At 41.9% G+C, this 144,179-nt stretch overlaps 2 protein-coding genes and 1 pseudogene across 3 annotated transcripts; 1 reads left to right on the top strand and 2 right to left on the bottom strand.

The window, feature by feature from the left end:
* Positions 1-31,379: 31,379 nt before the first annotated feature.
* On the bottom strand, positions 31,380-46,268 carry nacad (NAC alpha domain containing). The gene is made up of 10 exons (XM_067238107.1): positions 46,169-46,268; positions 42,408-42,694; positions 36,458-42,131; positions 36,074-36,313; positions 33,107-33,195; positions 32,861-32,929; positions 32,621-32,767; positions 32,202-32,333; positions 31,769-31,891; positions 31,380-31,515 (listed from the first exon to the last, which is right to left on the bottom strand). Exons 1-10 carry the CDS (start codon positions 46,251-46,253, stop codon positions 31,501-31,503), a joined length of 6,861 nt encoding a protein of 2,286 aa, XP_067094208.1. The 5' UTR covers positions 46,254-46,268; the 3' UTR covers positions 31,380-31,500.
* Positions 46,269-48,063: 1,795 nt separating this feature from the next.
* tbrg4 (transforming growth factor beta regulator 4) lies at positions 48,064-82,202 on the bottom strand. Of its 2 annotated transcripts, none has more exons than XM_067238818.1 (11): positions 82,134-82,202; positions 76,640-77,120; positions 55,749-56,066; positions 54,682-54,856; positions 54,419-54,576; positions 54,156-54,263; positions 53,874-54,018; positions 50,190-50,435; positions 49,901-50,012; positions 49,694-49,808; positions 48,064-49,059 (listed from the first exon to the last, which is right to left on the bottom strand). In XM_067238818.1, the coding sequence occupies exons 2-11, from the start codon at positions 77,048-77,050 to the stop codon at positions 48,958-48,960; spliced, it is 1,890 nt and encodes a 629-aa protein (XP_067094919.1). In that variant the 5' UTR covers positions 77,051-77,120; positions 82,134-82,202; the 3' UTR covers positions 48,064-48,957. The 2 variants fall into 2 exon arrangements, with proteins under 2 accessions (XP_067094919.1, XP_067094920.1); XM_067238819.1 differs by lacking the exon at positions 82,134-82,202 and adding an exon at positions 79,002-79,098.
* Positions 82,203-134,210: 52,008 nt separating this feature from the next.
* Positions 134,211-136,547, top strand: LOC136944360 (uncharacterized; annotated as a pseudogene).
* The last annotated feature ends 7,632 nt before the right edge of the window (positions 136,548-144,179 follow it).

Raw genomic sequence — 144,179 nt, 5'->3', positions numbered from 1 at the left:
ACAAACGGTTTAGAAAATCAAAACGGCATGGGATAACTTTTGTGAGGCTTGGTCTGAAGATCATCTATGGTCATTTTGAAGAAGATATGACAATAATTGTAGGAGGAGTAGGCTTTCAAAGGTTTTTGATACAACCGGAAATAGCGGAAAATCTATACAACCGGAAATTTACGTCATAGGGTGCGTTGAACTCGTCTTCATCCAGGGAATCCAATGGTACCTCATTTTTGTAAATCAGTCATACGGTTCAAAAGTTGCGTGTGTAAACACAAGTCCAACTTTGACCCATTGGTGGCGCTAGAGTGGTCTGATGGGATACATGAAACTTGGTGTAGGTATAGAAGGAACTGTCCTTAATGAGTGTGCCAAATTTAACAAAAAGTTATCCAAGGGTTCTAGGGGCTGCCATTGACTCCCATGGAACTAGAATAATAATAATAAATATAACTGCAAGCAGCAATGGCGGATTCCTCCAAACATTGCAAACCATTGAAAAATTTATATTCTTTACAAATTGTCACTGTAAAAATCCATGCTGCAGACTTACCGATGGGACACCAAATCTGAAATGCAATACCATCAAGATCCACAAGAGCTTTTATTCCGAGCCAAGGAGTGAAGGGAGGGGGCTTGGTGAGCCTACCCATTCCAGAAAGCCTTGTATCTTTGTGCATCAGGGCGTGGCCAGTAGCGTCACCTATGGGTGATGTTGGGCCATTTGTGGTGTGGTAGTTACTGTTAACCTATACTATCAATGTCTCAGGATTTTTAGAACTTTTTACCATTGCATACAAAATCGGAAATGCAATACCATCAAGATCCACATGGGCCTTTGCTAAAGACCAAGCAATGAGTGGGGGCTTGGTCAGCCCACAATTGTCTGAAATGTTGTGTATGCGTCTCGCCAAGCTTGCGCGTGTCAAGGGAAAGGCTGAGTGTGTGAGAATGTGGAGCGCGCGCGCTGAGGAGCAGGGGAGACATTTCATTGGAAATTTCCTTAACAATTAGCAGAGCATGCATTTTTCAAATATTCACCAAATTTCAACTTTTCATCTTAGAGTCAACTTTTTCTGAGATTTGTGTACTAAACATTCTCAAGAGTCTTTATGAACATGTGATTGAATCAGAGGTTTTTGACTGGTGGATGTGTAAAGCATTATTTTAGCGTTAGATAGAAATAAATTAGATTTCCTTTATTTCAATCATTTTTTAAGATATTAATTTGCCTTCTCACATGGGAACATGATGTAGTGTCTTTCACGTGACACACCAAGTTTGGTGGTGATATTTCAAAGATTTGCTGAGATTTGATCCAACTTCCTGTTTGGTTGCTTTGTTGACGATTTTGATTGGCTGTACCGGACAAACGGTTTAGAAAATCAAAACGCCATGGGATAACTTTTGTGAGGCTTGGTCTGAAGATCATCTATGGTCATTTTGAAGAAGATATGACAATAATTGTAGGAGGAGTAGGCTTTCAAAGGTTTTTGATACAACCGGAAATAGCGGAAAATCTATACAACCGGAAATTGACGTCATAGGGTGCGTTGAACTCGTCTTCATCCAGGGAATCCAATGGTACCTCATTTTTGTAAATCAGTCATACGGTTCAAAAGTTGCGTGTGTAAACACAAGTCCAACTTTGACCCATTGGTGGCGCTAGAGTGGTCTGATGGGATACATGAAACTTGGTGTAGGTATAGAAGGAACTGTCCTTAATGAGTGTGCCAAATTTAACAAAAAGTTATCCAAGGGTTCTAGGGGCTGCCATTGACTCCCATGGAACTAGAATAATAATAATAATAAATATAACTGCAAGCAGCAATGGCGGATTCCTCCAAACATTGCAAACCACTGAAAAATGTATATTCTTTACAAATAGTCACTGTAAAATTCCATGCCGCAGACTTACCAATGGGATACCAAATATGAAATGCAATACCATCAAGATCCACAAGGGCTTTTATTTCAAGCCAAGGAGTGAAGGGAGGGGGCTTGGTTGAGCCTACCCATTCCAGAAAGCCTTGTATCTTTGTGTATCAGGGTGTGGCCTGTAGCGTCACTTATGGGTGATATTGGGCCATTTGTGGTGTGGTAGTTACTCTTGGCCTATACTATCAATGTTTCAGGATTTTGAGAACTTTTTACCGTTGCATACAAAATCGGAAATGCAATACCATCAAGATCCACATGGGCCTTTGCTAAAGACCAAGCAATGAGTGGGGGCTTGGTCAGCCCACAATTGCCTGAAATGTTGTGTATGCGTCTCGTCAAGCTTGCGCGTGTGTCAAGGGAAAGGCTGAGTGTGTGAGAATGTGGAGCGCGCGCGCTGAGGAGCAGGGGAGACATTTCATTGGAAATTTCCTTAACAAGCCAAGCATGCATTTTTCAAATATTCACCAAATTTCAACTTTTCATGTTACAGTCAACTTTTTCTGAGATTTGTGTACTAAACATTCTCAAGAGTCTTTATGAACATGTGATTGAATCAGAGTTTTTTGACTGGTGGATGTGTAAAGCATTATTTTAGCGTTAGATAGAAATAAATTAGATTTCCTTTATTTCAATCATTTTTTAAGATATTAATTTGCCTTCTCACATGGGAACATGATGTAGTGTCTTTCACGTGACACACCAAGTTTGGTGGTGATATTTCAAAGATTTGCTGAGATTTGATCCAACTTCCTGTTTGGTTGCTTTGTTGACGATTTTGATTGGCTGTACCGGACAAACGGTTTTGAAATTCAAAACTCTGTTGAAGAATTCAGTGAGGGTTGCTCTGACGATGATACCTGCCAATTCTGGGGAAGATTGGACAAAAATTGTAGGAGAAGTAGCGAAAAAACGTGTTTCCTAAATCTTTATTGTACAAAAAAATCCAATATGGCGGCCGTTATAGGTTATTGAGGATTTTTTGTTCCTCATGAGAAATAAGGCATATCTAATGAATTTCAGAATTTTGGGACAAAATGGATGCGAATGGCATCACTTTGTAAATGGACAATTGGGGCTTGGCCGTAGCGCCACCTATGGATAATGGTGTGTCATTTGTGGTGTGGTAGTTACTCCTGGCCTATACTATCAATGTTTCAGGATTTTGAGAACTTTTTCTAAAATGCATTACCATCAAGATCCACAAGGGCCTTCACTTCAAGCCAAGGAATGAGTGGGGGCTTGGTCAGCCCACAATTGCCTGAAATGTTGTGTATGCGTCTCGCCAAGCCCGCGCGTGTGTCAAGGGAAAGACTGAGTGTGTGAGAATGTGGAGCTCGCGCGCGCTGAAGAGCAGGGGAGACATTTCATTGAAAATTTCGTTAGCAATTAGCCAAGCATGCATGTTTCAAATATTCACATAAAATCGACTTTTCATGTTACAGTCAACTTTTCCTCAGATTTGTGTACTAAACATTCTCAAGAGTCTTCATATGAACTTGTGATTGAATCAAAGTATCAGTTTTTGACCGGCGGATGTGTAAAGCATTATTTTAGCGTTAGCGATAAATTCGATTTGCTTTATATCAATCATTTTTTGAGATATGAAGTTGCCTTTGCACATGGTAACATGTTGTAGTGTCTTTCTTGTGACATATCAAGTTACGTGTTGATATCTCAAAGATTTGCTGAGATTTGACCCAAGTTCCTGTTTGGTTGCTTTTTTGCTGAATTTGATTGGCTGTGCCGGACAAACGGTTTAGAAAATCAAAACGCCATGGGATAACTTTTGTGAGGCTTGGTCTGAAGATCATCTATGGTCATTTTGAAGAAGATATGACAAAAATTGTAGGAGGAGTAGGCTTTCAAAGGTTTTTGATAAAACCGGAAATGGTGGAAAATCTTTATAACCGGAAATTGACGTCATAGGGTGCGTTGAACTCGTCTTGATCCAGGGAATCCAACGGTACCTCATTTTTGAAAATAAGTCATACGGTTCAAAAGTTGCGTGTGTAAACACAAGTCCAACTTTGACCCATTGGTGGCGCTAGAGTGGTCTGATGGGATACATGAAACTTGGTGTAGGTATAGAAGGAACTGTCCTTAATGAGTGTGCCAAATTTAACAAAAAGTTATCCAAGGGTTCTAGGGGCTGCCATTGACTCCCATGGAACTAGAATAATAATAATAATAATAATAATAAAACTAACAATAACAATAGGTTTCCTCCTTACGGAGGAATCCTAATAATAATAATAAAACTAACAATAACAATAGGTTTCCTCCTTACGGAGGAATCCTAAATATAACTGCAAGCAGCAATGGCGGATTCCTCCAAACATTGCAAACCACTGAAAAATGTATATTCTTTACAAATTGTCACTGTAAAATTCCATGCTGCAGACTTACCAATGGGATAGCAAATCTGAAATGCAATACCATCAAGATCCACAAGGGCTTTTATTTCAAGCCAAGGATTGAAGGGAGGGGGCTTGGTGAGCCTACCCATTCCAGAAAGCCTTGTATCTTTTGTGTATCAGGGCGTGGCCTGTAGCGTCACTTATGGGTGATATTGGGCCATTTGTGGTGTGGTAGTTACTCTTGGCCTATACTATCAATGTTTCAGGATTTTGAGAACTTTTTACCATTGCATACAAAATCGGAAATGCAATACCACCAAGATCCACACGGGCCTTTGCTAAAGACCAAGCAATGAGTGGGGGCTTGGTCAACCCACAATTGCCTGAAATGTTGTGTATGCGTCTCGCCAAGCTTGCGCGTGTGTCAAGGGAAAAGCTGAGTGTGTGAGAATGTGGAGCGCGCGCGCTTAGGAGCAGGGGAGACATTACATTTACATTTATTCATTTAGCAGACGCTTTTATCCAAAGCGACTTCCAAGAGAGAGCTTTACAAAGTGCATAGGTCACTGATCATAACAACAAGATAGCCAAAAAACATCGCGAGTAGCCAAAACATGAAGCACACATTGTGAACAACCAAAGTAAGTGCCAAAGGGAAGAACCATAAGAGCATGTAGTTAAACAAGTTACAATTAAACAACATGAACCGCTATAAGTGCAAGTGTACCTGTGGAAAATAGCAAGCAACAGTAATAAAAACAATATATCACAGCGAGAATTTTTTTTTAAAACAGTTACCACTAACCACAAGAGCAACAAGTCTCTAAGCAAGAGTCATTGTGATCCTTGAGGAACCTAACATCGGGTCAAGCGAACAATTCCTAAGTACCGTTGTACTCCCGGAACAAGTGCGTCTTGAGCCTTTTCTTGAAGGTGGAGAGACAGTCAGTATCTCTGATGGAGGTGGGGAGTTCATTCCACCACTGGGGGGCCAGACAGGAGAAGAGAATATCTAATGAATTTCAGAATTTTGGGACAAATGGGATGCGAATGGCATCACTTTGTAAATGGACAATTGGGGCTTGGCCGTAGCGCCACCTATGGATAATGGTGCGTCATTTGTGTTGTGGTAGTTACTCCTGGCCTATACTATCAATGTTTCAGGATTTTGAAAACTTTTTCTAAAATGCATTACCATCAAGATCCAAAAGGGCCTTCACTTCAAGCCAAGGAATGAGTGGGGGCTTGGTCAGCCCACAATTGCCTGAAATGTTGTGTATGCGTCTCGCCAAGCCCGCGCGTGTGTCAAGGGAAAGGCTGAGTGTGTGAGAATGTGTAGCGCGCGAACTGAGGAGCATGGGAGACGTTTCATTGGAAATTTCCTTAACAATTAGCCAAGCATGCATTTTTCAAATATTCACCAAAATTCAACTTTTCATCTTACAGTCAACTTTGTGTAAAGCATTATTTTAGCGTTAGAAATAAATTAGATTTACTTTATTTCAATCATTTTTTAAGATATTAATTTGCCTTCTCACATGGGAACATGATGTAGTGTCTTTCACGTGACACACCAAGTTTGGTTGTGATATTTCAAAGATTTGCTGAGATTTGATCCAACTTCCTGTTTGGTTGCTTTGTTGACGATTTTGATTGGCTGTACCGGACAAACGGTTTTGAAATTCAAAAATCTGTTGAAGAATTCAGTGAGGGTTGCTCTGACGATGATACCTGCCAATTCTGGGGAAGATTGGACAAAAATTGTAGGAGAAGTAGCAACAAAATGTGTTTCCTAAATCTTTATTGTACAAAAAAATCCAATATGGCGGCCGTTATAGGTTATTGAGGCTTTTTTGTTCCTCATGAGAAATAAGGCATATCTAATGAATTTCAGAATTTTGGGACAAATGGGATGCAAATGGCATCACTTTGTAAATGGACAATTGGGGCCTGGCCGTAGCGCCACCTATGGATAATGGTGCGTCATTTGTGGTGTGGTAGTTACTCCTGGCCTATACTATCAATGTTTCAGGATTTTGAGAACTTTTTCTAAAATGCATTACCATCAAGATCCACAAGGGCCTTCACTTCAAGCCAAGGAATGAGTGGGGGCTTGGTCAGCCCACAATTGCCTGAAATGTTGTGTATGCATCTCGCCAAGCCCGCGCGTGTGTCAAGGGAAAGGCTGAGTGTGTGAGAATGTGGAGCGCGCGCGCTGAGGAGCAGAGGGAGACATTTCATTGAAAATTTCGTTAGAAATTAGCCAAGCATGCATGTTTCAAATATTCACATAAAATCGACTTTTCATGTTACAGTCAACTTTTACTCAGATTTGTGTACTAAACATTCTCAAGAGTCTTCATATGAACTTGTGATTGAATCAGAGTATCAGTTTTTTACTGGCGGATGTGTAAAGCATTATTTAAGCGTTAGCGATAAATTTGATTTGCTTTATATCAACCATTTTTGGAGATATGAAATAGCCTTTGCATATGGTAACATGTTGTAGTGTCGTCCACCGATATACCAAGTTTAGTGTTGATATCTCAAAGATTTGCTGAGATTTGACCCAAGTTCCTGTTTGGTTTATTTTATTGCTGATTTTGATTGGCTGTGCCGGACAAACGGTTTATAAAATCAAAACGCCATGGGATAACTTTTGTGAGGCTTGGTCTGAAGCTCATCTCGGGTCATTTTGAAGAAGATATGACAAAAATTGTAGGAGGAGTAGGCTTTCAAAGGTTTTTGATACAACCGGAAATAGCGGAAGATCTATATAACCGGAAATTGACGTCATAGGGTGCGTTGAACTCGTCTTGATCCAAGGAATCCAATGGTACCTCATTTTTGAAAATCAGTTATACGGTTCAAAAGTTGCGTGTGTAAACACAAGTCCAACTTTGACCCATTGGTGGCGCTAGAGTGGTCTGATGGGATACATGAAACTTGGTGTAGGTATAGAAGGAACTGTCCTTAATGAGTGTGCCAAATTTAACAAAAAGTTATCCAAGGGTTCTAGGGGCTGCCATTGACTCCCATGGAACTAGAATAATAATAATAATAAATATAGCTGCAAGCAGCAATGGTGGATTCCTCCTAAGATTGCGAACCATTGAAAAATGTATATTCTTCACAAATTGTCACTGTATAGAAACATCCATGCTGCAGACTTACCAATGGGATAACAAATCTGAAATGCAATACCATCAAGATCCACAAGGGCTTTTATTTCAAGCCAAGGAGTGAAGGGAGGGGGGGCTTGGTGAGCTTACCCATTCCAGAAAGCCTTGTATCTTTGTGTATCAGGGCGTGGCCTGTAGCGTCACTTATGGGTGATATTGGGCCATTTGTGGTGTGGTAGTTACTCTTGGCCTATACTATCAATGTTTCAGGATTTTGTGAACTTTTTACCATTGCATACATAATCGGAAATGCAATACCACCAAGATCCACATGGGCCTTTGCTAAAGACCAAGCAATGAGTGGGGGCTTGGTCAACCCACAATTGCCTGAAATGTTGTGTATGCGTCTCGCCAAGCTTGCGCGTGTGTCAAGGGAAAGGCTGAGTGTGTGAGAATGTGGAGCGCGCGCGCTGAGGAGCAGGGGAGAAAATTCATTGGAAATTACCTTAAGAATTAGCCAAGCATGCATTTTTCAAATATTCACCAAAATTCAACTTTTCATGTTACAGTCAACTTTTTCTGAGATTTGTGTACTAAACATTCTCAAGAGTCTTTATGAACATGTGATTGAATCAGAGTTTTTTGACTGGCGGATGTGTAAAGCATTATTTTAGCGTTAGATAGAAATAAATTAGATTTCCTTTATTTCAATCATTTTTTAAGATATTAATTTGCCTTCTCACATGCGAACATGATGTAGTGTCTTTCACGTGACACACCAAGTTTGGTGGTGATATTTCAAAGATTTGCTGAGATTTGATCCAACTTCCTGTTTGGTTGCTTTGTTGACGATTTTGATTGGCTGTACCGGACAAACGGTTTCGAAATTCAAAAATCTGTTGAAGAATTCAGTGAGGGTTGCTCTGACGATGATACCTGCCAATTCTGGGGAAGATTGGACAAAAATTGTAGGAGAAGTAGCAAAAAAACGTGTTTCCTAAATCTTTATTGTACAAAAAAATCCAATATGGCGGCCGTTATAGGTTATTGAGGCTTTTTTGTTCTTCATGAGAAATAAGGCATATCTAATGAATTTCACAATTTTGGGACAAATGGGATGCGAATGGCATCACTTTGTAAATGGAAAATTGGGGCTTGGCCGTAGCGCCACCTATGGATAATGGTGCGTCATTTGTGGTGTGGTAGTTACTCCTGGCCTATACTATCAATGTTTCAGGATTTTGAGAACTTTTTCTAAAATGCATTACCATCAAGATCCACAAGGGCCTTCACTTCAAGCCAAGGAATGAGTGGGGGCTTGGTCAGCCCACAATTGCCTGAAATGTTGTGTATGCGTCTCGCCAAGCCCGCGCGCGTGTCAAGGGAAAGGCTGAGTGTGTGAGAATGTGGAGCACGCGCGCGCTGAAGAGCAGGGGAGACATTTCATTGAAATTTTCGTTAGCAATTAGCCAAGCATGCATGTTTCAAATATTCACATAAAATCGACTTTTCATGTTACAGTCAACTTTTCCTCAGATTTGTGTACTAAACATTCTCAAGAGTCTTCATATGAACTTGTGATTGAATCAAAGTATCAGTTTTTGACCGGCGGATGTGTAAAGCATTATTTTAGCGTTAGCGATAAATTCGATTTGCTTTATATCAATCATTTTTTGAGATATGAAGTTGCCTTTGCACATGGTAACATGTTGTAGTGTCGTCCACCGATATACCAAGTTTAGTGTTGATATCTCAAAGATTTGCAGAGATTTGACCCAAGTTCCTGTTTGGTTACTTTTTTGCTGATTTTGATTGGCTGTGCCGGACAAACGGTTTAGAAAATCAAAACGCCATGGGATAACTTTTGTGAGGCTTGGTCTGAAGATCATCTCTGGTCATTTTGAAGAAGATATGACAAAAATTGTAGGAGGAGTAGGCTTTCAAAGGTTTTTGATACAACCGGAAATAGCGGAAAATCTATATAACCGGAAATTTACGTCATAGGGTGCGTTGAACTCGTCTTGATCCAGGGAATCCAATGGTACCTAATTTTTGAAAATAAGGCATACGGTTCAAAAGTTGCGTGTGTAAACACAAGTCCAACTTTGACCCATTGGTGGCGCTAGAGTGGTCTGATGGGATACATGAAACTTGGTGTAGGTATAGAAGGAACTGTCCTTAATGAGTGTGCCAAATTTCACAAAAAGTTATCCAAGGGTTCTAGGGGCTGCCATTGACTCCCATGGAACTAGAATAATAATAATAATAATAATAAAACTAACAATAACAATAGGTTTCCTCCTTACGGAGGAATCCTAATAAATATAACTGCAAGCAGCAATGGCGGATTCCTCAAAACATTGCTAACCACTGAAAAATGTATATTCTTTACAAATTGTCACTGTAAAATTCCATGCTGCAGACTTACCAATGGGATACCAAATCTGAAATGCAATACCATCAAGATCCACAAGGGCTTTTATTTCAAGCCAAGGAGTGAAGGGAGGGGGCTTGGTGAGCCTACCCATTCCAGAAAGCCTTGTATCTTTTTGTATCAGGGCGTGACCTGTAGCGTGACTTATGGGTGATATTGGGCCATTTGTGGTGTGGTAGTTACTCTTGGCCTATACTATCAATGTTTCAGGATTTTGAGAACTTTTTACCATTGTATACAAAATCGGAAATGCAATACCATCAAGATCCACATGGGCCTTTGCTAAAGACCAAGCAATGAGTGGGGGCTTGGTCAGCCCACAATTGCCTGAAATGTTGTGTATGCGTCTCGTCAAGCTTGCGAGTGTGTCAAGGGAAAGGCTGAGTGTGTGAGAATGTGGAGCGCGCGCGCTGAGGAGCAGAGGGAGACATTACATTGGAAATTTCATTAGCAATTAGCCAAGCATGCATTTTTCAAATATTCACCAAAATTCAACTTTTCACCTTACAGTCAACTTTTTCTGAGATTTGTGTACTAAACATTCTCAAGAGTCTTCATGAACTTGTGATTGTATCAGAGTATCAGTTTTGCACCGGCGAATGTGTAAAGCATTATTTTAGCGTTAGAAATAAATTAGATTTCCTTTATTTCAATCATTTTTGAAGATATTAATTTGCCTTCTCACATGGGAACATGATGTAGTGTCTTTCACGTGACACACCAAGTTTGGTGGTGATATTTCAAAGATTTGCTGAGATTTGATCCAACTTCCTGTTTGGTTGCTTTGTTGACGAGTTTGATTGGCTGTGCCGGACAAACGGTTTTGAAATTCAAAAATCTGTTGAAGAATTCAGTGAGGGTTGCTCTGACGATGATACCTGCCAATTCTGGGGAAGATTGGACAAAAATTGTAGGAGAAGTAGCAAAAAAACGTGTTTCCTAAATCTTTATTGTACAAAGAAATCCAATATGGCGGCCGTTATAGGTTATTGAGGCTTTTTTGTTCCTCATGAGAAATAAGGCATATCTAATGAATTTCAGAATTTTGGGACAAATGGGATGCGAATGGCATCACTTTGTAAATGGAAAATTGGGGCTTGGCCGTAGCGCCACCTATGGATAATGGTGCATCATTTGTGGTGTGGTAGTTACTCCTGGCCTATACTATCAATGTTTCAGGATTTTGAGAACTTTTTCTAAAATGCATTACCATCAAGATCCACAAGGGCCTTTCACTTCAAGCCAAGGAATGAGTGGGGGCTTGGTCAGCCCACAATTGCCTGAAATGTTGTGTATGCGTCTCGCCAAGCCCGCGTGTGTGTCAAGGGAAAGGCTGAGTGTGTGAGAATGTGGAGCACGCGCGCGCTGAAGAGCAGGGGAGACATTGCATTGAAAATTTCGTCATCAATTAGCCAAGCATGCATGTTTCAAATATTCACCACAAATCGACTTTTCATGTTACAGTCAACTTTTCCTCAGATTTGTGTACTAAACATTCTCAAGAATCTTCATATGAACTTGTGATTGAATCAAAGTATCAGTTTTTGACCGGCGGATGTGTAAAGCATTATTTTAGCGTTAGCGATAAATTCGATTTGCTTTATATCAATCATTTTTTGAGATATGAAGTTGCCTTTGCACATGGTAACATGTTGTAGTGTCGTCTACTGATATACCAAGTTTAGTGTTGATATCTCAAAGATTTGCTGAGATTTGACCCAAGTTCCTGTTTAGTTACTTTTTTGCTGATTTTGATTGGCTGTGCCGGACAAACGGTTTAGAAAATCAAAACGCCATGGGATAACTTTTGTGAGGCTTGGTCTGAAGATCATCTCTGGTCTTTTTGAAGAAAATATGACAAAAATTGTAGGAGGAGTAGGCTTTCAAAGGTTTTTGATACAACCGGAAATAGCGGAAAATCTATATAACCGGAAATTGACGTCAAAGGGTGCGTTGAACTCGGCTTGATCCAGGGAATCCAATGGTACCTCATTTTTGAAAATCAGTCATATGGTTCAAAAGTTGCGTGTGTAAACACAAGTCCAACTTTGACCCATTGGTGGCGCTAGAGTGGTCTGATGGGATACATGAAACTTGGTGTAGGTATAGAAGGAACTGTCCTTAATGACTGTGCCAAATTTAACAAAAAGTTATCCAAGGGTTCTAGGGGCTGCCATTGACTCCCATGGAACTAGAATAATAATAATAATAATAATAAAACTAACAATAACAATAGGTTTCCTCCTTACGGAGGAATCCTAAATATAACTGCAAGCAGCAATGGCGGATTCCTCCAAACATTGCAAACCACTGAAAAATGTATATTCTTTACAAATAGTCACTGTAAAATTCCATGCCGCAGACTTACCAATGGGATACCAAATATGAAATGCAATACCATCAAGATCCACAAGGGCTTTTATTTAAAGCCAAGTAGTGAAGGGAGGGGGCTTGGTTGAGCCTACCCATTCCAGAAAGCCTTGTATCTTTGTGTATCAGGGCGTGGCCTGTAGCGTCACTTATGGGTGATATTGGGCCATTTGTGGTGTGGTAGTTACTCTTGGCCTATACTATAAATGTTTCAGGATTTTGAGAACTTTTACCATTGCATACAAAATCGGAAATGCAATACCATCAAGATCCACATGGGCCTTTGCTAAAGACCAAGCAATGAGTGGGGGCTTGGTCAGCCCACAATTGCCTGAAATGTTGTGTATGCGTCTCGTCAAGCTTGCGCGTGTGTCAAGGGAAAGGCTGAGTGTGTGAGAATGTGTAGCGCGCGCGCTGAGGAGCAGAGGGAGACGTTTCATTGGAAATTTCCTTAACAATTAGCCAAGCATGCATTTTTCAAATATTCACCAAAATTCAACTTTTCATCTTACAGTCAACTTTTTCTGAGATTTGTGTACTAAACATTCTCAAGAGTTTTCATGAACTAAAGGCAAACAAATCAACAGTTATTGGCCAAAAAACATTTTTGGTTCCTGCGGCCACGCCGATCACATGACACGATCACATGACACCAAATTGATTGGACATCCTCAGAAGACGGTTCCGAGTCATCTTACCAAGTTTGGTGTTGATATTTCAAAGATTTGCTGAGATTTGATCCAACTTCCTGTTTGGTTGCTTTGTTGACGATTTTGATTGGCTGTACCGGACAAACGGTTTTGAAATTCAAAAATCTGTTAAAGAATTCAGTGAGGGTTGCTCTGACGATGATACCTGCCAATTCTGGGGAAGATTGGACAAGAATTGTAGGAGAAGTAGCAAAAAAACGTGTTTCCTAAATCTTTATTGTACAAAAACATCCAATATGGCGGCCGTTATAGGTTATTGAGGCTTTTATGTTCCTCATGAGAAATAAGGCATATCTAATGAATTTCAGAATTTTGGGACAAATGGGATGCGAATGGCATCACTTTGTAAATGGAAAATTGGGGCTTGGCCGTAGCGCCACCTATGGATAATGGTGCGTCATTTGTGGTGTGGTAGTTACTCCTGGCCTATACTATCAATGTTTCAGGATTTTGAGAACTTTTTCTAAAATGCATTACCATCAAGATCCACAAGGGCCTTCACTTCAAGCCAAGGAATGAGTGGGGGCTTGGTCAGCCCACAATTGCCTGAAATGTTGTGTATGCGTCTCGCCAAGCCCGCGCGTGTGTCAAGGGAAAGGCTGAGTGTGTGAGAATGTGGAGCACGCGCGCGCTGAAGAGCAGGGGAGACATTTCATTGAAAATTTCGTTAGCAATTAGCCAAGCATGCATGTTTCAAATATTCACATAAAATCGACTTTTCATGTTACAGTCAACTTTTCCTCAGATTTGTGTACTAAACATTCTCAAGAGTCTTCATATGAACTTGTGATTGAATCAAAGTATCAGTTTTTGACCGGCGGATGTGTAAAGCATTATTTTAGCGTTAGCGATAAATTCGATTTGCTTTATATCAATCATCTTTTGAGATATGAAGTTGCCTTTGCACATGGTAACATGTTGTAGTGTCGTCCACCGATATACCAAGTTTAGTGTTGATATCTCAAAGATTTGCTGAGATTTGACCCAAGTTCCTGTTTGGTTACTTTTTTGCTGATTTTGATTGGTTGTGCCGGACAAACGGTTTAGAAAATCAAAACGGCATGGGATAACTTTTGTGAGGCTTGGTCTGAAGATCATCTATGGTCATTTTGAAGAAGATATGACAATAATTGTAGGAGGAGTAGGCTTTCAAAGGTTTTTGATACAACCGGAAATAGCGGAAAATCTATACAACCGGAAATTGACGTCATAGGGTGCGTTGAACTCGTCTTCATCCAGGGAATCCAATGGTACCTCATTTTTGTAAATCAGTCATACGGTTCAAAAGTTGCGTGTGTAAACACAAGTCCAACTTTGACCCATTGGTGGCGCTAGAGTGGTCTGATGGGATACATGAAACTTGGTGTAGGTATAGAAGGAACTGTCCTTAATGAGTGTGCCAAATTTAACAAAAAGTTATCCAAGGGTTCTAGGGGCTGCCATTGACTCCCATGGAACTAGAATAATAATAATAATAATAATAATAATAAAACTAACAATAACAATAGGTTTCCTCCTTACGGAGGAATCCTAATAATAAAACTAACAATAACAATAGGTTTCCTCCTTACGGAGGAATCCTAATAATAATAATAATAAAACTAACAATAACAATAGGTTTCCTCCTTACGGAGGAATCCTAATAATAAAACTAACAATAACAATAGGTTTCCTCCTTACGGAGGAATCCTAATAATAATAATAAAACTAACAATAACAATAGGTTTCCTCCTTACGGAGGAATCCTAATAATAATAATAAAACTAACAATAACAATAGGTTTCCTCCTTACGGAGGAATCCTAATAATACCACCAATAACAATAGGGTTCTCCTACCGGAGGAACCCTAAATATAGCTGCAGGCAGCAATGACAAAATTGACATGACACAGACATGTATTTCATACATGTACACAACATTTCAAGACAATTGGATCAATGGCTGATTTGAAGTCATTTTTTGAAATTCTTCACAAATTGTCACTGTAGAGAAATATCCATGCTGCCAACATTATGGTTTCTTGAGACTTCTTTGTTCCCCATTGGCAAAAAAGGCATGCGTATCAACTTTTAGACATTTTGGACTGACAGGGTTAAAATGCCACCCTTTTGGAAGTGTCAACTTTGAAGCGTGTTCTGTCAGGCCACCTGTGCTCTGGTCAGGCCCATCATGCAGAGATCCATTCTTTAAAAGCTTTGATTACAACAATAACTTTATGAAAGTCAGAATACACTTTAGTAAAGGACGTATGTAGTTTATGTACTACTACTGCTTGCTCTGCCCACACACTTTCCCCATCCATGCCGTTTCCCTCTTTCCCAGTGCAGGTGGTGCGGTGGCCGCATGAGGTTTAGGTGTAGTCCAAAAGTTGCCTCCCACAATCAAAACATATTAACCGCAACATTGTTTTCAAACTTTCTCAAAGATGGCTTGAAAACCACAGATATTACCTCTCTTCTTGAGTAGATCTCTTTCCAGAATCTCAGTCAATCCAGAATCAAGATTAGCCTCATAGGCAATTGGTCTGGTCTAGGGCACAGCCCACGTTCAGCTCCTTGCAAGTATAGCCTGTGATAGTAAAATGGCCGACTCCCTGTTCCCATTAAACTACACAGCATGCACACTCAAGGTGACCAACAAGATTATATTAACTAACAAACAATAACATTACAAACATCTAACTGAACGAACACAACAACTGAAATCCCTTGCGTAGCTGTTGTTTTTGTACATGCCGCACTGCATGCTGGGTACTGATCAAGAAAGTGTTTGTCCGTCTCTTCATAAATGGAGTGACTAAGTTCAGTTGAGTTCTGGATTTTAATACGTATTTATCAATCTGCAGATTGTGAGAGAAAAACAGTCTTCTGACCATAAATGACAACACAACACCAAGCTTAGATCTCAACCAGGGGAGTGTTCCATCAACGTCGATTAAGGAAAAGCTAGACTTATCTCGCCAAGTCTCACTTACTTTAGCGAGAGTTCCGTTCCATTAAGGTGGCTTATTTTAGTTCTAGCTACGTAACCAAGGTAACTTATACTTCGGAACTAGCCTGATCCGTGTCAGGCTAAAAGTCAAGCTAAACTAAAATGTGTTGCAAATAATTTCAAACAGGCGGAAACAGAATCTCAAAAGACAGTTCCGTAGAGTAAATTCCTGCGCGCAAACCACTTTAGTCCGTGTTCGGAAACGTAAATTCAGACTTTTTGAAGTGCAGACATTAATGATTTAGCTACATGTTTACTTAATCTCCCAAAAAAAATATTAATTTAAATAAACAAGTTAAGAAATAATGTCACTTTTGTTTTCAAAAGCCATTGGTTAATTGACATAAAATAAGGACTTAGAAACTAAGCAGAGCGTCTAGACAAGTTACAATCAATTATGGCGTATCCGTTCTTTGACAACCCTGTGGTGGATGAAGGTGCTCAGATTATACAAAGAGTGTTTATCCCACCAGCCCCAAGGGTCTTCAGAGACAGAAGTAATGGTTCCCTGACCAGTATCTGTGGAAGAAGTTCAGGTAATCTTGAAACACAAAGAATCAAGGAGGACTTTTTATTCAATTGTATAAAGTATTTTCATTGTTTAAAGTAGCCTATATGTTGACAAGCCTGTATATTACCTCTCCTCTGGCTTCCCCAATATTATAGGTGCAATATACCGTCCCCATGGGTATATCCAGGCCCATTGGAAGACTCAGGGGGTGACTGCCTGGTGCCCCCATGGTTGAAAGCGTTTCTAAAATGCCCAGAGTGGCAAAAATTAGACCAAGTGCCCTACTGTCTGCCATTCATATTGTGAAATATGCTTGAGGGCACAGGATGCCCCATGCAATAAATGACAGTGTGCCCTCTATAAATGTAAAAAGAGTTCCTTTATAGTATAGAAAATGTGATGCAGTACCCTATAAGGTGCCCTTACAATGGCCTAAATTGGACTGTTCCCATGCCCTTACTTCCAATGGAAAAAGGTGCTGTTATGAAGTGCCCTTTATGCTGCCCCTACATGACAGTGTCCCAAATGTTGCCCTTTCCAAAGAAGACAATTAGATTCTGTGCCCAACAGTCTCCCCTAATGTTCCCAGTAGGGCATGCTTTCCCAAAGTGAGGCTGTGACAACACTTGGCACAGCCACAGTCTGTCACTGTCCAAGCCCCCTCTGGATCTGTGGAGGCAGACTATGTTAATTGGAAATACTCGTAATATAATAATGATAGTCATGCTGAGCAATTTTAAATGACTGTTCTGCCAAACAAAGTGTGCAGTTTGGGTCACCTTCTGATCTAAAAAGTCAGTGCTGGATCTGTGCAATACTAGTCATTTCAGTGAATCCCCATTTAAGTCATGGTTATCTTTCCCTTTTATCTTAAAGCTCAGCATTTAGCCTATCAGTTAATAAATGTGTGTGGCAAAGTTATTTTGAAGTAATTTTTGATTTTGTTCAAGATGTGAAGACAAAAACATTATTAGCCCACATCAAGTGCAATTAACCATGGCCTTCTTCAGTGTTTTGAATTTTATCCTACAATTTTCAATTGCTGCCACGTTCTTTTTTGGGCTATTATTCTCAATCTCCTGTTGAGAATATCGACCATAGGCTAGCCTGCCAGAACGGTTTCAGACAGCTCATCAAATTACGCTAATTATCAGTAGGCCTAAATGCATATATATATATATGTTAAGTATATTTGGTAGGTCTACAATGTACGCATTTTAACGGTCGTAATGGTTTGACAAGTTGTCTCCCTTGCCATGTTAATTGCGGCAACATTGCCCTTTTAGGGAACAAAAAAACTCAAAAAATCAATTTACGCTGCTGAAACAACACACCTCTGCTGCTTTACGCTATACTTTTTGCAACATAACTCCTCTTTTCGACGATCGCCTGATCTGGGCTGCACAGTCTAAGCTTATTGAGGTCTAGCTTGAATTAGCGTTGCCTGTTAGTGGAACGGGACGTTAGTGGAACGGCTTGAGGCTTAAGTCTAAGTTGACGTTTACCCAAGTGAGACTTATTCGTGTTAGCGCGACTTGCCGCTCCGAAAGCCGGAGGACCATCTTTTATAGGGCACAAGAATGTAAACATAGATTGTGACAGTCAGGCAGGAATGATGTTACAACAGTCTCAGAGAAAAAGATTCACTGCTCCCAACACATAACAGCTCTCACACTAGAGTTCATAGTTGGAGCTCTCCTTGTAGTCATGACAAGGACCGTTTAGCCAGTACTTTCTCCTGACCCCGAACATCTATTAACCTGACACATAGACACAATATACTGTTATTAATAGCAAGCTTACATGATAAACGTACTAAATAGTATCCAATGACTAGTTCTATTGATTAATGATTAATGTAAGCACACAGGAAATCCCAATTTCTTCCACAGTACCCAAGAGCGCTGACGCTGATTATCTAGCTGTGCTCCGACTGCGTGATATGACGAGTCTCAGAGTCTCCTGCCCGAGTTCAAGTTCTGCCCGATTAGCAAGCTATTTTTACTAATGTTTTGTTAGCAATTGAATGGTAATGCAAGCTAGCTAAAAACAATGTTAGTTAGCTTGGCTAAACTGGTTTTCATAGCAACAGAAATCAACAAATCAGATCAGTCGAACTTTATTCAGAAATGGGGGGATGGCGGGAACATTAAAGGTGTAGGTACAGTAAAAGTGAAATGGAACGCGTCTTTCTGCCTTGAAGCTGCGAATCTATAGACAAGTTTACGCGCCAAATCCCAGGGGGCCGCCATAACTCTACACAAATGCATGTCATTTCCGCCGGAAGTGGTTTGCAAAGCGTCTGCCGGTGTAAACACAGCGATGTTGATGCTAGCTTGGGATCACGGTTCTACTACTTTGACATACTTGTAGTTTGACATTTACTACTGGATAAGTTGCCAACGTCGTCGCCATACTTTTAAGTACATTTTAGAGTAGATTTATAGTTATAAAGCTTTTACCAGTCCATCATTTTGTAGCTTTTAACATGGAGAAAAGGCAATGTCAGAAGATGACTTTAGTCATGATTCATTAGAACATTTGTTGTCTAGCCCTTCAATCTCTCAGCAAAATGTAGGCTAATTATTTGGCTAAAGGATGCCACACGTATCAGACAGAAGTTGTTCTATAAATTCGTAGCCCGGCATTAAAAACATTTATAGTCGGTTGACTGATCGCGTTGTTGTACCCAGTCAAAGGAATAAACACACAGGAACATCATGAACATTCAATGGTCTTGCCAGTTATCCTGGCAAAACATGTAGCATAATGTTCTTTATTTATTGCCAGGACACGGTCCAAGTAGCCTAGGTATACATAACATTGAAAGCTAATTCGTTTGGAATTTCTAGGCTATTGATGTTACATGTTGATGTTCAGCCTATTAACAACTTCAGAAGGACAAGACAGGCAGTACACTGTTATCCTTATTTAAGTGGCTTGTCACTGCCTGAAGTGCCTACTTATCTATCTATTCTTCCTATGAACCCGGTTATGACTGCTTTAAACAAGCACCGGTTGGCTACACACCTCATGCCGGGCTTTTACAGATGTGTTTATTGGCACTTTGAAAGGTTTGAATTATTATATCCACATATCAATGTATAATTATTAAATCCACTACAAAGGAACACCAACAAAATGTGAATAGCCTACAAACAATAACCATACTACTGTAGTATAACTGTAACAGGCTAGAGGCGATTCTAGGTTTTAAAACTGGTGGTCGTAGCACTCTATCTAACCACTCGTTCAGGTGCTTTCTCGAGTGTTTGCAACCAACTACCGCACACGTCGTTCCCGAACCACTTTTCTTCATGTTGTAAATTGTATATCCTCTTTGTCACTGCGATATCAGTGCTTTGTCGGCACAACGGAGCTAGCTAGCAAAACAAACCCAGCTCGCCAGAACGGAAGTGAATTGCATCGAAGGGAGGAGTTTAGGAAGTAGAGCGGAAACGGCTCATAAACTTGTCTATATGTAAAGATAACATCCAAGCTAACAATTTCGCCAAATCTGACTGCAGCTTTGTATACCATATGTACCGTGTTATGGTTGTTTGAGTTAAACAACTCGCTAAATGAATTAAATGTCTGTTAAATGTCAAATCCAACTATAAATGTATAAAAGAGAGAGTTCCAATCAAATCTGAATTTGTTTTAAACCTAGAGGTTTAAAAGGCTACCTTTGCCTAAACTGACATGCACCAACTCAGAGAACTGAGTTTCAACAGCCATTTACACATTTAGTCTCTATTTGTTACTCTACTCTTAAGGCATGTTTAACTTAATGTCTGCACCTCTCTGTCACCAACTGTCTCTGGAGTGGGGGGTGGGGGCTTCACAGGGTGTCTACAGGTATAAACAAGTTAAATGTAAAACCTTTTAATACCACTTCCAAATGTAATTAAAGACCAAACTTACGATGGAAATACAAATCAAAAGTGGAAATATACAGTCATCTTTCCAAGTAAACACTGATGTCTGTTCAATATGAACAGTATGGTAAAATGACAATAATCGGTTGAGTTTAAGAACATTGACTAAATGTGTGTAATGCGAAAGGATAACACAAAAATGTAATTGCTTTCCTAAATTATACTTATTATTACACTAGGGTGGAAAGGGTGGAGCAGAAACTAACAATTCCATGAATCCCATGGAAACAAAGGCAAATGTGTGAGATGTACTGATGTGGAGCACAAATGATCCAAGAAGCAGTACTTCTCTTGAGTGGTTTTTATTCAGATTGATAATCATTGGATTCAGGTCAAAAGTCTATCACTTGAACTAGTTTCATCACTTAAGACACAAAGTCAGCAGCTTGGCATACTGGCACATGGAAAGGATTAAACATTTAGACTTTCATCAAAGTAATGCTGGCTTGTCCTTTTTCATCAATGTCCTCAAAAAAGCAGGCTGCAGAGCTACTGTGTCTGTGGGGTGACTGTCTCTGGAGTGCTGGCAGGCAGGGGCAAGCAGGGCCTGCAGGCAGGCAGGCAGGCAGGCCAGCTGGATGAAGCTGTCCTGGGGTCAGGTCTGAAGAAAAGCTGTCCAGCTAGAGAGGGGTAGTCCAGCAAGGGGTCTGTGTGGATCTCACCATCCTCGAGTCGGTTGCATCCTCTGTTGAGCAGGCCTCTGCATGACCCTCCAGACCTGTCAAAGTGAAGAAAGGGTCCATGTCAGTTGTGAAAAATGAAGCTTTTCCCATCTACACTTGATACAGACTTCAGTTTTGACTGTGAAATGCAGTGTCATTACTTGAACTTGAATCCAAATGGGTTGACCTCATGGAGACCCATGCAGTCACTCAAAACACGGGTTCGATTCCAGGCTCTGGCAAGAGTATTTACCTCTAAACTGGTCAATATATACACATCTGACAAAAGACCAGCTCGACCTTTGCTTGTAAACAGTGATTCTGACTGTCAGAGACCTTTAAATAGCCTGACTTACCGAAATTGGCTAAACTAGCCTGGCTAACGTAGGTCGCTTTCTCAGGGCATATGACGAATGAAACAGGCTCGCCTTGAAAAATCAGATATACTGACTATCTTTAGCAGGCCCTTGTCTACAAAAAGCAGTCCTCCCTGACGTTTTTGGAGTAGAATTGAGTGAAATACAAAATTGTTTACACACTGCCAGTGGGCGAGCCGAGCCTGACTCTGAGGCTAACGTCAAAACAATGTACCCCCGGGACGCAATATAACTCTTATTACAAAGACTTTCACGCCCCAAATCACAATTATGAGCCGACAGGTCTGTGGGGAATTGCTTTTTCTCCTAAAGGCTGCTCTCCTCGACCTTTTTGATGAACAATTCGCCGAGATGCAAAATGACTCACTAATTAAAAACAGAGAGGAAAAAAGCTAGAGCTACAGTAGCTACTTTTCGAGTTCGGTTTTCCGTCACTTCAGAATCACGATCTAAAAGGTCTAAAAGTGCTAAACCTTCACCATAATTCAAGAGTAGTGTACTTTCACAAACCCAATCATTAATTCTAGCTTAAAATGTGTAAAAACAGGACTTACCGAAAGTGGCTGGCTCAAACACGTCTATCACGGGACTCCAGTTGAAAACAACAATGGCCTCCGAAAAATAATTTATATTCGTAACGGCGAGTTGCGATTGGAAGCGAAATGAAACAGGGGCTAAAAAACGAGGGTGGGGGCTTGGTCAGCACACAATTTCAAGAAAGCGTGTGTGTCAAGGGAAGGCTGAGTGTGTGAGAATTTGGAGCAGGCGAGGGGAGCAATTAGCCAAGCATGCATGTTTCAAATATTCACTAAAAATCGACTTTTCATCTTACAGTCAACTTTTTCTCAGATTTGTATACTAAACATTCTCAAGAGTCTTCATATGACCTTGTGATTGGATCAGAGTATAAGTTTTTGGCCGGCGGATGTGTAATGCATTATTTTAGCGTTAGCGATAAATTCGATTTGCTTTATATCAATCATTTTTAGAGGTATGAAGTTGCCTTTGCACATGGTAACATGTTGTAGTGTCTTCCACGTGACATATCAAGTTTGGTGTTGATATCTCAAAGATTTGACCAAACGTCCTGTTTGGTTGCTTTGTTGCAGATTTTGATTGGCTCTACCGGACAAACGGTTTTGAAAATCAGAAATCCCTACGATAACTTCTGTGAGGCTCAGTCTGGAGATCATCTATGGCAATTTTGAAGAAAATTCAACCAAAAATGTAGGAGGAGTAGGGAAAAAACTTGTTTCCTTAATCTTTATTGTACAGAGAAATCCAATATGGCGGCCGTTATAGCTTCCATAGGCTTTTTTGTTCCTCATGAGAAATAAGACATATGTAATGAATTTCAGAATTTTGGGACTTATGGCCTGCAAATGGCATCAATTTGAAAATTGACATATTGGGGCGTGGCCTGTAGCGCCACCTATTGTCTCACATGGCCCATGTTTGGTATGGTAGTTAGTAATGGTCTGCAGTTTCAACATGCCAAATTTCACAACTTTTTACGGTACTGGTCTAGGGGCTGCCATTGACTCCCATGGGTAAAACATAATAATAATAATAATCCCACCAATAACAATAGGGTTCTCCTACCGGAGGAACCCTAATAAAACTAACAATAACAATAGGTTTCCTCCTTACGGAGGAATCCTAATAATAATAATAATACTAACAATAACAATAGGAGCCTCGCAGCTTCGCTGCTTGGCCCCTAATAACTAGAGGGTACAATTTCTGGGGAAATTGTAGGGTGTGCTTGCTTGTGTCGGTTGCACAGGGGTCCGTTTTTGAATGACATTTTTACAACTGATATTTCTGTATATTTTATATAAAAATGCATACTTATTATTTATAAAGATTAAATAGATTTAAAAGCTTTTTTTTTTGCTGCTCATTTACAACTGAAAATACGAGTAAAGTGTAGAATGAAATAGATGTCTTCTCATTTCCCCTGCAAGAGGCAGCCTCATCGTTGAATCAAAACGAATACATTTGGCAGACCGGTGTAAAAAAATCTCTATGACTTAAACGTCATTTTAAGTTTTTCCCTTCTCGTGATATTTTCAGGCATGTAGCCTACTCATTGCATTCATTCATTAATAAAGAACCCCCTTTGAAGATTATTCTACGACGTTACCCGGCAGTAGAAGATGGAATCGCGATTCAGACAGTCCCATCTGCTAACTGAAAATATGCCCCCCAAAACGTAAATAAGCTTGACATTTATTTAGTGGAAAATCGCTCATTCATAAAAAGCTCACTGGTAGCGATCATTGTCAGTAACAACGCAAGATGGCGGCCACATCAATTCATCTGGTATCACAATTGAATATGTGTCAGACACGGGATGGCCCCCTAGAGGTTAGATGACACAACGTTTTGTGGACCTCTTTGAAACAGGGTCCCGAGCACCTGTACCAAGTTTGTTGTCAATTCAGCGAATATTTCCTGAGATATGATCTTCATCGCCGACTTTGATCAGCTTTACCGGAATGTGAAAAGGTTTGTGAGGCTTGATCTGAAGATAAATGGTGCCAAATTTTTGCTTATTGCAGCGCCACCTAGAGGTGAAATGGCATGACCTATTTTGGACCTCTTTAGAACAGGGTCCCTAGTCCTTATACCAAATTTGGTGTCAATGCAGTAAAGAGGTGCTGAGATATGACCTTACTTCTTTTATGGTGGCTTGGTTGACGACTTTGATTGGCTGTTCCAGTCAAAAGGTTTAGATAATCAAAACACGTGATGTCTTTTGTGAGGCTTGGTCTGAAGATGATCTGTGCCAAATTTGGTGAAGATTGGACAAATCTTATAGGAGAGGTAGCGAAATAACGTTATATTCAAAATGGTGGCCACATCAATTCAGCCACATCAATTTGATTGGCTGTAACTAACAAACGGTTGCGAAAATCAAAGCTCCAGGGGATAACTTTTGTGAGGCTTGGTCTGAAGATCATCTGTGGCAATTTTGAAGAAGATTCGTCAAGAATTGTAGGAGTAGCGAAAACGCTTTTGCTGTGTTCGTCTTGGTAGCGATTGCGTTGGTTGAATTGGATTTAACGTTCCGTTGTACGGTTTAGGCTGAAATTAATTATTTTCATGAACAGATTGACAACGTATAGGCTGTGGCAATGAAGTTCAGGTTAGTAGTTAGATAGACTTTTGATTTAAGTAAGGGGAGTGCCGAACATGTTCTGTCGCCGTTTGACTTCCTAAACAGCTGTGTACTGTAGATGTTTTTGTAGTGTATCTCGCGTAAGCTACAGCGTTGCAGTGAGCTACACTGGTTTGAAACCACAGGTAATGGTAATTTCACCAACAAATCGTTTTCTATTGTCAGAATAAATCCTACAACGAAAATGTATATGTGAGGAATGTTTATTTTAACGATTGAAAACAGATAATGCTACATCATAGACCACTGTAGTATGTGTTGCCCGGGCAACACAGGCTAATGTCATGATGCTAATACTTCAGTGAAATAGTAGACTACTGTTTCCGAAAGTAGATGTACTTCCTTAATAATATCAGCTTATATTGTACATTACACATCACAATTGTGTGTCATATCACAAAGTAAAATGAGTAAATAGTTATCACCCTGGCCTCTTTTCTTGTGGCGTTTCTGCAGCTGCCTTGCAGTAAAGCTATAGTTAGCCTAGCTATCCCCCAAGTTAACAGATGCGAAACGAATGTTCTGCCAAAGGTAGTCACGCGTGATTTCGTGACGTTAGTGACGCGGTGACGTTAGTAACGTCAGTGACTGTGGCTAGCAAATTAGCCACCGTTAGCTTCACTTTTCGCCACAAAAACTTAACTGAAGCCTAAACCATGCAACGGAACGTAAATTCCAATAGAAGCAACTCAATCGCTACCAAGACGAAACTTTTGACACCGCCGTTGTGTATGTAGTCCAAATATTGACTGAGTTTTAAGGGGGCGAAAATAAATAATAATAAATATATATGTGAGAGAACAAAGGTTGTGCTCTCGCCGAAGGCTTGAGCACACCCAACTAGAGAGTATACAATTTCTGGGGAAATTGTAGGGTGTGCTTGCTTGCGTCGGTTGCACAGGGGTCTGTATATTTTATATAAAAATGCATCGGGCCTACTTATTATTTATAAAGATTACATAGATTTAAAAGCATCTTTTTTTTGCTGCTCATTTACAACTGAAAATACGAGTGAAGTGTAGAATGAAATATGATGTCTTCTCATTTCCCCTGCAAGAGGCAGCTGACAGGCTGAATCAAAACGAATACATTTGGCAGACCGGTGTAAAAATGGACCTAATCTCTATGACTTAAACGTCCTTTTAAGTTTTTCCCTTCTCATGATATTTTCAGGCATTTATCCTACTCATATTGCATTCATTCATTAATAAAGAACCCCCTTTGAAGATTATTCTACGACGTTACCAGCAGAAGATAGAATCGCGATTCAAACAGTACCATCTGCTAACTGACAATATGCCCCCCAAAACGTAAATAAGCTTGACATTTATTTAGTGGAAAATCGCTCATTCATAAAAACTCACTGGTAGCGATCATTATCAGTAACAACGCAAAATGCGATACAGCCCTGTGTGGAGAAGCTGCCCCGGTAAATTGTACTACTACGGTACAGTACTAGACTACTGCTGTGTTCGTCTTGGTAGCGATTGCGTTGGTTGAATTGGATTTAACGTTCCGTTGTACGGTTTAGGCTGAAATTAATTATTTTCATGAACAGATTGACAAAGTTTAGGCTGTGGCAATGAAGTTAAGGTTAGTAGTTAGATAGACTTTTGATTTAAGTAAGGGGATGCCGAACATGGTCTGTCGCCGTTTGACTTCCTACAGCTGTGTAGATGTTTTTGTAGTGTCTCGCGTAGGCTACAGCGTTGCAGTGATACACTGGATTGAAACCACAGGTAATGATAATTTCACCCACAAATCATTTACTTGTAATCTAATGTCATAATAAATCCTACTACGAAAATGTATATGTGAGGAATGTTTATTTTAACGATTGAAAACAGATACATCATAGACCACTGTAGTATGTGTTGCCCGGGCAACACAGGCTAATGTCATGATGCTAATGCTTCAGTGAAATAGTAGACTACTGTTTCCGAAATTAGATGTACTTCCTTAATAATATCATCTTATATTGTACATTACACATCACAATTGTGTGTCATATCACAAAGTAAAATGAGTAAATAGTTATCACCCTGGCCTCTTTTCTTGTGGCGTTTCTGCAGCTGCCTTGCAGTAAAGCTATAGTTAGCCTAGCTATCCCCCAAGTTAACAGATGCGAAACGAATGTTCTGCCAAAGGTAGTCACGCGTGTTTTCGTGACGTTAGTGACGTAAGTAGCGTCATTGACTGTGGCTAGCAAGTTAGCCACCGTTAGCTTCACTTTTCGCCACAAAAACTTAATTTCCACTTTAAACCATGCAACGGAACGTAAATCCCAATAGAAGCAACTCAATCGCTACCAAGACAAAACTTTTGACACCTAGGTTGTCTATGTAGGCCAAATATTGACTGAGTTTTAGGGGGGCAAAAAAATAAATAATAAAAATAATATATATGTGAGAGAACAAAGGTTGTGCCCTTGCCGAAGGCAAAGCACACCCAATAATAATACCACCAATAACAATAGGTTTCCTCCTACCGGAGGAACCCTAATAATTATAAGAAAAGGTAGAAACACTTGCGGTGGCTGCGCCGCTTCGCGGCTTGGCCACCAAATATAGCTGCAAGCAGCAATGTGGTGGCCAAGCAGGTCAGATAAACTAGAAGAAACTTTCGACATCTAGTCACTACGGTGTACCTGGCTTCTTTTGCAGTGGCTTATAGTCTCGCTAAACAGAGAATCAGAGACATGACAAGCTTGTCAGCGTTGGCTGGATTTGAACCTCTGACGTTGACGTTGCCAGGACACCAATTTATCCTAGTGAGCTATTCTCAGTGTTGGAAATCAGATTTCAGTGACTGCGTAAAAATATAAGGAATTTTTCCTGTGGCAAGCGGTTGTCAGATTTGTCCCAAGTTTAAACAGCTGTAATTCAGTTCTATTTTGACATGTCAAGGGGATTGTGGTCTGAAGATAATCTGTGCCAAATTAGGTGAATATTTGGTATTCACCAAAAACATTTTATTCATTCATTCAAAATGGCGGCCACATCAATTCATCTGGTATCACAATTGAATATGTGTCAGACACGGGATGGCCCCCTAGAGGTTAGATGACACAACGTTTTGTGGACCTCTTTGAAACAGGGTCCCGAGCACCTGTACCAAGTTTGTTGTCAATTCAGCGAATATTTCCTGAGATATGATCTTCATCGCCGACTTTGATCAGCTTTACCGGAATGTGAAAAGGTTTGTGAGGCTTGATCTGAAGATAAATGGTGCCAAATTTTTGCTTATTGCAGCGCCACCTAGAGGTGAAATGGCATGACCTATTTTGGACCTCTTTAGAACAGGGTCCCTAGTCCTTATACCAAATTTGGTGTCAATGCAGTAAAGAGGTGCTGAGATATGACCTTACTTCTTTTATGGTGGCTTGGTTGACGACTTTGATTGGCTGTTCCAGTCAAAAGGTTTAGATAATCAAAACACGTGATGTCTTTTGTGAGGCTTGGTCTGAAGATGATCTGTGCCAAATTTGGTGAAGATTGGACAAATCTTATAGGAGAGGTAGCGAAATAACGTTATATTCAAAATGGTGGCCACATCAATTCAGCCACATCAATTTGATTGGCTGTAACTAACAAACGGTTGCGAAAATCAAAGCTCCAGGGGATAACTTTTGTGAGGCTTGGTCTGAAGATCATCTGTGGCAATTTTGAAGAAGATTCGTCAAGAATTGTAGGAGTAGCGAAAACGCTTTTCCTTAACATTCAAAATGGCAGAGAATTTATATGACTGGGTATGACGTCATAGAGTGCGTTGAACTTGTCTTGATCTAGGGAATTCAACGGTACCTCATTTTTGAAAATCAGTCATACGGTTCAAAAGTTACGTGTGTAAACACAAGTCCAACTTTGACCCGTTGGTGGCACTAGAGTATTCGAATGGGAGACATGAAACTTGGTGAGAATAAAGAGGGGCCTGTCCTTAATGAGTGTGCCAAATTTCACAAAAAGTGACTATTCGGTTATAGGGGCTGCCATAGACTCCAATGGGAGAGGAAGATGATTAATAATAATAAGAAGAAAAGGTAGAAACACTTAAGTGGCTTCGCCGCTTCGCGGCTTGGCCACCAATAAGAAAAGGTAGAAACACTTAAGTGGCTTCGCCGCTTCGCGGCTTGGACACCAATAATAATAATAAAAAGATAAAACACTCAAGTGGCTTCGCCGCTTCGCGGCTTGGCCACCAATTGGCCAAAACTTGAATAAGTGAAAGAAAAATAAAGTAATAGACTGTATCAATACTATTGTTAAACCTGTATGTGTGATGTCTCTTTAAGAGTAGCCTATTGACGATCAGCCAATCAGGGAAAAGTTGAGTAAAACAGTTGAGACGTTACTACTGCCAGAACGAGAGAGAAAAACGCTTGAGAAGAGTTCCAAGAACAAAAGAGAATACTGCAGATAATAAAGAACGAAAACGGAGTTAACATTTGTTAATACTCTCCAACAAACATAGTTAAAGTTTGTAAAAACCTATTCATTAAAGAGAGCAAGAAATAATCAAGAACAAACAGGAAAGAAAAGTATGCTAACCACGGTGTTGGTTATCCTACTGAAACATTTTGTTTTGGGGAAATTTGTTGAACGGAATTGGTCAGGTTTTTTGGGGGTCTTTGGAATTTGAATGGTCCACTGCACGTGGGAAGACCAAGATGGCGATCCACCCATAGAATCCTCCCTAGGAAGAAGACGGCACATGAGAGAACTGCAACGGTTGTATCAAAAGACTGCACAGTGAAGGGTTGCAAAACAGTGACTGGCTGATTTTGAACTGATTTGAATTAATTTTACATTGTAGGTTTTGATTTCATAAGTTTTTGTTGTGACTGAAATACAATTGATAAGTGTCTTCATATTATTAGCTGAACGGTTTCTGTTTAAAGCTAATTAGGAGAATACTTAAAAGAAAAATAGAATTTAGATTCAACCCATGGGAAAAATAGAATATAAAAGATATATTACAAAATAGATCAAAATCACATATGGATTAATATAAATCCAGGTCAAACTAAAAGGTTTACAGGATTCACATTTCGAACACAACTGAATATCTACGTTTCTTTTGAAGAGGACATGTCTGTTTTTATTTTGGTTTAAGGGATATCCATTGGTAAAACAAATACAAGATTAAGCACGCCGGCATATCTAAAACTGTTCTGTGGTCTGTTTATTTCTAACCAAATCTTACTACTGCTCCCATCGAATCTAGAACTGGTCCTTAGCACACTGTTAAACAATTATAGGTGCTACAAACAGGTTTACTTTATTTGTCAAATCTAAATGGGTCAACCTAAACATATAGAAGTTTTAATTGCAATTTAAAAGTTACATGTGATACACACAGACAAACACACACCCCAGGTTTACATAGAAAGTACATACACACATATTTATCTTTAGCAGTCATATAATTGACAAAACAAGTTTAACAACGTTTTTAACCTAATTTTTTATGTCGGAACAGTATCAGCCTCCTTAATTGAAACAGGTCATTTGTTCCAGAGAAGAGGTGCTCTATATGAGAACACCCTGCCTCCAGAAGTTTTTTTTTCTTAATTTTGGGAACCACCAGATAGCCGGCATCTTGAGATGTAAGTGTCCTTGCAGGGCAATATGGTGCAAGGAGACCAGAGAGGTAAAGTGGTGCCAATCCATGCAGAGATTTGTAGGTTAGTCATAGAACTTTGAAATCAGCTCTGGCTTGGATAGGGAGCCAGTGTAAAGAGACGAGAGTAGACGTTATGTTATCAAACTTTCTGGTTCTAGTTAATAATCTAGCTGCAGAATTTTACATTTTTTAAGTAAGTAATTGGGAGGTCAGAGAACAACACATTGCAGTAGTCCAGTCAGGATGTAACAAATGCATGTATTAGTTTTTCAGCATCATCCTTTGAGAGGAATTTTCGTATTTTGGCTAAATACCCACATAGTTCTCCATACGTTCCAGGAGAATCTCATGATCTACAGTGTCAAAAGCTGCACTTAGGTCTACGAGAACCAGGACAGAGATAGAGCCTGCATCCGAGGCTAATAGAAGATCATTGACTACCTTGGCTTATGCAGTTTCAGTGCTGTGGTGAAGTCCAATAATAGGCAGAAGTTTGCAGAAGTTCCTTACGAAGTTTGGCAGGGAGGGGATCGAGAAGGCAGCTGGTGGGTTTCGATGAATCTATCAGCTCCATGAATGCTTCCATAGAAATAGGGTTAAAGTGAGTGAGAGCCTCAACATGCAGCATGCTGGGTACAAAGGGAAATTCAGTGTTCATGGCCATTCCTCCAGGGCTAGCTTGTAGTTTTTCCAAAGAATTGGAATTTGGTCAAAGAATTCTAGGAAATCATTGGGAGAGAGATCTGTACTAACACCGTGTGTACTTTTCGGAGTACTGAGTTTTGCAACGGTATCAAATAGGAACTTAGTGTTGTGCTGGTTCTTACTAATCAACTTAGAGAAGTATTCTGATCTAGACCTAATGAGGACTTGCTTGTACTCCATTTGGCTGTCCTTCCAGGCCTGGTGGAAAACCTCCAATTTAGTGGTACACCACTTACATTCTAGCTTTCTAGTGGACTTCTTGAGAGTGCGGGTATCCTCTACCATGTACCATGGAGCCAGTTTCTTATCCTTTCTTTTTCTTGGTTTGAGTGGGGCAACAGAGTCTAGGGATAGCTGAGTCTTCTGTATGACTGTACCAGTACAATACTAGATCCTTTCAGAGTATAAACGCAGAGACCCATAGAGACAGAGACAGACCCAGTTACAGTTCACTCAGGGGTGGTTATAACAGATTTTATTGAGCAGGTACTGAGGATGCAACATAGTAGCGATAGAGAAGAGTAGGCTTGAGAGTCTTGGATGGATGGGTAGGGGTGGGGCTGGGAGGTTCTCCTCTCCTCTCACATGGTCAGTTCCTAGGGAGAGGAAGTGAAGAGAGAAGGGGGAGGTGGACAGAGAGAGATCGACGTGTTAGTACTATTTGAAGGGGGGTGGAATGAGACGGGCTTAGTGAAACACAACATAACATTGACTTGGTATTGGAGTGGTTTTTGGTTTGTGTGAAGTCTTCACTGCTCCCTAATGGACAGAGTGGGTACTGACGATGGACTTGAACTCCCTTCCCCTTTCTTTATACATATGCTCCCTCTCTCCACTCCCTCTCCTCACCATGATAGCATTGACAATGTCGTTCTTGTTGTGTTTCAGAGCTTTGACGGCTTTGGCCCGCGACACATTGGCCTGAGCCATCACCAGCTCAATATCCCTCTGTTCCAGAGTTCCCTCATCCTGCTGAGAAACAGACAGAGAGAAGGGGAAGAGAGGAGATAAAAAAGGGGGAGGGAATAATTTTTTTCATTATTGAAAGTAGTAGTAGCTACGTTTTCTTCATGTTTAATTTTCAACTTTGCTCAACATTCTTCCTCTTCTCATTATTACTATAATTGTTATCATTACAATGTCATTGTTGCTTTGTCAATATTTACAAATGTGTTTCATGCCAAGAAAGCTTTTTCTGAAGTGAAAGAGAGAGAGACGGGTAAGACTGCAGACTAGCATATACTTATTAGAATATCTAGTCAGTGTTGACGTTTTGAAATACCTCTTCCTCCTCCTCGCTCTCCTCTTTGATGGTGAGGCTGGGGGGGGCAGGGGGAGCCAGGGGGGAAGGGGCCACGGGCACCTTAAACTTCTCTGCTGCGGCCTTGTGAACCTGCTGAGACAGGTCCTCTATCTATGGGAGGGGAGGAGAGAGAGGGATGACGGAGAGAGAGTGGGCACAGGTAGAAAAGAGAGCAAGGGGGGAGAGTGAGAAGTCACTTTGGGCTGTTAACACAGTGTTCAGCAACAGATAGGAAAATAAAGACAAAGAGAGACAGCAACAGAGAAGAGAGGTAGAAACAGACAGATCGATATATATATATAGAGAGAGAGAGAGAGAGAGAGAGAGAGAGAGAGAGAGAGAGAGAGAGAGAGAGAGAGAGAGAGAGAGAGAGAGAGAGAGAATATGGCAGAGGTCACCTTGGCCTCTCCAAACACAATGTAGATGTCAGATGCTGGGCTTTTGAACACGTCTGGTCTGCTGATGACGAACAGGATGCTCTTAGACTTCCTTATGGTGATCCTGGTTATACCGTGAACTGGCTTCAGACCAAGCTTAGACATGGCCTACACACAGAAACACACACAGTATTTTATGTACATGATTGTGTTGTGAGCTGTGTGTTTGATTAGCTCTCTGCTTGGCTGTTAAGGTCTGACCTTGCGGGCTTTCTTCTCGCTGCGGCTCTGTTTGGGTCTGTTCATCGCCTCCTCAGCAGCAGACATGGACTGAAAGAGAGAGAGAGACTGAATAAAAGACAGTATCAGAGTTGATTATCAAGAGAAAAAAGCACACAAAACAGGAATTTTAAAAGTATCATATAGAAACGGGTTGACCCTTTTGTAACTGTGTTTTGTGATGAGGGCTGAGAGAGACTTGTCCTTCCCCACAGAACATGCACTCACCTGGGGCTCAGAGGGTCTCACTGGCACCCAACCTGGTTCCTCCCGCTCTGGTACTGACCCTTCACTCTCCGACTCGTTACAGGAGCCCACTGTGAGCACACAAGCGCACGCACGCACACACATTACCAACAAAGACCTGCATCACATTTTCCTTACCATCGTAACTAATTACTATGAGTCAGATGGGGTACGGAGCTCGCAGCTCGTTAGTTGAAGAGCTGTTGATCAGAGAGCTCTTTAATCTACACCTGACCACTACAGGGTGAGTGTCGCCTCAAAGACAGCGTCACACAGAAATTGACATCTAACTGAAGTTAATCATTAAATAGTCCAACAGTGTTGATTTACTGAAAATGGTCCTTTCTGGTTTGGGCTGAACAGCTGATTTACAATGTATGATTCTTTTGAGATAATATATTATAATTCAATGTGTTCCATGCTGTGGAAGAGGGGAACACTGCTGTCATATTCAGAATGTGATAGCAAAACAATAGTTTATGATTATATATGAATAACTATAAATATTAAAGTGGAAATAATAGAAGAAAATAGAAACTACGGTGGCCCTGAAGTGCAAAACACCCCCACTAATTCGAGTACATCCCCCCCAAATAAAAAGCACTCCTATGGAAGCAAATCAGTGACATAATGTTTTGAATTTTAAAATTAAATACTTAATATTGAAATGTAAACAACACCGAATTCACGTATGAATATATATTTCAATGTTAAAAAAAAATCAGATCAAAAAATTCAAGGCTCGAGCTGAAAAATTTCAAGCTTAAAATTTTTCGGCTCAAATTTGATAGGTAAATTTTTTGGGGGCTGGAATTTTTTAAGATAAAAAATTTTTTGGCTCGAATTTGAGCAACCTGAATTTTATTTTACATTGAAAAATATTCATATGAGAATTTGGTGTTTGTCTAAATTTCAATATGAAGTATTCAATGCCTTTTAAAATTCAAAACATTATGTCACTGATTTGCTTCCATACACTCCCCCCAAATACAAGTAAACTCCACCCACATAGAATGACTTGCTCATCTCCCCCTGAATACATCAGGTGTGTTCAGGGGGACTTCATGCAGCGCCGGCTGCGCCAAATTCGGCTTCCAATTAATTTTCTATTAAACCGGGCGTTGACACTCACGTAGGGCATTGTGGGAAGGCGAGCGGAGCGTTGCAAGTTGGATTTTCTCAACTTTATGTAAATGAGGAGCGTTAAACGCTAGCGTTGGCCAAGCTGATTTGTTTCTTGTTTCTTGTAACATAGCAACCGTTGGTCAGGGTAAACATTTGTAGGTTTCACAGTTTCAAGATGGAGGAGAAACTTATTATGTGAGGCTGGACACCCATTCTACCCACCTCACCTTCCCACAGTACACCACGCTCGGGGGGGTGTCCGACAGGTTAATACAGAGTTGTAGTTCTCTAAGATCACTGTTGTAGTCATGGCCAAGCGTGCAGACTTGGGTTCATGTACTCACGATATTGATCAAAATACTACTTTTACACAACATTTGTGTATATTTTACGAGCGCAAGATTACAGTAGAATACATGTTACGCCACTGGTCACTCAACCAGTCGTTTTTCAGCTGGGCTAGGGAGCTAGCAGTGGCACGGAACAGTCATGTAATGTGACAAGACTGAATTTAAAAGTATAAAAACACTAGCCTGGTCCTACCAGACTCTCAGACATTTCATTTGTACAGAGAGTCTGGGATCGCTCGATTGACAATCTCTAACTTCCTTGAAGGTGGGTACTCTGTTGAAGTTAAAAACTATTGTATCTGCCATAACCAATTGCTAGCATTCGCCTTAGCCAACTCCTTTACCACCAACGGAGCTAGCTGGAAAATCAAACTTTTCCCGAATCCCGTGGGGAGGAGGGCCACAACATCATGGCCACCAAGAAAACTCAGCAAAGATTGTTCTTGCTCCAGCTTTAACTTCTGGATATTCGGCAGTTGTCACAACGGATCGAATGGCTTCGCTCGCATCTTTCTCCGCCGCTATTACTGAACTACAACTCAAACTAGCGAACGATATCAACGTAATCGATCTCCGCCACTCCCTCTGTTTGCTGATTGGACCACCAAAAATGTGGCTGGAAAAAAACGATTAATATCCCGAAAGCCCAGACCTAGTACAGAAGGGAAATGAAAATTTTGCGGAAGTACGTAGGCGGGCAGAGCCAGGCTATAAAAACACACCACTGACAACATCGGCAACCCTGCACCATGCATTATTATTTTAATGTAATCTTTAAATTCAGGCTTGTCACATTACGTAACAGTGTTCTGAACAGAACTGGGTGTGCAGACACATAAGATAAGTTTCTCCTTCATCTTGAAATTGTAAAGCCTAGAAATAAATACCATGACCAACGGTTGCTACGTTACAAGAAACAAGGATCAATCCGATTGGCCAATGCTAGCGTTTAACGCTCCTCTTTTACATAAAGTTGAGAAAATCCAACTTGCAACCTTCCCACAATGCCCTACGCGAGCGTCAACGCCCGGTTTCATTGAAAATGAATTGTAAGCCGACGCCCCGCGCCGCCCGCTCCGCTTAAGTGGACACACAACATTAGACTTTTTGTCTGACTTGAGACGGCGCCGAGGCTAGGTCACTGTGACGTATGTATTCAAAGTACCGTGAGATTGATTAGAGAACTGCCGGCTTTGTAGCCGAGCGCATTTTCTCGAGAGCAACTGCACGGGTTCTAATGACGACACAGCTATTTCAGGACTCACACACGATAACTTTGACGTGTGTTTTGTGTGGAGTTTACTCGTATTGGGGGGGAGTGTTTTCATTTGGGGGATGTACTCGTATTAGTGGATGTGTTTTGCACTTCAGGGCCACCGTAAGAAACAGTACTGTGTAATAGTGATATAGGGAAATATAGCTTGAGACATATACTGATGTATAAGAAATGAAAAAGAGGTTACTATTTACATACAGTTGTTCTTGAAGGACAAGTCAATCTCCTCTGAAATCTTGTAGCTGTGGCTGATTGAACAGCCTGCCTGTCTGTCAGCAAGTGGGTGGGAGATGGAAGGCTGGCTCTCTCTCTGATTGGATGAGCCAGACTCCTTATTTAAATAAGAACTGCCTCTGTTTCCCAAAATCGCTCTGGGTTGAGTCCTGTGACCTTGTCGTTGAGCAGCACTGTCATCCTCACTGTCTGTGTCCACCTCAACTGTGAAAACACAGACACATAATACACACACACACATAACACACACACGTATTACACACATACATTATACACACATTTTATAAGAGGATGAATGTTAGAGTGTTGGGCTTTTGCCCATACAACTAAAGAAAAAACGTAATTCACCTCTTGGCCTCTCCTCCAGACTCCATGACTGGCCTGGTTTAGTCTGCCTGTGGGACTCGAGCTGGGGCATGGGCAAGGGCTGGAGGAAGGTGTGGGGTTGGGGGTCCAGGTCAGGCACTGTGTTTGGGACCCTGTGCTCCTGAGTGGGCTGGGTCAGGCTGGAGGGGGCTAAAGGTGGAGCTAGAGGCAAAGAGACACTTCTGGTGGGTGTGGTAGGTATAGGGGAAGCACTAGAGGGAGTAGAAAGATTGGTGATGCCCTGTTGTCCCTGTATGTTGGTGCATGAGTTTAGGTGTGTGTCTGGTAGGGAGGATTCTGATGGAGAAGTAGGAGGAGCAGGGAGATGTATGGCATCAGTGGAGGGTGGGGCTGGGGGAGGGGAGGAGGGGTGGAGAGGCTGGGACTCCTGTACCAGAAAGGGAACAGTCACCTCTGTCCCCTTCTGAGGGCTAGGGGGAGGAGAGGAAGAGAGTGGTGAGGAGGAGAGAGGGGGAGGGGAGGACGGAAGAAGGGGCGGGGAGGAGGATGGAGAGTGTGTGGAGGTGGAGATGGGAGAGGAGGTGAGTGGGAGAGGGGAAGAGGAGCAAGAAGGAGAAGAGGAGGAGACGAGAGGGGAGGAGGTAGGGGGAGGACAGACAGGGAGAGGGGAAGGAGGAGAGTGTGAGGGTGGAAAGGAAGCTGTGCTCAGCTGTGGAAAAGAGATGTGGCCACTGCCAAAGTTGTTGTCATGTATGTCTTTGCTTCCTGTCTGGCTGTCTGATATGGCCCTGTTATCCAGTACTTCCTGTTTGAGGAAAACAGCAGCATTGCATTTGACAGGGGCAGGATTGGCAAGTTTCAGATTAGGATTGGACTTGGGGCTGGGGTAGAGGTCTGGAACGTAGTCATCAGCACCGGCAGAGTGTCCACCAGAACCGGGCTGGCTGTCCTCTGTTATCTCTGACTCAGCCTCGGGGTAATCCACAGATGTCCTCGGTTGAAATTGTGAGGGGCCAGGTTCACGGAGGGCCTTCTTACCCCTCTTGGCTGTGGCTTTATAGGCTTTGCCAGCCGCCAGGGTGCCATCTGCTTCGGCCTTATTTGGGACAGATAATTCCTTTAGTTCATCAGCAGACCCAGGGCTCGTCTGTGCTGGCCAGTCCAGCTGAGCTGCCCTTTCCCTGCCTCGGGCTCTGCCGTCCTTCCCTCTCCGCCCCGTCTGTGCTGAGACAGGTTTGTCTGTGCTAAGCTCACCCTCTGGGGTGCAACGTTCTGACTGCTCCACTTCTCTCTCAGTTGGAGAGACATTCCGCTTAACTGTCATCTCTCCTCCTTCGAGCCCTCTCTCCTTTCCTCCTTCCATCCTTGTCTCTGTCCCTCTCTCCTCCTCCTCTTTTCCTCCTGAGGTACTAACACCACTGTCCTGTCCTTGATAGGCACCTTTGCTGGTTTTTGTTTGATCCATGCCCCTGTCAGTCACACCACTGATTCTGCCCTCTATGAGACCCTCAGTCTGAAGTCCTTCCTCCTCCTGTTGCTGCTGAATCTTTGCATTCTCTTCTTTGTCCTTGACAGTGGGGAGAGCTTTCTCTAAAGCACCTTTACTTGGCCTGGAGTCTGAGTGTCTGGTTCTGGGGTTGAAGGAACCAAAAGACCCTCCCAGTAGAGACAAGGTTACGTCACTTCCTATTAGTCTGGACATGCTTGTGTCTTTCTGGGTTTCAACCTCTGGCAGTGAGATACTACTGGAACTCTCCGCGGACGGGGAGGCCTGTGTTGTTTCTGATTGGAGCGTTGAGCTTCTTGTGGGTGTCCTTGGCTGATCAGGGAGTGGGGATTGCTCCTCGGTGAGTGGTATGTTAGAGATAGACTCCCTCACACTCACAGTTGCACTCTGAGGCCTTGCCTTCTCTGAGAGGGCATTCAGAGTCACACAGGGGGGCTTTGCCAGGGGGTAGAAGATAGAATCATGGTTGTCAGACTTTTTCCACAAGGGCTGTGTGTCAGTGTTATCACCTTCATGGTCCAGAGTCTGTAGGTTGCTGACATCATCCTCAGGAAACCGGGAACTTCCATCCTCTCCTCCGCCTGCCTCCGAGATCTCCTCGATGGAACTCCAGAGCGACAGGTTGGACTCCAGCCCTTCTCCAGCCAGCTTTACATCTGCCATCTTGTCTGGACGACCACAGAGACTGTTGTTGTCCTCTTCGTCCCCCAACACATCGTCCTCATTGTTCCCTTGAGTGCTGATGTTGGGAGCCACCGGTGTGTGTCCACTTTGTCCATCCATCTCACACAGAAGCACGCTCTCTGCATCCAACTCATATCCCTCCCCCAGAGAGAGGGAGAGGGACTCACCAGCTCCCCAGGCCCCAACACTAGCCCCAGACCTCAGCCCCCTGCCTAACTCCAGGTCTAACCCCAGCCCCATCCCATCAGACCCCCAGGACCCAGCCCCAAGACCAATTTTCCCCTCGGCATCTGTTTCCGAGTTCTCCCTCTTGGGGGAGATGGCCATGGGAGAATGAGGGGAGCCGAGGGCCCCGGGGCCCCCCTCCTCTGCGCTCAGAGTGTTCTCTCGCAAGTTCTCCTGGGCCAGGTCGCAAGGGCAGAGGTCAGGTGTCAGGCCCAGGTTGTCAGGCAAGTCAGTGAGGCCCTCCGGGTAGGTGGACACTGGGATGTTGCTGGAGTTAGAGGTGGGGTCTTTGGGGTAGGAAAGGAGAGGGACCCCCTTGTTTAGGTCATTGGTAGCAGTGGTCTCCTCCTGGCTCACAGAGGAAAAGGTACCCTCAGGGTTCTGACTTTCTGTTGGAGTGTTGCCATTCTTCTGGTCCAGTTCCTTCTCTGTGTCCTCCTTCCTCCCAGACCCCCCCATGGCCACTGCAAAACCACACACAGCCAACTTCTGGGGCCCGGGTGTCACCTTGAACTGTTTCCTGCCCCCAACATGTCTTGGTGTGTGCGATTGAGATGGCCGTGGCTTTATGAGCAAAGTGAAAGAGTCTCCTTCAGTCCGGTTTGTGAGTTCCTCCTCTTGAATGTCAGTGCTCTGTTTGTCCCTTTGTGACTTCATGGAACTCTGGAAGAGCTTCTCCTCCTCTAGCTCTGTTGTAGCTAGCTTGGGCTCAGTAGCAGGGACAGGGGTGGTGTCAGTAGCAGGGGCAGGAGTGGTATCAGTGGCAGGGACATGGGTGGTATCAGTAGCAGGGGCAGGGGTGGTATCAGTAGCAGGTGCAGAATTGGTATCAGTAGCGAGGGCAGGGTTGGTATCAGTAGCAGGGGCAAATGTGGTGTCAGTAGCAGGGTCCGGGGTAGTGTAAATAGCAGGGGCTGGGATGGTATCAGTAGAAGGCGTGGTGTCAGGAACAGGGGTGGGAACTGGTGCAGCAGCAATAGCACAGATTAACATACTGTCAGTAACAGGACCAACAGGGCCAGGGGTAAAGGTGGGGGTGACAGCAGATTTTAGGAGAACAGAAGGAACAGGAGGGTTTGAGGAGCTAGACGAGATCTCCATTTCACTCTCACTGCTGCTGGAACTGTTGGATGACTCTGGACAGGCCGGAGGAGGTTCCACTGGGCTGGGACCTGGAGGACTATTACTTTCAGGTTGGCTCCGTGGAACGTCTGCTTCTCTCGCGGGGCTGGGAGGCCGCAGTTGGGGTTGTGGTTCTGTGGGGTCCAGCAGATCTGGACCTTGGGGCTCCAGGGATTCTGCATGCCTCTCTGTGCTGTAAAGACGCTCGTCTTCCTCACCATTGTAGGAAGCAGAATCAAGGGAGTCGTCTGTTTCGTCATGGAAACAGAAGGACTCGTCCAGACCCTCATTGATGGACGTCTCTGACAGAGAATGAAGGAAGGAGGCAGAGGTGTCCTCTTCTGTGGGGTCCTCCACCAATTTGCCCTCACACTCTTCCTCATCTTCCTCCTCCTCTTCCTCCTCTTCCTCCTCTTCCTCCTTAACTGCTACCTCGACTTTGGCTTCCTTCCCCACTTCTATCTCTGCCCCCCCTTTATCACCATCATCATTTTTGTCATCCTCATCATCGTCGTCATCTTCCACATCTCCTTCCTCCTCTCCAGCTGCGTAGGCGTCAACGTCGTTCCCCTCGTTCCTGCTGTTCCCCTCTCCTCCCTTGTTCTCGTCCTCTGTGGGGAAGAGGGTGATTTCCATGGAGTCTGCCTGGAAGATGAGGCTGGTGTGTAGAGGGAAGGAAAGCAGGGAGGCCGGAATCATCCTCTCATCCTCTGGTCCATCGTGGCTGTAGGCTCCTGGGAAGAGAAGGAAGGGCCCAGGGCTCTCTCCATCCAGACCCTCTGAGGTGTAGGCTTCCAGGGGAAGGCCAGGGAAGTCTGGAAAGAGACTACTAGAAGCCATGTGTGGAGTAACAGGGCTGGAGCTCAGCTCTGGGAGGTCCTCTCCATCCTTCCCCACTAACTGCATCATCTGTAAGTTGAGATCCTGGGAAAAACAGGCCTCTAGCTCCAGCTCTAGGCCTCTTGGCAGGATTGGCTTGTGAAACTCTACCCCCCCAGCTCCAGCCTCTTCCCCTGGGCAGAGAGATCCCTCAGACTCCTCTCCTTCCTCCTGGGAGTCGCTGCTCCGGCCACTGCTGCTCCTCAGTGGAGAGGAGTTCTCAGTAACCCAGCGGGGTCGGCAGCTGCCTTGAGACACCATGATCACCTCCCCTCTCAGCACCTCCTCCTCCTCCAGGATCACGTTCTCTGTCGCCCCCAGGCGCGATCGCATTCCAAAGCTCTCTGACAGAAATGGACGGAAATCTCCTCCCCTCTCTTCCTCCTTTGCCACGCTTCCTTGTCCCCTCTCCTCTGCCACCTCGTCTCCTATCTCAGACAGGGAGCCCACAAAGCATGCAGGCGCTTCTTGGGCATCCTGCCCCTCTTCAGCGAGGAGCAGGTTGGGGGAGGTGGAGGGAGAGGTGGAGGAGGTGTAGGATGAGGTCCAGCTGCCTCCTTCCGCTGTGATGTAGGACCCGGAGGGAGAGGTGAGGGGGGAGCATAGGTCCTCACTGTCTGAGGGGGAGGTGGGGGAGAGGGGGGAGGCAGGGGAGCCAGGATAGGAGCGGTGTTTGAGGTGTGAGGAGCGAGAAACCATCTTGATGGGTGTGGAGGGGGCGGTGTAGTACAGGTCAGGGTCCAGCGACGATGGCACGCCCACTCTTAGTGGATCTACAGGATAGTCTGGTTCGGAGAAGGACAGAGCGACAGGATAGGCCAGCTCAGAAAGGGACAGGGAAGGCACTTCACCCTGGGAGGGAGACAAACCCGCCCCCTGGCTGTCTATCAAGTCAGCTGTGATTGGCTCTGGGGATGGAGGGGGTGCAGGGATGAGAGCGGTGAGGAGAGGGGACAAGAGAGAGGCCGACGGCAGTACAGACCCTCTGTCTTCCTCCTTCTCCTGTTCTATCTGTGGGGTGAGGTCCTGGACACCCTGCCCAGTGTCCAGTTCACACTTCTCTGGGCCTGTAACTCTGGGTTGGGACTCTGAGGAGGTCTTGGGGACCTCCAGAACTAGGCCTCCAAGCATGGAGCTGGTCTGGCTACTCCTTCCAGCCACATGCTTCTTTTTCTGGCTCTCCATGGTTTTGAGTAGCGCCTCCTGGCCCATCACCACCCTTGTGTCCATAGTTTCTGGCTCCTTATAGTCACTTTCCACCTCTGAGCCTGTAAGAACCTAAAGAAGAGAAAGCATCAGGTGAGCAGTTACCAGCTCATTGGCAATTTTTGAGGTTTTATGACAGAGGGCTGTGGGAGCCAAGTTAAATATTACTTTTAAAGGCTAGTTGTTGTCACACAAAAATCAACAGTTTTGATGAGGTACTGCTATCCTCTATGGAATATAAAAACTGTTGAGTAGTGATTGTGTCGTTGACAAATGTGATGTTCTTTCTTATAGAAGGTTACTGTATGTATTGGAATACACATAAGCACCTATACAGTAAACACACACCTTGATTCTTTCCATTTTTACTGGTACACGGCGCCCGCAGGGTCCATGACCCCCAAACTTCCCAGAGAGCCTGGGAATGTTGCCATGGCGATGGTCAGAGCCCTCGGGCTGGGGTCGTGGGGTCGCAGAGGAACTAGGCATGGCTCGGACCAGCCGCGGCCCAAACGGAGAGGTGCATGTTGGGAGCAGTTTTTGAGGTGTGCTAGGGGAGGGGCTAGAACCACTGTCGCTAGGGGTGGAGCCACTGTCACTTGGGGTGGAATCTGTGGAGGGATGCCTGGTCATGTCTGAAAGAAAATACAAAAAACAGAAGAGATGGTTTGAGAGAGAGAGAGAGAGAGAGAGAGAGAGAGAGAGAGAGAGAGAGAGAGAGAGAGAGAGAGAGAGAGAGAGAGAGAGAGAGAGAGAGAGAGAGAGAGAGAGAATTCACAAAGAGCAGAGAAAGATATAAAGAAAGTCTGTATAAACACTTCTGATCCTTGATTATCTGTAGTTTCTACACACACTATTTGTATATCCCTTTGGATAAAAGCGTCTTCTGAATAAATCAAATGCAAAAACGTAATGAGTGTATCAAAGAGATGAAACCCCATTGCAAAAGAATAGGTCTCCTGTCACTTCAGTCCTTTCATGTCTCTCCTTGAACCTTACTCTACCTCCCACACACTGACACTCTAATGCCATTGAAATGTCACACAGCATCAAACAGTTCAGTCCACTACCAGAACCTAGCACACATCTAGAGGACTCTTGTCCTCACTCTCTGTCGGTCTGTCTGTCCCTCTACATAATGATTAGACTCTCAGATTAGCCAGATGCTTTTAGTGAATTACTGTGTCTGAGTCAAGCAAAAACACACACAGACACACGTACACACACACATCTCTGTCACTCTGTCTCCCAACCTCTCTCTTTCTTTCTCTCTACCACACCATCCACTCCACATGTCAACATGAATGAGCGATCACTGGGAGCAAATGAAAGGAATGAGCACTGAAATGGAGGCAAAGGGGAGGAGCGAGAGGAGTGGCCGGATCAGTCAGGAGATTTTCCATCATCAGAGTAAGCTCCATAGCTTCAAAACGCTTCAGTTTCACTTCATAAAATATCCTCACAGTTAGCATTTTCCACAAAAGTGACCCAGAAAGATGTGAAGCTCTGTGACATGTACAGTGATCGTACAGTGTCCTGTACAGACACCCTGGTATACGGGAAGACACACACTGAGAACAGGCCTCAATTATTCTACTGAACATAACCATCCCACACTGACTTCAGTTCACAAGTTGATTGTCCATTATTGTATTCTGAGACCAGCCACATACACACACACACACAGACTGCCAGTAATCCAGATATCACTTACTAATGGACCCTGTTTTCCACAACCCCCACCTCCTCTCTCACTCCTTCCTTCCCTTTCTTTGCCCGTCCATCGTTTTCTCTCTGTCTCCCCGCTTCTTTTGCTTCTTCTGGATCTTTATAATCCTCCATTTAACCCTATCTGTCCTCTAATTCCATCAATCTCTGCCATCTTTCTCTTTCTTTATCTCCCTGTTTCCTTCCTCTATCTCTGTAGCTAACCTCTATGCAGTTGTAGCCGCCACACTGTCTCCATCATGGCCCCAATAACAACCCTTTGCAGTGTGTACATGTGTGTATGTGTGTTCGGTCTCGCTTGGGGGTTACATTTACATTGTCATTTAGCAGACGCTGTTATCCAGAGCGACTTACAGTAAGTACAGGGACATTCCCCCGAAGCAAGTAGGGTGAAGTGCCTTGCCCAAGGACACAATGTCATTTGGCACGGCCAGGAATCTAACCAGCAACCTTCTGATTACTAGCCCGATTCCCTAACCACTCAGCCACCTGACTCCTTTGTTCATTGTAGTGCTGTTGCTGACTCATGTTAATAGGCTAAGCCCTCTGTAAGTGCACACAAATATTCACACACACATTTGTTTATCACCAACACTAAAACGTGGGTAATAGAGGAGAGGTCAAGTGAAATTGCAAGTCTTCCTACTGAGATAAAAATACTTGTTTTGCAACCTAACTAATCTACAGTCTGACCCCAAAAGTCACAGCACAAAATCCAGCACTCTCATTTAACATTTTAAGCTAAATGTGTCCCTGCATCTTCTTCTAAATATCCAACATACCCCCAAGCATGCATGGTAAACACAGAAGCAACCCTTCTTCTTGCAAAGTCCCCTGCCAATTGCATATAGAAGAGCATGCTGCGGCAGACTGGAGCTGTGTCACACATGCATGCCCCACAGGGAGCCTCTATTTCAGCCCCCACTCCAGGAGAGTCCCAGGCCCAGAGGCGAGCTCCAGGGACCAATGGCCTCATATCCTAAGCCTTATTTGTGTCTGTCTATTTAAATGGTAAAATCCTTTCTCTCCCTCTTTCATTATACCATAGTTTAGAATATTGTACACTGGGAGAATTGTGATTTGTGGAAGAAATTAAAAATAGTTGCTCTTGGAGAAGTGGGGTAATACGTTACTCTAACTGGTGGTCAGGATTAAACAAATAAAGCAGTTTGATAATTGATTCAAGTGCAACTAAGTTAACTGATACAGGTGCAAATATATATAATAAAATTATCTTTGATTGTACCTTAACAGTAACAGTCTTGGTTTCCTTAATACATAAACATAATTTGGACAGTAACTTTCCAGTTCCCACTGTGTGTGAGTCACAATGACGGAATATAAAACTGCAGTCTGTGAAACACACAAAATTCCTTGTTCTAAACAGAAAAACACTCGTCTCCCCTCATCCTTTCTCCCATCCTGTCTTTTCCTCCTACCTCTCCCTCTTTCCTCTGTCCCTCTGTCTGTTACTTTCTCCTTCAACAGGGCATAAGAACACCCATCATCCCCCTTTCAGCCCTCTGTCCCTCAATATTTTTACTGTAAGACATATACTTTCATCCCTTTTTCCTTCCCTCTCTCTCTCTTTACTTTCACCCACTTTCCCTATCTTGTTGTATCAGTTTCATACACAACCAAGGTTGAACAGCAGTCCATAACAGTGAAACCAAGTCTCATTCTAAAAACCAAACATTCAGATTTGTTCTGACAGCTCCACAGCCAGGTGGCTGGCTGTAGCCCTGTATTCTGTACAGTGCTGCTGATGCTGCTCTCCAGCAGGGAGACATTCTGCTCCTGGCTCCTGCAGTGTAGAGTGGCGTGGTTGCTGTGTCACGGTCCAGATGAGACTGGGGAAGGGAAAAGAAGGGAAGGGAGGATTCGCTCCCCCTGCCCTCAGGAGCATGTACGGCCGCGGAGGGGGTGGGATAGGATAGGACTGGGACTAAGGCACAAGCATGTAAAGTACATATGTGGTGACGGAGGGGGACATGTATTAGGTTATATGGCGTGATGGCTGTTGTGGGATTTAGGGATGGGGTGTGGTTTGTAAATAAAATGACGGGTTGAGGCCATGTTGAGAAAAGCGTGCAGTTAAAAAACATGGTACACAGGAAAAAAGGCAGGTAGGCAGACAGGCAGACAGACAGGCAGACAGAGATGCAGACAGGAGAGACATTCAGACATGATGTAGATCATCTAATTTCTCCTCCTTATCTACTCCCCACATAGTAATTCAAGCAAGGATCTATTTCCGTCACTAACAGCTCTATTGTGCTCATCCTGTCTTCCTCTCTGTCCTTATCTCTCTCTACTCTTCTCTCTCCTCCTGTTTTCCTGACCCTGTCCTTCCATCTCCTGTCCTCTCCCTGTGGTCCTACCTGGTCCAGGAATCCCTGTCTCCTCGGCTCCCCGCTCCGGGTCTCTCGCTGTGGGGACAGATCTGTACGTACTCTCCCCTGGCATGCTTCTCTCTGGCTCTCTCTGGCTCTGACGCAACAATAAACCACGCAGCCGGAACAGTCAAGGTGAACATGGAGAGGGAGAGAGGGAATGAGGGAGAGAGAAAGAGAGAGAGGGGAGAGAGAAAGAAGGAGGGGGCTAAATGCTTAGCGACCCAGCACTCAGATCTTCCCCTGCAGCACGTGTCAATGTGTGTGTGTGAGAGAGAGAGGGAGGGACAGTGAGAGAGAGAGACAGTCTCTCTCTGTGTGGTGCAGTAAAGCAGAGCTGTGATGATGCTGTTGTTGCTTTTGCGGGTGTGTGTGCCTCACGATGCAATGTTTGAGTGTGTACGTTTGTGTGTGTAGAATCTGAGAAAGGGCTGCAGTATTCACTCTCATTACTTTGCTCCTGTCCCCTCTTTGTTGCCACCCCCCACCTCCAACCCGCTCCCTCCTTCTCCCCCTCCCTTTCTCCCAGACATTGGCTCTATCCTCAGAGATGATGTCAGCAGATTTCAGCTGCTGTCTCTGTGATGCCCCCGATTCTACAGGAGACGGCATTGTAGAAAATTGAGAAAACAAGGGAAGGGTGGAATAGAAAAGAAAGAAAAGAGACAAAAAGAAGACGAGGATAAAACCGTCTACATTACATCCTTTTCCACTTTTCCCCCAGGGGGGTCAGAAAGCACTTAGCCAGACCCCCTCCCCCACCCCAGAGCATCTGCCTATTCTCTCCACCTCCTCTACTGTCTCATCCCTTGTTCCTAGACTGCCATTTCAGTCTTCTCTGAGCCTCAGTCACAAGGAGGCGGGGAGAGAAGATGAGAGGGGGCGAGGGATGCGATCATCCCCGATAGTTTCCATGGCAATGCCAAGCTTCCCACGGTCGGGGCGTCGGGGCATTAAGGCTGTCCTGAGCCAGCTCGGCAGAAAGAAAATGTACCTCCCTCTAGCGCTGAAGATGCTGACAGCCTCACTACTCCACAAATGACAGCTCAAATGACATGGCAGCCAATCGGCATCACACTGAAGAATAATGGTCTCCCCTTGCCTTCTTTTCTTTCATTCCCTTTTTTTTACTGATGGAAAATAGTTATTCCACCAGATATTAGGCTAAGGCCCTTCAAATCAATAGGGGGGGGGGGGGGGGCTGGTGGGGGGAGCTGGCTAGGCTTGGGGGGGAGGGGGGATCTGCTACTGAGAAGGCTAACCTATCAGTCAATCAGTCCATTAGCAGAGCCTTTGCGGGAACCGTTCTGCAGCGGAATTGTTCCGTGGTAGGCTGACTTGTACAGCCGATGTACTGACCATTTTGTGACCTCACAAAAACATGGATTCTATTTGTGTTTATCAATGTTTGGATGCCATCTTTGTTTCTCCCTCTCACATTCTCACCCACAGCTTGAATGTGCTCAGTGTGATTCTGCTTTCTCAGAAGATCCTACTCCACTGTCCTCCCTCCCTGTTCTCCCTCCAACATCTGTTCTCTGCCACCCTCCAACTGTCCACTCCTACGCCACCACACCCACCACCCTCTCCGCCCACCCACACACACACCTCAGCCGCCCATCTTTCTTACATCAGCCATGCTAATGTCCCGTAGTAAAAAGATGTATTGGTCTGGGATATGGAAAGTAGTGTGTGTGGGTGTCTGTTTGTGTATGTGACCTACGTTGCCTTAGTACTTGGTAATGACCAGGTGGACACACTGCATGCCATACCTCCTTAAACACACGAGTGAACCAGGGGGGAAAGATGTTGTTCTGTTATAAGCCAATGAGTAAGAAGTCCCACTTGCAGCACAAACAAATCACCTTCAGATAGAGACAGGATGCCACAAAATTTGTCATCTTTATTAGCATGGGCGTGAGCTACAACACTTTGCAAGACTGACCACAGACTGTACAGTCAGATTTAAAGCTTTTCCTGTGTGTGTGTGTGGACCAACCACCTAATGGAATACGGATATGTGGTTGCGAGTCCACCGTCTTGTACCACTTTAGTTATTCATTAGCGGTTGTTTGCATGTGGTGTGCCACGCAATATCGTGCTCTGTCTGAATATCACACTACTGTCTAGATGACACACTTCATGCTACCTCACACTGCACATTCTTACATACAAACCCCAAACTGGCAAGACACACCCTCAAACACACTAAGAACATTAATAGGTGCACACACACACATAATCCTGAAAACATGTCAATATTAGGGGTCTTTTTTTTTTACAGGATTAAAAATAAAAAAGTTTTTTAATCTAACATCACAAGTGTCAGTGATATTTAGTTAATCAATTCACAAGTCATATAAAGCTCAACATTCATGGCGTTGATTCTATGATACCCACCATGCGCTTTGCTCCAAGGCCAGAATGTCACTTGGGGACACATCTCTTTAGTAACAAAAGACGACTTTTCTTTGATAAAGAACTCTTGTATTCTTCCTTTGTCATTCTTTCTCTGTTTCTCTCTCTCTCTCTCTCTCGCTCACTCACTCTCTTTCTCAGAACTCTCATGTGGCATCTCCATAGTAACAGAGAAAGCCCCACGCATCACCAAGGGAACAGAGGTAGAACAAGTGCTTTGGATGCCGTCTTGGATGCATGACCAGACTTATTAGTACTTAAATTTAATTTTGTGTGTGTGTGTGTACACAATATGTGTATGTTCAGTGTTGGGTGTGGCTCCGGCTAAGTCCATTGTGCAATTCATTGGTCAGGTCAGGTCATTTAGCCATGTCCTCTGCCACAGCCTTCCCTATCTTATCCTTCAAGTACGCCACTTTCTGTCTATCAGACTTTAGCTCCACCCACTCATAGTACGGCACCTGGGGAGGGACAAAAGGGACTGGTTTAAGAGCAAGAACAAAAGTACACAAGCATCATCACCATGCATCTCTATTCCTAGGTGTGACTGTCCGGCGTCGATCAATACCTTCAGCCCCTCCAGCGATACAAAATCCAGTAGAGATTTGTCCCAGGTAGATTCAATAACCTAGTTTACCCAGTGTGCATCACTGTACACCGTCAAACTCGAGGCCTTGGAGTAACATCATAGGCTAAGGAGATTGGCCTAGATGAGACAGAGAGCTAGGATTGGCCTAGATGAGTTGGAGCTGCCGCTGTTTTCACCCCCCCTGCTTCGGTCTGAATGGCAAGCCTATTTATAACCAGGGGCACCAGCTTGGTCTGGTACACAGTGTCACACTATATGAGCCAACCTGGAAACCCTGTACAGATCAGCATTGGGGCAATGTGGTTTGCATAGGGCAGCATTAGCATTGAGGCTAACTAGTCTGCATAGGGGCAGCATTTGCATTGAGGCTTTGTGTTTTGCATAGGGCAGCATTAGCATTGGGGCTAAGTAGTCAGCATAGGACAGCATTAGCAATGAGTTTAACAAGCCTGCATAGGGCAGCAGTAGCCTTGAGGCTAACTAATATAACACCCTCCCTGCCACACCTGCACAATGATGAAGCCATCCAGTTGCAAATGCCGTTTCATCATGGTGAAGCGCCCCAGCAGGTCTTTACTTCTGGAGCCAAAGTGAGGGAACTCCCAGGCCAGGAACGCCAATCTGATAGAGAAATACAGAGGCAGAAAAGTTGAAATAAATAGATATTTCAAGAGTCTGACGCTGAAGAGGGATATCTCCCCAGCCACACTCACCTCCGTGCCCCAATAGGTAGCAGTTTGTTCCCTCCTCCAGCGGGCAGGTGAGGAGCAGTCAACCCCACAAGGTCCACTGGCTTGTTCTCACTGTCAACAACCATCTCACCATCTTGGAATAATGATGCATGATAAATACAGCCATTAAAATAACATAACATATTTCAATACAAATAAAAGGACAACTCAATTGCAAAAGTATTGGAGTGACAGATTTTTGTCATTGCGTAGCCTCATGTTGGAACTAATCGAGGTGTGTGAGACAACATATGCTCCATGACCTCCTCACCTATGGTCCAGCCGTGCACAGTGCTGACCCCAGTACGCAAAGCCTCTGGCCTCTCCCCCACCAGGGCCTCTAGTGCCCCCTTCAGCCCACTCTGCAGAGGCGAGAGGCGGCTGGCTGCAGGGGGGGGGGGCGGCCCGGGGGGTTGTAAGGAAACAGTCTTTGCCGAGTCTGGATGCTCTAACTGAAGTGTAGCAGCGATGTGAAGGAGCTTCAGACGATAGTTTACTACCCTGGACGGACTTCCCTCTGCAGACGTGTTTCAGTGTGAGAGAAAAAGTGAAAGAAAATAGAAGATGAAGAAGAAAAGGACAACAGAGAGAAGAAAGAGGCAGACCGTGTAAGAAAAACTAAAAGTACAGTGACATAGGCCACCACGTTTCTGTGAGAATCCCAAGTACACCAAAGTCATAGTGAAACTAAAGACAGAGTGAACCAAGGCAGGCTGCCCTCTACTGATCAGTATGTACAGGGTTCTTGCAGGTTTCAGTAAGTCAAATTTAAGACCTTTTTGAGACATTTTAAGACCATAAAGATTGACATTTAAGACCTACACGACACATTACCCCAAAAAATATTCACATCAAAGAAATTCTGAAAAAAACATTTAAATGAATTCAGTCATTGAAAAACCATACATTTAATTTACAGATAAAACAATCACATTAGTAATTTTTGAATATTTTTTGGGCAAAGTTTGCAGCGAGCCTTGTACCTGGAGCTGGGTACCGCTTGTAACCAACAGCGGAAATCGCTGTGATCTAGCCATGTCTCGTTGAAAGTACACTTTCCCATTTTCCACACGTAGCCGAACTTTAACAAACTCTGAGGAAGCGCAGACGTATTTCGCGGGCAGATATTGCATTTATAACAGGATTTGTAGTTTTATCACCGTGTACGTACCAACACCAATATCCCCCAGAAAGAACTACAACACACCGAACCAACGTTCTGCTGGTTTCGTTTGTAGAGCTCCGCTTTGTGGGCTGCGACTCAATACTTTTTTGCTACTTTGTCATAACTTTCTGCGGCCAGCGGTTCTGGAAATGAACGAGGGTAAAACCTTTTTTAGACCTGACTAAATGAAATTTAAGACCTCGGATGAAAATCTGGCCGTTTTTAAGACGTTTTAAGGCCTTAAATTGAAAGTTCCGAATTTAAGACTTTTTAAGACCCCGCGGGAACCCTGTATGTAGGATCCTCTATGTTCACAATCTGAAGATTGACTTAAAATCAAACTGAAGTCTGGGTATGTGTGCTGCTTACCTGGGACATCCATGTGTTGTTTGACTTGTGTTTATTGGCCAATTTGTTATGGCATTCAGTGTTTACCATACATTGATTTATTTGTGACGGCCCGCTACAATAAAAGTTATTTTATTAGATACATTTTTTAACTGTTTAACATGGCAAAAAAAATAATTGGAGAGCTGGGCACAGCGCATTGATACACACAGCTCCTTCTGGCCCCGCTCACGTTCTCTCTCTCTCTACAACGGACCAGTCAGTGAATAGCCCCCTCTCTCCGCACATGCTTTTGATTCAGAACATGAGTGGGAGGAACTGCTTTTTCCCTCAGACAAGACGGCAGGAGAATCAATCCAGAGTTTACGAACGGTTAGGCCCGATCCTAATGTCCACCCTAACAGACTCATGGACTTTGAGGCGCGTTCTCGCCAAGTCTGTAAGGGCTTAGGGCTGTCCCACTGTCAAATCGTCAAGTGCGCGAGGGCTCTATTGCAGACATTTTGAACCCTTTATGCACCCTTTTTGTAAGTCAGTATTTTTGCAGACTTTGGCTAAGGTAATTGCCTACAATTCACAGTGTTGTGATGTGAAACCATAGACTGTATATAAAGATGGACATAGTCATAGTAACATCACCCATTGGTTTGTGAAAGCCTCGATTTTTGCACTTCCAAAAAAAAATACAAAAAATAAAATAAAAATAAAATGCACATCCGGGTCGCCATCTTAGCTGATTTTTGGAACCAGAAGTGACCATATTTGGACGAGAGGGAGAAGTTGTGAAGGGGCGAAGGACGGGTCCATGGGCAGGTCTGACTGAGAAGCCACCTCGCTAATGGCCTTTCTCCTCTACTTGCCTCTATGCACCTGGCTAGTAAACTGTGCGAAGTCACTACAAACATCATCAGCTTCCATCAAGAAGACCTCCCTTGTCCAAACGGGCTGTCAATCACAAAGACTGGATCTGTCAATTAAGCCAGCCATACCCCCAAATATACTGATCTTTGAGGCCTAATATCTACCTAATTATCAAATTATTTTTAGATGGACTAAGACACTGCTAAGAAGAAGTGAATCTAGCTAATTACAACATAATGAATTGTGGATTTTTTGGGGGGAGTCAATTAGAGTTTTTTGGAGCCAGCCCCTGGCAACCATTGGCGGTATCGCACTTTACGCAACTTCCACATTGGCATTCATTTTTCAGCCCCGGAGGTTGCCCCTTGCGTGAAACACGTGGGTTACCATACCAAAGAAAGCCCGGTAACGAGAGAAAAGTCCCGCTGTTGTGTCCCCAGATGCACCCCCGCCTGGAAAAGCACCCCCTTGCGGGAGCGCATGTACAAACCACTCGAATCAAAAAGTTTACGATTTTGTGTTGATAGCAATCAAACAGAGGGGAGACAGCTGTCTTATATTGTAATTTTTGGATAAGCGAATAGAAGAGAAGAACGTCAGCACCACGACATCGCATTCTGAGGAAATATACCCCAGCTATGATTACGGAAGGAAATGTAGTTTGTTTAGCAGGTTCAAAGTATTTCACATGGCTGTTTTGACCGTAGGTCTAGGCTACGAAAACAACAGCCTTCTTATCCAGAATATCAGCTGTCCTGAAAACGGACCAAAGGTTCACATGCCTATAGCCTACAAAAGACAAGTACTAAAACATCTATATGTATCAACATCAAAGTAAATGTTCTCACCATCAAATCCTTTTTAAGATAGGAAATATTACTCTTACTGTCAATGAAATCAATGAAAGAATTATAATCCCCTTCCTACCATGGACTATTCTGTTTTCAAACCTGCCAAACCTATACACATTAAATGTACCTAATTCTGGGGTAAAAGGGAAGAAACATATGCGGGTGGAAGGCTTTGTTTTCCATTTGATGTACATGCTAACTTTGACTAGGAAAGTGTCACATGCATGACACGTACTCTGGTTACTCATACTAGTCTCCTCAATATACAGCAAGAATAATTTGATGCTGGGATATACAGAACTGAAATTACAGGGGGGTGCATTGCATGGCAGGGCTGTATTGTCTTGCCACGCAATGCACCCCATGTAATGTGGCACTTTCCTTGTCAGAGTTAGCAGGGGGTGCATTTCTATGTAAGTCTGTATGTACGCTCACATTAGACCGATACTAGAACCTAGGTTTGGGCTAAGCCCCTAATGTTTACAATGTCTTTCTCCCCCCCTGCCTACCACCACAAATATAATCTACTTATTTGGGAAACACTGTGGCATGGTATGTATGAGTGATCTAAGAGTGATCTAATCATGTGCTGGCTGTATGGGAGAGGGCTGAGGGGGGTAGGGTGTGTGTGTGTGTGTGTGTGTGTGTGTGTGTGTGTGTGTGTGTGTGTGTGTGTGTGTGTGTGTGTGTGTGTGTGTGTGTGTGTGTGTGTGTGTGTGTGTGTGAGTACCTGAGAGTTTGGTTAGGTGTGGGTGCTGTGTGAAGCTAGTGAAGTACTGTGGTCGGGACTGCTGCAGAACACACATAGACCACAGCACATCTGTCTGGAGGTGGGGTTCCAGGCCTGAGAAGCTGCTGTCCAGGGCAGAGTGGACCTACACACATACAGGGATGCAAATGAGGAAAATTAAGGCTGTCTAGAGGCCACAATATGTGCACTACTGTTGAGAGTTGACATAAAGGGATAGCTACTGTTAACAGTTCAACATTATCACCTTCTCAAAATTGTTACCTTGTCGTAGAACTCCCATTTGCTTGCCTGGAAGCCAAGCTTGGCCAATGACATGATTAGATTACAGAGCTGTAAAGTGTTATAGGTCTGATTGTTCACAATGTAGTGCTGGGAAAGGAGCAAGAGAAAAAAAGATTAATGCTACATGTAATCTGGGTCTGAACACCTCATTGATATGCATTAGCTCACCGACCTAAAGCCAAAGTAGCCAGAACTGGTGGACACAGGTGGACAGCTGTAACTCTTTTGTCTCTGGGACTCACCTCTGTGAAGGCCTCAAACAGAGGCAGATGAAGCCACTTGAGGAAGGCCAGAGACTTGGCACAGCGGGTGACATCGACAGAGCTGAGCTCAGGCACCCTGGGTAACAGTTCCGACGCCATCCGCTGGAACACCTGGGTGTGGTTGAAGTTAAGCTTCCCTGATGGACCAGGAGAGAAACTATTTATAGTATTATGTATTTTGACTTCAGAGACAGGAGGGATATACTCAGATTGTGAGTGTCCAGGTGTGTGTGTGTGTGTACCATAAGCAAAAGCCATGTCCAGCAGTAGGGGCGTGTTGAGGTCGGGGGAGGGTTTCTGTAGGAGGTGATAAGATAGGGCTCGGAGCAGGGGGACAGACCTTCGACTCTGAGAGGCCATTGCCAAACACATCCTGCGGATGTCCTCAGCACTGAACCCCTCCATCAGCTCCAGTGCCTGAATGGGACAGAGGGAGAGGATGGAGAGATGAGGGGAGCAAGAGGAGGAAAGGTGAAAGGCAAAAACACATCATTGGTACAGTGGCACAATGGTTCTATGGTGGGGTAACCAGGTGAGGGAGTTAAGTGAGGGGTCAAGTGATTAGATATTGACTTGACACGTGGCGGTCACAAATAATGATTTCTGTATTACTTTTATAATGTTAAAGTAGTTGCATAACCATAAGTTAGTTCTTTGTAAGATGTGACTCGAAAATGTCTGGGACATTAGTGTAAGTCCGAGGTCACAATGTTACCAAAGTGTATACTTAACGAGGAAAATAGGAGGAACGTCAAGGCCATTTCTATGAACTATTTAAGACTAAACAAAAGTCTAGTCTGTCAAGTACCATGAATGCGGTGTCTTCTGTCTGTGCTTATGAAGGCTATGTTTATTGTCACCACGTGACATTTCTTGTGAGAGTAAAACCTCCCATATTGTGATACTATTTAACTGCCCTTCATTCCTGTATTCATTGTCCAGTCTTCTGAGATGCTCAACCTGAGAATATCAGACAACTGCACCTTATAGATCTGTAATAAATGCTTAAGATTTTGTCTTGAACTTTTATTTGGCAATTTACTTAATTGACTTATACTTTCATAACATAGGGTAAAACAAGAGACCTCTTCACACGTACACTAGCACTTTTTTGCCATTGTAGTTCCAAATATTTCTAGGGTAGATTGTCTATTCTCTCCCACAGCATGGCATAGCAATGGTGGTCCTGCTTTGGCCATGATAATCGACACGAGTTAACAAGTGAGGTAAGGCATGGTTTTGGGAGGGGATTTTATTACACGCACTTATCTGGTGAGCTACCAGGGCGACCAATTTTTACGTGTGTTACCTTGTCCTCCAGTCTGCCCATGAGAGCAGGGGACAGATGTCCTGCTCTGGCCATCAGAGTGCTGACCGTTCTCGGGTCGGAGATCTCAGCCCAGCGCAGCTCCAGATGTTTCAGCGCCGCGCTAACTATCTTCTCCGGCTGGCCTTTCCGCCCCGTGCCCCAGTCCACCAAGTAAGCCAGCTGCTTGTAGGCGAGTCTGCGTATCCGCCACAGCACCTCTGTCTGGACAGAGCGAACCACCGCAGCCCCGGGAGGGATGTTCAGGGCGGTCAGAGACCGCAGGACTGAGACAAGGGTGCCGTTCCACACCGTACCGATCTAGGTGGAAAAACAAGATCACAGGGAAAAAAAGAAATGAATAAACCCAGCTAAGGCTATGAAATATGACCAAAATCTCATATCTTGATATCGATCGACAACGATACCACGATATAGAACATTTCCTGTAAATTCAATGAATAAATAGTTCATATAAAATAACCACACAGAGTGGCTAATTTCGTATTTTCTCTTATTTATTATATATTCAACAAATAAAAAGTATTTATTGATATTTATTTTTCTCAAAATGTTGACCATTTTGGTCACATATGCACACATTTCACATACACATACAGATACACATTTCATCCCGAAATTGTATCTGTACAACCTCAAATATTTGGGAGTGTAGCGGACTACTTGTACATAATTCACGGGACAAGTTCAAGTGGACACTGCACCTTTAAGGTTGCAGTGAGCTCTGGACTATGTTGTGGGTAGCTAGCTAGGTTTTCTGTTAAAAAAGTAATGGCTGTTTATCAATCCACGTTTTCTCCGTTCTTGTGTTCTTGCAAACTCGTTTTACATCATATTTCATAGCCAAGTACGGTTCCAATCCAAAGAACCAAGTCACCAAGACCGCCAAAAATACCCAGAAGTGTTCTTGATCCGCCCCCTTTATCGAGGATGCATCATGGTAACTTGGCCAGCAAGAACGCATATGATTTCCCAGAATTCTTTGCAAGATGTCAGGAGAGGCCATAGACACATACAAGTAGACACAGCAAGGGTTCTCTTTCAAGATGCCGTCCCCATTCATTTCTATGAAGTTGCTCTGGATAAAAGCGTCTGCTAAATGCATAAATGTAAATGTATGAAAAGTGCTCAATGGCGCAGTGAGGCAAGCGAGAGCGCGAAACGGACCGCGCCATCTTTCCAGTTCCGGCCTGTCCGGTCTTGCGCAGAACAGTGGCTCGCCTTGTTCCTAGCACCGAGCAGACCCCCACCCCTTGCCCCTCGGCTTGAAGCAACAGCCCCAGTGGATGTAGGTGGTATGGCATTTATGGTTAGGCACCCGGCTCTTCCGGTCGTTTTTATTCTATTAACTCCAGTCAACATTTACAAAACTATCTCCCCCAATAATTTTTTTATTAATTAGTTTTCTGCAATTTTTATTAATTGCAGAAAACTGTCAGAATGTGGTACAAGTCCGATCAAAAAGCAGTGTAGCATTCCCGGCTGAACAGATGCGATTCACTCTCAATAACTGATGTTAAAGAAGAATTTATTTTCCAAAAAAAACACCTTCCAAAACACCGTAAGAGCTTGTGCCCTTCATCAGCCAGGAGCTAAGAGGTAGAAATCAACTCGTTTGTAGTTATATTCAGTCTGCAACCGTAAATTCGTCTCGCTTTACTCACTGGTAGCATTTAATGGTGTGTCACATGAAAAGTGCGCCAACATATACAAAGCGTGCGCCCGCTGAACTTCCTTTCACGGACTTCAAAATAAAAGCATGTCAGATAAGTAACAGATGCTGTTGTAAAACAAATAAATACAATGTAAATATTGAGAATTCAGCGAGAGACGGCCCACTTCAGAGATAGGGAGATTTAATGGTCTTTTACACTCCCACCAAATCATGAGTGATTTGTACAACGTTAAGTATAAATTACGAATGATTTTCAAATAAAAAATTAACCTTTAACTCAGAAACAGACGTAAAGCGTCCATACTATGGTGAATGAATATTAGAATCTAAGTAATATGATGAAAAGGATATACTTGGTTGTTCTCAGAAGCAGCTAGATAGTCTCTAGCAACAGGACCAGCTTCTGAACTGGGCGTTCAATGACAGACAGCTTGTTGAGTCTATGACCATCCTTTCCCAGATTCCGGTCACCAAGGCATACCTTGACTCGTCTCACAAGCCCGTCTTTATCTGTAGTAGTCTCGGTAACTCTGGCCAGCCGGCACTCATTTCTGGGCAGATCTTCAGCCTTTTCCATGAGAATGTCTCCCACTCGCAGGTTTCTCTTTGCTGTATGCCAGCGCTGCCTGATGGCAATGTTAGATAGATACTCCTTACGCCAACGACTCCAAAACTGCTCTGCAAGGTACTGAACATGACGCCACCTTTTCCTTGCATAAATGTCTTCTCTGACGAACTTGCCTGGAGGTGGTAGTGCTGGAATGGATTTCATAGTGAGCAGGTTATTTGGGGTGAGAGGTGCAAGGCTCTTGGGGTCGTTTAAGTTGTCAACTGAGAGTGGTCTACTGTTAACAATCGCCATAGCTTCATAGAAAAATGTCCGCAGTGATGCAGCGTCCAGTCTGTCAGAGGACTGTGAGAGAGTTGAGCGAAGAACATTTCTCACTGTTCTGATTTGTCTCTCCCATACCCCACCTGCATGACTTGAATGGGGTGCATTTAGGACAAAGTCACACTGCTTCTCAACTAAGAACACTGTCAGACGATTAGTGTCAATTTCCTTTAGAGCATTTCTCAGTTTATTCTTTGCTCCTACAAAGTTGGTGCCCTGGTCGCATTTGATTTGGCGCACTGCTCCCCGTAATGCAACAAAACAGCGCAGGCCATTGATAAAGGCATCTGTAGACATGTCATTTAGCATTTCTATATGAATAGCTCTGGAGCTGAAACATGTAAGATGAGGCCGTACCTTTTATGTTCCTTCCTATGCTGCTTAGCAACAAAGGGACCAAAGCAGTCCATACCGCAGTATGTGAATGGTGGGGATGGATTTGTACGCTCTGACGGGAGATCTGCCATTCTTTGTTCTTCTGTGGGTCTCCTGAGCTTACGACATGTCACACAGTGATGCACATGGGATGCTACTGCTCTGCTCATTCCTGTAATTCAGTAGCCTTGTGATCTGATCTCATTTACTGTGAGGCCCTTTCCTTGGTGCTTGACATTCTCATGACATTGAGAGATTATCATCTTTGTTATGTGGTGATCTTTAGGAATGACAGCTGGGTGTTTGACTGAACTGGGTAGGATCGCATCGCAAAGCCTTCCTCCCACCTTGAGTACTCCTTCTTGATCCAGGAAGGCATCAAGATGATACAGCTTGCTGCGAGGAGACAGCTGAGCCCCCTTTCTCAATAACTTGATATCCCCTGAATAGGTGTTTCTTTGCAAGTCCTTAATGATAATGAGTTTAGCATCTTCTCATTCAGCTACCGTACTGTGACTGCTGGACTTATCTCCTTTGGCTCGGCGAATGAGGCGAGCCACAGCTTGTACAGCTCCAGAGAATGAAGACAGCTTTGTCAAGCGGTCTGAGAGGCTGACTTCTGTTGTTTCCGCACTCAGTGTCTGGGCCTGTCTCACCTCAGGATCTCCAATCGTTAGTGCTGTGTCAATATCTGCAACAAGAGGTATATCCTTCTTCCATAAGAATTCTGGCCCAGTCAACCAATTGGAGGTAAGAATCTCACCAGCATTTAGACCTCTTGACGCATGGTCAGCAGGGTTTTCACTGGTGGGAACATATCTCCACTGTTGAGAAGTAGTGCTGAGATGTATCTTCTGCACTCTGTTCGCTACGAACGTGTGAAAGCGGCGTGCTTCGTTGTTAATGTAGCCCAAAACCACTTGGGAGTCGGTCCAGAAGTGCTCTTCTATGTCTGCATATTCCAGCTCCTGTTTAAGCATATTGCTCATGGCAACTGAGACGACAGCAGCTGTGAGTTCGAGCCTGGGAATGGTCTGAACCTTAATGGGAGCAACTCTAGATTTACCTGCAACGAGGGCACAATGGATGTTTCCTTCTTCGTTGGTAATTCGTTGGTAATTGAGAGCCAGAAGGCTCTCAAACCCCTTCAGGACTTCACAGCTGCTCTGTCTGGTGAGGACGATGTTACTCTCTCATATGTCAGACCTGTGCTTCATCTTTTCAATACAAGTCTCCTGGCACATGATGAGGAAGATACTGAGCTTATTGAATCCATCAAGACTACCATTGTGGATTATCTCAACACAAAGTATGCTGACCCAGCCACTAGTGACCTATTGGACATGGCCTCACTTGTGGATCCAAGGTTCAAAACAAAGTACGGTAACACTTTAGAATAATGGTCCGTTGTTAATGAGTAGCTATGCAGGAAGTAATAAGTAGTACAACAATAACATCAAACTTAATACTATTAACTAATATGGAACCATGTGGGAGTCAGGTGGCTGAGCGGTTAGGGAGTCGGGCTAGTAATCTGAAGGTTACCGGTTCGATTCCCAGCTGTGCAAAATGACGTTGTGTCCTTGGGCAAGGCACTTCACCCTACTTGCCTCGGGGGGAATGTCCCTGTACTTACTGTAAATTGCTCTGGATAAGAACGTCTGCTAAATGACTAAATGTAAATGTAACCAAGATTAACTAAGCAGTAAGTAGCTAATAGCAAATTTAGTACAAAGGTAGTTCCTTGGTATTTGATTATTACTGAATAAATATATCCTCAGTGAGAACTACTTGTGAACTATGACCAATTAAGAAAGAATAACCAATTACTAATAACAAAAGTAACATGTCTAATTGTTTTTTTTACTCTTAACATGGTCATAACATTTCAGAAGCTTGTGCCTCAAATGAGTTGTTTGTGGAAACCAGTTTATGAATATTAACGTTATAACACGTCCCCCCCAATATTTGATCATACTGTATGATTATGGGAAACATCCCCCCCCCACAATATTTGATCATGCTGTATGATTATGGGAGACGTCCCCCCCAATATTTGATCATACTGTATGATTATGCGGGCAATTTCGATGTGACTGCTAGTACGTCTTTTTGCAGCTACGAAAATATCAAATCCCGGCCGGTCCATTTTCCAAATCCAGTCGAATTGCTTTACGGTGTGTGTCCACTACAGCGGAGCGGGTGGCACGGGGCGTCAGCTTCCAATTAATTTTCAATTAAACCAGGCGTTGACGCTCGAGTAGGGCATTGTGGGAAGGCGAGCGGAGCGTTGCAAGTGGGATTTTCTCAACTTTATGTAAATGAGGAGCGTGAAAACACTAGCGTTGGCCAATCGGATTGTTTTTTTGTTTCTTGTAACGTAGCAACTGTTGGTCATGGTAAACATTTCTAGGTTTTACAATTTCAAGATGGAGGAGAAACTTATCGTATGTGTCTGGTACACCCAGTTCTGTTCAGAACAAAGATACGTAATGTGACGAGCCTGAATTTAAAGATTACATTAAACTAATAATGCATGGTGCAGGGTTGCCGACGTTGTCAGTGTCCCTAGTGTGTTTTTATACGTTTAAATTCAGTCTGTTCACATTACGAGCTAGTCCGCCTGCTTCAAGCTAGCTTCCTTACCACCCGTCAACCATGCCAAAGCAAAAGCGAGATAAGGAGGTGAGGGGAACCCTTGTGATGGATTTCGAGAATGAAACTACATTCCCTATACACTCATCTTTATCTGAATCCCCTCTTGCAAGTCCTATTTCCAAAAAAGTATTTTCAGACAGTCAAGAAGAGACGGTATCCAACACAGACATATTAAATGCCATCAAAGATTTATCTAGCAGATTCTCTTCACTCGAAAGAAATATAAAAAAAATCTCAGCAGACATCGTGGCCATCAAATAAAACGTTGAAGGGATGGATCTCCAGATGAAGTTGACTGTTGACAAAGTGCAAGCTGTGAATCGGCGGATCTCCGAACAAGAGACAAAGATTGAAGAAGCTGAACGTTACAGTCGTCGTTAGAACCTCAACCTACTCAATCTCCCGGAGGCTGCCAGGGAGACTGCAAAAGATGTAAGGAAGCACATCTTTGACATTTTCTGCAAAATAGTTCCAGAGGAGAAAAACAAGTTGGGATTTCTCATCGATACCTTACACCGGATCGGACGCCCTAGAGAAGACAGGAGACCACGTCCAGTGATAATACAGTTCACCATGCGCACCTTCAAGCAGAGGATCTGGAGGGCTTCAGTGAGCGCCACCGAGATGGAGAAGAATCTGCGACTCGCTGAAGATTTAACATACTGGGAGAGACAATGTCGAAATAAACTTTGGCCTCTCGTTGACAAAGCGCGGAAAGACGGGAAGAAGACTTCATGGCGCGGCCCGGACGTTATCATTGACGGGAAAAGAGTCACAGCAGAATCCAGCTAAGTTTTTGGTAACAACACTTGACTCTGATCACAGCTTATATTTGCCTCTTTTTAAAAACTGACTAATTACAATAGGTTGGACAAATGTTAGTTGATAAGAGGTTGAATTTCTGATGAATGCACAATCCATGTGTAATTAATATGGTTACATTTCTGTTTTGGTACTCAAGATCTTAAAAGGTTTTAACACTTATTCCTTGAGAAACCTAAATAATAAGCCCACTTATCCAAGGCTTATATTTGTTAAGGGGGAGTCAGATGGCTGAGCGGTGAGGGGGTCGGGCTAGTAATCTGAAGGTTGCCAGTTCGATTCCCGGCCGTGTCAATTGATGTTGTGTCCTTGGGCAAGGCACTTCACCCTACTTGCTTTGGGGGGATGTCCCTGTACTGTAAGTCGGTCTGGATAAGAGCGTCTGCTAAATGACTAAATGTAATGTTAAAGTTCTCAAGACATTGTGCTCCTTTTTTCTTTCTTTTTCTTGTTCTCTTCTTAATTTTTATAAAAGATGACTGATTTCAAGTTCAGCTCGTTAGAAATAGTTTCTCTTAATGTTAGGGGACTTAGGGACGATACTAAAAGGAAAGCAATGTTTCTTTTTATTAGGAAAACTGATGCTAACATAATCTTCTTACAAGAAACTCATTCCAGTGAGACAGACAGTACATTTTGTAAAAGTCAGTGGGGGGATCAAGCATACTTTTCTCATGCCTCTCATGGCTCTGCAGGGGTCGGCTTTTTGTTTAACAAGTTTACAGGTGATACTTTAGAACATTTCAACTCTGAGGATGGAAGGCGGGGATTTCAATGATGCTCCAGATGATTCGGTAGACAGATTTCCAGAAAGAGTTTCTCAATATTCACAGTTTAAAGCCACACTTTATCTATGTCAGAAATTATCAGTAACAGATGCATGGCATTTCTTTAAGGTGAGTTACAAAGAATTTACCTGGTGTAATTCAAGATGTATACAACAATCTAGAATAGATTTATGGTTAACCTCCACCTCTTGCCTGCAATACATATCTGATGTTTCACATCGTTATGCTCCTTTGACGGATCACAAAATGATCTCTATACACTTAGTTGGCTCAAAAGATAGTAATAATAAAATGCGTGGGTATTGGAAGCTAAATAATAGATTACTTAAAGACAAAACCTTTCAATCTTCTGTTAATTTAATGGCTAAAGATATTTTCAATGAAAATTAAATGAGTAATATTCAGAAATGGGAATATTTCAAATTCAAAATGAGAGAAATTGCTATTAAACGCAGCAAAGAAATTAAAAAGGTTAGTAATGCGAAAGAAAAATAAATTATGGAAAACTTGAATGTTTTATTGAATAGAAGAGATCTTTCAAAAATCGAGAAACTAAAGTTAATGGAACTGCAGAATGACATCGAAACACTGTACACAGATGCTGCTGAAGGATCCTTTATACGATCCAGATGGTTAGTAAATTGTTAAAAAAACACTAACTATTTTTTTGCATTGGAAAAACGGAATTGTAAAAGAAACAATATTTCCACACTGAAAATTAAAGACAATGTTAGCACTAATCCCAAAGAAATTGCAGAACATATAGGATCTTTTTACCTAAATTTGAACCATTATCTTGTGTGGAATATTTGAATAGCATTAAAACATATGTCCCCACCATTTCAGAAGAATTTAGAACTAACTGTGAAAAACCTATTTCGAACTGCGAACTTGTAGAGGCCTTAAAACAAATGAAAACTGAAGGATCCTGGGATTGATGGTTTGACTACTGAATTGTACTTATGTTTTTGGAGTATTATTGAAGACCCACTTCTGGAAATGTATAGAGATTGTGTTGATAGGAAGGAAATGTCTACAACAATGAAGCAAGGAATAATTAGCTTGATACCAAAACCAAACAAAGATCCTCTATCAATAGAAAACTGGAGACCAATCACCCTTCTGAATGTAGATTATAAATTGTTTGCACTCGTTTTTGCTAGACGGTTAAAAAGAAATCTGGCAGAAATTATAAATGAAACCTAAACTGGCTTCATGGCTAATCGTCATATAAGAAACAATAAGGTTTGTGTTAGATCTATTAGATTACTCAGAGTATGTGGAGTCACAGGCACTCATTGTATTTCTTGACTTTTATAAAGCGTTTGATACGGTCGAACACCCTTTTATATATAAAGCTTTGGATTTATTTGGTTTCGGGGAATCCTTTATAGCTGTAGTTCAAATGTTATACAAGGATATTAATAGTAATGTATTAATCTATCCCAATACCTCTAAAAGATTTCCTGTTAACAGGTCTGTGCGTCAAGGCTGCCCAATTTCCCCCTTTTTATTCTTAATTGTTGTGGAGTTACTCTCGCTCAAGGTTCTGAATAGTCCCAATATACATGGTCTATCTATTTTTCAAAAATAAATCCGAATTAGTCAACTGGCAGATGATACATTGCATTTTTGCATTTAGTCATTTAGCAGACGCTCTTATCCAGAGTGACTTACAGTAAGTACAGGGACATTCCCCCCGAGGCAAGTAGGGTGAAGTGCCTTGCCCAAGGACACGTCATCTTGCACGGCCGGGAATTGAACTGGCAACCTTCAGATTACTAGCCCGATTCCCTAACCGCTCAGCCACTTGACTACCTTGATACAGCTTTGTTCATGAGAGACAACGACCAAATTGGACCAACTATACTATTAATTAATGAATTTTCAAAAGCTTCAGCACTACATCTTAATATAGGAAAATGTGAAATATTGAGTCTATTTGATACTGATGATGAGTACATATGCAACATTCCGTTGAAAAAATCTGTCAAATATTTGGGAATTGATGTAAGCAAAGATATGTTAACCACATAACAGCTTAACTTCAGGGACGTCAGGGAGTCAGGTGGCTGAGCGGTTAGGGAAGCGGGCTATTAATCTAAAGGTTTCCAGTTTGATTCCCGGCCGTGCCAAATGACGTTGTGTCCTTGGGCAAGGCACTTCACCCTACTTGCCTCGGGGGAGAATGTCCCTGTACCTACTGTAAGTCGCTCTGGATAAGAGCGTCTGCTAAATGACTAAATGTAACTTTCTCCCTAGACTAAAAAAAACTAAAACCATTATGAATATGTGGCTTCAACGTGACCTTTCTATTTTTGGAAGAATTCTCTTCAACATCTAAAGAAATTTACAACATACTTAGCAACTTTGCTTGGAAAAACCGACACCATTACTTAAAAAAAGATATACTTTCTGGGCCAAGGAAAAAAGGGGGTTTTGATTTGTAATTTTTTTTTTATTTAACCCTCGTGCTGCCTTCGGGTCACATGACCCAAAGGTTCATAACGAACCATCGTTGTGTTTACCCAATTTTACCCAATACAAAAACAAATTAAAATAATTTTCTTTTAACCTTTGCAATGTGGGGGGTCTGAGACAGCCTAGCTGTTAAAAGAAAATGCTTCACTTTGTCTTTGTATGCGGTAAATCTGTCGCAATACGACGGTGGGTCACAATGACTGATGGGTCAGAATGACCCGAAGATAACACAAGGGTTAAATAACACATTCAAGATAAAATGGATCAAAGAATGTCTTAGAGCATCAGACTCTATCTGGTACTTTATTCCAAACAATATATTTAAACAATTAGGTGGTCTTCACTTTCTACTCACCTGTAACTATAAGACTTCCAAATTGCCCATAAAATTATCCAAATGTATTCAACAGGCCCTCCTAGCGTGGAAATTATGTTACACACGGAACTTTTCCCCACACAAAATCATATGGAATAATTTTAACATAACTGTTGGTAAAAAGTCAATTTTCAATCAGAAGTGGTTTGATAGAGGTATATTATATGTTAATGATCTATTTGACACCAATGGCGTATTGCTTAGCTATGATCGATTCCTTCTCATTAAGTCCTTTCCTGTAACGAGTAAAGAATTTAACTCTGTGATAAAAGCCATCCCTAATGGCCTATCCCACCTGTTGAAGAGTCACCTCCAATTTCAAGAAGTACTAAGGTTAGAACCCCACTTGTTTTTAAATGGTATAGACATTATGGATATTAAATGCAACAATAAACACATACGTAACACATTATTTGAAAAAAGGAGGATTAGTCCCAGAGGGAAAGATTACTGGAATAACATCTTTAATGACATTGACTGGCAAAGAGCATGGCTTTTGCCATACAGATTTTGTATTACTAATACAATTAAACAAGTGCACATTAAAATGTTACACAATATATATGTAACAAACTTGTATTTATCTAAATTTTTAGATATTGAAAATAAATGCTCCTTCTGTAATAAGGATTCTGAATCTTTAACTCATCTGTTCTACCACTGCTCATGTTCACTTACCTTTTGGACTCAGATTGAAAGATATGTATTGTGTAAAACTAAGATGACTTAAAATTGACTGCAAAAGTGTCATCACTTGTTTTGTTCATAAGAATACCAATTTAGAATTTGTAATTAATTTGATTATTTTATTTGGCAAATTCCATATACACAAAAGCAAATATGCACAGGAGACCCCTAATTTTACCAGATTCTCACGTGAATTTGCATTGTATACTGGATGCTTCTGTACTAGGTCTGGGATTTTGGTGTATTAGTCGGTTTTCTTTTTTGTAGGTCCAATCAGCGAACAGAGGGAGTGGCTGAGAACAATGACATTGATGTCGTGCATTAGTTTGAGTTGTAGTTCAGTAATGGCGGCGAAGAAAGATGCGAGCGAAGCTATTCGGTCTGTTGTGGCAACGCTGCCGAATATCCATAAGTTAAAGCCGGAGCAAGAACAATCCTTGCTGAGTTTTGTTGGTGGCCATGATGTTGTGGCCCTCCTCCCCACGGGGTTCGGGAAAAGTTAGATTTTCCAGCTACGGCAGCTAGCTCCGTTACAGTAGTGGTGAAGGAGTTGGCTAAGGCGAACGCTAGCGATTGGTTATGGCAGATCAGAGTGGCTCTGAGCAGATCCAATAGTTTTAAACTTCAACAGAGTACCCGCCTTCAAGGAAGTTAATGCTTTTCAATGGAGCGTTCCCAGACCCTCTGTACAAATGAAATGTACGAGGGTCTGGTTAGGACCAGGCTAGGGAAAACCTAGCCCGGGGTGCCAAATGTGCCAGGACGTCCACTGATCACCAGCGTATAAGTAGTATTGCCAAACTTTTTTGTAAGCGCAAGGCGCAATGTGTTACAGCCTATTGAAAAGTCAAATATTTTCTAGTGCTGTCCAGTGTTTCCCCTAGGTTTACAGCTTTGGGGGGGTTGGTAAGGCGGCGGCGGGGGCGACGACCATGTAGAGGCAGAAATGACATGCCATCGTGTAAATAAGATAAATAACATAACGCCATTTAATTTGTTTAATAAAAACGCTATAGACCTGTTTTATAGGAAAGGTAACCTTAAATGACTTATTTTGTGATCAGGCGCTATATTTAAAAACTATATATATATTAGGGGGGGCCCCCCCTAATATAATGGTAGGGGAAACACTGGCTGTCAGTTAAACGCGTTATTAACGGCATTAACGCAAACCCAAACTAACGGCGTAAATTTTATCGCGCGATTAACGTTCTTTTTGGCCTAGCAAACTATGTAGTTTTTTTCACATGCTGTTGCAAAAACTACTGACCTTAGAAAAACTACAACACCACATCGGATCGAGCTAGACCGGAAACAAAACAACAGGCACGCCACACACACTTGTTTGGGCTTGCGAGCCAGCTAAAGAGTAGTAGCAGAGCCCGTTTACGGATATTATACATTCTCTGGTAGTAGGCTAACGTTACGTTTTGAGTGGATGGCGAGCGCGAGACGCCGAAATGGATGCCAATAAGATTCTGAATGGAAAGTTTACTTTTAAAAAGTTGCCAAATGGTTCCATTGACAAGACCAAAGTGATCTGTGTGTTTTGTCGTTTTGAACTGAGCTATCATCACAGCACGTCCAGTCTGAAATACCACTTGATGGCCAACACACAGCTGATGCGAATTCTCCGACCCCTCGTGAAAGCCAGGCAATTGCAATGTTGTTTTCAATAAAAAACATTTTCTCTAAGAAATCCGAACCACTTTTCCATGTTGATAAGAGCATTAAAATGAGTAAAAGGATGGGACAAAAAGAAATCAAGGGACATTTAGAATAGATAAAAATGTGCGATTAATTGCGATTAATCTCGAGTTAACTATGACATTAATGCGATTAAATATTTTAATCGTTTGACAGCACTAATGTTTTCGTATCGCTTCAGATTGTAACTTCTGTGGGCCTTCTATTGCAGGACTGTTCAAATTTGTAACTGCGTCAAAACAATTCAAACACGAAACATTGAAGCTTCACAATGACAGTATGAAGCACGCGAAGTGTAGAGACTATGGAGGATTATATAAATATATAAATGTTACATGTATTTGTGTGTATATATATATTTACGTTTTAATGTGTTCACATTTATTTATTTATACTTACATTTATTTATCCTTACATTTATCCACGGTGTAACTTGCTGCAGCAAAATAAATCCGTCATCACCAAGTCAGGGGGCGGGTAAAAACCTCTGATTGGTGGTTCAACTCGAATCGACTGCTTTTGACTCATTCAAGATGGCAGCACCTAGGGCGGATTCAATGAATGAAATATTGCATGCTACAGTGGTCGAAATGTTGTCGGTAGCTGAAGAGATGGAGGCAACTGCCAATTCACTTTTTTTTTTACATCATATTGAGAGCTTCGCTGAAATTATAGCAACGATATCGGCCCTGACTGACACAGACATCAATGAAAATGTGTTCACGATCCTCGGCGAGATGGTACAGCATAGGGGGTGGGCGAATCGATCTCAAGACCGATAGTATCGATACCAACGTTGGTATCAGTAGCTTATTGATTGATACTGGCGTGATAAGATCAATACTTAAGTTTCAATTTCTGTTCTCTACATTCAGTACACAATTCCCTTTACATCATAGAGGTTGTAACTTGTGCAAACACCATCTAACTTCGCCCAAGCTCACTTTGCCCCTCCCCTGCTAGGCTGTGAGTTGTTGCCGGCGTGTACGTGCAGTAACACGACTCAGCGGCACACACTAACAGTATTTTTGACAAAACTCTTTGTCCTGTGTTTTATTTTGCCCATAATCACAAACAAGTAATTAAAGGAAAAATCATTAAATGATCATGAAAATTCAAATTTTTTATTTTAATTCAAATGTTCATATTGATGTTGCATTCACTTCATAAATTATGAGGCATTGCACCCTCGACACGAAGGTAGATAAACTGCTTTTCTAAGTAAAAAGTAATATTGCAAATCAGCAATATTGGTATTGGCAGGGGCGCCGTATGGCCCTGTATTTACTCCTTGGTATCGGATCAATAGCACATTTTGCAGTATCGCACACACCTAGCAGCTGCAGAGTGAGGCGATAGAGGATCCCTCTATATCGAAGAGAGCTTGATCGACTGGTTGAGCCTGCCTGGTGTGTAATACTGTTCATTCACCAATCAGAGGCTTAAACCCGCCCCCTGACTTGGTGACGTAGACAACGGATTTATTTTGCTGTAGCAAGTTACACCGTGGATAAATGTAAGGATAAATAAATAAATGTAAGGATAAATAAATAAATGTAAGTATAAATAAATAAATGTGAACACATTAAAACGTAAATATATATACACACAAATACATGTAACATTTATATATTTAGTGTCTCATTTAATTTTTAATTTATATATTTTATGTCAATTAGGCATTTCATTATATAATTAGTCATTTATTTAAGCTTTGTGTCATATAATTATTTATTTATCCAAGTATTCATTTATTTAGTTTTGGCCCTATAATCCTCCATAAGAGACAGGTAAAGCCTACATATCCCGTAACGCAGCAGCACTCCCGACTGCATTTCGGCGTTATTTTTCCTTATGAGTTCAGGAGTCATGCATGTTGAAATCTAAAATAAATTCATTTTGCACTTCAAAATGTAGGCCCACTGTATTTTATATTGCAGTAAATCTATCCCAATCAATGTTAAAGAAAACACTAAGGCATGTGGTTTAAAAGATGGCAAGTAATTAAAGTGCTCATCTGTATGCAATACAAGTTCATTATTGTTCATTATTATCCAGAGCGGATTACTATAAATAATTTGTGCGACCAAATCATTTTTGGCACCAGTAACTGAAAAAGTTAGTGGCGCAAGTGCCACCAGTGGAAAAGGGTAGTGTAGAGCCCTGGCAGTAGGTGGGTGTTTTCGCTATCTAGCTGCTCTTGCATTCCTTGCAAATCAGTATTAATAAAAAGCAGATGAGAAAGAGCTAGCTAGTCTAGCTAACACTGACAATTGCTCGTTGCTTAATCAGTGATTTAGAAGACCATACTGTTCAAACTTGCTAAGAAAATTTTATGTAGCGAACTAGCAAGCTTGTCTAAAGACACGCTAGCATGCTAGCGCAGCTAGCCAAGAATACCATATTTCTTATAAACGCCGCCCTCAAATAATCGAATAATTACGGTATGTAATAATTTATTATCTTTAGTTGATCGTTCACCTCATGTAGCTACACGCTGACAGAGAGAGATTAGCCCTGTTAAGCTAGCACTACTGTTAAAGATCCTGTAAAGTAAATTCCATGTTTTTCTTCTAAGTACATTATATACGTGTGAAATGAGTTCCTGAAAGCATGTGCAAAGCGCTAAAACTTTGTCACACTGAAATGTGGAGTTAAACGGAAGAACAGTTTCTCTTCCGTTTTCAAATCAGGTTTTAATGGCCGGAGCCAAAAAATGCCCTATCTACGTCATTTCGCCCTATCTACGTCAGATCACTGAATGGCTCCTCCTGCTGTACTGTTACTGTAGCCTACATCAGCTAGCTACCTAGCTTCTGGATGTCTCCCACCACCCGCAACTGCATCTTCCCTGGATGCAAGAACTCCAACATTTAAGTTCCCTATTGATAATGAAAGGAAAAATAGGTGGATAGATTTTGTGAAGAGCCACGCTCATGGAAAGCTTCGGATAAACTCCAACAGCCGCCTCTGCACTGACCATTTCACAGCAGACAGTTTTAACATGGACCAGAGACAGACGGGGTTCACCAACACACGTCTTCTCTTGCAGCGCGGAGCCGTACCGAGCATCGCCCTCCGGCCGTTCATCCTCCGGTCGCACCTGGACCATCCACCGCCGCCAGCAGTTCATCACTCAGTTCTGTGTGCTTGTTGGGTGTGCTTTGCCTTCGGCAAGGACACAACCTTTGTTCTCTCACATATATATTATTATTGGGTGTGCTTTGCCTTTGGCAAGGGCACAACCTTTGTTCTCTCACATGTAGGGAGTCAGGTGGCTGAGCGGTGAGGGAGTCGGACTAGTAATCCGAAGGTTGCCAGTTCGATTCCCGGTCATGCCAACTGACGTTGTGTCCTTGGGCAAGGCACTTCACCCTACTTGCCTCGGGGGAATGTCCCTGTACTTACTGTAAGTCGCTCTGGATAAGAGCGTCTGCTAAATGACTAAATGTAAATGTATATATTATTTTTTTTATTTTTTTTTGCCCCCCTAAAACTCAGTCAATATTTGGCCTACATAGACAACGTAGGTGTCAAAAGTTTCGTCTTGGTAGCGATTGAGTTGCTTCTATTGGAATTTACGTTCCGTTGCATGGTTTAGGCTTAAGTTAAGTTTTTGTGGCGAAAAGTGAAGCTAACGGTGGCTAATTTGCTAGCCACAGTCACTGACGTTACTAACGTCACTGCGTCACTAACGTCACGAAAACACGCGTGACTACCTTTGGCAGAACATTCGTTCCGCATCTGTTAACTTGGGGGATAGCTAGGCTAACTATAGCTTTACTGCAAGGCAGCTGCAGAAACGCCACAAGAAAAGAGGCCAGGGTGATAACTATTTACTCATTTTACTTTGTGATATGACACACAATTGTGATGTGTAATGTACAATATAAGCTGATATTCTTAAGGAAGTACATCTACTTTCGGAAACAGTAGTCTACTATTTCACTGAAGTATTAGCATCATGACATCAAGTCTATGATGTATCTGTTTTCAATCGTTAAAATAAACATTCCTCACATATACATTTTCGTTGTAGGATTTATTCTGACATTAGTAAACGATTTGTTGGTGAAATTACCATTACCTGTGGTTTCAAACCAGTGTAGCTCACTGCAACGCTGTAGCTCACGCGAGACACACTACAAAAACATCTACAGTACACAGCTGTTTAGGAAGTCAAACGGCGACAGAACATGTTCGGCACTCCCCTTACTTAAATCAAAAGTCTATCTAACTACTAACCTGAACTTCATTGCCACAGCATAAACTTTGTCAATCTGTTCATGAAAATAATTAATTTCAGCCTAAACCGTACAACGGAACGTTAAATCGAATTCAACCAACGCAATCGCTACCAAGACGAACACAGCAGTAGTCTAGTACTGTACTGTAGTAGTAGAATTTACCGGGGCAGCTTCTCCACACAGGGCTATATCGCATTTTGCGTTGTTACTGACAATGATCGCTACCAGTGAGCTTTTTATGAATGAGCGATTTTCCACTAAATAAATGTCAAGCTTATTTACGTTTTTGGGGGCATATTTTCAGTTAGCAGATGGTACTGTTTGAATCGCGATTCCATTTTCTACTACCGGGTAACGTCGTAGAATAATCTTCAAAGGGGGTTCTTTATTAATGAATGAATGCAATGAGTAGGCTAAATGCCTGAAAATATCATGAGAAGGGAAACACTTAAAATGACGTTTAAGTCATAGAGATTAGGTCAATTTTTACACCGGTCTGCCAAATGTATTCGTTTTGATTCAACGTTGAGGCTGCCTCTTGCAGGGGAAATGAGAAGACATCTATTTCATTCTACACTTCACTCGTATTTTCAGTTGTAAATGAGCAGCAAAAAAAATGCTTTTAAATCTATGTAATCTTTATAAATAATAAGTATGCATTTTTATATAAAATATACAGAAATATCAGTTGTAAAAATGTCATTCAAAAACGGACCCCTGTGCAACCGACGCAAGCAAGCACACCCTACAATTTCCCCAGAAATTGTACCCTCTGTAGTTATAATTATACTATATAACTTTTCCAGAGTTATCTCTGCTATGAGTTAGTGCAAACCGCTAAATTGATATTAGGCTACTCGGTGTAGAATGATGGTATTTTGGTGAAATGGTAGCTAATTTGTTAGAAGTAGCCTAGTTGGAGAGCTCACTGTCTGCTGTCTCTGGTGTCCATTTTTACTGTCACAGCTCACGGGAACATTTCATTTATATGCAACTGTATGTTTCACTCATTGAACAAATACATTCTAATTCTATATGGTTTTGTTCGGCTTGACATAGCGTCCATTATCTGGGACGGAGGTAGGCACTCTAGGCAGCGGAGCTTCAGCTCCTTTCAGGCGACACGCCCCCCCAGTCTCAAGCAGAGAAGACTGCTGATTTTTTCACGATTTCAAAGCCTAATTTAACATACTTGTCGGTGTTATTTTTTCATTCGAATTTGGATGGGTAGTTTGGATAACACATTATTCTGTGGTGTGGCGAACTTAAAACTCGTTCCAGGTCCACTTTACAGAGAATGTTTAAAGGCCATATGGCAGGTTTATTTTTCCAACAAATTTGCGCTATTTGCTTGTTGGTAATAAACATTTAAACTGTTATCCATTGTATTTGATGTTGTATGGTGTCACAAAAGAAAAAGTAGCTACTTTTTGCAATGATTCTTCTTTCTCCCACAATGCATTGCATGACGTCACTTTGGGGAGACGACAGACCAAAGCCCGCTTAGAGACCATTGAAATACATTAGAAATAAACACTAGGCTAGTACCAGAGAATGTCTAATATGGTATCTGCTAGTACCATCAAAACGAAATGTGTTTACAACATTGGGGAAAATATTTAATTGGGGATGATCTTGGGGGGGGATTTCTAGGTGGGACTGGCAAGTTAGCCCATAGCTAGCATGATGTCTTCTAGATCTAGATAAGTTTACCGGTAGTATTAGTCTACTTATCTGAACTACAGCTAACGACATGATTGACCGGGACAAGTGGAAGAGAAATGTAGCATACTTGCCCCACTGGACAAGTTTAAACTCAAACAAAATAAAATGCCATGTTACTTGCACTGGCCAGCTTGCAAATACTGAGGATAGCCTACCGAAGTTGAGTTAGCCAATGTCGTTAGCGATGCTAGCTAACATTAGTTTGCTAGCTGTATATAACATTTCACTGGGTCTTGCAGCTGTTTTATTGACTGAAATTATTATGAAATGTTTGTTCTACTAGCCATTTGCCTACTTTAGCAAGTAACAGTATTTCCATGCCCTGATAGTGTAACTGAGAAGACGCAGTAAATAATTCCTCTTTCAAGTAATAAGCCCCCGTTCAAGTGTTGAGCATTAAACTAGCTACACGGTCTGTAGAGATATTGGGACGAAGCTGCAATACAGTACATAAGTGTTTCATTCTGCAGAAATTGTGTCAATGTTTAATGTAACAAATAAAAAAAACACCTAAATTGTTATCATTTGTATAATATTACAGCTCCTCTTCGTTGGTCAAAGGCACAATCTTTACCTGGACGTGACTTTTGTTCATGGAAAAGTGAAACGTAAATGTAGGCTACTTGTCCTGCCTCAAAAAGTTCATGTCAGACCCTGAATGATCACTGTCACTAGATATAAGAAAAACGACTTTCACTAGGTGCTATTCACTGACAGTAAAAACTATTTTTTGTATATGTGCACTGCTGTTCGTAGACAAGCTCCAGAGCTCGTTGCTGTGTTGCTAAATGATAGCAACTCACCAGGACACTTCAACAACTCTCCACTCATTGTCCTCGGACCATCCATTTAATTGGCTTTCACGGCCATCAGGTCTCGGCAATTCCTCATTTGCCCTCTCATGTCTACTTGGTTCAAAATTATACGGCTGTGGGCCATCATACACATTAGTGTTTTTTGCCACCTCTTCTTCATCCCAGTCAGTCGCCATAGTTCTAGTACTAGGCTGAGGCTACTCTCCTCCACGACTCCCCAACATGACGTCATCGCCGAATTGCAATATGCAATTAGCTAATATGCTAATGCTAACACCAAAAACAAAAAAAACTGGTCTTTAACACCATTTGGAGACACCATTTGGAGATATTTTAAAGGATATACATATCTTGAGTGCTTCATGTACCCATTAATTAACAGTAGCGTTTAACCTGCCATATGGCCTTTAATAGGGGAGAACTGCCACTCTCTGGAAACTTCCAGGTTCTGAACTGGTTGCAGTTCCCCTCTAGTTCCATGTGAGGGCGCTAACTGGCGAGTGCAGAATGAATGAAGGTCTATGGAGCTATACTCCTCAAAATCCACTTTTCTCAGGATATATTTTCTCTAGTCTCGTAATTTGAATGTTGAATTCGAAAGGGGAGGCAAAAAAATAATACACAAGTACACATGTAAAGTCGCTTTTTTGTCTTAAAAAGCCTTTTAAAATGTCAATGCCGTGATACACATTGTACGACCAAAGATAATGCTTTACGGCAAGCTCTGGTCACTTCCTTTTTGCTCTCGAGGCATCGACAACACAGCTGACAGGTTAGGCTCTCCCTGTCAATACACATGCTAGAAAGAGTTTTGGCTTGCTAATGTTGTTGCTAATGTTACTAATGCTCTGACATTCTGGTTCCGCTTCGGATGCCATCAAGCGGGATCTCTGGTCCTAGTCAGTCCTTCACTAACTAATCAGCATTCATTAGCAGAATGCTAGCGTGTTATGGGCAACAACACTCACCCTGTAGGAAATCAAAAGGACAAATACTCCTTCATTCAACTTTCGACCTATAATCCATGTTGAACATGCACAACCTGCAATCAAATCTGAGATTTCTCAATGACAATCAGGCAAAAGAGACAAATGTACCCATTTAGCTCCATAGACTCCCATTCATTTTGAACTCGACCGCGATCACCTCCAGTGGAACTCTGGTGTAACTGCAACTGCGGCTTAAGGGTCCCATGACATGAAATGTTCACTTTAGGAGGTTATTTAACATTAATATGAGTTCCCCTAGCCTGCCTTTGGTTCCCCAGTGGCTAGAAATTTCGATAGGTGTAAACCAAGCCCTGGGTATTCTTCTCTGCCTTTGAGAAAATGAAAGCTGAAACGCTCGGTTTTGAAAATGCTGGTTTATAGGGAATGGACAGGCTCTCCTTAGACAGGCTCTGTTATCGTCTTGCCAGTTGTAGCAACTGTAGTTGAGAGATTTCTGCAACTCTGTGCCCACCAGTGTTTGTTGCCAGCATGTCCATTCAACAGTGCAGGCTATTGCTACTGTACTGTATCTTTCTAATACAGATACCATAAACGACATAAATTAACTTGAAGGTGTCTGTGTCTCCTTGAGTCCAAGTTGACAGTGGTTACACACCACCACACAGCTCCGCCTACCTGTCCAGCAACCGTATCCATCATATCCTGCAGCCTGGGATCCTTCAACAACTCTGATTGGTTTAATTCAGAGCCCCCTTTCTGGCACTGAGATAATCTGACCATGGCCACTGCAGCTTGGTTGCCATTTCCTCCTCGCTCAGCCCAAGCTAACAGGATATCCTGCTGAGACTCCGCCGTCTCTAGAAGCTCATCGAGCTGTGTGCGTTTGGGGACTGTCGGAAAGTTCTCATCCTTGGCCACACTCCTGCCTTCACACAGTGGCCTCCCCAAAGGCCCCATCCAGGCATGGGCCCATAGTGTCTCTGTAGGCGCAGCTGGAGGGGCAGATAAGCGGGCAGTTGTGGCCTGAGAATTAGGTGAAGCCCTGGATAGAAGACGGGCATATCGGCCAAGTAGACGGCTGGTCATGGAGGAGCACAGTTGAAGCACCCAGACCAGAGAAACTTGTTCACAATATGGCAGCCAGAATCACCTTCACCTGAGGGAGAGACGCAGAAAGTTCAACAGAGAATCAGACATGAGAACCAGGGGCCTCATTTATCAACCGTTTGTATGCACTAATATGTGCGGAAACCGTGCGTACGAATGGATCCATGCAAAAGTTGCGATTTATCATGACAAGAGATTTCTTGGAAGTGTGCATAAATCTAAGAATGGTCAATACTATGCGTAGCTGAGTATGAACAATTCCAAGTGGTGAAACAAGGCAATTGCATTGTGAACACGGGAACTCTATTTAGGCCTATAAGATTTAAATCAATAATAAAAGCATTTCGCAAGGATTTCCATGAAATATTGAATTCATGAAATATCGTAATTATATAATTGAACACCATAAAGGGAGTTGTTAATATTGTCGAATTGACGTACCGTAGTGTAATGTATGATACAACAATAATATGCTCATGGACCACTATAAAAGATGGTCAATTAACACGGCATATCTAATATGAAGATGGCAGATCTAGCTGTGTTTAGAAGATTTAGCACACGCTGCATTTCGTCAAGAGTGGCAATGACTTTTTCGTACAAAGAAGTGAGTGGCTCATTAGCATCGTTTCCCTAAACCCATTTTAGTGGAATTATGCAAGGATCTAGGACCAAATTTACAAAGACAAACAAGGAGAACGAATGCCATTCCAGTGCACATTCAGGTGCTATCCACCTTGGCTATCTTGGCGACGGGCACTTAAAGCTTAAGCTTGCTGATCGGTCTGGCATCTCACAACCCTCCATCAGTCAAACGATGCCTGATATTTTACACACGATCATCAGTAAATCCCGTCAGTAGCCTACATCAATTTCCTGGACACGCCTGTGTACAGCTACGGCCTGTTTCGCACTTGATTTTAAATCAAACAATTTTTTTTGTGTTTTTTCTGCCAACGAGCGCCTCTGAGAAGAAGCTGCGTTAACAGCAATCGCTACCTTTTCCCAAACAATATTTTTTTTTTTGGTGGTCAAACCGTCAAAGCACCGGTAAGTGTTCCAAATAAAATGTTGTGGTTGCACAAATTTATTTTTCTTTCCTTTCTTTTCTTGCTACATTTTCATTACCAATATCTAGTTGAACTTGTTAGCTCCCTTTTTATTGGTGGTGATTCAACTAATTTAGATAATATGGTCCGTTTCGTATGCAAATACTTACTTGTTTGTGCACAAGCTTATCAGAACAGGTGAGATTTATCAAGGAAAATCTCCTAGAAGTGTGCGTACGCCGCTCGTACGAATGTTTGATAAATCGCACCTTGAACTGTCGTGGGAATATTTAAAACATCCACGTAAGAACAATTTCTATGCACGCTTGATAAATGAGGCTCCTGGTCTGGAAAGACAAAGAAAAAAAGCATCTTTCTTTTCACTGCATTGACCACTCATTTGTCAAATTAATTCTGTGGGACAAATATGTAAAATACAGTAGTAGCTAATATGTCAAACAATTTACACTAAAGATGGCATGTCCCTAATGATCAATCAGGTGGGCAAATTGTAGATCGATCTTCGGGTCATTCAAAATTGACTATGATAATAAAACTAGTTATGTAACTAAAAACCTGCAGAATAGGATTGTGTAAAGGGTGGCCAAATGTCCCGTATTAGCCGGGAGGTCCCTTATATTAGGCCTAATTGATTTGTCCCATACGTGACCTCCCTTATCCCATATGTATTGGCTGCTAGGCTGCTCTAACCACTGACTGATACAACAGCAGCAGTGCTGGTCACGACACATGAGAATGATCACCGACCCCTGTCATCAGTCCCCCTCCCCTCAAACGCTTTGTATACGTTAGGAAAATGCGCCAATTAATCTAGCTATCGTTATGACGAATGGCTTCAAACAGTACACTGTCAAACATACCCGCACTGCTGCGGCAGGCCACCTTTTGTTCCGGTGTTGTCGCCCAACTGGTTTCCACGCTAACTGGTTCCCCAGCTGTGCGTTCACATATCAGTCTTCCTCTATCACCTGATTCGTCACAAAAAACATATTACTGTCGATTTTCAAGTCGGATCGCATATTTGCTGCGGCAAATATGAAAGTATAGGCTACGTACGCACTACATTACATCCATTCATGACAAAATAAATGGAGACAAAATAAAACATTTGCAGGCTTGCATGAAGTGGGATTCGATTGCTCTAGAGCAAAAACACATTACACCAAAGCCCATTGTTTTACACTGCGAGCTATTCTAGCTCTTAAGAGATTTGGTCAATTGTTACGTATTAACTACGTTGGACTTCAGGTAACATCTTGTTTTATATTCTTCTAAAACAACTGGTTCCCATAGACACTACCCGAATGTAGGCTACTAATCACGTATTTGGGGTTGTTTCGAGGCTGTAGCCGTATTTTCTACGAAATCACAGCTCCTTCTGACACCACATATTAAAAATTAATACTAAGAATGTCGCTGCTAAGCCAGAAAATACGATCAAAATAGCCTACGCGTAACCATTTGAAACAACATGGGTCTATTCGTTTCCTATGCGATTTCGTGTATGGCTGAGTGTTTCTTCGCTATATCTTTTGAAATCAATTCATTTCATAATTTTATATTCTGAACAAATGTAGTGAGCACTACATTACAGCCATTCACGCCATAATAAATGGAAGTTAAGAAAAACAAAATATTCGAGTGGGATTTGATCCCACGAGCAAAAACATTCTATCATTGTAGTTCATTGCATTACACCGCACGCCACTGAAGCACATGGGAATTTCAGTAATTCAGTCACGTATTTACTAACTACGTTGGCCTTCAGGCAACATGTTGTTTTGGTTCTTCTGAAATAACTACCGTAGACACTACCCCAATGTAGGCTACTCATCACGTATTTTGGGTTGTCTCGAGGCAATATATAGCCATATTTACCACGATATCACAGCCTCTTAATGACACCACATACTGCAAAGTAATACTTAGATTGTCGCTGACAATATCAACTTAAATGCGAACACTGCCGAGTAGTAGCCTAGCCTATGCATGTAGTAATATTCTACCCGCAACACAGTACTGAAGGTGTCCAATTTTATTTGTGACTAGCATCCAGGTAACATTGTGAGGTTTCTATAATACATACATTTGTATTTGATGTCAAACAAACACACACACATGTAATGCCATCATATTGTCTTTATTATGTGAAGCACGACACATGTTTGTATGAAGTACTATAAACAATGGTCAAATCTCCTTTGAATATCCCTTTTTACAAGCAGTCACAGAGGGCTTCACATGTGCCCATAGATTTGCCCCTCAACCAACCTCAATTCTCAAGGAAGACAAGGAAAAACTCCCAGAAAAACAAATGTCAGTTTAAGCAATGGTAGCCACAGGCTGGTGCCATGTGATTGGCACAACATAACAGGGAAGCCGGGTAGATGGGTTTTTCCTTATCTTCCTTGAGAATTGAGGTTGGTTGTTGAGGTTGTCGAGGACCCTTCATTAAGGTTGACCCGTAATGAAGGGTCACATAAGTAGTAGTGCTTCGCAATATGTGGTGTCATTAAGGGTCTGTGATATCGTGGTTAATATGGCTATTGCCTTGAGACAACTCCAAATACGTGATGAGTAGCCTACATTCGGGTAGTGTCTACGGTAACTAGTTGATTCAGAAGAACCAAAACATGTTGCCTGAAGGCCAACGTAGTTAACAAATACATGACTGAATTCCTAAAACACTCATGTGCTTCAGTAGCTTGCGGTGTGATGCAACGGATTATACCAATGCATGTGTTTTTGCTCGTGGGGTCGAATCCCACTTGATTCTTTTATTTTCTTAGCTTCCATTTATTGTGGCGTGAATGGCTGTAATGTAGTGCTCACTACATTTGTTCAGAATATATAATTATGAAATGAATTGATTTCAAAAGATATAGCGAAGAAACACAGCCATAGGCTACACGAAATCGCATAGGAAACTAATGTTTCCACGTTGTGTTACGCGTATTTTGATCGTATTGTGGAGTCAGGTGGCTGAGCGGTTAGGGAGTCGGACTAGTAATCCGAAGGTCGCCAGTTCGATTCTCGGTCATGCCAACTGACGTTGTGTCCTTGGGCAAGGCACTTCACCCTACTTGCCTCGGGGGAATGTCCCTGTACTTACTGTAAGTCGCTCTGGATAAGAGCGTCTGCTAAATGACTAAATGTAAATGTAAATTGTCTGGGTTAGCAGTAACGTTCTTAGTATGAATTTTTAATATGTGGTGTCAGAAGGAACTGTGATGTCGTGGAAAATACGGCTATTGCCTCGAAACAACCCCAAATACGTGCATATAGTAGCTTACATGCGGGTAGTGTCTATGGGAAACAGTTGATTCAGAAGAAGCCAAATCAAAATGTTACCTGAAGGCCAACATAGTTAACAAATACATAACGATTTAGCAACATTTTGTGAGCTGATATGGCTCGCGGTGTAAATCAACACTTTCGTGCGCACGTATTTTTGCTCTAGTGCGATCGAATCCTTCGCAGCCGCAGCAAATATGAGATCCGACTTGAAAATCGCCAGTAATATGTTTGTGAATTTGTGACGAATCTGGTGATAGAGGCAGACTGATAGGTGCACGCACAGCTGGGGAACCAGTTAAATTGGGAACCAGTTGGGACGTAACAACGGCGTAGGCTATTTAGTAGTGACAAAGTTGGCAACCCTAGTTGTGTAACATCTACGCTGGAAACCTTACATAAACCCAAATTCACGTACGGTAAGTAGTTAGCAACACTACTTACCGTAGGCATTTATCCACAACTAGCTATAATGTTCATAAGATGCCTCGGCAAACTCAAATGTTAAATCAATGTGATAAACGATGCCTCTGACTACATTCGTGAAGCAACTCTGACCTTGTCAAGAAAGAGGTGCGCTGCACTTACAAGATGCACTAGACAGGTATGCTTCATCTTAAAACTAACTATAAACGCCTCGACTCCTGTGAACAATGCCGACCACAAATAATCTCAACTTGTTTTTACCTTGTACTTACCTTTCAAATGAGGATGTGGGATGTAACCGACGACATTCACATGGACTTCAGTTGTTACCACAGTCGCAGAAAAACTACGTAGTAAGCATAGTATGTCACATGATCATCGGACGACTCGTTGATTGGCTACTTTCTTTTCCCTACTTCTGATTCGTCTGACCCTTGACACATTAGGTACGTTCGACATTAACTGACTTCATGCAGCGCTGCAGCCGGCTGCAGGCGGCTGACTTGAAACAGTGAATTCTGGCAGAGCCTGTTTAAGGAGAGCCTGGCCACTCCCTATTAAGCCCCATTGTACCAAATTTTGTTGCAGTTCCACCAGAGTTCCCCTGGGAGTGATCGCGGTCGAGTGCAGAATGAATGGGAGTCTATGGAGCTAAACGGCTAAATGTGTCTCTTTCACTTGATTGTCGTTGAGAAATCTCAGATTTGATTGTAGTTTTTGCATATTCAACATGGATTATAGGTCGAAAGTTGAATGAACGAGTATTTGTCCTTTTGATTTCTTACAGGGCAAGTCGTTGTTGCCCATAACACTCTAGCATTCTGCTAACGAATGCTGATTTGGTTAGTGAAGGACTGACTACGACCAGAGATCCCGCTTGATGGCATCCGAAGCAGAACCAGAATGTCAGAGCATTAGCAACAACATTAGCAAACCAAAACTCTTTCTAGCATGTGTATTGACAGGGTGAGCCTAACCTGTCAGCTGTGTTGTCGATGCCTCAAGAGAAAAGTGGAAGTAACCAGAGCTTGCCGTCAAGCAGTATCTCAGGCCGTACAATGTGTATGACGTCAATTACATTTTAAAAGGCTTTTTAGAACAGAAAGGCGATTTTAAAAAAAATCTATCACCCAGTGGAGTGTATTTTTTTTTGCCTCCCCTTCCGAATTCAGAATTCAAATTACTAGACAAAAAATTATATCCTGACAAAAGTGGATTTTGAGGGGTATAGCTCCATAGACCTCCATTCATTCTGCACTCGACCGTTAGCGCCCTCATATGGAACTAGAGTGGAACTGCAACCAGTTCAGAACCCGGAAGTTTCCCGAGAGTGGCAGTTCTCTGATTCTGGTTAGACTTTTTGTCCGACTTGAGACGGCGCCAAGGCTAGGTCACTGTGACGTAGCCATCAACGTACCGTGAGATGGATTCGAGAACTGCCGGCTGTGTAGCCGATTTTCTCAAGAGCAACTGCAAGGGTTATAATGACGACACAGCTATTTCATGATTGGCCAGACTCACACACGACAACTTTGACGCGTGTTTTGTAATTATTCTTTTTTTTTTAATTATTCAACATTGTTTGCAAATACAGTAATACAGTGTTCAACAATTACATGTTCACTTACGTAACAAAAGTATTTGTGTCAGATTAAACATAACAAATCTGCAGACACTAGAAACACTTCAATGAATTAATAATGTATGCAAGGGGATATACGACACAATATAAAAAATAATCAAAATAAAATAGAAATCCAACATCATTATAGGAAAGCATATCGACATAATTTCTCTAATTAGTCTGTGTTACCACAGATTTGATCTAAAATTTTAGAAGTTTTAATAGCTTTTTTATTGTGTAATTTAGAAATAGATTCAAATAGCATTTTAAGTTCAAAGAGGAACAAATTAAAATTGGGCTTGAAATGGAGTACTCTTGCTTTATGAATATGAAATTTACTAAGTAGACATAATCATTTAATTGTGATGTCTATAAAGATACAACCAGTATTGGAGTTCAGAAACAAAACCATTTCTTCAGAGATATGTACCAATTTGTTGGCACGTAAATATTTGCGTCAAAACATCCGTCCAGAACTTCCGTGAAAATGTGCATCTATAAAACAGATAAAGAATGGACTCATCTTGACCAGAGCAAAAACAGCATAGCTGTGAAATATCTGGTTTAAATTTATTTAAGAAGGCGTTGCAAGGGTAATATTTATGTAAGATCTTCATATGATCTTCTTTAGTTTTATTTGAAATAAAAAATCTATGCGGATCTGACCACACACGCTATCACCATTTCAGAGAAATTAGATTTCCAAAAGTGAAGTGCTCTGTGAGAGTCACTGTGAATCATCGATATTGATTGCCTGATGTGAAGATTATTACATTTCCTGTCAGTAAGGTCTAACCCATTAATTGACAATCGAGGCATCTCACCCGTGAAAGACCCATATGAGGTCTGGGTCTTTACAAGAAATAACAATTTATTTGAGATACTTTTAACAACCTTTTCATATTCTTTACGTGACAGGTGTGCACCAGTCTTTTGAGTAAGTTCCTCAAATGTATATAGATCTCCACTGTCATTTAACAGATCTAAAATGAAAATATTATCCTTAAACCAATTGGAGAAGAAAATTGACTTATTCCTACACAACACATACTGATTGTTCCATATAATACATTTGTGGAGAGAGAAATTGTGATTAAAAGCTCATTTCCAGGCGTAGAGAGCTTGTTTGTGAAAGTTGGCCAATTTTACGGGTAGTTTACTACATTTGAAATTACAAGATAGTAAGAATTGAAGACTACCACATCGTTCAAATATCAAATTTTGGATATAAAACCAAGGATCATTGTTCTGATGTACGCAGTGCTTAAGCCAATTGATTCTAAATGTGTTATTCACACTAATAAAATCTAAAGTGTTATAGCCTCCTTTGAGTAAGCTTGGGTGATTGTTTTGCGACGTACATATTCTGTTTTGTTTTTCCAAATGAACTTGAATAGGAGTGAATTAATGGCCGCACATGTCTTTGGATCAATATATAGAGATAATGCTGGATATACTAATCTTGATAGTCCCTCTGCTTTAGACAATAAAACTCTGCCATATATAGAAAGATCTCTTTGCAACCAACAATTAAAAATAGTCTTAGCTGTTTTTATCTTCTGAGCAAAGTTCAGATAAATTCTCTCAATGGGAGACCTGCTAATCACAATACCAAGATACCTCACTGATTGCCTTACAGCTAGGCCACCAATAGAGGTCTTATCCAACAGGTGTACAGTCATTATTTCGCTCTTACTATGATTGATAGAAAGCCCAGAAGCCCCAGAAAAGAATCTCTTCACCTTCAAGAGCCGGCTCTTAGAGCCGGATCGTTCGCGAACGACCCATCACTAATGCTGATATATATTGCCTTTTGATGAGTGAGAATAGATCCATGAAAGTCAATAGCAAACATAATTGAAACTCCACAAGAGTGAGTAGTGCCATGAGAAAATAAAGCTTTCCCTCCCCACTGGTTATGCCAGAAAGTTTCATCTTCTTGAGATGAATGTGTTTCTTGTAAAAAGTAGACATCCTTTTTTTGCTCTTTACAGAAAAGAAATAAAGGTTTCCTTTTAGTGCCTTCACGAATCCCCCTTACATTTAAAGAAAAACAAGACAGTTGAAGCTGTGACATTGAACTGGAAAAGTTGCAACAGCAACTAAACTCTAAAGGTAAAGGAAGTCTGAGTAACTACCCTAGTGGTAGTGTTTTGAAAGGTGTGCTGAAAGTAGTAGTATATGGAATGCAAAACTTACACATTACCCATCGTACATTTCTGAAATTTAGAAATTTTGCATCTAGTAATAATCGACCAATCGTATTTAAACTTAAAGCAAACAGCAACATCAACGGCATTTAGAATATGGGTATTAATTTACATTTAGTCATTTAGCAGACGCTCTTATCCAGAGCGACTTACAGTAAGTACAGGGACATTCCCCCCGAAGCAAGTAGGGTGAAGTGCCTTGCCCAAGGACACAACGTCATTTTGCACGGCCGGGAATCAAACTGGCAACCTTCAGATTACTAGCCCGACTCCCTCACCGCTCAGCCATCTGACTCCCTTACATATCAATATAGATGCCAATAGCCTAGCGTCATAACATTCATACTTTTAGTAACAAAACTTATATCAGGAAAACGGTAAAAAAATAAAATAACAGATCGATCCTTATAAGGATATTATAACGTAACAGGTAGGCTACTAATCTCGATCACGTATCACCAGCGGAGAATCTTTTTCCATCAATGAAGGCAAAAGGACCACTGTAGCCAGCCCGTTTTCCCTCCTTCCTTGCTTGTTCCACGAGGGGCCATAGTTTGCTTCTTGCCTCCTTAACTCGGTCTGTCAAGTCTTCGAGAATCTTTATCTTCTTTTGCCTTAAAACTTAAGTGTTTAGCATCAGACCATATCCTGTCACTGTGTGTGCGGGAGGTGAATTGTACAATGATGCGACGTGAGCCTACATTCGCGTTTTTCTGGCCGAGTTTATGTGCAACATCGACCGTACTTTGAAGCGAGTCCCCAATTCCAGGTGACACTTTAGCAAACAAGTCTATCGCAGTTATTTTCACATTTTCCCCTTCCCGTTCAGGAACACCAGAGATCTTGAGATTCCATCTCCTTTTGTATGCATCCAACTCGTCTACCTTGTCACGGAGAGCCTTGTTTTGAGATCCTGCGGCTTTCACTTTTTGCTCCAAGCCTCTCACCTTCTAGTGATGGGTCGTTCGCGAACGATCCGGCTCTAAGAGCCGGCTCTTGAAGGTGAACATCGGGAGCTGGCTCGCATATCTGAAGAGCCGACTCTATTTTTAATAGATTAATACAGCCTATAAAAACTAAATGATTATGAAATAATGAATTTTAATTGTATTTAAAATAATTGACTAATTCAAAGAACAACAAAAAAAATACTTGTAGGCTTAAAGGCGCACACGATCATCCTCACATTCTGTTCCTGTCAATCCTGCATGAGGGAGGGCCGAGCCAACTCACACACAGTGAGAGAGTAGTCAACTCGGAGGAGAGCCATGACAAATCAATGCATTTTTAAAGATATGTGGTTACGGTCGAGTATGATTTCATAATTTAATTCAAATTGTTTTCACACCTATCATAGTCAAATTCATAGTTAAAACATGTATTTTTTAAAGAGCCGTTCGGGACCCAAAAAAGCCGGCTCTTTTTAGTGAGCTGAGCCATAGGAGCCGGCTCACGAAAAAGAGCCGGAATGCCCATCATTATCACCTTCCCCTTCATGTCCTCCACCTCCTGACCAGTAAACTCCAGGGAAGATGTAAGCTCACGAATTGAGGTTGTGTTATCTTTGACGCAACTTTCAACAGCTTGTAGCTTTACCAGGAACTCATCTTGCCTTTAACCAACCTTTTCAATTGCTGCGAGGATATCAGCATTAGACACGTTAGTGCTGAGTCGCGCCGGCGAGAGTGAGACATCTTTTTAGATAAAGGGCTGCAAGAGGGGGACTCAATCGGTGTCAAATCGGTAGTCACAATAGTCATGTTCCTTTGAGTGTTTGAGATAGTCGTGATCTCTTTTCAGGCTGTCGGGATTAAAAGACGAATCAATATCTTCTGTCTCCGTAGGGAGTTGTGAAACATTTGTTGACAACGACATTTCAGACATTAGCCAGTAGCTAGCTAAAAAAGTAGTTAGTTGCCTGGTGCCTCAGTTTAACGGTGCAAACTCAGAAACAAAAATGTTTTGGGCCTTCCTGGTTAAAAAATCACAATTAGTTAAACAACTTGATCATTAGTAATACATTAGCACGATGTATGTGTTAAATGGGTAAATACGACTAAGTTCTGCACAGAAGTTTCCCTCGGCTTAAAAAGGCACGTTACATCGGCGCCATCTTGGCCCGACCATTCGTTTTGTAATTATTCTGACACCTTCAGTTTCGCCAACGCTGAAATCCGGACCAAACAGTTTAATTGAATTAAAAATGTGTTGAAGAAAGGGTTTTAGTCCGCCTCTTGAAGGATTCATATATCTATGTGTCTATTCCAATATGTAATGATGGTATTCTATGACACAAATCTGTGTTCTAGAAAGAGTGGTCTGGAGTCGCAGAGGTCCGATAATATCAGCTTTAATGCAGCAGTTGGTAATCAACAAGTACAGAGCTCTGGGGCTGTCTACGTTTCCCTACCCGCAACAGAGTTTGGGCTGGTTCACGAAGTCCAACTGGCTATCTTTCCCTCCCCAGCATATAATATACAGTGCAATTAAAACAGAAAGATGAAAAGAGGGTTGAGCTTGTTCTCTCGTGCATCAGGGAGTTGTTCTTGCCTCCGCGTCCCACCTGCTCGGGTGCCATCTCCACCCAGATTCAAGGTTGTTTCTGAAAATGAAAAGAGAGACACAAAGAACAGCCTGCTTCCCATACTCAGTGTGAGACCCAATGTTTAAGCCTGAGCACACTTCTAAGTTCATAACTTTAATAAGCACAATGCATAACTTTAATAAGCACAATATATTCTTTAATCCCTCTTTTGATCTCTGAAAACACCAGAGATCAATCAACATAGCCCGGACCAACCACCGCCTCCTCGTCCTGGTCAGCCAGCCCCAGCAACGGCATTTGGAACCCCGTCTTTGGGTTCTCCACAGCTGAGCCAATGATCTGGTTGCACAGGGACCTGATACACGGGATAGAGCAACAATCATGTTGATATTGATATAGCCCACTCTTAAGTAAAATAGCGGAAACCTTCTTAGTCCAGTACTATTCTAGTGTGGTCAAGCAGTATCACTCTTGACCTAGTCGTAACCCTCTTTTCCGGACTCTCACATTCGTAGCAATAGCAAAAGGTTCACTGGCCCTTCTCCACCAACTCCTGCAACGTACAACTGGATTCTGGAGCAGCACAACACATGCTCCAGTGGTACCACGTACTTCCTTTCCCCAGCACCCTTAGGGCGTGCGAGGTTCTCTCGATGACCTTGAATGGTCCTGTCCATAAATGTACAACAGGCTTCCCCGAACATCTGATGATGTATTGGGGCAGGTGGGACAGGGTCTTCAAGGGGAAGGGGTAGATCATCCAGTGAGAAAGGGGGGGACATGGTCTCCAGGGGAATGGGGCCTTAGAACAGGGGTTAGGTAGTCAGACCCGCCGGTCTGACTCGTCCTGAAGCAGAAAAGAGTTACAGTCCCAGCATCACCTTATCTCCCATGATCAAGCAGTAACTGAGTCAAATGAGATGCGAACAGTCAAACACCAATGATTAAACACAGATATTGAAATCAAGAACCCATTTAAGGATTTAAAGTGGATATTTTTAAAGTTCAAATAAATCCCTCCTTTCACACCCTTTTAGGGTGTGACAACAAACACAAATTAAAAAATATCCCATTACTGATTACACAATGTTGGCATACAAATCAACAATAATGATGAGACTATGCAGCGTTATGGCCAAGTGGTGAGGACACACTGGACACAGTGGGAAAACCCTAATGATGTTATAGGGGAAAACTCACTCCACAGAGTGGACATTCGACATCCATGTATCCACGGCAGACCTGGACATGCTCACAGGCCCCCTTCACCACATACAACTTTAGCCAAGCTTTTAGAATTGTAATAAAATAAAATAAATTCGAAACAAATAGAAAAAACAGAAATAAGACAGGATATTTTAAAGTTTTCATAAGATTCCTCCTTTCATTGATAACTTTAATCAATACCCAATCTCCTCGTTTGACTCCTCTACTCTTTGGTTTACTGCTTCACCTGGAACAGAATTTAGCAGAAGACATCTCTTTTCTAGTTAGCATTTTTTATAAAATTGGTTAACCATTTGATTCGCCTCTTCATCATGCTATGTGAAAGGTTTAAGTTGTGGTATTACATATGATCTCCAATAAATCAATTCAAATGGTGTTATGCATCTGGTATAGGACTGGGAAAGACTTCAATTCACATAGTAAACATACTGTATCTATAATTACCAGGCAGTATTGACCCTTCAGTTTTCTTATTGTTGAGCAAACACATGTAACAGCATCTAATAAGACCATACATCATCATTTGATAGTCAACTCCTATTAGTCATGCCTAGAAATGACAATCTGTTTCTTTGTTCCCTTCTTTAGAAAATCAACTGTTAGTCTAATTTCTTTCAATCCAAAAAACCTTTTCTGTCTTTTAAAACAGTTAAGTTTAAGACCAATATTGTTTTAGATTCTCTATTTTACCAAATCACAGCTCTTTTTATCAAAGATATGATCAAAGCAATTTTCATTATGCCAAACCAGAATCCGTATGCTTCTTAAATGAAATATAAACCAAATCATGTTCTTAATGTAGCTATTAACCAAACATTTTTCCCAACTATATTTTCTATAAAGGTCAGATAGGTAGAACTTCATAACTTGTTTTGCTGCAGTTCAAAACGAGCCAATTAGCTCAAACCATCATAACCACAATTTATCAGACTTGATGAGTCTTCCCAAATTATTTCAGAACTGAATGTTATAATAACCCTCTTCATAATACAACATTATCACAGCCTAACTGTTTATCCCAAACAGTATGCCAGGCTCTGATAAAACTCTCAAATAAAACTTAAAACCAAATTATAATTAAACTCCAAATAAAAGTACATTTAGTTATTTTCTCTTTCTCATTTTTAACCAAATTACATCTAATACCTTTATCAAAACTCTTAAAAACCCTAGATTTTACTATTTTGACTTAAAATGTTATCCCATATACCTTCAAAGTATATTCATAGTTTCCTCTTCAAAACATCAGTGTTTAAACCAATCATCTCTTCACATCCACAAAACGTTCTTGTTTTATTTCATAACCTTCCATGATCCTCTCTAAACCAATCCTTTATGTAACTTTCCAATTGCTTCCTCATAATGTTTCACATACATTTCCTCAAACCATTCTTTGACCAACACAGCTGTTTAGCGTTTACCGTCTATTCACTTAATTTTGCTCTAGTATAACTCTTCCAATTGTATTAGAACCAATTTATAAACCAGGGGTATACCCTCTGGGATAACCTTTGTAACATCTCAACGTAAATGACTCTTTTAGCCCCCACCTTTCTCCAACTCTCCTCGGGATTTCTTTAACTTCTTGGTCAAAGGAAAAAACACACCACACTCCTCTCTATTTTTATTAAACTCAATCTGACTCCACACAAATAGACAATGTTCAGGGATTCTAACCCTTGGAGAGGACTATAACCTCCCTCTGGACAAAGACAACGAGTTCAGGGACTCTAACCCTTGGAGAGGACTCTAACCTCCCCTTGGACAAAGACAACGAGTTCAGGGACTCTAACCCCTGGAGAGGACTCTAACCTCCCCTTGGACAAGGACAACGAGTTTAGGGACTCTAACCCCTGGAGAGGACTCTAACCTCCCCTTGGACAAAGACAACGAGTTTAGGGACTCTAACCCCTGGAGAGGACTCTAACCTCCCCTTGGACAAGGACAACGAATTTAGGGACTCTAACCCCTGGAGAGGACTCTAACCTCCCCTTGGACAAAGACAACGAGTTTAGGGACTCTAACCCCTGGAGAGGACTCTAACCTCCCCTTGGACAAGGACAACGAGTAAACACAGTTGATTTCCCACCACTGTTGGTCTGATTAGGTACGATGAAACATAGTAATCGTCTAAATTTGGTTCTCAGTTCCGAATAGCAGTACTTTGACCTAACAGGTGTCTGCTTACCTTTTTTTATGTTGAGGCGCCTCTGACGATTACGTCTGCCTCCTCGTACCGGTGTATGGGTCTTTCTCCCGATCTGTCGGTCGGGCCGGAACCCTCTGGACTCCCTCTTTTCAGCGTCGGGGTCACCATTTGAAGGATTCATATATCTATGTGTCTATTCCAATATGTAATGATGGTATTCTATGACACAAATCTGTGTTCTAGAAAGAGTGGTCTGGAGTCGCAGAGGTCCGATAATATCAGCTTTAATGCAGCAGTTGGTAATCAACAAGTACAGAGCTCTGGGGCTGTCTACGTTTCCCTACCCGCAACAGAGTTTGGGCTGGTTCACGAAGTCCAACTGGCTATCTTTCCCTCCCCAGCATATAATATACAGTGCAATTAAAACAGAAAGATGAAAAGAGGGTTGAGCTTGTTCTCTCGTGCATCAGGGAGTTGTTCTTGCCTCCGCGTCCCACCTGCTCGGGTGCCATCTCCACCCAGATTCAAGGTTGTTTCTGAAAATGAAAAGATAGAGACACAAAGAACAGCCTGCTTCCCACACTCAGTGTGAGACCCAATGTTTAAGCCTGAGCACACTTCTAAGTTCATAACTTTAATAAGCACAATGCATAACTTTAATAAGCACAATATATTCTTTACTCTTCACTAACGGAAAGACTAAGTTTAATTATAAATAAAGTAAAGTAAGCAAACAGCGCTTGATCGGCCATGACTGACGTTAGCAGCAAACCACGAGAAGCTGGAATGTCCGACTTTACAGAGCCGTTTTCAACTCCTCCCCGACTGCAAGCGGCTACTCTCGCCGGTCGTTTCATGCAGCCGCAGTCCATGTCGAACGCACCTATTAAGCCTCCTGGGTCCGTGTACCTTGTGGCCATTGTTTTTTCTATTTTGCAACCCGTGTTGACAAACGCAAAATAGGGCCGTAAGATCGTTTTGTCATTTTAGTAACTCAAACACACATTTAAGTATTACGGCTTGTTTTTGGTTGTTTCGTTTTTTTGGGATAATGAAATAACCATATAGGCTAACACAAATGGTATAACGAGCCATTAATTGATGTTGTGATCCTTTATGCTGATATCTGCAAAAGATGAAAAATAGGCTCGTAATATCGATTTGTCAATTTCGGATGTCAGAACCAGATGATGGGGAAATGCGTGGTTTCCGTTGTTTTATTTTGGAATAACGGAAGAACCATATAACACAAATGGTATTACCAGCCATTTACTCGTTTGTTTAATTATGCCATATCCTTTATGCTGGTATCTGCAAAAAATTAAAAATAGCCTCGGATCGTTTTGGATGTCAGAACCAGATTATGCAAGAAACACTCCCCAACCCTCCCTCCCCCCATCTAAATTACCGCTTTCAGTTCTGTTGTACGTTTTAATGAAGTGCATTGAGGCAATCATAGTAAGAAAGTTGAGGTCATGTGAGGCTACCTTTGCAGTTTACATATAGACACTCAACTGACAGAGACTGTTGTGGATACTTTTTTCAAAGTTGTGATCATATTCTATGTCCAAATTCTACTTCTTCAAAGTCCAAAAACTGCATGGAGCAGCAACGAGAGGGTCCCCAGGAAAATCTGATTTCCTTTGTCTGTGTTACACCTTTTATATCCAACAAATTACACCCCTGAAATTTAATGAAGTGCATTGAGGCAATCATTGAGCAAATCTTCCCTTTTTATTTATAAAAATCATAATATTATTTTCTCATGTAACTTTTATTCAGTTTGGATAAAATGTAGAGTTAACTTGACCCAAAACATTACATTTGAATATATTCAAATTTGCAAAAGGCCATTGTAGTGACAATACAATTGTTGTCCTTACATTTACATTTAGTCATTTTTTACATCCATCAATGTACAATACGTTTTAGCCAACATCAATGCATTCATACCCTGTTACACACAATTAAAAAATGTCCTTTGAAAGAAAATTACTGTTCTGCTTGTGATGATTCGTATATTAGCCTACATTTCTGTGCTTAAAGGTAGTATACTAGCTTGAGACCACCATAGCTATGGGAATGAGAGCGAATGCAATTAGAGAGGTGGCTGTGTCTACATAAATTTTTTCTTGTTTTTTGTTTATAATTTACATATAAATGTGTAAACAACAGTTAGTTCCAACCAAGTAGGTATTCTTTAATTGGACAGGAGGCATTCCATGAGTGCTGACATTTGACAGACTCAGACAGCATGAGGGGGGGGCGTCAGTAACATTGGGGCCAGTGGTTCTGTTAGAGGGGCCAGTTACATTAAACATTATTGTTGTCATATAGTTTTCTTCGCTGCAGTGCAGGCAATAACAGGAAAAAGCAGTGGCACCCCCAGAAATGTTTTATAGGAGTAGCCAGATGGGGCCACTGAAATCCTGGGGTGGCTTTCCAAAATCAAAAGCCATGACTGAATTTCAGGAATTGTTTTATACTGTTGTAGTATATAGGTTATTTGAAAACAGCAGCGGACTGGGGAAGGGTGACAGGATCTGAGTGTGGAGATACGTGGATTTTTATGCCGGAATGTTTTATATACAGTACACAGTCATCTTTTGTGCAGAATACAGAAAGTATAGAGACTTGTTTAAACAATTGGAAAACATGAGAAGGTAAAGAAGTGAGTGGAGAAAAAGAGAAGCAGAAATGTGCAACACCCTCCTATTACCATTATCTCTAATTCACTCTCCTCAGTCTCATCTGTGTTGTATGTCTGCTATAGTATGGGCCTACACAAGTTATTAAAGTCATTGGACTTGTGTGGGGAGGATTTGACAAGTGTGATGTCTATATTCCTCCACAGATACCATGGGCTTGATATGGAGTTGGACCAGTTACTATTCACTTTGACTTGATGGGTGTGACCTGTGAAGAATGAATGGCACCATGCAATGGTGAAGGGCTATAACCCAGGGTTGATTGCAACTGGTGTTGGAAAACACATGTAGTAGGGAAGAATAGAGGAACTGGGTACAAGGTACTGGTTTGGTCCCTGGTTAATCCCCAAAAATGTTGCAGAAACAGCAGAAAATATTAGATGGCATTGCATCAAGGCCCAATTGGAGCAGAAGTCATAGGATATTTACAATTGTAGTAGGCCAATAGATCTGTTTTAAAAGTGCAGGGGTGTAATTTGTTGGATATGAAAGGTGTAGCACAGACAAAGGAAATCAGATTTTCCTGGGAACCCTCTCGTTGCTACTCCGTGCTGTTTTTTTTTTAAGAAGTAGTTGAATTTGGACATAGAATATGATCAGTGATCACTTTAAAATAAGGCCTATATCCGGTCGCTGACTTTCTTGGAAGAATATTCAAATTTGGTGTAGAACCTTCTTTATTTTGTGAGGCGGCTGATGAGACTCTGGAACCATGCTTCAGTCCGATGTAGGCCTAATCCAATTTTGCATTGAGGCTCGATTGCTCTGCGAGCAATTTTATCGTTCATATCATAGTGTTAATATTACTAGAGGAAGCAACTTTTGTCTTCCAAGATGGCGTCCCCATTCATTTCTATTAAAAGTGCTCAGTGGTGCAGTGAGGCAAGTGAGAGCGCAAAACTGGACCGCGCCATCTTTCCACTTCCGACTCTTCCAGTCTAGCTTTAAACAGTGGCTCTTTTTTTCCCTAGCTCCGAGACCTCGTGCACGCTTGCAACTAGCTGTACACGTCATACTTTGCGACAGCCAGTCGCGAGCATAGATTTATATGGTTGCGAGTGTGTGAGCTAAGGCATTGCAGTGGCAGAATGGGGTACAAGTCCGATAAGAATCAAAGACATGACGCAAACTTTACGTAAATGTATGCTGTCATTGTATAGTATTCCTTTCACTTGGTTGTTAGAAATAGGCTATAGGGCTAAATATAGGGCTATTCTAAATGGAACTCATCACATATGATGCTTTTTTTCTTGTGATTTGAGTATGATTTCCAACGCATTGTATCGGATTAAATAAACTGTTAACATGAACACCTAGCTCCGTCGTTGTTCTCGCCAGGCAAAGAAAGCTTAATAGTTATTTTGGTAACAGAAATCTTCCATAATGCAGACTTACTGTCAACTGTATTTTCAAACGAAATGCCACGAAATTCACACTGCCTTCAATTTACATATCAGTGTAGAAATGTGGCCTGTGTTTTATATGTTCTACAAAACCAAACGCCTATTAATGGATATAACGTGATCTAACAAGACTTGGAAATAATGTAATAAATAAAAGCTTGAGAAGTATGTCTAAAATATACTTTATTTAACATTTGCCTTTGAAAGGGGCATATTAACAGAACTAGGCCTATATACAAGACGTTTCCATCAGATATAAGTGGGGGTGAAACATAGTCACTGAGGACCTTCATTGTCCCACAAAAGCAGTCTGGCTTGATGACACGATTAAAAAAGAATAATGGGTGTGTTTAACAAAAGCTTCTGAAGGCAAGACTAATCATATTTATATCATTTCTTATTGTGGTTATCAGTTAAAGTATTAATCTTCGTCTTTGCTCCAGATAGACATGTCAACAATCTATGCTCACGCTTAACATAATGTAATATTTGCCATCATGTCATGAACGTAAAAACGTTCTTGACAGAAAAATCTAATCTGTTTTAAAATAACGGGAATAAACTATATTAACAACATTTCATGTATGTGTGACAACCATTTGCTAAACTTGCTACAACAGGGCAGGCAACTCAAGCCATTTCTCCCTGTGCTCATTCAATATGGCTCATTCAGCTCCAGGTAAATCGGCTATCGGCCAATGTGAACTTTTGTGCTCGTGCCCTGTTAGTATCCGCGAGCACATTTGCAGGCAACTTTTATTGACGTAAGCAAATAAATGGGGTGCTAGTTTACCCATTTCGGATTGGTTTCAAATTGAGCAAAAATCAGGAAAAATTATTTTATGAAAAAGCTAGTAGTATGAGGTTCGAGAATCGAACAAAAATGATTGGGGAAGATAGTTTTGTAAATGTTGACTGGAGTTAATAGAATAAAAACGACCGGAAGAGCCGGAAGTCTAACGAAATGCAATACCACCTACATCCACCGAGGCCGTTGCTTCAAGCCGAGGGGCGAGGGGTGGGGGCTTGGGTTCATCTGCTCTGCTATGCGCCCTCTGCTGACATCCTGAATATGTGACTGTCAAGCTCGTGGGAGCAACTTCCGGGTCACAACATAAAAATCTAGGCAAAATAGAGAAAGAAGATTTCCAGTCCGTGTACTTTGCGGCCAACGGATTTTCGTTTTGAAATTAGAAAACCAAAATCGGCAAACGAGCCATTTTCCATTTTGATAATAGAAAATGGAAAACGAAAAAACGACCCGTTATCTCATTTTCTTTGATGTGCTTAAACATGGAAATTGGGAATAAAAATAGTGTGTGAAATCTTCTTTCTCAATTTTGCGTTTATTTTTGTGTTGAGACCCGGAAGTTGCTCCCACGAGCTTGACAGTAGGTGCGTTCGACATGGACTGACTTCATGCAGCGCTGCAGCCGGCTGCAGGCGGCTCACTTGAAACAGTGAATTCTGGTTAGACTTTTTGTCCGACTTGAGACGGCGCCAAGGCTAGGTCACTGTGACGTAGCCATCAAAGTACCGTGAGATCGATTCGAGAACTGCCGGCCCATAGATATATAAAAATCCGTCGTCCGCGTTGCCGGACAACGGAGTCGAACGTCCGCACATGGCGGCCATCTTGCTACAGTCAACTCGCTCACCCATAACATGCTGATGCTATATGTACTTTTTAAATGACCATAACTTGCTCAATTTTCAACCGATCTTGAAACGGTTTGGTTTGTTATCAACGTCATAGATGTCGTTATGCCACTGCATACTTATGAATAATTTTTTTTTTTATAGAATAGAAGTATGTATTGTTGGCGGTGTTTTCTTTTTTAATAGCCTATTCTAAATTACACTTTCATTCTTGCCATGCAACTTTGAACGCGGAAAATATGAGTGTCAAGGCCATTTCTAGGAGCCCTATATCTAAAGACCTAAACAAAAGCTATCTAGCATGTGGCGTCCTCTTTCTGTGCTTGCAAAAACTATGTTGATTATTACCCCCTGATGTTTCTTGTGAGAGTAACATATTGTCATACTATTAACTGCTATTCATTCCTGTATTCTTTTTCCAGTCTTCTGAGATGCTCAACTTGAGTGTATCAGACACCTGCACTTTAAAGATCTATAATAAATACGTTGATTTTGTCTTGAATTTGTACTTGGTGATTCACTTCATTGACTTGGTACTTTCACAGCAATTGGTACTTTCACAGCAATTGGGTAATATCTTCAGTATTAACCCTGTAAGTCATGGATTCCCAAAGTGTGGTGCGGGCGAGCTGCCTCTAGGGGTTGTGCGAGAGGAAAAATGTAATGGTGTAATAATTAATATTACATTTAGTCATTTAGCAGACGCTCTTATCCAGAGCGTCTGCGTCTGCGTTTGTAATATTAATCCTTTCATTTTGTAAATCAAAAAGTGTAGCCAGAAGGCAAAATTCTAAATTAAAATGGAGATTAGCAATAGGCTAAATTCATTTGTAACTTATTAGCGCAACCAAGCCAGCAAACACATCAAATAAACTCCATATAATTAAACTACACTGTTGCCACATGTTGGGAAATATTTTTTTTAATGAATAATGCAAACTTTACAAGCATGAAACACACTGTATTGTGGTCACCTAGACTATTCTAGGTCGTGGTTCAGTGAAAGCACGGCTTCTTCAGTATAATGTGTATATCCACTGCAACAATAGGACAAAGGAACACCAACAAAATGTGAATAGCCTACAAACAATGAGCATACTACAGGCTAGAGCTGATTCCAGGTTTTAAAACTGGGAGTGCAAAAGGCATGATTAATTAAGTTTTTAGCTTACAAAAACATTTAAAAAGATGTATATTAGATCTTAAAATGTATAATTAATCATTAGAGTACAACAAACCATGATAGAACATACAACTCTGGGGGGGGGAGGTGCTACCTCCCGGAAATGAGTCTCTGCAGGTTGGGATGTCTGCTAACCATACGTCGCCGTCTGACCGTGTTGATTTTTGAATGGGACTGAAAAAGAGAGACTGGCGGCGACTTGACGGCGACAGCATGTAAGCAGTAGCAGAGCCAGAGGGGTGTCCAATCAGATGACCGGGGTGTCCAGTGCCACCCCGGTCATTTTGCACGGCCGGGAATAGAACTAGCAACCTTCAGATTACTAGCCCGATTCCCTAACCGCTCAGCCACCTGACGCCACCTGTATTAAGTTTTGTTTTGGGCTTTTCTTAAGACCAAGCACAGTAGGTGGGCGGTCATAATGTATCAGGGTCAAAGGCTTTATGCAGAGACCAACTTTTAAGGGTAAAGTGGTTTTAAACAAGTTAGGGATACTTTGACAATGTAAAGGGGCTGTTAGGCTTTTAACTGACAAGCTTGGCATTTAATGATCAGCGAGGGACACAATCAAATACTAAGGGAAAGATATAGACTGGCAGTTTATGAATTAACTCGTCTCTTTTAAGCACGAATTGTGGTTATTTTGTTACTTATGAGGTAACGTAGTTGAAGAAATTATTGTATGCGCGTTCCCAAAGAGTTGTGTCTTTGTAGGCGCGTCCCATGATCGAGTGCCGGAGGGCGAGGATAGTTTGGCTTGAAAAAGCCCATATTTGTAGTTCACTACCACATGATATTGTAGTTATTTTATTGTTCAATATTGTGACCGTTTTACAATGCTATGAGATTGTGCCACTGTTTTATAGTGCTATGTGATTTTGTGACTATATTCTAAAGTGCTGTGTGATTCTTGCTGCAGTAAATCATAAGAGTTGGCTACATAGACTACCGTTATGAAATTTGTTACATATACTTTGTATTCAGATACATTGTAATTCAGTATGGGTAATCTAGCTTCCAGTACGGGAGCGATAGAGACGTTGTTAGTCCAGCCCGATATATGTTTGATTTACATAGAATTCAAGCAGTGTCAAGCATTGAGAAATGGTATGCGTGGACTAATCATGACCTGAGACATTGTTTTCCGCTGGAGGGAACGTTTGATGTAAAAAATATTGGAGCCTTTAAAAGCGTTTTAAAATACAAGGAAACAAGTCGGACGTGTAAACAATTTGTCAGCTGGCCAATGTTTATGATATGGTTAGCTAAATACGGTCAGATCAAGCTAAAACTGATTCTGATAGAGATGCTATGAATGAGCCGGAGCGTCTTGAGAGACAGAGACAAGATGAACAGAAAAGTGAGCTAGAAAGTTTTGAGCGAGACAAACAAGAGGCTGCTAGAATTGAACTAGAGCAGTTTGAGAGACAGAGCGTCCGGGAGTCATTGTTAAAACGTTATCAGACTGAACAAAGTCATAAAGTGAGGGAACTCGAGACATTGCTTGAACATGCTAACATGAAGTTGCTTGAACAGACTAACAGTGCCAAAACGAATTGTGAGAAGTTAGTAGTTGTGAAACAGGCTTAAGGTAGCGCTAATTCTCAAGGGAAACAAGAGAGACTACCTAAGATTTGTAGCCTATTTATCGACGATGAAGATTATGTTGTTGCTGTAGCTGTGGCTATGCAGAGGAGAGCCAGAGACAGGGAAAATGCAGAGTTAGTGGAAGCAGCGGGTCAGGTGCAGCCAGCACAGAACCTACAAGAGAAGGTTGAGGTTCATACCACAGAAAATATGATTGGTGAGGTTAGTCAGGAAGGCCTAAGAACAGAAGAAGCACTACTGCTTATGAGGTTGAGGAAAGGGTTCAGGTCAATCAAGCAGAGAAAGAGAGCCCCAACCATGAAAGGCCTGTAACTATCAGTTGAAAAGGAATTTGTTGTGCAAACTGAACCAAAATGAAATGCACTACTGACTTTTTCTTATCTATTCCTTAGGATAAAGAACACTTGGCCTAGAAATCCCATACACATCCCCCAGCAGTGGAATGCAGAGATTTTAGCGACCGCAGATGTGGCCTTGCTGGAAGCTGGGCCTGAGCTACTGTGGTCCACACACGCTAATCATATTGGGCGCATTAAGAATGCTACCCAAGTTGTTATTATCATTGATTGTAGTACGACTCTTGAGAACCGTACCTCAGTATGCTAGTAATAGAGAAGTAGGGAAAGGTATTGTCCCAGTTATTGATGCTTTTTTCATAGGTAGACTTAATGTCAATTTGATCCTTTAAGGCTAATAAAATACTTGGAAGTTTATTATGGGTTTATAAGCAGGTAATGCCTGTGTTATACATCCTGTTGTGCCTAACCCTGTTACGATACTTAACAAGTAACCTTGTTACTTTCTTGCTCTGTGAATGACTATTGTTTGCTTTCTTCTCTGTTCCCATTGCAGAAGAGAGCCAGTATCTGCTTGCATTCACGTTTCGTCAGGTCCACTATACATTTCAGTTTTACCACAGGGATACACCGAATCACCTATGTTGTTTAGTCAAGCATTATGAGAGGATCTCCAGGATGTCACTTTAGCACCCAGCTCTACTCTGGTGCAGCATATTGATTACCTTTTTGATATGTTCTAAGAATCTTGCCTCCTGCCAACAGGACACTATTGCTGTATTACATGCACTGGCTGAGAAGGGCCACGAGGCCTCAAAGGCAAAACTGCAGTTATGGTCTGAGGAGGTCAAGTATCTGGGCCATACACTCAAAGGTACAGAGTGTCTATTGACGCCTGATAGAGTGGAGGCCATCCGATGGATACCGAAGCCTAGAACACCAAAACAACTCAAGTCTTTTTCTAGGTTCAGCCGGGTAGTGTCGTCAGTGGATCCTTGGATACTGACCCAGCAGCATGGTAATCTTAGGAGGCCTATCGCCTATGTGAGTTCTTCTTTAGATACTGTGGCAACAGGTTTCCCCCTGTGCTTATGAGCAGTCTGTGTTGCGGAAACATGTGTGGAGGCAACTGCAGATATAGTGTTGGGGTCGCCCTTGGCAGTGATGGTTCCTCCCGCAGTAAGTGCTCTTCTGTTACGGACCAAAACTCAACACCTGTCAGCCACTAGAGCTACAAAGTATTAACTGATTTTGTTGACTCAAAGTAACATTACGATCCATAGATGCTCCCCATTGAATCCAGCTTCATTGTTGCCCACCCCTGATGATGGTGAACCACATGACTGTGAGATGGTTGTCGATAAAGTGCTAACACCCAGATCTGATTTGTTTGACAAACCTATGGATAATGCTGAACTTGTGTTGTACGTAGATGGATCTTCGTCCCGAGCATGGGACGGCTCCCTAAACTCCGGATATGCGGTCTGCACGGACATTCGAAAGATTCGAATCTGATAAACTGTCTCCACAATGCACTGCACAGCCGGCAGGGTTGTTTGATTTGACAAGGGCATGTTGTTTGTAGAAGGCAAGGTTGTAAATATTCACACTGACTCGAGGTATGGATTTGGAGTTACTCACGATTTTGGTGCCATATGGCGAGAAAGAGGTTTCATTAACTCCTCATGTGGAGGAATCAAGAATGGTTTGATTGATAATTTGTTGTCTGCAATACTACTAGCGAGAAAGATAGCTATTGTTAGGTGTGAGGCTCATACTAACAATACAGATGATGTTTCAAGAGGAAATGCTTGAGCTGATTTAGCAGCAAAGGCTGCGGCGAAATCCTCTGATGTTTCCCAGGTCTAGTGATGCTTTCGTCAACGAAAATTATGACTAAATATCGTCGTCAACGAACCTTTATCAAGTGACGAAAACGAGACGAGACGCAACGTAAATGCTGGTCATGTGACGATGACTATAATTAAATGTATAATGCAATATCGTTGACGAATAAAAACGAGACGAAATGTAGTTTACAAAATAAAAACGAGACCAAATGTTATAACGTTATTTCATCTCGTTTAGTCACGTTATTATTATTAGCTAACTCATGAGGCTGTGCTTAATGTGTCTCATTTTAACGTTAACTTTAGACGTTAGCTACTGAGCTGAAACCGACTGAGAGTCTGAGACAAACGTGTGTGACTAGCCTATGTGTGTTTGTTTGTGAGAGAGTGTAAAGTGGGTTACCATGTGTGACTAGTGTGTGTACTGTGTGTGTGCGTGTGTATTTGTATGAGACAGTGTAAAGTGGGTTCTTAGTTCCTACCTGACTGACTGCATGTGTACTACCCTTACAAAAAAGAAGTATATTAAAGTATACTGTAAGTATAGTAAAATATGGATAATACACTTTTAGTTCACTTTTGATATACTTTTAGGAGTATACTTAGAAAATAGTTCACTTTTGATATACTTTTAAGTATGCTTTGAAAATAGTTCACTTTTGATATACTTTTAAGAAGTATGCTTCGAAACAGAAAATTGTATAAATTTCTTCTGGAGTAAGATGTAAGTTTTCTATTATTATACAGAAAAAACAGTCAACATAATTTTTAAATGAGTTAAATGAGTGTTACGTTTCATAAGAAGAGCTGGATTATTTCGACAGGAGTGTATACACAATAATTAGCTTCTTTCAGCTAAGGATCTACGGTGTCACTTGGCGAAGGCCTCGTTAAGTGACGCAAGATGGGCCCCTAAAAAATAAAAAATATTAGAAAATCAGAGTAAATTGACATTTATTACGTTTACTTCTTGACGTATTTACATTCATTGAAAGTGCACTTGAAAGTATTGCAAAGCATACTTTGAGGTACTTTAGGAAGTATACTTGATGAACTGAAAGTGCACTACACAGGTTACTTTAGAGTATTCCAAAGTATACTTTGAAGTACTTTAGGAAATATACTTTATGAACTGAAAAGTGCACTACACAGGCTACTTTACAGTATTCAAAAGTAAACCTGAAATACACTACACGTGTACTTTAAAGTGTACTAAATGACCTAAAAATCCTACCTGTCGGGAAGATCCTACCAGGTTTCCTGGGGAGGCAAACTGTCAGGCCCTCGCCAGCTCTCCACTGGTGTCCCACAGGGCTCCGTCCTTGGACCCCTCCTCTTCTCTCTGTACACCACCTCACTTGGACCAATCATCACCTCCCATGGCTTCTCCTACCACTGCTATGCTGACGACACGCAGCTGTACCTGTCGTTCCCCCCGACCGATCCGGGGATCTCAGCTAGGATTGAGGCCTGCCTCACAGACATCTCCGCCTGGATGACCGAGCACCACCTCCAGCTGAACCTCGCCAAAACAGAACTTCTCATCATCCCGGCTAAACCCTCCATCTCCCACGATCTCTCAATCACCCTGGGATCTGCGACGGTGACCCCTTCATCCTCTGCCAGGAACCTTGGGGTTACCATGGACGACGAGCTCTCCCTCACGGCCCACATTGCTGCGGTCTCCCGGTCGTGTAGATTCACCCTCTACAACATCCGGAAGATCAGGAGATACCTGTCTGAGCACTCCACCCAGCTGCTAGTCCAAGCACTCGTCCTCTCCAAGTTGGACTATTGCAACTCGCTGGTCTCCCAGCATGTGCAACCCGCCCTCTTCAGAGGATTCAGAACGCGGCGGCCCGCCTGGTCTACAATCTACCCAGACGCTCCCATGTTACCCCGCTCCTCATCTCTCTCCACTGGCTACCTATCATGGCCCGTATCAGATTCAAGACCCTGGTACTGACCTTCCGAGCAGTGAACGGGACTGCACCCGTCTACATCAAGTCTCTCCTGCAGCCTTACACCCCCACCCGTCACCTAAGGTCTTCTTCAGACAACCGCCTGGTAGTCCCACCGCTCAAGACCGCCCGGTCCCAACACAAGCTCTTCTCCTGTCTGGCCCCCCAGTGGTGGAATCAACTCCCCACCTCCATCAGAGACACTGACTGTCTCTCCACCTTCAAGAAAAGGCTCAAGACGCACTTGTTCCGGGAGTACAACGGTACTTAGGAACGGTTCGCTTGACCCGATGTTAGTTTCCTCAAGGATCACAATGACTCTTGCTTAGAGACTTGTTGCTCTTGTGGTTAGTGGTAACTGATTTAAATTTTTGTTCTCGCTGTGATATATTGTTTATTACTGTTGCTTGCTTTTTTCCACAGGTACACTTGCACTTATAGCTGTTCATGTTGTTTAATTGTAACTTGTTTAACTACATGCTCTTATGGTTCTTCCCTTTGGCACTTACTTTGGTTGTTCACAATGTGTGCTTCATATTTTGGCTACTCGCGATGTTTTTTGGCTATGTTGTTGTTATGATCAGTGACCTATGCACTTTGTAAAGCTCTCTCTTGGAAGTCGCTTTGGATAAAAGCGTCTGCTAAATGAATAAATGTAAATGTAAATAAATGTAAAAAGTGGGCCAATTCAGTTTACTTAGTACAAGAATAGTATATAAATAAGTACACTGCTAGTATACTCTTAAGTACCATGATTTACATTTACATTTAGTCATTTAGCAGACGCTCTTATCCAGAGCGACTTACAGTAAGTACAGGGACATACCCCCCGAGGCAAGTAGGGTGAAGTGCCTTGCCCAAGGACACAACGTCATTTGCACGGCCGGGAATCGAACTGGCAACCTTCTGATTACTAGCCCGCTTCCCTAACCGCTCAGCCACCTGACTCCCGATAATGATGATAATAGTATACTTTTTATACTAAGTATAATTACAAAATAAACTTTAAGTATACTTCTTTTTTGTAAGGGTAAGAATCCCTTGTTGGCCAAATACTGTTTTACTAGTTTTGTCATTCACATAGCAATGACACTGAACTGAATTTGGCATCAACAACATGACTTTGAATACCTTATTCTATCTAGACCAATACATTAAACAGCAACATGTTGTGTTACGCGTATTTTGATCGTATTGTCTGGGATAACAGCGATGTTCTTAGTATGAATTTTTAATATGTGGTGTCAGAAGGAGCTTTGATGTCGGGGTAAATACGGCTATTGCCTCGGAACAAACCACAAATACGTGATTGGTAGCCTACATTCGGGTATTGTCTATGGTAACCAGTTGTTCCAGAAGAAGCCAACAACGGTTTTGGCGTTAACATGCCTCCTGAGACTACTGCTTAGACTACTTATGTTTTGATTAAAAAGACACTAAAATACAATTTTCATTGACTTAAACTAGACTAAATGTCATCAGTTTTCGTCGACTAAAACTAGACGAAAATAGTCATGGATAAGTCTGACTAAAATAAGACTAAAATGCTCAGACTTTTAGTCGACTAAAACTTGACTAGACTAAAAAGAGTATGAACGTGAGTAAAACTAATAAAAACTCAAATGACAGCTTGACACAAAGACTAGACTAAAACTAAAATTAAAACAGGCCGCTAAAAACAACCCTACCCAGGTCTCTATATTTTTTTGTGTCTCAGCAACCGGAAACACGCACTCCCTCTCTTCATGTTGTGGCGGACCTTCAAGCCGCTGCTGATAACACTGAGAGGGATGGTTGGTTATCTGTTGGCTGTGTGAAAGATTCTACGTGCATTGTTCCCTTGGTTGGCTTGCATGGCGCACGGATGTGCCCATACGAGCAAGGGGGGTATGGTCTCAATAGTAAATACAGATTGGTTTGCACCTGGTTTTTCCACAAAGGCTGAGCAGCATTGTGCTCAGTGTCATACCTGCCAGCAGCATAATTTACATTTACATTTAGTCATTTAGCAGACGCTCTTATCCAGAGCGACTTACAGTAAGTACAGGGACATTCCCCTGAGGCAAGTAGGGTGAAGTGCCTTGCCCAAGGACACAACATCAGTTGGCATGACCGGGAATTGAACTGGCAACCTTCGGATTACTAGCCCGATTCCCTCACCGCTCAGCCACCTGACTCCCTTACACCTGACACCATAATCCCGGAAAGGGACCAAAGAGAAGAGATGTGGCCCACCCGCCACCAAGTGGTCCTTTTATTCATTTACAAATTGATTTTATGCAGATGAACAAGTGTTGTAATTTTGAATATGTAATTGTTGACATGTTCTCGAAATGGGTAGAAGCCTACCCATGTTGGAAAGTTGATGCTACCACGGTAGCCAAGATTCTCATTAGAGATGTGATCTGTAGATATGGGACCCCCACAACTTTCCAGTGATAGAGGTTCACATTTCACAGATCAAATTGTTCAGGAACTTTGTAAAGCGCTCCAGATCAACCAGCATTTCCACTGTCCCTACCACCCACAGTCTGCGGGGGCAGTGGAGAGGCAAAATGGAACTTTGAAAAACAAGCTAGCCAAGATATGTGAAGAAACTGGCCTAAGATGGCCTGATGCACTCCCACTAGCTCTTATGGCCATGAGGTCCACTCCCCAGAGGAGGAATGGACTTTCCCCACACAAGATAGTTTTAGGGAGACCAAAGAAATTGCCTGTCTCTCCCCCACTATCATTGAAACAGATAGATGATACAATGTTAAACTTTTGTTACGCCCTAATTAGAACAGCAAGGGTTGTGCATTCACAGGTGAAAGCTGCCCTGCCTGAACCCATTGGGGAGCCATGTCATCCCTATCAACCGGGAGACTGTGTACGTGAAAGTGCACAAACGGAGGACTGCCCTCTCACCGAGATGGGCCGGTCCATACCTGGTTTATCTTGGTGACTCACACAGCTGTGAAAGTGGAGGGTCGTCCGACATGGATCCATGCAATACACTGCAAAATGGCCCCTTGCAGTGGCTGATCCGGGAGCAGGTTCCAGTCCAGCGGACCGGTTTGAGCCAGAACCAGGACCCCACCATCCAGCACTCCAATCCAGGGGCACTGAGAATGGGGCACCCAGATGGGAAACCAGAGAGAGGAGCCTGGAGAGGGGAGGACACTTTCAGTCTTCCTCCGGCCTCTACATGAAGCAGATGACAGCACCCAGAACAGGGACAAGAGGATACTGTGGCGGAGGCCCTCGGTTGTTTCAAGGAAACCGAGGCCGCTGCCTGAGCTACGATGAGAGATGAGATCCAGACATACTGACGCACACACCTGACAGACATTTACTGATACTGGACACACGAGTCCACAGACATCACATACATGAGCCACACCGAGAGTCACTATTGCACGCTCCCAATCATACTGATGTGAACATTGAGATTCATCATAAAGCACACATGAAGAACAATCTGTACAACAACACCTTACCGTGGACGGGAAAAATGACTGGACGCAGCATTAGAGGGGACAGACCTTTGTGGTTAGAGTCCCAAGCATTCTGGAGGTTATCCAGGGATATATGTCCCTCTGTCAATGGCTGATATGTGTAAGGTCAAGAAGTGGCCTTGTGTAGGGTTGGATGTAACAAATGTGACTGTTCTGTCGAATGAGTCTGTCATCTCTTGAATATGCCCCACCTGCATGGTTATGTGTATGGCATAGTGGTACAGTGAGAGTGAAAAAATACATGCAAGGATACGGTTTCTATGTATGCTCACACTCTACTGGATGATCTGTAAGTTCAATTGTATCTGAGTTCAATGTTACTTGTCCTGTATACCATTTGGGCGGGTGACATAAATTCCTGATGTTGCTGACTATGCTATTCCTACACTTTTAGCATACTACAGAAGATGTAGTATATGGTTGATTAAATGTTTAAATAATTATGGGAAGGTATTTGGGAAAATACATATAACCACACTGTGGTATGTATGCTAACAGCCTGTTGCATGATTTGCCTGTTGCAGATGGACCTGTAAGTATAAGGGCATCACCATTTTGGGTTCCTCGTGCAGCTAACAATGGCACCATGTGGGTATGTGGAAAGAGTGCTTATTATTTCCTGCTGGCCGACTGGTCAGGAACGTGTTACCTTGGGTTTATTGTAGGAGCCCTCAGACCTGTAGATGGGTTGCCCCTGCACCCCTTTCAAAAACATTGGTGGCACCGCCACAAGAGAAGTATTATTAATGCAGATGCTAAGAAGCTGGGATCACATCATGTGGATTCAATAGTACACAGTCACTTTTCACGTTTTCAGCTGCTATTCTCCCTGTGTATGGTGTTATCACTGCCTTTAGAGATATTAGGAGCTTAGCAGTAGGGTTGGAGTCCATTGGTAATGAGACAACCGACGCCTTAACTGCGGTTGCTTCTGAGATGAAGGCCATGAGGCAGGTAGTGCTACAGAACCGTATGGCACTGGATTATCTGTTGTCAGCTCAGGGAGGTACCTGTGCTGTGATAGGTCATGACTGTTGTACTTTTATCCACGATGAATCTGCTAATATCACAAGTATGGCTGCTCACATTAAAACATAATTTCAGCTTTGGGGGAACCTGAAGCTAGGAATTGTGCTGACTGACCTCAGCCATAGGCTACACGAAATCGCATAGGAAACGAATGTTTCCATGTTGTGTTACGCGTATTTTGATCGTATTGTCTGGGATAACAGCGATGTTCTTAGTATGAATTTTTAATATGTGGTGTCAGAAGGAGCTTTGATGTCGGGGTAAATACGGCTATTGCCTCCGAACAAACCACAAATACGTGATTGGTAGCCTACATTCGGGTAGTGTCTATGGTAACCAGTTGTTCCAGAAGAAGCCAAATCAAGATGTTACCTGAAGGCCAAGGTGGTTACTAAGTACGTAACTGATTTGAGTAATTTCCATGAGCTAGAATAGCTTGTGGTGTAAAGCAATGGCCTTAGGTGTATTACGTGTTTTGGTTTAGTGCGATCGAATCCCACTTCATGCGAGCCTGCAAATGTTTTATTTTGTCTCCATTTATTTTGTTGTGAATGGTAATGTAGTGCGTACGTAGCTTATACTTTCATATTCGCCACAGAAAATATGAGATCTGACTTGAAAATAGCCAGTAATGTGTTTGTGAATTTGTGACGAATCTGGTGATAGAGGCAGACTGATAGGTGCACACACTGCTGTGAAACCAGTTAGTTTGGAAACCAGTAGGGACACAACACCGGAAATGAGAACGTTTCTTTTGACATAAAGTTTATGCTGTGCCACTGAAGCCAGCGACGCACCACACAAGCTTGAGTTTAAATACATTATTTAATGTTACATTACTTACTGTACATGCAAGTCTTGATTTGCTTAAATGTACATGTATGATGCTGCTAGTACACCACGGCACGATACTCGCTGTATCGTGCAACATCTATGCACGTTGTATCCATGCGTTGTTGCTAACGTGTGCTGACGCTGTGACGTAGGCTAGCACTGATAACCTTTGTTGACAAAAGGCACTTTTTTCCACAAAAACTCAAAAGTTCAGCCTAAACCGTGCAACAGAACGTAAATCCCAATAGAAGCAACGCAATCGAGAACAAGACGAACATTTTGACACTGCCGTTTTCTATGTAGTCCAAATATTGACTGATCCTTAGGGGTGGGAAAATAATAATAATAAGATATATGTGAGAGAACAAAGGTTGTGCCCTTGCCGAAGGCAAAGCACACCCAATAATAATAATAATAATAAGATATATGTGAGAGAACAAAGGTTGTGCCCTTGCCAAAGGCAAAGCACACCCAATTACTGTTACTTGTTCTCGCTAATGCAGTATTATTTTCATTAAAAACTTGTTTGTAAACTTGCGATATGGTTCTTAAGAGTGTAGAATTATTTTGTAGTTAATTGTCTACATAGCATTGCCAATAGTGTCGTTTACACTGAATTACAGTTTTTCCCTCATTCACTTAGATGCAATAACCAAATGTGTAATCTCATTCTAAACAGTGTTTCAAAAACCCACACCATTAATCAATTGGCCACTACACTATGACTGGTTGCTCTTCTAGGTAGACAGAATGTACGCTCTCTTGTACATTTCAAAAAAAATTCTAATTACATTTAGTATTTTTTTTTTTGCAGATGCCCTTATCCAGAGCGACTTACAGTAAGTACAGGGACATTCCCCCGAGGTAAGTAGGGTGAAGTGCCTTGCCCAAGGACACAACTTCATGCCTGGCAGGGAATCGAACCGGCAACCTTCTGATTACTAGACGGATTCCCTAACTGCTCAGCCACCTGACTCCCTAATTAAACAGACAAAATGTGTGTTTCTTGTAAATTTTACTATTTATATAATCAAATAGCCAAAGAATTCACTAAATAACCTGTTCAGTAGTTCACTCAATACAAAAGGCCAACTTTATATGTGATATGTTGTTTTAATGTTGTTTTTAGCAACATGAATACACTAATATTAGCTTTCTTTCAGCCTGCTAGATAGCAAGTTAGTCAAGGGCTGTCATTATATCTGCTCCACTTGCTCTTGTTTTGTTTTCTTAAGATTAACAAAGATAATTGTCGTTATCTGCTCCACTTTCCACTCTCATTTTACTTCATTGACTTTCAATTCAAACTTTAAGAATGTTACAGAAATGTTGTCAAGCTCTGCTAATTACGTTTACAGTTTTCTTTTCAACTGCTTACACCATTTCTTTTTACTTGTCCTCTTTTTTTCAAAACTTTACACACAAATCCAAGAATTGCACACACAAAATGCAAAATGCCTTGCATCACTTGCAAAATGAAGCACTGCATTCAAAATATCACAAACACGTCTCAAAAGCATACATTTGTCTTGCGTTGCAAAGACCTTTACCATTATATTAAATTTGGGGATATATCATATACACACAGTTATTCAAAACCTAAAGCTCTTCTTTCATGAGATCTGTGAAGGAATGATGACATACTGCTAATCAATGTTGCTATACCAATCACTACCTTATATACATATATACACATATATTATGTAATGCTCTATACTAAAACATGTATCCAATTGTGATCAATTGATTTAATAAAGAACATATGAGATCATGCAACAGGATGCTTTCTGTGCAAGTAAGGTCGTGCTGAAATGTATCTGTGTAAAGTAAGATCATGCTAAATTGTAACTTCGGTGTGTGGGCAAGAATGCCGATGTCAGGCAGACTGTTTTGGGAGGCGAGTTTGTGATGCTCAGGGACCGCAGTGACCACAATAGGGCCTCTCAGTGCTTGGGAGTAAAAGTGTAAACTTGGGAGATAAGGTAATGTTGGGAAGGTAATGTTGGGACAGTAACTATTCTCTGCTTAAGGACGGGTCAGATCAGCCGGACTGACCACCTTTGGATACACTCTGTTCTGAGGTCACATTCCCTTGGAGACCCTGCCCCTGTCCCCCCTTTCACACTACCCCTCCCCTTGGAGACCCTGCCCCACCTGCATTCCCTTGGAGACCGTGCCCCCCCCCTTTCACACTGGATGATCTACCCCTTCCCCTTGGAGACCCTGCCCCACCTTCCCCCATACATCATCGACCCTGGCCTGGTCTGCCTCACCCCTTCACTGTCTTCTGCTCTCAACAAAGGCAGTCGCATTTTCTTTCCCTCTCCTCCCCCTGACCTTCCCTGCTTGCTTCCCGGCTTCTATCGTATTGTCTAGTTATTCACGGAGAAATGCTCTGAAAGTTTCAATCATTTGGATAGTTTTTTTTTTTAGATATTACTCAAACTCAAATACTACAAAAAGGAACAACCTGAGAGCCCAAGGAGAACAGAAGTATTTTGGGCTGCCCTCCAAGACTGACCCCAGGCAAGCAAGCTAAAGCTTGTTCCCTGTAGAACTATGGCTTGTAATGACTGCAAACAATTTACCCAGAGGATAGTCGAACTGGAGCTAAGAGTCAGAACCCTCTTAGATATCAGAGAGACCGAAGACTTTATAGATTCCATGCTACCTAGCCCGGAGGCTAAGCTACCTGCCAATGAGCCACCCTTGGAACCAGCTTTCTCTCCACCGGCCGTTGGACCGGATGAGTCATGGCCTGCTCTCGGCGCCACTCGGGGCGCTGTTCGACCCCCTATCAAGCCTAATCAGACAACAATATCACAGGATTATCAAGATCCAAGGTATGCTAAGACTACCCACAGCCCATCAACACTTAGAGGAGCTAACACTGCTAGCACTATAGAATCTACTACTAGCACTAACGCAGTGGCTAACCTTGGTCTAGCACAAGGTCCTATCATTGCTAACCCAAATAAGATAAGAACTGGCCCCGCAGCTACTGATAAGGCAAACGTTAGAAATGCAAACACAACACCACATATGGCCACTATCTTGATTGGAGATGCCATGACAGCACATGTTAAACTGGCAAAGACAGAAAATATTTGTCTTAGCAACACATCTGTCGAGGAACTGTCGTCAGAGGTACAAACAAGAAAACTGGTACTGAGATACTTACTGAAAAATTTCACCCAGCTACTGAACACACTCAACAGATATCAAGATGTATTCATCAGTGGACCGATTGCATGCTTTCGCAGAGGAAAAGAAGCCTTCAGTCGACTACTATCTTTCAACACATGGTTGGCATCTGTCTGTCTGACACACAAACTGAGATTTATCGATAATTTCAATGTGTTCTGGAACTGTGCAGACCGTTTTCAAGCTGACGGACTCCACCCAAACCGTAGAGGATCTCGACTACTAACAGCAAATATCAGTCACGTGCTCCTGACCAGAAATCAAGCTTCTCTCCCTATCCCTGTTGTGTCTAAGCTGACTGACGCACCCCAAACAACCTCCCATGGAACAGAACATTCAAACAGCCTCCTGCAAGGACATGGGCCCTGCACAGATCTGCACCCCCCGGATGAATTCCCTTGTGATGGAACAGCTCAGTGACATAGACCTTCCCAAAGAAAAGCTACGCTAGGACAGCCACCATGCTATTTCATTAGACATACCAGTCATCATCACAAACAGAAAATGGCATGGTAAAATGCATGGTTACAAACCTGAAACTAGTGTTAGAAGTCACAGAACTATCCATATTCTTCCAACAGATTTATCTACCCCTGTTTTATCTGTTAATAGCCCACAGATGAAACTGGCCCTTCTAAATGTTAGATCACTAAATAACAAAACATTTCTAGTTAATGATCTGGTCAAAGAAAACAACTTAGACTGCATCTGTCTAACAGAAAATGGCTAAACAATGACACGGCAACAGCAACTTTGATAGAAGCGTGTCCGCCCGATTACAGCTTTCACCAAGTTTCTAGGAAATCAAAAAAGGGTGGAGGAGTCGCAGCTATTTTCTCCTCTAAACTGTTGTTCAAAATCACTGAGCTAGGTGAATTCACATCATATGAATATCTTGCTATAGAGCTCAAAACCGAATCAATACTTTTTGTTATTATATATCGGCCACCCAAGCACTTGCCAATATTCATACAAGAATTCTCTGAACTATTATCACTATGTGTCACTAGATATGACAAAGTAGTTTTAAACGGAGATTTAAATATCCAAGAAAATAAAAAAGCAGACCCAAGAACTATTGAGCTCTTAAATCTCCTCGACAGTTTCAATCTAACTCAACACATAACAGACCCAACACACCGGCACGGAAACACACTAGATCTAGTGATAACAACTGGACTAAATATCAATAATATTTCAATAACTGATCTACCCCTCTCAGACCATCATTATATACTTTTTTTATGTGGAAATTATACTAACAAAAACCAAAAAAGAATTCTTAGTCCATAGAAGATATTTAGACGATACAGCTGTGATGACATTTTCTGAACAATTTGCTCTATATGAGCGGACTAATCATGATTGCTCTCTGAATGAAATGGTAGAGAACCTCAATGATGCACTATTATCTGTGTTAGACTGTTGCGCCACTGAAAACCAAAAAGAAGTACACAAGCAGAACCTCCCCATGGCTGAGAAATCAAAATGTTAGTGAAACGAAAAGAAAATGCCGTGCAGCAGAGAGAAAATGGAGGAAAACAAAGATCACTATCCACTACAATATCTACAAAGATACACTAACCACCTATAACAAAACCATCCGTCTAGCAAGGAGAGAATATTTCTCCAACATTATTACAGAAAATGCCAGAAATTCCAGAGTTCTTTTCTCCACCATTGACCAGCTGCTAAACACTGTCCCTGCCCCACCTCCATCCTCAGCAGTAAAATGTGAAGAGCTTGCTTTGTTCTTCAAGAACAAAATAACTTTGATCAGAGCTAGTATTATTAATAGTGGGGTCGAAACTGACATCAGTAGATTCTGCAACATAACCATGAGCACATTTACCTGTATCACACACTTAGTGAACTTTCCAAAATTGTCAACGAATCTAACTCCACAACCTCAGATATTGATCCTATACCCACAACATTCTTTAAGCGAGTGTTTGATTGTGTCTCAGGTCCGGTGCTAGAGATTATAAACACATCCCTTAGAACTGGTGTCTTCCCAGATGCCTTCAAAACAGCTGTTGTAAAGCCCCTATTAAAGAAACCCAAATTGGATAACAGTCTACTTGCAAATTACAGACCAATATCAAACCTTCCTTTTATTAGTAAAGTACTGGAAAATATAGTTTTAGTCCAATTAAATTATTTTCTTGAAGAAAATAACGTTGTGGAAGTCTCGCAGTCAGGTTTCAGGAAAAATCACAGTACTGAAACTGCTCTCACCAAAATAATTAGCGACCTCAGACTAAACTCTGATGCAAATAAAGTCTCTAACCTTATCCTGTTAGATCTCAGTGCAGCATTTGATACAATTGATCACGACATCCTAATCAATAGACTGGAAAAGCTTATTGGGTTCACGGATAGTGTATTGAACTGGATGAAATCATATATCACAGGAAGGAAGTTTTATGTTAGTTAAGGTGACCATAGGTCCAAGAAACATGAGAACTGCTATGGGGTTGCTCAAGGAAGCTGCTTAGGTCCATTACTTTTTTCTCTTTATATGTTACCACTCGGCGACATAATCAGAGAACATAACATAGATTTCCATAGCTATGCGGATGACACACAACTATATATATCCACTGAACCCAACGATGCAACGGCCATCAATTCCATTACCAACTGCCTGTTGGCAACAAACAAACGGGAGTCAGGTGGCTGAGCGGTTAGGGAAGCGGGCTAGTAATATGAAGGTTGCCAGTTCGATTCCCGGCCGTGCAAAAATGACGTTGGGCAAGGCACTTCACCCTACTTGCCTCGGGGAGAATGTCCCTGTACTTACTGTAAGTCGCTCTGGATAAGAGCGTCTGCTAAATGACTAAATGTAAATGGATGAATGATAACTTTCTTAAATTAAATGAAGACAAAACCGAAGTCCTACTATGTGGCCCCAAATCCAAAAGAGAGATGCTTATTAAGAATCTTGGAGGCTTAACCCCCTGTCTTAAACCAGAGGTGACAAGTCTCGGTGTAATCCTGAACTCAGATTTGAATTTCAACTCTCACATTAATAAAGTGACCAAAACAGCTTTCTTTCACCTGAGGAATATAGCAAAGGTACGACCATTCATAAACCAAAATGATGCAGAGAAGTTAATTCATGCTTTTATATCCAGCCGGTTGGCCTACTGTAACGCACTTTTCACTGGTCTTCCCAAGAAAACCACTGAAAGACTACAGCTCATTCAAAATTCTGCAGCTAGATTATTAATCAAAACTAAAAGGAGAGAACACATTAGTCCTGTCCTAGCTACTTTACACTGGCTCCCTGTTACCTTCAGAATTGACTATAAGGTCCTTTTCCTCACATACAAAGCTCTACACGGACAAGGACCTAGCTACATTGCTAACTCCTTTATAAACTACACACCAGCTAGAACACTGCGATCATCAAATGCAGGCCTATTAGAGGTCACCAGAAGCAGTCATAAGAAGATTGGTGATTCGGCCTTTGTCAATTATGCCCCAAAACTATGGAACAAATTACCCATAAATATTAGGGAAGCAAACACTCTAGACATTTTTAAAAGACAGCTTACAACCTACCTTTTTACCGAAGCATTTAAGTAATTTTATCTCAAAAGGGTTTTCCTACTTTTATTAGTTATATTATTGTAGAATCTTGGTTTAGTAAATTTGGGTCATTATTTGACTTGCTATTTTTACTTTGTCTAGGTCAGAGTTGGCGAACTCTGATAGCGTACAAGAACTCTGGTTGCGTGCAGTATTTAAACAAATATGTAAAACAATCTGTATTCTTGATCTGAGGCAAAGGATCCGTTAACAGAGAATACGGCCCATACTCTTGACCTGGGGAAAGGATCTGTTAACAGAGTGTATGGTTTTATATATACAGACCAGGGGTGAACCAAATGTATGTGTGTTACTTGTAATCCTACTTTTATTAGTTATTTTATTGTAGAGTCTTGGTTTAGTAAATTTGGGTCATTATTTGACTTGCTAATTTTACTTTGCCTAGGTCAGAGTTGGCAAAGGATCTGGGTAACACTTTATAATAAGTCAACGCTTTTTGGCATTTACAAAGTGTTAACTAATAGGTAGTTAACCCTTTATAAAACATTTTGAAACATTAACAATACATTATTAAATAGTTAATAAGCTTATTATTAAATGCTATGTTAATCATTAATAAACACTGTTAAACATTATGGATTTGATTCATAATACAATTCACAAGGTGTTTGATAACTGCATTACCATACTTTATAGACAGCTTGTTAATATAGTTGCAAACCAGTAGTTTATAATCTGTTAATGGTACATGAGCTGGTATAGAAAGCATTAGCAAATGGTGAACAAACCATTTACATTACCTTTACAAAGCATGAGTAAATAACTAACAACATATTTACTTATGTCTTTAATTAATGTATGCCAAGTCGAATACATGATGTACACTAATACTTAGCAGATGTCTTAACAACTATTTTATAAACACTTACTAATGATGGAACTTGTGATTAGTAATGCAAGTTATAAAGCATTTAATAACTGTTAGTTAAGGCTTTTGTGTTATTTATTAAGATATTCTTGTCCATTCTCGAACCTCACATTCACAAAGGTATCTTAACAACTATTTTATAAACACTTACTAATGATGCAACTTGTGATTAGTAATGCAAGTTATAAAGCATTTACTAACTGTTAGTTAAGGCGTTTGCGTGACCTAATCTAAAGTGTGAACTATCTATGCCTTATTAAACATTTAGAAGTTATTTATTAAGGTATTCTTGTCCATTCTCGAACCTCACATTCACAAAGGTATCTTAACAACTATTTTATAAACACTTACTAATGAGGCAACTTGTGATTAGTAATGCAAGTTATAAAGCATTTACTAACTGTTAGTTAAGGCTTTTGCGTGACCTAATCTAAAGTGTGAACTCTCTATGCCTTATTAAACATTTATAAGTTATTTATTAAGATATTCTTGTCCATTCTCGAACCTCACATTCACAAAGGTATCTTAACAACTATTTTATAAACACTTACTAATGATGCAACTTGTGATTAGTAATGCAAGTTATAAAGCATTTACTAACTGTTAGTTAAGGCGTTTGCGTGACCTAATCTAAAGTGTGAACTCTCTATGCCTTATTAAACATTTATAAGTTATTTATTAAGGTATTCTTGTCCATTCTCGAACCTCACATTCACAAAGGTATCTTAACAACTATTTTATAAACACTTACTAATGAGGCAACTTGTGATTAGTAATGCAAGTTATAAAGCATTTACTAACTGTTAGTTAAGGCTTTTGCGTGACCTAATCTAAAGTGTGAACTCTCTATGCCTTATTAAACATTTATAAGTTATTTATTAAGGTATTCTTGTCCATTCTTGAACCTCACATTCACAAAGGCTGAACATACCTTTCTCAAAAGGAAACAGACACGACACAATGTGATACACAAAAATACTATTTTATTGAAGTAACAACAGGCATTTATGTTTATTACAGCCATTTTTTGAAAATATAATACAGCTTTGGGATGAAACCATCATGTGTAACAAACTTTTATACCAATTGTACTGTATTACTTAATGTATTGCTTCATCAAAATAAAACACAGCCTTTACTGGCACTCTGCAATCATGCATTGAGTCAAAACATAAAACAAAACAAAAAGAAAACTCACTTAAAATCACAACTAAACTGTTAACTTACTTTTTATTGGTAGTAGTTTACCGGATTCCTTAAAGGCCTTGATGGTGTTTTGTACTGTCACATCTTCAATTATAACATTGGCACACTGTGTGGCAAATGAGCTAAGTTTTCCTTGACCGTTTTTGCGCAGTTCACAGAATTTTTCACGTGAAGCAATAAACAGCTCAGCAATTGGTGCATTCATCACAACAGTGTTTCGATCTACGCCCACACGTTTAAAAGCAGATGACATTGTCACTCCTTTTCTGAATTGCTTCAGAACCTTTTGGTATCGGGTTACCACCTGTTCTGGGGTATTGGCTGCAATTCAAAGATACAATGAGTATTGAACCCCACAATGTTAGTAAGCATCCACACTCTCAGTCATACATTGACAAGCACAGCAAATACAAATCTCTTTTTTACCTCTCTTTAGTGTCTGTGATTTTGAATTGGTCGCCTTGTGGGATTTTTTTTATCTTTTTCCCCTTCCCCTTCTTCTTCTTCTTCTTCTTCTTGTGATCATCAGATGACTCAGAAGAGGATGAGTCAGAGGTAGAATCACTTGAAGACTGACTTGACTCTTTACTGGTATCAGATGTGTTGATTGCCAGGATGTCATCTTTTTGGGGTTCTTTTTTTTCTTTAAGAGCTGTTTAAACACATTGTATGTTTATTACATCGTCTTTGTAACAACGAAGAGTAGTTTCAGCATTAGTAAGGACAGGTAAGGGTGCTGAACCAAAACTTTGGGAAGGCGGGGCACAGCCAAAGGTTTGTCAGTTGACATTAGTAAACAGCTGGAGACTGCAGACAGTTGGGGTGGCTGCAACCACAGGCTATATTATGAGACAATTTGCAATTGTAATTATAAATTGTATAAACTTCATGGCTTGTATTTTTTTTATATTTACCAGATACCAGTTGCTCCTTTAGGTAATCCCTCTCCTTGGTCAACTCATTGATTTTGTCCTGCTGAAATTCAATTTTCAGCTTTGCCTTCTCCATCTCATGTACCATTTTTTGGTTAGCAACCAAAGCAGTTGGGGCCTGGGATGTAGCTATGGACAGTACATTATAGGAAATTGTCAAATTTTAACCTTGTTTTATTATCAAACTTACATATTTCCAGAAACACAATTACAATCACTTCTTGTAATATATTCTTGTATATCAGAAACGTGACAACTTCCCAAATAACTATAGCTCTAGCTAAACTAGCCACATAGGCCTAATATATTGACGAATTGTACGAGAAATCACACAGTTCAGCACGTTTATGTGGTGCTAGCTAGCGACGTTTGAAACTTACGGCATATGAATTTGAAATTGCAGACAGCACTATCTAGAAAAATTTCAGCAAATATTTACCTGTACCGTCAAGTTTGCCCTTTTCTCCAGAGGTATCCATCTGTCCATGATTTTTACGGGACCGCGTACGAATGGTAAGTGCTTTGTTAGGTTCCATCTTTTCTTGTTTCGGCTTCAATGATTTGCATCAATTAATTTCTGTCCCGTGATGATGATGCGTTGCTGTCAGCGGGAATTTTGAGGGTATTATGGGTAATTAACTAACCATTTATTTCCGTACAGGGTAGACTACTACCAGAGAATGTGCTACTACCAACATGAATACATTCAAGCGGCTTATCGATGGGAAGTCCTCAGGGAGGAAGCTCATCAAGTGGCTGCAGAAGAGGAAACTATAAAAAAAAAAGTTAAATGCAGAATTTGCAATAGTGCCATGAAGCTAAAGAAAAGGAGAAAAGGTGTTGATCACTACGCTTGGTATGAATATATTACATACCCTATCTGGGAGATTCTGCAAACGTCCCCGTTTTGATTAAAATGTTGTGTTGTTAAGTGCATCTATCAAATCACAAATATGTGTTTTAATAGGATATGTCGAGCAAATGCTCATGGAAGAAAGGTGAAGCAAATATCTATCAGGCACAAGTCAATCTTCAATCGTTCTAAGGTGTCTCTCAGTGACTGGATGCGATTCATCTACAGGTATTACCTAGTAATAACAATAATTGCATAAATTGAATGCTATTGATAGTTAGAATAGGTTAACTATTCTTTAAAAAAATTATGTCATGCATAACCATTATGTTGTCAGTCCTTGAAAGGATAGTCTATGAAAATGGAATGACAAATAGTTTTGGGGACTTGGGGGTTGTAGATTTTCCCAGGGCCTACGACTGCGTCAGATCGACATGCTAGATGACAAAATTGCAGCAAGCTCAACAACCCTTACAAAAATGGCCAAAAAGCTCAGGGAGGTCTGCATCACAGCTGTTGAGAGGATGAGAAGGAGGAGAGGCCAACACATTGGTGGAAGACGGGAGTTTGTAGTTATTAATGAGAGCCATTTTCGACACAAAAGAAAGGTTTGTTAAATAATACTGTTTTCAAATATTTGCAAATATTATTATCTATATATCAAACTAACTGTGGTCCATATTCTTTTGTGTACGTGCTTCTACTTCAGTATGGGAGAGGACGAATGGCTGGCGGATGGCAGAGAAAAAAGTGGGTCTTTGGGATGTTGAGTGTTAGGCATCAAGGGCACAGAAATGGTAAGCCAGTTTTACGCCTTGTGGAGAAAAGATCTCGAAGACATCTAGTCCCCTTGATTGCCCATCATGTGAGGCCTGGGTCATCAATCATCAGCGACGAGTGGCGTGCTTACCGCATACTCCCTGCATTAGGGTACAACCACCACACAGTTAATCACCACAGGTGGTATGTAGATCCCCATACTGGTGCCCATACCCAGCACATTGAAAGGGCCTGGCGAACATACAAGGAGCAGATCTGGAGGCTTCGGGGAAATCGGACAGAGAGTTTGCTGTCCGATCACCTCGATGTGATTGAGTGGAATGAATGGCTCGCTAAGAAACACAGGCAAGGTGCATTTGGCAGAATAATCTATGACATATCAAAGAAGTACAAGTTATCGGCATAGAAGAAATGGCTGTGCATGTATGTGTGCTTGTGTATAAAAATATTTCGAGATGTATAGTTACCAATAATTCAAACCTTGTTTGCCCGGCAGAGATTTTGTGATTTTGTTTTTTAGAAGAAATAGCTGTTCATTTATTTACCTGGTTAATAAAATTGTATTTTATTTCCATTAAGAAGCAATAATCAAATCAAAATCAAATCAAATTTATTTGTATAGCCCTTTTTACACGCAAACATGTCACAGAGGGCTTCACATATGCCCATAGAACTGCCCCTCAACCAACCTAAACCCTCAAGGAAGACAAGGAAAAACTCCCAAAAAACACTCAACAGGAGAAAAAAATTGAAGAAACCTTGGGAGGAGCAATTCAGAGAGGGATCCCCTCCTCCAGAGACGGTTGGTGAGAGAGAGGAGCAGAACACAGGCTAAACATAGTCATACAGTGTCGATGGGTTTTAAAACACCAAAATCCATTGTTCAACTTTATAGATGTAGGACAGGACCGGGAGACTCTCGACCAGGTCCAGCGTTGGCTGACCGACGACCAGGCAGGTGCTGACAACTCAAACCCCCCACACCACAAGGGATGTGTGTGGGGGGGGACAGAGAGAGGAGAGCAGGGATTAGAGAATGCCAGGAGCAGCTAACAGTTACAGTCATAATAGAATGAGATCCCCACCGGTCAAGTGTGGACTGGTGCAGCAATTTAACAGAGCAAAAAAGGGGAATTTGATGCAACCCCACACACCAAGACAGCGACAGCCCCCCTCATTTGGAACATGAAATATGTTCCAGGGGAAGAGAACTCTAAAATAAGTTATACTTATAGAATAAGGATGGAAGCAACCCTTCCCCCGTTGCCTCCAACTAGTAACATACTTACCTTTAACAGTCGTAGAATTGACTAATCAATAACGTTTTTAACCTAATTTTAAATGTCGAAACAGTATCAGACTCCTTAATTGAGACGGGTAATTTGTTCCAGAGAAGAGGTGCTCTATATGAGAACGCCCTACCTCCAGCTGTTTTTTTCTTAACTTTGGGAACCACCAGATAGCCGGCATCTTGAGATCTAAGTGTCCTTGCGGGGCAATAGGGTGCAAGGAGACTGGAGAGGTACAGTGGTGCCATGCAGAGATTTGTAGGTTAGTAGTAGAACTTTGAAGTCAGCTCTGGCTTGGATAGGGAGCCAGTGTAGAGAGACAAGAGTAGATGTTATGTGATCAAACTTTCTTGATCTGGTCAATAGTCTAGCAGCAGCATTTTGCACCCGCTGTAAATTTTTTAGGTGGGTAATTGGGAGGCCAGAGAACAACACATTGCAATAGTCCAATCGGGACGTAACAAATGCATGTATTAGTTTTTTGGCATCATCCTTTGAGAGAAATTTTCATATTTTGGCAATATTACGTAGATGGAAAAATGCAGTTCTGGTAATTTGCTTAATATGGTACTCAAACGAAAGGTCTGGGTCCATTGTGACTCCTAAATCTTTTACTAGCTGGCTTTGAGAGACTTTGACGCCGTCTAGGTCTAAGGTCAGATTGGAAAAAATATTTCTATATTTTTTAGGACCGAAAATTTGAACCTCGGTTTTATCCGAATTTAGAAGAAGGAAATTTGCAGTCATCCAAGCTCTCAACCTAGAAACACATTTTTCCATAGCATGTGGAAATTCTCCAGACTTTATAGACATATATAGCTGAGTATCATCTGCATAACAGTGAAAATTTACCCCAGAGCTTCTAATTATGTTTCCTAAAGGCAGCATATAGAGAGAAAATAACAGAGGGCCTAGAACTGAACCCTGTGGTACTCCGTATTTTACAGTGGAGCTCCTGGATGAGCAGCCATCATAGTGGACATATTGTGATCTATCAGATAGATACGATCTAAACCACTGAAGTGACGTACCAGAAATCCCAACATAGTTCTCCATACGTTCCAAGAGAATCTCATGATCCACCGTGTCAAAAGCTGCACTTAGGTCTAGAAGAACCAGGACAGAGATAGAACCCGCGTCAGAGGCTAACAGTAGATCATTGACTACCTTGGCTAATGCAGTTTCAGTGCTGTGGTGGAGACGAAATCCAGACTGGAGAGGTTCATAAAGCTGATTTGAGGAGAGGTGCTCAGTGAGCTGTTGTGCCACAGCCAATACAGTAGAATTGGTATGAAAGTTTGTTACACATGATGGCTTCATCCCAAAGCTGTGTTATATTTTCAAAAAATGGCTGTAATAAACATAAATGCCTGTCGTTACTTCAATAAAATAGTAATTTTGTGTATCACATTGTGTCGTGTCTGTTTCCTTTTGAGAGAGGTATGTTCAGCCTTTGTGAATGTGAGGTTCGAGAATGGACAAGAATACCTTAATAAATAACTTATAAATGTTTAATAAGGCATAGATAGTTCACTCTTTAGATTAGGCCACGCAAACGCCTTAACTAACAGTTAATAAATGCTTTGTAACTTGCATTACTAATCACAAGTTGCATCATTAGTAAGTGTTTATAAAATAGTTGTTAAGATACCTTTGTGAATGTGAGGTTCGAGAATGGACAAGAATATCTTAATAAATAACACAAAAGCCTTAACAGTTAGTAAATGCTTTATAACTTGCATTACTAATCACAAGTTCCATCATTAGTAAGTGTTTATAAAATAGTTGTTAAGACATCTGCTAAGTATTAGTGTACATCATGTATTCGACTTGGCATATATTAATTAAAGACATAAGTAAATATGTTGTTAGTTATTTACTCATGCTTTGTAAAGGTAATGTAAATGGTTTGTTCACCATTTGCTAATGCTTTCTATACCAGCTCATGTACCATTAACAGATTATAAACTACTGGTTTGCAACTATATTAACAAGCTGTGTATAAAGTATGGTAATGCAGTTATCAAACACCTTGTGAATTGTATTATGAATCAAATCCATAATGTTTAACAGTGTTTATTAATGATTAACATAGCATTTAATAATAAGCTTATTAACTATTTAATAATGTATTGTTAATGTTTCAAAATGTTTTATAAAGGGTTAACTACCTATTAGTTAACACTTTGTAAATGCCAAAAAGCGTTGACTTATTATAAAGTGTTACCAGGATCTGTTAACAGAGAATATGGACCATACTCTTGATCTGGGGAAAGGATATGTTAACAGAGTGTATGGTTTTATATATACAGACCAGAGGTGAACCGAATGTATATATTACTTTTAAGATGCATGTTTAAAGTTGTTTTCTATCTTGAACCGAGATCTTATTGTGATTTTTATTTTTGTTTGAATTGTTTATCACTTGTATTATTGTTTTTATTGATTTTTTGTAAAGCACCTTGAGCTACAATTCTTGTATGAAATGTTCTATATAAATAAAGTCTTACTTACTTACTTACTTCTTCTCCTGGAGACACGACCCCCCCCCCCCCCCTTCCTTGGAGGCGCAGCTCCCATCTCCCTGCACGCCATCAGGACCTTGGGGCGATCTACTCCCTTCCCTGGAGCCCCCCTCCCTTGGATTACCTCAGACCTGTGGGTCTTGTCTGCCCCCCTCCCTGAGTAGACCTGTGGGTCTTCTCCACCCCCTCCCTCTCCGAACATCACCAGATCCTTGGACTGCCCACCTTGTGCCACCATGAACACCCTGGACATTTAATTGGACAACCACATTCCCACCCCATGATCTTCTGACCAATCGCCTGTCACAGACCTCCCTCTCTGGGGGGGTACAAGACCTGTCTCCCGAGGACAGGGAGACAGAACTTGGTAGGAAGGCAGAACTCTCTCTGATCTCTGTCACGACCACTTTCTCAACGAAGGCCTTCGTTTGTTCTATTCTGAGACTCTGTTTCTGTGAGACTGCTGTTGCATCATCGACTGATTCATTGTACTAGACTACGAACATCTTGTGTTGTTTGCATTGTGTATCTTGTGATTGCATCATTACTTACATTAAACTACAAATAACTTGGTCCGATATTTAACCTTGTATTATTCTTCACAACCCAGTTACACATCCTTAACAGATCCTATGTACATTTCTGTACAAGATTGAAAGACTAATGGCAGAGATGTTGAAAAATTCATGGTAAACATGAATTTTGATTGAAACCAAACTTTTTTTTTATGTAAGCATTTGTGGTTTTGAATACAATATCAGACAGTACGAAAGAAAAGAAATACATCAACCGGGAGTCAGGTGGTTGAGCAGTTAAAGAATCGAGCTAGTAATCAGAACGTCGCTGGTTCAATTCCCGGCCGTGCAAAATGATGTTGTGTCCTTGGGCAAGGCACTTCACCCTTCTTGCCTCGGGGGAATGTCCCTGTACTAACTGTAAGTCGCTCTGGATAAGAGCGTCTACTAAATGTAACTGTGTTTAGTAGGGTTTCATTTTGAGTTATTTTGAAACATCACTTTTTTCAAACATTTTTAAAAAGGTGATTACAGTATTCCAAAGGAATGGTGTGAATGTCTTCTCTTACAGTCACTGTACTGTTGTACAGTATGATACAGTAATCCACCAGACTGGGACCAATCATGCAGTGGCACCTCAGTCAATGGATGCATGGGTGCTAAAATATATGTATTTGTATACTATACCGTGTGTTGTGCTGAAACCGCAGTTATGTGTACATTAGAACGTGTATATTACAGTAGATTGTTACATACCTGTTATCATTTCTACAGTAAAGGTTCAAATTATACTCACCACTCTAAATTGATTCAAATTAGGCTATTTATAGACCCATTCTAAAGCCTTGATTGGTTGGTGTTGAGTAAAGCAATGAGTGTTTGCACATGTGAGGAGTTAGTGTGAGGCACTGATGAATCAGTGTGGCATTTTGATTGGTTGTGTTTGAAAAAGGAAATCAAGATACTTCCTGTTAAAAATGTGTGTGTAAAGGCCGAATTATACTACTCCGTTTTCACGGAAATAGGGAACGCCCTCTCCGATGTGGAACGCCCTCTCCGAGCCCCTCGGAGAGCTCTACCACCTCATGAGCGGAGCTAGTTCAGGCATGGCACTCGGGCATCGTTCGCGTTTCCCTGTCCGTCTCTTCGGTATCGGACGGCGTGTGCGTGTTTTGGGGATCTGAACAAAGGTTTTGAGCTGCTTCCTGATGATTCTCCATCCGAGGAGCCCTGCACTGATGGGGTCGGTGGAAACTCGGGGTGCCGAGTCAGGCGCAGTTCCCGTTTGGCCTTGTCGGCCAACATTAAGGACTGTCGGTTGTACACCATGGGGTTCGGCCACTAGGAGCTGTTTGTTCCTTGAGTACGGCGAGGCCGTTCCATCCGCTCCCTTGCATGCTGCCGGGGAAGGCTCCGGCGAAGGGCGGCTCCGTTTCCCGTGTTGCTGTTGTGCAGTACAAAAAGGGGGCTCGCGTTCAGGAGCCGACCACGAGCACTCGCGGCATATCTGGCATATCCGAGGAGTGACATTTGCAGGTACCGTCGTGAATCACGTTCAGGTTTTCTCGGTGCACTGACCTGTTGGCGGGCGTCTGATCGATTGCGGGGTGTAGGGTTGGACATATCGTGCAAGGACAATGCAATGTGCATGCTTCTCGGTCTACTAGCAGTCAACAATAATAGGAGCATGAATGCATTGCTGCACAAGCCCGCATCCGAAGAAGCAGCCAGAGTTCGCTAGGTAGCTACTTTAGCCATTAGTAGTGTTACTGTTACTTAGCTGCCCTGTTTGTCACTGCTTGACCGAGCCAAACAGAAGTGCTTGCTGTATTCGCGCCGTTTAAATTGGTTGTTAGAATCGTGGAGCAGATCCAATCTACTAGCTCGCATTTGATGACGTTTCATTCAATTCCGAGCAGCGGTATGATGAATACAGCGGAAGCACTGGAGTACATCGTCCTAGTGACATTTGAAGTAGCCTAACAATGGAGACGGCAAACGTTGTCGGTTAATAGCAGTAATAGTTTAATAGGATGTTTCCCGTTAAGGAATTAATCTATGATGCTAATCCTGCTGCTATTTCATATACTACTATCAGAATCAGAATCAGAATGGGATTTATTCGCCATGAAAGTTTGCACAGACAAGGAATTTGCTTTGGCAGGAAGGTGCATACAATAAACATATACCTAAAATTTAAATATGTGGACTAACTATACTAAGGGTACATAAACTAGCAGTACTAAGTGGGATTAGAATATAATTAAATAAACAATAAATTAAAATATAAGTTGCCAATTACAATATAAAAATACAAAAATACAAATATTACAAAAAATACAAATGTACAAGATACCATGTTGTAATGCAGTGCAAAAAGCTGTGTGTTTTAAGCAAGAAGTCATTAGAGTCAGTGTGGTCCCTTGGCCTTGTTGAAGAGGCCAACAGCGGAAGGGAATAAACTGTTTTTGTGGCGTGAGGTATTGGTCCTGATGGACCGCAGCCTTCTGCCGGAGGGGAGTGACTGAAACAGGGAGTGTCCAGGGTGGGAGGAGTCGGCCACAATCTTCCTCGCTCGCCTGGGGTCCTCGAGGTGTGCAGGTCCTCGAGGATAGGCAGATTGCAGCCAATCACCTTCTCAGCAGTACGGATGATACGCTGCAGTCTGCTCTTGTCCTTGGCAGTGGCAGCAGCGTACCAGACGGTGATGGAGGAGGTGAGGATGGACTCAATGATGGCTGAGTAGAAGTGCACCATCATTGTCTTTGGCAGGTTGAACTTCTTCAGCTGCCGAAGGAAGTACATCCTCTGTTGTGCTTTCTTGATGAGGGAGCTGATGTTCAGTTCCCACTTGAGGTCCTGGGAGAGGATAGTGCCCAGGAAGCGGAAGGACTCCACAGTGTTGACTGGGGAGTCACACAGGGTGATGGGGGTGAGTGGGGCTGTGTTCCTCCTGAAGTCCTCCACTGTCTTAAGAGCATTGAGCTCTAAGTTGTTCTGGCTGCACCAGGTCACCAGGTTGGCCGCTTCCCACCTATAATCAGACTCGTCTCCACCAGAGATGAGCCCAATAAGGGTGGTGTCGTCCGCAAACTTCAGGAGTTTGACGGACGGATGACTGGAGGTGCAACTGTTGGTGTACAGGGAGAAGAGCAGAGGAGAAAGGACGCAGCCCTGAGGTGATCCGGTGCTGATGGACCGGGAGTCAGAGACTTGTGTTCCCAGCTTAACGCACTGCTTCCTGTCAGACAGGTAGTCTGTGATCCACCTGCAGGTGCAATCAGGCACGTTCAGCTGGGAGAGCTTGTCCTGAAGCAGGGCGGGGATGATGGTATTGAAGGCAGAGCTGAAGTTCACAAACAGGATCCTGGCATAGGATGCTGGGGAGTCCAGGTGCTGTAGGGTGAAGTGGAGGGCCATGTTAACTGCATCGTCCACAGACCTGTTGGCTCTGTAGACAAACTGCAGGGGGTCCAGTAGAGGGTCAGTGATGGATTTAAGGTGTGCCAGCACCAGGCGCTCAAAATACTTCATTACCACAGAGGTCAGGGCGACGGGTCTGTAGTCATTATGTCCTGTTGGCCTTGGCTTTTTGGGCACAGGGATGATGGTGGAGGACTTGAGACAGGCTGGCACATGGCATGTCTCAAGGGAGGTGTTAAAGATGTAGGTAAACACCGGAGACAGCTGGTCAGCGCAGTGCTTGAGGGTGGCTGGAGAGACAGAGTCCGGCCCAGCTGCTTTGCGGGGATTCTGCCTCTTGAAAAGTCTGTTAACTTCACCCTCCTGAATGGAGAGAGTCGTCACTGTAGAGGGGGGGAGGTGGGAGGCCTCCTGGGTGGGAAGGGGTAGTTCAGGACTGTCCAATTGTCTTTCAAATCTGCAGTAGAACTCATTCAGGTCCTTGGCCAGGCGGGAGTCGTTAGTGGAGTGGGGGGCTCTGGGCTTGTAGTTGGTAAATTGCCTGAGCCCTCTCCAGACAGAAGCAGAGTCGTTTGCAGAGAATTGGTGTTTTAGTCTCTCTGAGTACAGTCGTTTAGCCTCCCTCACCGCCTTGCTAAACCTCTTCTTCGACTCTTTGAAACTGTCTTTGTCCCCACTCCTAAACGCGGCCTCTTTCTCTGACCTCAACCTTCTGAGTTTAGCTGTAAACCAGGGTTTGTCGTTGTTGTAGCTTACCCTACTAGTTATGTCTCTTACTTAAGAGACGCATCTTAAGGTCCCATGACATGCTGTTTTGGATGCTTTATACAGCCTTAGCGGTCCCCTAATATTGTAGCCTATCTGGTCTACGGTCATTTGCACGCATGTTGTCTTATGACATCATAAGAGGAACATTTTCAATTGGAGCATTGAGCTTCTTTTTCTCAAGGCAGAGAAGAATACCCCGGCCCGATTACACCTTAAGATATACCAATGTGTACTGACAATGCTGAACATAGTATGTGTCTGATGTAATCAATGCGTCAGATAATGAGTAACGATAATGATGAACCAAGAAGCTTGTGAGACGGTCTGCATGAAGCCAGCTATACTGATTGCAATAGGTATCTGCATGCTGCAGGTAGTCTGAAGGGACGCTTCCACGATCTGTGCCCTCATCAAAGGGCAAGTGAATACCGTCAAGCCCTGCCTAGCTTCGATATTCTTATACATACCATGATGCGTTCTCTGTGAGCCCTCTGCCTGTAAACATATCTGTGCTGTGCCCTTTGCAGGGTGCACCGTTTCGAGTCCGGCAAGCTGCAACCGTGTCCATCAAAGCATTGGTGGCAGGTGTCCAGTTGTACGTTCGGTGTGCAGACCCATCATCATGCAGCCTTCTTGGGAGCCCGTCTATCTGTGTTGTTATGAGCAGTGCACGGAAGCAGCGGGCTGAAAGCAGACAAACGTCTTCCTAACACTCCCCCTTTACTGCACAAACTACTGTACTTGCCACTGAGACAGGGGTGCTTCGTGCTAAGCCCACACCCAGCTCGATACAGTGTTTCTCGGGTTCTGCAGTGTACAGGTACCCCCACTGTGATGGTCCAAACTAACTACCTTTTTGTGCCCCCGGGAGACACCTGATGAGCCCCTGTTTACCAATGACGCAGCCGGCAAGGCCACAACCAGATCGTGGCTCACGCAACTCCACTAAGTTCTGTGCGAGTGCTATGGCCTGTCCCCGGAGCTGTATACGGCGTATCCTTCCGGATCAGGGTGGCTGCTTCTGGTGTCCACGTCCGCGCTGGACGTTGTGGAAGCGCAGAACTCATGAGCGCTTGAGAACAGAGACCAGGACTGTGTCGGGCGATGCCAGGAAACCGAGCAGGCGCCCAAGCCGAGCAGGCGCCCAAGCCGAGCAGGCGCCCAAGCCGAGCAGGCGCCCAAGCCGAGCAGGCGCCCAAGCCGAGCAGGCGCCCAAGCCGAGCGGGTCTGAGACCAGGTGACCAATGTGATCCGCATGTATCCTGTGGTTGGGTGGCTTCATACATTGCAATGTTAGTATGTCTCTTCGGATCTCCATGCAGCCGTGGTGATCCGCAGACGTCCTCTGATGCGCTACGTCGCCATCAGAATCCAGTGTCTACATGGGGACGTCCGTTTAGATGCCCTGGGAACAGCGGATGCACCGCTGACACATTTTTGTCTCACACATAGCCGTAGTCATCGTAATGATGGCATGACCTGGGCATCCAGAAACACCTTGTTTTGTTGCTAGTAACAGTGGGATGTCATGTGGTCCTCCTGAGGCTCAGGAGGAGCGACGCTCCGCACTACACATAGTATAGACTGGCGGAGTGTCGGTATTTTGGGGATTTAACTTGTTGCTCCCTGCCTCATGTCATGCATGCTGCAGTGAAGGCAGGGAGCGCTTCCCCATGTACATCCATTCCGCCAATGTTAAACCGTTTGTCATGTGTATGAATAAATGGTGAAATGAATCACGTGAGTGTCTTGACTGAAACGAGCGGAGCTAGTTCAGGCATGGCACTCGGGCAGCGCGCGCCATATCACCCATTGCCGTGTTCTCAGCCCATAGGCTTAGCTTGGTAGGCGGCGCTATAAAGTTACACACATGCACGCACACGTGTCCTCGATTTCCTTTGTGTTCTGCGCTGCTGCCACCCACCACCATCCCCTTCTCCCCCATGTGGTCTGTCTGTTCTCCCCGTGGGGGATTTAACTTGTTGCTCCCTGCCTCATGTCATGCATGCTGCAGTGAAGGCAGGGAGCGCTTCCCCATGTACATCCATTCCGCCAATGGTAAACCATTTGTCATGTGTATGAGTAAATGGTGAAATCAATCACGTGAGTGTCTTCACTGAACTGATTTTCCTGACCATCCGTCCGCTAGTCCGTCATTTTACGAGTAGCATGAACCGGAGAGCTGCAGTTTCAGGACCGCAGTTTCAGGACCGCAGTTCTAGGACCCTCGTTTTATCTGACAGCGCCACCTAGCTAATTTTGGATAAACATGGACCGGAACAAGATAATCAATATTTTCCTGCATTTTCCTCAATATTGTAGGGTTAGAACAAGATGGACGAGAATCAGAGTGTAAGTAGCTATTGTGAATCGCATATGGTTATGTGTAAAACAATTCTGGTGTCTTTAATTGGACAATTAAGTTAACGTTAGCTAGCGTTAGTTAACTTTAACTTTGCTGTCAAAATAATTTCACGACACCGGAGTGGTTTTTCAACGTCAAACAAACTAGCACTAGCTAGCTACACACAATCATGTGTTAGCTTTTAATAGCTTGCTTCAAAACGAACTGTAAATTGTTACTCTTTGTTTATTTGTTTAATGAAGCAGTAGCGCGACGTATGTGAATCAAGTATTGTTCAACATATTTAAGTTAGCTAAACATTTAAAACAATTCTGGTACAATTATCTGTAGGTGTCTTGTATGATAAAGCCAGCACATTAAAAACAAGTGGATTTGATCTGTCAGCTAAATTAAATCTGCAGGCTACTGTCTTCAGTTTAAATGCTTGTTCAATAATCTTAGCTTTACGGTTTTAATAAAGTTATAATAGTATTTTGATTCAGTAATAGGCTTGGGACTCATTTAAGTCTGTGAAATGTTAAATTTGACCAATTATTCTCTCTCTCTTTTTGAAGATGCATATAACCATCCAAAAGGGAAGGTCCTTCCCAGAATTAAAAAGATGCACCACATGCTGCAAGGACTTCCACTGCCCTTTCTGTCCCTCTCATTTGTTTCAACCTACAAAACTGAGCAAGGTCATCACCCATCTAGAGAGCCATTTCAACCGGTCAGTTTTCCATGAAGGTAAAAGCAAAAAAAAAAAATTCTATGAAGTTTCAATGCCATGCATTAAAAGCAGACAATCAACAATTCCTTTTGAGCAGTGAAACAATAGAAATCCCTCTCTGATTTGTTTGCTCTGACCAGATATTTGATTCAGACACTTAAGTAATATATAGGCCTGATAATATTTCTATCTTATGTTTTAGGATACACCATTCACAGATGTGGGTTAAATTGCCAACCACAATTGCATTACCACTGCCAGGCAATGCTTTCACGCAAACCAGACTTCATTAAACACTTGGTTTTGAAGAAGAAACACCATTCAATATCCACCACCATCCCAGCTCCGACAACTCCCTCCATCCTAGCTCCGTCAACTCCCTCCATCCCAGCTCTGACAACTCTCTCCATCCAAACTCCGTCAACTACCTCCATTCCAACTCCTTCAACTACATTTAGTCATTTAGCAATCGCTCTTATCCAGAGCGACTTACAGTAAGTACAGGGACATTACCCCGAGGCAAGTAGGGTGAAGTGCCTTGCCCAAGGACACAACCTCATTTTGCACAGCCGGGAATCGAACTGGCAACCTTCAGATTACTAGCCCGATTCCCTAACCGCTGAGCCACCTGACTCCCTACCTACCTCCATCCCAGCTTTAACACTCACTGTGCCAACCACCCCAAGTGGACAGATGCAAAGGGTCCGTGTGAAGGCAGTACAGAAGAAAAAATGCCCTGTATGCCATTGTCTCATGAACAAAATTCATCTAAAAAGGCACATGGAAAGGAAGCACACAGGCAAGCATAGGGATATAACAGCAAGTTCCCACCTTCAGAGTGAATGTATAGATCCAGTGAATGGAGTCTATACTGTCCACAAATCTTTTCATGGTGCCAGTATTCCTCTGCATATTCAGTACAAAGTATGGGGGGGAAAATCACGGAAGCATTGGTGGTTCAGTGGTAGAATTTTCGCCTGCCACGCGGGAGTCCGGGGTTCGATTCCCGGTCAATGCGCTGCTCTTGCGTGGACCGTCGTTCGCCTTGCTTTCAGTTGATTTGGCCTCTTTGCCGCGTGTAACCTCGTGAGCTAGCACGGCGCTCCAAATCAGACTACCGTGTCCTCGTTAATATAGTGGTCAGTATCCCCGCCTGTCACGCGGGAGACCAGGGTTCAATTCCCTGATGGGGAGAAATGCTAGGGGAGTCAGGTGGCTGAGCAGTGAGGAAATCGGGCTAGTAATCCAAAGGTTGCCAGTTCGATTCCCGGTCATGGAATCGAACATCACCCTACTTGTCACTTCACCCTACTTGCCTCGGGGGGAATGTCCCTGTACTTACTGTAAATCGCTCTGGATAAGAGCAACGAATGAATTCCACCTCATCAGTCCGGAGCACTGATGAGTGTGTTCAGCCACACCAACAGGGGACGAAAACACTGACCGTCAAGATGATGTTGACCTGGGGGACATAGCTTATCCATCTAAAGGTGACCAAAAAAATGAAAGGCATGGTTCAGTACATTCTGAAATACAAAAAGCTACCTGCTGTTCTGCCATCAGTGGAAAAAGAATACCCAAGGCACCTCATTCCAGAAGAGATGATGTGCCAGCACTGCTCAGGCAGTTTGCCACTGAATGACCCTGTCCTCATTACACACAAGGCCAAAATCCTCACCCAGTCACGTATTGTTGAAGGTAGGTCAATGATGTTGATCTATTGATACTATTCCAATATACCGTTGTAGTTTCTTGTAAACTGTACTATGTTTCTTGTTTAATTGTTTTATTTCTAGATGTGTCAACCTACTGTAAGTCTTGCCATCAATGTGGATCATACTACCGGTACCAAGAGTGGAAAGATGGCCTACACAATTTTAATGACCACATACTCATTGATCGCCCATTATGTCTAACCATAAGGAACATGCTGAAGGTAACTTTTGATCTATCTTAAATTATCTTTATTAATCATTTGTTTTGGGGAAATGTACAACAGAATTAATGTTCTTATTCTTCTCCCTTAGGTCCATACTGCAGTGAGCAGAGTGGTGGAGTATTTAGAATTGACTACAGGGGTACAGTTCCCCTCAGCTGACACAGATCTCCATGGGTATCTTCACTTTGAAGCACTTACAGAACATGATTACCAGTATTCTTGTGTGACCTGTGGTGATCATCCACCAGTGGTCATCATGGACCTCCACAAGAAGGCAGCCTTTCATTTGTCAGGTAATAAAGCTTTCATGGAATGTACAGATTTAGATGAGAGTTACAGACCAGATTACTCTCTGAATTGATCGTTTTCACATTGTCTCTTTAGTGAGTGACCTTTCACAACCACCGGAGGACATCAATGGAGAGGTTAATATGGAAAGTTTTTGGGAGGCACTATTGATGGAAAGGATCAGTCGAGGATTTGTCGCAAGTAATGCAATTAGTAATTATAAATGAGTTAACATGTTGGACCGTTTTCAATGACAGCAGAATTGCGGAACTTATGAGCTAAAATAGATCCAATAATTTAACTATATCACTTAATTTCAACTTGCAACTTATTGAAATTTCTTGTGTTTTCATATTTCCAAAGGTTCCGTAAACAATCCATTTGCAGTACCACCAACATACCACTTTTGGGCACCGTGGATAGGGAAAAAGACGTGTCTCAAACCATGTCCTTAACACGAAATTTGAAAAAGTCCGTCCACCAAAACCAGCTGAGGTCCGTGAAATAACAGTCTCAGAAGACCGGCTGAGAGAGGAACTCACAAGCAGAAGGTAAAAAAGTATTTATTATAATTCAGTTTTTATTAATAATTTACAGGTCATTAATTTTCATGAACATACAGCTCCTCACACCTTTTCTTTTATATCTGATAGGTTCAAGTGGTAAGGACATTATGTAGGGAGTGTGGATTGGATTCCTCTGGATCACGCAGTGACCTCTTCCAGAGATTGTCCAATGAAATGAAGTCACGCCAAACGTACAACAAGGTTTTTCAGAAGATTTGGGTTGCCTCAGGTAAGCTACATTTCACATAGTGTATGTGGGAGCTACTGTTATTAAGAACGGTTTTGCCTGTGGTGGAATAACTTCCAAAAGTTGTTCGTTTTGGATTATCTGAAATGTGCCTTTATATTGACTGAAGATGAAAATCTCGTCTGTAGGATAAACAGAGGTTGTCTTTCTACAATATGCTTCTTTTGCCTTTTTTCATCTCAGGCGGTTGGGCTGTGATTATGTGCCTGTGCGGAATTGTATACAGTATTAAGTGTAACATTCGAGCTGAAAGCCCACGTGACACGTGAAAACACATGCCAAATATTGTGATATATGACTTTGCACGTGGACTAGCAACACACATGAATCTCAGACAACCAGAAAGACTGCCCTTCAATCCATTTGAAGGACGGTTAATGTCCCCAAATCAAGAGAACAAGCCAAAGATGAAAACCTGAAAGTGTCATTACCTTGGCTGCAATGCAAGAAACTGGTCCCAGACTGTGATGGCCATCCAATAACAGGTTCAGCAAAGCATTATGCTCTCTATGACCGTTTCCATGAGGAAAACACAAAGGATGCCCGCGATGCTCTGAGGAAGCTTGGCCTGGTCCCACAACTTGCCGGAAAGGTCAACAGTCAAGTAGCAGAACAGCTGTTTTCAAGAATGAATATGTCTTTACCATCAACCCATCTGTTTCTCATGAGGAATATCATCCACAATTACAACATCCTCAAAAACAAACAACGAGTGGACAACATAAAAAAGGTTTTTGAAACAGAGGTAGCAATGAACAGCAACAGCCAGGCAGTTCTGGGTAACTTTAAATGGGGATCAGATGGCTGAGCGGTTAGGGAGTCAGGCTAGTAATCTGAAGGGTGCTGGTTTGATTCCCGGCCGTGTCAAATGACATTGTGTTCTTGGGCAAGGCACTTCACCCTACTTGCCTCGGGGGAATGTCCCTGTACTTACTGTAAGTCGCTCTGGATAAGAGTGTCTGCTAAATGTAATGTAAATACAGTTTTGCTATTCAATTAGAGAGGGTACAATTTCTGGGGCATTTAGCCTACTCATTGCATTCATTCATTAATAAAGAACCCCCTTTGAAGATTATTCTACGACGTTACCGGCAGTAGAAGATGGAATCGCGATTCAAACAGTACCATATGCAAACTGAAAATATGCCCCCCAAAACGTAAATAAGCTTGACATTTATTTAGTGGAAAATCGCTCATTCATAAAAAGTTCACTGGTAGTGATCATTGTCAGTAACAACGCAAAATGCGATATAGCCCTGTGTGGAGAAGCTGCCCCGGTAAATTGTACTACTACGGTACAGTAGTAGACTACTGCTGTGTTCGTCTTGGTAGCGATTGTGTTGGTTGAATTGGATTTAACGTTCCGTTGTACAGTTTAGGCTGAAATTAATTATTTTCATGAACAGATTGACAAAGTTTAGGCTGTGGCATTGAAGTTCAGATTAGTAGTTAGATAGACTTTTTATTTAAGTAAGGGGAGTGCGGAACATGTTCTGTCGCCGTTTGACTTCCTAAACAGCTGTGTATGTTTTTGTAGTGTCTCGCGTAGGCTACAGCATTGCAGTGAGCTACACTGGTTTGAAACCACAGGTAATAACAATTTCACCCACAAATCGTTTACTTGTAATCTAATGTAATAATAAATCCTACAACGAAAATGTATTTGTGAGGAATGTTAATTTTAACGATTGAAAACAGATGCATCATAGACCACTGTAGTATGTGTTGCCCGGGCAACAGAGGCTAATGTCATGATGCTAATACTTCAGTGAAATAGTAGACTACTGTTTCCGAAATATCAGCTTATATTGTACATTACACATCACAATTGTGTGTCATATCACAAAGTAAAATTAGTAAATAGTTATCACCCTGGCCTCTTTGCTTGTGGCGTTTCTGCAGCTGCCTTGCAGTAAAGCAGTTAGCTTAGCTATCTCCCTGAACTTAACGAGCTGCTAAACTAATGTTCTGCTAGAGGTAGTCACGCGAGGTTTCGTGACGTTAGTGACGTAAGTAGCATCATTGACTGTGGCTAGCAAGTTAGCCACCGTTAGCTTCACTTTTCGCCACAAAAACTTAATTTCTATTTAAACCGTGTAACGGAAAGTAAATCCCAATAGAAGCAACTCAATCGCTACAAAGACGAAACTTTTGACACCTAGGTTGTCTATGTAGGCCAAATATTGACTGAGTTTTAGGGGCGCGAAAATAAACAATAATAATAACTAGAAAAGGCTGTTCCTGCGAAACAGCAGTGAGAATGCTGAAAACCTGAATGGGGATAGCTGACCATGCTAAAAAAGCTGAAAATAGTGAAAATTTTGTAGAAAGTTATAAGCTGAAGCTTCAAAGCGCCCGAAAGGTATTTTTGAAAGGGGCAGGAGCTGGACGAAGGCATAAAACTACAGAAAAGAGAAGAATAATGCAAAAAGAGAAATAATTCAGAAGAATTTGAAAATGTAGTAGAGTCATTTGCTCAGCTTTCAAAAGGTCTGAAATGTATTTTAGAGAGGACCTGGAACTAACTGATTAAAATGCTGCAGCAAAAAAAGTTGAACTATTGTGGGTAGTAAATAAGATCATGCTACATCTAACCAGCGGATCATCTTGCAAGTGTGTCAAAGTGGTATTTTTACAGACTGTATTGACACCGTAGGCGTGAATAATGCATGCATCGTGATTGTCATCCACCTGTAGCCGAAGCTAAGCTAGAGAGAGGATGCAATGGAACATTTCCTACATAAGCTACATCTACTGCTTCAAATTGAAAACGGACACCATCTTTTGATTAAAGACAAGTTCCTTAACCTCTGTTGTCAATATCGCCAATACAAAGTAAATACTCTTAAGTGACGAAGCATTTGTTTGTAGCTAGGTAACAAATATTATGTCTGGAAAAACGTAGCTAGCTATGTGACCTGGTTTCGCCATATGATGACAGTCGTAGCGTCACTAGAATGGAGGCTAGATTATGTACACTTTAAGGTCAATGTAGCTAACGTCACTGTCCAATCCCGACCGCTGTAAACTACTATTGTCCAAACCCGAACGGGGTTTGGACACTCAGTTTCCGGTCTTTTTGCCAGCATTTTCTTTTGCTATCGCCAGCAAATTGTAAGTAGTATTATTTTAGGCATACCAACCAATCTACATGTAAAATTTCATGAACATATATGGACGTCTACATGTCTAAATAATATAGGAAAGTTACTTTGGCCGAAAGACCACTCGGCGACACTCGGGCGATGCTTGGGCGACAATCTTTACTCTGACAAGTGTGTCTGTGTTGTCATCGTACTGCTACTATGGGTTAGCATATGAGTGTATTTCAATGCTAGCTTAACACTACTTTGTCTTGCCAATGAAAATACACGATCATGTGTGACGTGATCTGTAGTCGAGGGGAGGAAGGGCTAGCAAACTTTTAGAAGAGTTCAACAAAACATCCAGCAGGTGGTGGTATACAGTCAAATTGAGATTTTATCGCATAGTTTGGAGATGTTGAAGCGTGATATGTTATTGTGGAGGACATAACTACGTCCCCGGATATGTTGACAGCATTGATGGTCAGTTTGGTGACCCTGGATCAAGTTAATATCCCCAGAAAAACAGCAGCGGCCAGTGTTTAGAAGTGCGGTCGGGTTTGGACAAGGGTAGCGCACGGCTAATTTACCGGCGCCAGTGTCTTTTGACTGGCTCTAGTAAAGGCTAAGCTAACTATAAATGTTTAAACAAAATATAGCTTGAAAGGTAAGAAGTTAAAGCTTAACGTGAAATCAGTAAATCAGCTGAAAACGTGATACGATTGTTTTATCAATATTTGAAGTGGCATTTTATCAGAATGTTAGCTAAAAACCGGTCGGGATTGGACACAGTGACGCTACATACCTTATTTGGCCAATTTGGTCGATTGTGGAAAAAAGTCGAACCATTTTTTGTTATGGAGAGCCATCGCGCTAGCTTGATTATAAAAGAGAATAACAGAAATGTAGCTAGAATCCACACCTCAAACAAGTTAACCTAGACGCAAAACTGTACGTCCAATACAAAAAATAATGATATTTTCCGTGACCCAAGACTCTGCCGAAACCAGAGATATCCTTTATATGTCTGTGCGGTCAGAAATACAACTCTTGGCAGTTTCGAAAACGTGTACCCAACTCTGCTTTCATTGTGCGTGTATGTTTGGTTGCCACGGTGATGGCGCAGCTGTGATAGCTAACGAGCTAGGCAGAGAGAAAAACGAGCATTTACCTAGCATCCAAACAACAAGCATCCAAACATAGCAAACAAATTGACCTAGACGCAAAACTACACGTCCAATCAACAAAATGAGGATATTTTATATAGAAATCTGTCTCTACCGGCAGTTTCGAAATCGTCTTCCTTCTTGCTTTCTCTGACGGATTTTACCCACCTCTCCATTGAAGTTAGTGAGAGAATTTGAAAGGCTGCTCTCGCTTCAAGGCTCATAGCTGAACATCTGTAAATGTGAGCTATTTAGTCGTTACATTGGCTTAAAGAGTACAATTATTCCTACATTTTAAGGTATAACTTGTTTCTGTAAGTTAAACTATATGAACGTTAGAGGAATTTGTTTGACAATTTAGTTGAATATCAGAAAAAGAACAGCCAGCAGTGTGCCACTCTGCTTGCTGCTCATTCCAAAAATCAAGAAGGAGCAAACATTTTAATGTATTTCAAACTGTCATAATTCAAAATTGGCTGAATATTTGAAAAAGCTGAATCATTTGGGAACAACTGAATGTCTTGTGAACATTTTAAAGGTTGAAAGGTGTCTCTAGCTAAAAGTATGCTGAAGTAGTTACGTTTGAAAGAGGAGGAAGCTTTTTAATGATTTGAAAGGATTTACCATTACTTTTAATGGGAGAATAATTTGCACAAAAACCTTAATGTCTTAGAAAGTATAAAAGTGAGAAATACCAAAAGTCATAGCCAACATCTCCTGAAGGAGCTGAACGTTTTGATACAAAAATTGTAGGAATCGGTGAAAGTATGCAGGACTAGTTAAAGGCCAAAAAACGGCGGAAGAACTAAGAAGTTGAAAAACAATAGTGAGAATGCTGAACAGCATTCTCACAATAATAATAATAAAGAGAAACAGGAAAACAATAGTGAGAATGCTTAACAGCATTCTCACAGTAATAAATATATATGTGAGAGAACAAAGGTTGTGCCCTTGCCGAAGGCAAAGTACACCCAATTAAAAACAGCACATTATTATTCACTATATTGTTGAGATATCTATTAATATTTTCTGGAAATCGAGTATCCTCAGAGACATCCACCACTGTTCAACCTGATCCATGGAACACTGATGTACCAAGTGGTGAGTAATGGGGGGGGAATGGACGTACAGTGCACGACTCCTCATGTTGTTCTTGTCCTGTCATACTTAATTTTGTTTTATGTATGTTAGGCGCTTCATAGCATAAGTTTTTTTCACTTGATATTTCAGCAGCATGCACTGAAATGTGTGACTGGTGAGCTTCATTGTGTATTTTTACTTTAGTTTTGCCGGAAGCAGTGCCCCAGACAGCAGCCCTTTGTGTTCCCCAGACAGCGGCCCTTGGTGTGCCCCAGACAGAAGCCCTCAACGATTCAGCCACAATGAAGCCTTGGGAAACAGACCGGAATCCTATCCAGGACCAGCTGGTATGATAATAAGTACAAATATTTCCTATTTGTCATGGTGTATACTCTTATCTCACTAAATGCTGTTATTTCCAGCTTGATTACGTGTTGGACACAGGAAGTCCTGCTTTGGAAATTATTGTTAAAGAAGGACCAACATGTATTACAAGTGAAGAATTCTTGAGTCTAGGGCTGCGAAGAGACATGGATTCTACTGTGAGCAGTGTGAAGTTGGAAACATGAGGAAGGGAAAATCCATGTTTGTATTAATTTTTCTGGTTGTTCAGTTTTGATTGTTTCTTGCAGATTGGGAATGCTTGCATGAAATTGATTCATGAAGCGGCTCAGCAACATGTATGTTATGTATATACAGAAGACTAAAGCCTAAATTGATCAGAATATTGTTGTTACTATATTGTCTTATATTTTGTCTTTTCAAATTTGCTGTTTTTTTTGTACTAGGGCAAAGACATTCATATAGAGGTCATGTATGTTGTTCCTACTTGGAAGCATACACAAACCAACATGACTGTCAACTTTCCAGTGAGTGCATATTAAATAACAAAACAGGTATGGCTTCACATAAATATAGATCTGCATAATGACAATATGTTGTTTCATTCATTTAGGAGGATGTTGACATGAAAGACTTCTTAGTCTTTCCGGCATGGACCACTGCAAACGGGCCAGAACACTTCATTCTCTGTGTAAGGGAATGTTACTGTTACCACAGTATACTACATAATAGTGTCTATAACTGTAGTGGTTAGTAAGTAGTAGTAAGTAGTGTCTTAGTGTATTTATCTAGGTGTGCTATAGTGTATTTTAATAATTGTGGTATTTATAAATGCTTTATATTATGTTTTCCTGGTCAGTTGTAAACATTAATATATTTCAAATGTTTTTTATTTATCTATCATTTACATCTATACACTTACACAGATATATATTTCTTGGACTGCTGTTCCATAACTTGACCACCATAACTGTCAACAGTTTATTTGTTTTTTATTCCAAACAGAGTAAAATCCATCCTTCCTCCCTGTCATAAATACTTCTCAACTCAACTCTTTACCCATTACCACATTATAGATCATGAGGCCCCTCCTGAGAGAGATGCTCTTTTTAGACTCGCAGTACACAATGCATGAGTCTGGCTTCGGCAATGCTGAGTACAGACACATTTTTAGGTCCACAGATGAGTCATACTGTATGCCAAGTTCAGATGGCAAATTATGTTTTGGCAATTTTCCTAGAGCCTGTACTGGTTTGTTTAGGCTACGTTCAAATAGCCTGTCCTTGCATGTTTTGGCTATGTTCCTACAGCCTGTAATAGTATGTTTTTAATGTTTCTATCGCCTCTACAAGCATGCTTTGGCTATGCTCCTATTGCCTTATGTCTCAGTGGTTGTAAACATCTACCTGTTTATTGTTTTATTACTTGGCTCTGATCAGTGATTTCTTTTCTCAAATTTTACAATCAAACTTTTACATTTACACGTGACACCTACTGTACATGTAGCAGCCACTGCAGACTTATGTGCACCATCACTGATGAACTGTAAATTAGAGTATTTATGCCAAAATATCCTGTTATAATTATATATTTTTTTTCTTTTTGTATAGGAATATTGCTCAGCAAATAGATCCTGGGAGCTGGACTGAGAAGACATGGCATGATATTGGGGTGAATGATAAATGCATAGTTATTTAGATACTACAAAGAAATATTACTATTGCCCGTACTCTTGACTTCATATAGAAGTCATCATGTGACTTCGACATCGTACAGTCCAAGGGACTTTACTTTGACAATGTTCACTTATTTTTTTCTCATCAAAGGAACATCAACAGATGTATCATTTCACTATGCCGGTCATTTATTGTCTCTCTTTAATGTATGTATTTGATGTCAGTTGTTCAATGACTACCACACAACACACTCATTCCAATTCCCACAAAATAAATGTTTCTGTACATTGATTTGCCCATAGGGTGTATTCAATGGAAAGCTTTCGTCCTGGTTTCCTCTGAAGACCTCTTTCCAGGTGCCTGTCTACCTCGACAGTGAGGAACTACAGGACACCCTTATTGCCTCTCTGAAGGCAGTGCTGAACCGAACACCAACCAAACTGAGGTTCACAGATGAAGTGCAGTACATCCTTGGTGTTCTATTTCCAGAGGTAGGCCTAGCCATGTAAAGTATTTGTACATGTTCCTGCTCCTGCACTTTCAAAGCCTATATAAACAAAATTCCTACCATGTTGCTACCTATGTATAATGGCTTGAGGTACTGTATTGGCATAACGGTGTATTTCAATTGTTTAAAAATTAACCATATCATTTTTGTAGGCCATCATATACGGCCTGAGTATTCTCAAGAATACAGTTAGGTCCATAAGTATTTGGACATTGACACAATTTTCATCATTTTGGCTCTGTATACCACCACAATGGATTTGAAATGAAACAATCAAGATGTGCTTTAAGTGCAGACTTTCAGCTTTAATTTCAGGGTATTTACATCCAAATCAGGTGAACGGTGTAGGAATTACAACACATTTTATATGTGCCCCCCCCCCTTTTTAAGGGACCAAAAATAATTGGACAAACTAACATAATCTTAAATCTAATTGTCACTTTTAATACTTGGTTGCAAATCCTTTGCAGTCAATGACAGCCTGAAGTCTGGAACCCATAGACATCACCAGACGCTGGGTTTCGTCCCTGGTGATGCTCTGCCAGGCCTCTACTGCAACTGTCTTCAGTTCCTGCTTGTTCTTGG

Source organism: Osmerus mordax, chromosome 6, assembly GCF_038355195.1.
Source record: "Osmerus mordax isolate fOsmMor3 chromosome 6, fOsmMor3.pri, whole genome shotgun sequence".
Classification (NCBI taxonomy): domain Eukaryota; kingdom Metazoa; phylum Chordata; class Actinopteri; order Osmeriformes; family Osmeridae; genus Osmerus; species Osmerus mordax.
Note: the sequence above shows the minus strand (reverse complement) of the source record. Positions and strands in the feature narration are given on the sequence as shown.

Coding starts and splice junctions, on each gene's coding strand:
- nacad (XM_067238107.1), bottom strand. CDS start 46,253: ATGCCAGGGGAGAGTACGTACAGATCTGTCCCCACAGCGAGAGACCCG. Junction 33,196..36,073: donor CTTGTCCTTCAAGAACAACT/GTATGTAAATAG, acceptor GTGTGCTCACAG/TGGGCTCCTGTAACGAGTCG. Junction 31,892..32,201: donor AGAGCGAGGAGGAGGAAGAG/GTATTTCAAAAC, acceptor TCTGTTTCTCAG/CAGGATGAGGGAACTCTGGA.
- tbrg4 (XM_067238818.1), bottom strand. CDS start 77,050: ATGACCAGCCGTCTACTTGGCCGATATGCCCGTCTTCTATCCAGGGCT. Junction 54,857..55,748: donor TGGGCAGACTGGAGGACAAG/GTAACACACGTA, acceptor TGTCCCATTCAG/GCACTGGAGCTGATGGAGGG. Junction 49,809..49,900: donor CTACCTATTGGGGCACGGAG/GTGAGTGTGGCT, acceptor TTTCTCTATCAG/ATTGGCGTTCCTGGCCTGGG.